Genomic DNA, 144,179 nt, shown 5'->3' on the forward strand with positions numbered 1-144,179 from the left:
AATGGTTCCTTGGACATAGTGCTGCTAAGTAATGAAGAAGTATAGTGGACCCTTTATCAGCATCTGCTTGCTGTGCAGGATATAGATCCTCCATGTTAAATTTTGTTTTTACAAGGGGTTGGCTTGTGAACTTTGGTAGCTTCCTGAAGCTTTCTTTTCTCTTTTACTTGCAGTTCCACTGGAGAGGGTGTATTTTCTCCCTTCCCTATCATTTTGTTTGGTACCCTATGTTATTGTCCTTACTTCTTTTATGAATCTAAAATTTATATTTCTGGGTTCCACTCAGTCTTTTTCTAATGTGTACTGTTGTATTCCCTTGCCTTTCCATGCTACTTACTTATCCCTGCTGCACATACCAGATATTTTGTTTCAGATTTGCAAAAACACAAGGAAGTTCTGTGTAACTCTTAATCAACCATCTTATTTCTCTCTTTAGTTTCAGAGTAATTTTAAGTCTAAATTTCAATTTTAAACACACAATTCAAAATAATTTGAACTAATATTTCATTTATCGAGCAAAAATATTTATCTTGCAGTTCATACTCTGCTCTCATGCTTTGATTTTTAAAAGAAGTGATCAAATTAAATGATGAAATTTTTTAATGTTTACCTTGTACTATCATATTTCATATTTGCCATTTAATTGTAGAAAAGTGTAGTCAACCAGAGTGGTTAGTGACATGAAAGGTGCCTGAATTCAGGCTTAATGATGATAAAGTATTTTATATTAATTCTTCAAATGAGTCTACATGTATTAAAAGATTAATATGTAATTAAGATTTATCAGAATTAACTTCAATGTAGAAATAAAAGAGAAAATGTGCTAATTTGAAGATTACACATAAATTGTTAAAAGTAGTAACTAAAGGTCAAAAGTAATTGCCTCAAGCATTAGGAACCTGACTCAATAAAAAATTAATTTTCAACAGCAGTTTGAGAGAAATGTAGATTTAGCAAATATTGAAGATTAAATGTTGTCTACCTTAAATTCATATGAAATAAACTTAAACATAATTTTAAGTGTTGAAAAGGTGACTACCTAATGGTTTATATTCAACTAACTATAAAGTCATAGAAATTTAAAGCATATTTTCATTGACTAAATAAGTGTGAAGTAAAATTGATAAGATATATAGGAAGAAACAGAAGTTTATTACATAAATATTCTAACACACTCCTTTTAAAAATTACTTTTATTTTTTGAGATTATTTCCTCCTTCCCGTTCCTCCCTCCAGACTCTCCCATATACACCCTCCTTGCTCTCTTTCAAGATCATTGCCTCTATTTTTCATTATTCATTATTACATACATATATGTATATGTATGTACGTATATATTCCTAAATACATAAATAAAACCTGCTCAGTCCATATGTTACTTGTATCTATGCTTTCAGGGATGACCATATGTTTTTGAATAACTAGTTGTGCTCTTTTCTGTGGAAAACTATTTCTCCCATGTTTAGCATTTCTTTGTTGTCCATAGTCTCTAGGGTTAAGGCTGGCTGGGCTTTCTACTGTTCACTTTAGTGTGTTTATTACTGTTATCCTTGTTCAGCTCATGTTTAGGCAGCCATGTTGGTAAGACTTCATGGGTTCCTAGGAGATGCAATCTCACAGCAAACTCCCCAAACCTCTATTACAATATTTTTTGCAGTGCTCTCTGAGCCTTAGGTACAGGAGCTGTTTTGTAGCTGTTTCTGTTGGGTCTGGGCTCTACAGTTCTGCACTTTGATTAGTTGTTAACACACTTAGATCAAAGAGACAAAATTATTCAGAAGAATGTGAAGGATACCTTTATCACAACTAAGAAACTTCAACTTTATCAATATTGACTTCCTCAAATTAAAATTTTTGAATAGTGCTTGATTGTGAGGAATGAATTAAAGAAATATTTTAAAATATCCCTACACAAAATATTCTAGGTTCAGATGGTTTTACAGGCAAGTGTGACTACATTTTAAGGAAATCATCCTAATTTTAATAAAACTCTTCCTAACAACAGAAAAGAATGTCCCCTAACTTAATCTTTGAAGTAAGAATAATCACAACATCTACAGTAGGCAAAGCCATTATGTGAAAGGAAAATGACATATTCAGTTCATTTACAAATATAAATGCATAACTCCTGCTTGAAATACTAATTGAACATAATGCTATGTTATGCTAGTGATGCAAAGGTAGTCAAATATGAGGAAAATGTATTAAAGTAATTCATTAGTTAATAGATTCTAAGAAAAATTACATCATACTAAAATTATTGTTGAAAATGTTTTGTTAAACTTTTGTATGTAAGAAGCAACACAATCTATTTCCTACTACATATTATCAACACAGAATGTAGTTCTGATGTTGTTCTGTCTTTAAATGAATCATCTTCAATGTGATATTAGCATAATTGATTATAAAATTCAAGGGACAGATGGAAATAATTTGAGACTTACCTTCTAGTATCAAAGGAAAAAATGTCTAAATTCTGAGTGTTACTGTCAGTAATTAACTAACAACTAACTAACTAACTAACTAACTAACTAAAAAGCATCAGAACCTGATAATCACTGGGCATTTAAGATCTGCAAATCCATATTAAGATATGTTGGTGTGACCTCACTTGTATTTGTCTAGTCCATAAGACTGTACTATTTCAGGGAGGTGGGGACAGAGACAGACAGGCAGGCAGGCAGGCAGGAAGACAAGGACAGAAACTACCAAAGGTTAATCTGCATCGTAACATTTTAAAGATTTGATGTTCAATATTGCCTATACATAGGGTTAGAGGTGGAGGAATAAATGGACACAATAAAATGGAGTATAAAGAGAACTGATTGCGAGTAAATTAAGAACTGAACTGCAATTTTCTATCATATGTGTTTCCAAAATTAACTGCCCTATGGATATCTTATATAAAATTGTAGCCAGAGGACAAAGATGAATTAGAACAGTTCCGTGGGGAAACATAGGAACACTGATATATGTTTATTTTTAATTATATACCACAAGGGTTAATTATATGGGGTCATTAGAAGAATAACTGCTCCAGATTAACTCTAATATGTGCAAAAGTGATGAGCTGCAATGACAGATATACTTTCCAGCAACAAAAAATACTGAGCTCTAAACTTTAAGTAGAACATCAGTACACTTGAATTGATCCAGGGGGCAAGAGGTGTGATAGGATGGTAAATCAAAAATATAAAGAAAACTTAGCCTGAAAATATGGCTTTAGTGTGGCAGGATCACTGTCTACAAATATTCAAAAAACTGTCATATAAAAAATGAAATGAAACTCGTTTGTTCAGAAAAGGAGCCAGTTTTTAAGCTCATAGAGTTGCTAATTTAAAATAAATAAAAGGTATAGATATCCAGTAATTTTTTTAACAGTTTAAAATCACAAAATAATGAGTTCCCCATTCAAGAAAACATTTAAGAAACTACAGAGTGCTTACTTTGGCAGCACAAATATTAAAATTGGGATGTTACAGGAAATATTAGAATGGCCCCTGTGCAAGGATAGCATTTGTGAAGCATTCCATAGTTTTCCTGAGTTATCTATAGGCAGTTAATGGTTGCTGGGGGATAGAGACACATTTTCTTCAGTGGTGTTACACTGATAAGGAGACCATGATTTTGTCAAAATCATTCAGTTTGGGTCTTATAAGAAATCCTAGTAGAATAAAAATGGGTCACAAAAAAGAGAGAAAAGAAAAATATGAACATAGTAAGAGGACTAGCTGAGTAGAAGGGGATCACTGGGAGTAGAAGGAGTACAACAGAGGCTAACGGGTAATGTGAATATGATAAAAAACACTTAGTAGTAGCTGCTGCTACTACTACTACTTGTAGCCAGAAGATTTCTCTGGTCCTGGCCCTGCATTTTTCCTGCCCTGTCTGGTTCCGCGATGCTGCAGACACTTATAAAATAAACATTCAGAGGCTTAATATTATTTATAAATTGTATGGCCTATGGCAGGCTTCTTGCTAGCTAGCTCTTACAATTTAACCCATTTCTATTAAGTTGCCACATGGCTGTGGCATTACTGATCTGCTGGCATCTTGCTGCTCCTTTGGTGGTGGCTGGTGTCTCTCTCTCCTCTCCTTTCTTCTCTCCATATGTCTGCTTAGATTTTCTGCCTGCCTCTAAGCTGCCTTGCCATAGGCCAATGCAGCTTTATTTATCAACTAATCAGAGCAACACATATCCACTTTAAGTGGCTTATTTTTTATATTCCTTTTACTGTCTCTTTAAAGACTTTATTTTTTTAATTATTTATTTCTTTATATAACTGCCTATCCTCCTTTTCCTCCCTCTTCCAAGCCTACATACATTTTTACATACATTGTAAACCATTTAGAGGTTTATTTCATCTGAATTTGTCTTTTGTGTATCTATAATCCTTTTATGATCATTGCAAACTGCAATGTGGCTAAGATTGAAGTGGAAGCCCTGGTTACTGATTCTGCCCACTTCAGTTTCCCAATATGGCAGAGGTACCTAGGAGAGCCATGCTTACCCTGCCAACTCAGGGGTCCATGCTGCCACCAGGTAGCATGCAGCTGGCCCATAAAACTTTTTTGTCTGTATGAGTAAAGGCTAAATCCACCATTCAGCTTGGAGACAGCTCTGTGTACTGATGTGAGAATCTGCTTGATGTGCTCAAGCCCGAAGGCTGCAGTGTCTCTGTACTGTGGCATTTTTTGTTCCAGGCCCATATGAGACATGAAGTAGGAAGCTGTTTTGGGCTCCATTTTAGAATCTCTTATTAAGTTCTCTCAGGTTTTAGGTGGAAACTCTTGCTCCACGTTGGGCAGCCAAATGTAGCCGGAAGGTTTCGTTGGTCCCAGCCCTGTGTTTCTCTGGTCCTGTCTGGCCCCACGATTGTCTTTGGAATTTTTAAATGTAGAAAGACATTTAATTGTAAAGGCTGCTGAGTTACACACACACACACACACACACACACACACACACACACACACACACACACACACATATATATATATATAAAGGTATCTTGACTTCAAATTTTATGTCTAAGGATATGTTGCTTTGGAAAAGAGGTTCTGCTTTTGTTTCCACAGAAGATGAAAACCTGTGGATTGCTTCCAGGCTAATATGGCTTGATCAGCCAAGACCCCCTGAAAGGTGTACGATGACACCTTGGACCAGATCATCTAACATCCAAAATCAGCTTCAAAGGAATTGGCTGAGATGATCCATCCTCACAGACTACTACAGCCAAGATTTAACTATAATTCTTAATTTTTTCAGGATCCCCATAAGATTACCACAGCAGGAAGTAGTAGGAGAAGCTACGTCCAAATTCCCAAAATATTGTTTATAAATGTTTGTTTTTATTTAAAGGGAGTTGATTATAAAGAAGAAAAGTGGATATTATAGATATGATAGGATGAAAGGATAGATTATTGAATCTACTTTTAAAGAGCAACACATATTCGCAGCATACAGAAAGATATCCCACAGCAACTACTTACCACCACCCCTATTATTGTGTCTATGATGTATGTGTGAGTGTATGCATGTGTATACCATGGTTTGCCTGTGGAGGTCAGAAGACAATTTCCAGAAATCAGTTTTTTTTCTTCTACTGTGAGTTTGGGGAATCAAACTCGGGTTATCAGGTTAGCATGGTAGGTACTTACCAGCTGAGCCATCTCATCAGCCCCCTAAATATATTATATACGTGTATGAAAATGTCATAATGAAACCTATTATTATATAATTAGCATATGCAAAAGAGATAACTGAAGGGAGTAAAGGAAAAAAGAAGTTATAGAATATTTATTTTGATGCTTGGAAGAGTTCTATACCATTGATTGGCTGCTGAATAAGAGAAACTTTAATACCTAATTTGAGATTATTTTCCTTTTTGAGAAAATACTCTTTCCTTATTATATTCTCAAACAATAAAAAAAAATTTAAAAATCTGTTTTTCTTTTTGGTTAAGGATAAATGCCTTATCCATTAGGCCATTAGGCTTCCTTATTTCTTTTTCTGGTTTCCTTGTCTCACTAACCAGTTCTGTCATATACTTCATTGCTCAAGGCAGAAGCCTCATTCAAATCAGTCTTGTTTCCACTGAATCTTCTCACTCATTATCCCTTATTTTGAGATAAAACCAAGTTGTATCATTCCACCCACAAACATTTTAACATGCATCTGTAAAGGATAATCTGTAAAGGATAATAAGTTTTAAAACATAACCTCAATATCATATCTAAAGATAAAAATTTCTTTTCTAAAGATTTATATTCTTAAATATTTATTTGTTTTTATTTTAGGTGTATGAGTGTTTTGCCTGCATGTATGCATGTGTACCATTTTCATGCCTGGTGCCAGCAGAGGCCAGAAGAGGGTGTCAAATCTCCTAGAACCAAAGTTAGAGACATTTGTAAGCCACCATATCAGTGCTAGCATGAAAGTGGTCCTCTGCAAGAGCAGTGAGTGCTTTTAACCACTTAGTGAGCCATCTTTCTGTAGTCTTTATTATTTTAATGGTGTGTGTGTGTGTGTGTGTGTGTGTGTGTGTGTACATATGTATGTGCATGTGTGTGCTCAAGAGGCCAGAAAAAGGTGTTGGAGGCTCTGGAGCCAGATTTTCAGGCGGTTATGAGTCACCCAATGTGGGTGCTAGGAACTTAACCCAGATCCTCTGCAAAAACAGCAAGTACTCTTAAACACTGAGCCATCCATATCTTAACTGTATCTAAAGATATTATCACATCTAAAGATAATAGTTTTTCCTTAATGTTTCCAAACATCAATTCAATACACAAATTCCCTTGTTTCCTGTACTTTTAATAATTGCTTTAAATCGGCCGGGCGGTGGTGGCGCACGCCTTTAATCCCAGCACTTGGGAGGCAGAGCCAGGCGGATCTCTGTGAGTTTGAGGCCAGCCTGGGATACCAAGTGAGTCCCAGGAAAGGCGCAAAGCTACACAGAGAAACCCTGTCTCAGAAAAAAAAAATAATAATTGCTTTAAATCAAAATCCAAGCACAGTTCATATTTAAGAATAAATATATTTATTTAATTTGTTTTAATTACAAGTTTGATTCCTTTCCATGCATCTGTAGAAGAAACCAATTGTTTGTTCTGTAGAATTTTTCACACTTTGAGTTTTGATAATTCTTTCTAATTGCTGACTTTTCTTAAAGTAGTCCTAGATCGCCCATCAGAAACTAAGTTCCTGAAACGAGATAGTTTAAGATAGATAATTGTTTCCCATAGAACTTCTATTTTCTAGTCCTACTTTTTCCAGCTTCATTAAATTATAACTAACAAATAAAAATTGTGTATATACAAGGTATATGGTATGATGATCTGATATATGTAAACACTTTGTAATGAGTACCATATTCAAATTAATTAACCATATCCACCACTCTCTGCTGTTACAATTAATATGGAAGTCAGGACATTGAAATTTTGCCATCTTATCATATTTCAAGTTAAAACATATTACTAGCTATTGTGACAATGTTGTACAATAGATGTCCCAAACCTAGTCATTTTTTTTTACTGAAGGTTTGTACCATAGTCTTACATTAGTGACTGGGTGCAATTGATTCCTTAAATTAACTTTAAAAGTTCAGATTTAACTATTTATTCTAGTATTTCAGGGGTGTGTTATTGATTCTCTGATTCTCAGTCACACAATTGCAGTGAAACGAATTCTTCCAGTAATCAGTAAGCTTAGAAGAGTACTCTGAACCTCAGATGAGATTGTAGCTCTAACCAACACCTTGAATTCAGCTAGCCTGGTAAGACCATGAACAAAGAATGTAACTATCCCATGCCTTGATGCCTCATTCACAGAAACTGTTAAACTATGAAGTTATGTCATTTTAAGTCACTTAGTTGGTGGCAATTTCTTACAAAATAATAGAAAACTAAATTAACTATTTAAAATATCGAGTCTTTCAATTTCTTGACCATGGTGTATATTTTTATTTACTTACAGCTTCTGCTATTGCTCTCAATAAACTTGTCTGCTTTCAGGTGTACAGTCTTATACATCTTTTGCTTAATGTATCTATCTATGTTTAATGTTTTTGTTTGCTTCTGTAAATGGTGTTTTAAATTTTAATTTCTAACTTTTCGTTAATATATAGATACAACTGATATTTGTATATTAATATTATATTTTGTGGTCTTCTGTACTCTGTGTGTTTTCTCCTGGTTGAATGTGATCACTGCCATCTTGAATCAGGTCAGCTGAGCTCACTCCCACATGTATCTCACAAGACTGAATATATTAACATTCCTTTTTTTTTAAGAAGGGAAGAGGTGCTAATGAAGCTAAACAGGCTCATGGGGCTCAAGATACCTCTCCTCTCTCCAAGGATATATAAGCAGTTAATATTTGCTGGGAAGAGAGGATTTTTGGTGTTATAGCTGTCTATGAGTTGACCATGCTCATGTAAGTAATCTAAATAACTTACTGTTTCACCTAGTTAAAACCTGGGTAGAATAATTGTTTTAGTTGCTCATTGCCTTCTCTATCCAGGGTTTGAATAGAGTACCTAGGAAAAGTCACACTGCACTCTATTATTTCAAATAGCTTTTTATGTAGATTCCTTAGGATCTCACAGATAGGTGATCATATCATGTGAATACAGACTTTTACTTCTATCATTTCAGTCTGTATTCATATTATTTATTTTTCTCCTTTACCACACTTTCTAGCATTATGCTAGAAATTAATTGTGATGCTAATTTTTTTGCAATTGATATCTGCTAGAAAGGGGAAAATCAGTTTTCTACAATGGAGTGTCACTGGATAAATCAACCACATTCCAGAGCAGTATCTCTGCTCAGGAACACAAGACAGATTCTATAATTGTGTGTGTTGGAGGGTGTATGTGTGTTCTTTTTGTTTTGGTATTTTTTTTATTTTAATGGGATTTTTAGACAATGTAGCTTTGGCTGCCCTGTTTGTTCATCTTGATTTTTTCTTTTTGTGTGTGTGTGGGCAGGGAAGAACATGAAGTTGGGAGATGGGGAGAATTTTGGAGGAGTTGGAATAGGGGAAAGATATGATCAAAATATAGTGTTTGAAAAAAAACACTAAATAGATAAATAAATAGCCCACAAACAAAAAATAAATTGTGATGCTGGAAAAAAATCTGTCTTGTTAACAATCTTAGGGGGGACTGATTATCTTAATCTTATGCCTAAAGGATTTTATATTTATAAGCTGAAATTGCAGAAAAGGTTTGTTTTCCCCATTTGGTTCTTTACCCCAGAGCTGGTTCTGTCTCTTGCCTATGTGAAGTACAGAAACCAGAAAATGCCCAGATGGCAATGGGTGCTTTTTAAATATGAACACATACAACAGCAGCTTTGCTCTGAAGTCATCAATATTTTGGTCACCCTCATGGGGTGAAGTCAGAGAGCAAATTAGTGCCTACATATCTAGCAGAGCTGTAAAATGTTGGGTCTTTCCTCTCCCTTAATTTCCCAACATATTCATTTTGTTTGGTATATAGGGGAAGAGAATGATCAGGATATGCAGTGAGAATGAGATTCTGTACCAAAGCTTTATATTTCTGTTGGGTTTCAGGTAAACACTTTCTTGAGCTCAACAAACAAACCTCGAATATTTTTCTCTACTCTATGTTCTATATCTTCGCTATCAACACTATTTTACCATTATGTATTCTTTGATTCAGTAATGACAGGCATTAAAGCCATGACAGAAGAAATCCCAGGGTTAACCACCTCATGTCATGATAATAGGTCTCCATCCTTTCACCTAGAGGAGAGTGAACAGAAACCAAAGCATATTAGGCTATCATTTTCAATATTTGGCCCCATTTAGTTTAAGAATATCATATATATGGGGAATCTATTCCATTAAATCCTGGTCATCTCATGTTAATGAACACAGCTCTCAATCATTCTCATTGCCCAAACTGTCGAAGATTTTTCTGTACTTGCAAGGTATTAAGACAACCTATTGTTGTTTTGTGGATGCTGATAGAACGCATGAGTCTCCTAGATAAATATACATGTGATAGGATATATTATAGGAGGGGAACACTGACATCTGATTATTTACAATTCTTAAAAGAAATCACTGATCTTCTCCCCATGATAATACACTATTTCACCCTTCTAGGTTGCTGACTGCAAAAACAACCCAGAGAAGAAACATAAGCAAAGAATGGTCATGTCTTTGTATTCTTGTAATGCCCATCAAGAAGGTCAAAGGATATGCAGAACCCTTCACAAATAGTCTCTTCCACACAATAACTGTGATGGCTATTCTTGGTTGTCAACTTGACTATATCTGGAATTAAGTAAAATCCAAGCAGCTGGGTACACATGCGAGGGTTTTTGGTTTTTTTTTTTAATGACTGAATTATTTGTGGTATGAAGATCTACCCTAAATTTATATTTTTTGTGTTGGAAAGATCCACCTTAAATCTGGGCCACACCTTCTGGTAGCAGCCTGTATAAAGGACATGGAAAAAGGAAGCACTAGTTCTTTGCCTACTTGTCCTCACTCTTATTGGCAAGTTCATTCCTTCACTGGTGTTAGAGCCTACTTCTTTGGGATTCCTGCATATACTGAAGAACAGCTGAGACATTCAGTCCCACGGAATGGATAACTACTGGATTTTTGGACTTTCCATATTGCTGGAATAGTCAGACCATAACCTGTAAATCACTCTGATAAATCCCATACATATTCATATGTGGGATTCATATTCATATATGAATATATATTCAATCAGTTCTGTTTCTCTAGAGAACCCTGACTAGCACAATAACCAAAAAACCTACTTATGATAAATAGATCACTTGAGTAGCCATATATATGTATTAAAGAATGGAATTTATGGCTAAATACCTACACATACACACACACACACAAACACATACATGTGCACACACATGTGCACTACACACATTTTTCAGAATCAGATTGCTTCATCATTACATCAACATTCAAGGAAGAAAAGTAACCTATAATTAAATCAACTAAACATATCTATGTGGGCATATATCTGGCCTCATATTCCTCCATTGGCCTATTTGTCTATCTCTTTTCCAATACTGTGCTCTTCTTATAAGTGTAGCTTTACAGTAATTCTTAAAGTAATGAGTTGCTCACTATAATTAGTTGCTCCAACTTTATTTATTCATTGTCAAAATTCCCTTAGCTATTCTGGTTCATTTGTTTACCTTATAATTTTAAGACTAGCTTGCTTATATCCACAAAAAAACCTTTACAAGATCTTCATAAGAATTTCATTATTTTTATAAGTAGTTTGTGGAGAATTTATACCTTTACTATGCAGAATATTAACTCATGAATCTAATATAACTCTCTATTTGTTTAGGAATGTGATTTTTTTCATGGGCATTTTTGTAGTTTTCAGCATACCTATCCCTTACAGTCTTAATTAAATTTAGACCTAAATTTTCAATATATTTATTGTAAATATAACTTTATGTTCCCATTCCCATCCACTCCCCTCTACTCCCTCCCCCTTATTTCCAATTATATAATAATGTATGACATATGACTTTTTTATATGTTGATCTCATATCTTTTGACCTACTAACTAACCTATAAGTTATACATGTTTCCTTAGGTTAGTTTTGAATATCATTGGATGAAATTTTCTAACACCTTGTTATTGCTTTTTTCTTTCTCCTTTTAATTTTATGTGTATTGGTATTTTGTCTGCATGTATGTTTGTGTGAGGGTGTCAGATTTTGGAGTTACAGACAATTGTGAGCTGCCATGTGGTTGCTGGGAATTGAACTCTGAGTCCTCTGGAAGAGCAGTCAGTGCTCTTAACTGCTGAGCCATCTCTCCAGCCCCTGTCATTATTATTTTTAATTTATATTCACAAAGAATATTGGTCTCTTGTTTCCAGCAATGCCCTATGCAACAATCAGACATCAGCATGCAAACAGTGAAGAACAACAAATCCTTAATGTAAACTTCACACTTTTTACAAAAGTTAATTCAAAATGGATCAAACTATAAATAAATATAAAACACAACAAAATATTTTAATACTGAAAAAAATTGTATATACTTGGATATGTTCATGAATGAGCTAAATACTCCTGGAAGGATACATGTGAAACCACCAGCAGTTACCTCTTGGTTGAGAGGAGCAGTGAAGGTTTTTAGTGTACATTTTATCTTTGTATATTACATTTCCTCTTTAAAAATAAACACACATAATTTACTTTAAAATAGTTTTAACTCACAAATCACAATGGTATATATTGTATGTTTATGAAGTACAATATGACACCTTGAAAAATATTAAGAATATCAAGTCCTGGTACAAATATGAGCAACTAGGACTCTCACGCATTACTAGAAAGATGGAAAAATAATACAGTAACTCTACGAATTGTTTTGGTAACTTCTCATAAAGTTAAATATGTACTTAACAATGTGATACAGAAATTCCACTGATTTTCTGTTCTGGAGAAATGAAAATTTGTGTTGGAACACCAGTGTTTACAACAGTTGTATTTATAATTTCCCTAAGCTGCAAACAACCTAAATGTTTTTCAGTAGGTCAATGCATGAACAAATTGGTATATTCATGTAAGAGTAAGAACTATTAATACCTATAGAATTTGATGATGGCATTATATTTCATAAAAGAAGCTAGTATGAGAAGTTACATACACCATCATGTCATCTATATAACATTCTGCTAAAGACAAGACTGTAAGGATGGAAAATAAGTTGTCAGCTTTTATTCATGGGAGCAGTAACTATAAAAAAAAGGATTGGGGGTATTTACTGTGGTGGTGATAACTGTAAGTAAATTGGTTGCAACTCTGTGGGTTTGGTCCCGGGTTTCAGCACCAACAATGTAAGTAAGTTGGTTGTAACAGCTCTGGGTTTGGTCCTGGATTTGGGCACCAAAACGTGAGTTTTGCAACTCTGGGGAAAGGTGTTCTGACTACCTTGAGCTGCTTAGGACAGCTCTGACAGCTGGAACTGCAAGGAGACAGTTCAGCCCTGGAGGGCGGGGTATCCTGGACATCTTGAGCTGCTCAGAACAACAGCTCTGCCCTGAAGGTGTCCTGGACACCTGAAGCTGTTTAGCACAGATCTGATGGCTGGAACTACAAAGAATCAGCCCAACCCTGGAAGGAAAATTTTTCTGACTTCTCTGAAAGTCAGGCCTGAAACTGCTTCAGCAAGGAAGGTTATCCTGACTATTTAGGAAAGTCAAGGTATACCTGGTGTGATGGAGGGATGGTCTCCCTGCAGGATATAGCAGTCCTGCTCCTTTCCTGGAGAGCTGCTACAGCTGAGCTTTGCTTAGCCACCACTTAAGGGGGCTTCCTAGCAGAGCTCTGAATCTCCTGCCTAAGATGTTGCTTCTTTTGCTTCACTCTGCAAAAGGGGAAACCCCTGCAGAAATGTAGCAATCTCCTCCTGCTCTGGAGAAAAGTGTTACTTTCTCAGCTCTCTCTTGCTCTGTCCACTGAGGGATGTCTCAGCAAAGATCTGTTCAGCTCCTCCTTGCTCTGCTCTTTCAGCTCTCCTTTGTTTTGTCCACTAAGGGACATCTCAGCAAGGATCTTCTGTATGCCAGTGAATGAAGATCTTCACACCCAAAACTCTTTTGAAAGAGATTTATTTGGGAAGGAGGAGTCTACCTCTACCAGGGTAGAGAAAACAGCCTTTTTTCTAACTGACCAGGCAGGGCGGTTTACACATGATTTCTTGGGAGTGGAGTCAACCAGGGGTTGACTTGGGGCCCAGGAGCAGAGATGGCTCTGATCTGACTGAACCAAACTATGTTTCTTTCTGCCCTGATCTGAGCCCTCTTTCCCTAATTCTGGGCTCCAGGGTCAGGGTGGTTTTCTTTAGATAGCCCCTTTTCCCTACATTAACATATGTCTAGATATGTCTTAAAATTCATAGAACTATACACCCAAAGAAAAATATAATTTTCTGTATGGTAACTTTAAAATAATATTCTTGGAAGACATTGCTGGCTGGTCAGAGGTCACAGTCTCCCTCTGGCCTGGCAGCTTATATCAATAGCTCAACAACATGGGGGCTCTCTACCTCCAGCAGAACTTCTTGTTCTACTTGCCTTTATCTGAAGAATGTCCCTGGGCCTGGACCTTAACGTGATCAACAATGATCTTTTCACTCAAAACTTTGTCAACCTTTAACTCACTACTACACCTCCCAGGCATAGTTTTACATAGGACCATCTACTTCTGTTCTTAATACTCATTGAAAGATAGAAGTAAATTGATTAATTTTGTGTTATAACCTGTTTTCCACACTACACTATAACATACATGTGGATAAGAATTGTCTTATTTGTAAAATCTGGTAAGCAGTCAGTCAATATTTGTTAAATGACTACATGCCACTATTACCTACCTAATCACTGGGAAACTTGAGAGCTATCTTCTTTTACTTGCTATGTTTTTCTTTCTAAATGAATCAATCTTTAAAAAATATTTTGTTTATTTTTGAAAACTTTATATAGGTTTATTGTATGTGGAACATACCCTCTACACCTCCTTCTTTCCTTTTCCCAATCTGTTTGTTCCTTGTTTCTCTAGACAATTTTACTTCTATTTTAATTTTATATATACATATATGATCTTTTATGACTATATAAAATGTAGGATCCACAAATGAGAGAAAATACATAATATTTATCTATAACTAGCTTTATTTTAGTAATATGGTTATATCTAGTTGCATCCTTTTTTCTGCAAACAATATAACCTCGACAACTCTCACATCTGATTCTAGTGCTTCTGCCTTAGTTTTACATCATTTCATAACATATACAATTATCTGCTTTGAAGACCCATTATGTTACTTCTGTTATTATAGCAACTTTCTCACAGTATATTTTGAGGTGGTACTTCTAAAATTCCCATTTACCTTTACAGTTTATTCCATACAATTTCATGATTAGATATATTGATTTAGTATAGAAGTGACCATTATCAAATACTTTCTATATGACAAACAACGACATTATGGAACATGCATACATTGGTCATCATTATTGTATGGTGCAAAAAGCGAATCAAAGACTCAGAGAGGTTAAGTAACATTCAAATCCACATAGCTAGTAAGAACGGTAGGATTCAAGCCCAAGTTTGATTGTCAGAGTCTCTGTTCTCTTTACTATATCATTATCTCCAGTTATTACCTTTATTTCCATTGTACCATTTGACTAGCTTTTAGTATGTTTTGAAATATTTGCACACATTATTCCTCTGAATCTTATTTCAATGGTCTGAGACTGTGAAGCTCAGAAAGAATCTGAGCACGAATCCTAATTAGTCTAATGATAAAAACCCGGAGTCAGATATCAAGGTGAAAGCTGAAAGATCAGAGAAGCAGAGCAGCCATCCACTAGAGTTCTTATCTCTATGAAATCCTCAGCCTGAAAGGGAGCAAGCTCCTGTCTTCTCCCACCTTATATTCCTCTTTCTGCCCAGCCATATCACTTCCTTTCTCCACCTCCCTAGTGTTGGGATTAAAAGTGTGAGAGAGATCCCAAGTGCTGGGATCAAAGGTGTGTGCCAACAGTGACTGGCTCTGTTTCTCTTTTAGACTGGGTCAATCTTGTGTAGCCCAGGGTGGCCTTGAACTCACAGAGATCCATCTGACTCTGCCCCCCACTCCAGTGCTGGAATTAAAGGTGTGTGCCACCACCGCCTGACCTCTATGGCTTAGTGGCTTAGCTCTGCACTCTGATCTTCAGGCAAGTTTTATTTGTTAGATCACAAACAAAATATTACCACAGATAAAATTCAAGGAGTGTGACTCTTTGTATCTTTTTCCATTATGTCATGATGTCAAAGTAAGTACTCTCAGGTAGAATTATCACTTCTTTTTCATATTGTCTATAGCACTGAACACAGACTTGAGAAAAAAAATAAACCCTTAATATATGTATTGTGTTTCTTGGTTTTATAACTTGACTTAATAGAATACTCAGGGTTTTTTTTTTTACAAATAGTTTTCTGACAACCTGAATGATAATGCCTTTCCCTTTAGTTTCTCAGAAAACAGAAATTTTCTTCAATTAATGTATTCACTTGGTACATGGCCAGCCTTTAATTACTTATTTTCAAATATTCAATAATTTAGCACCCAAAAGTCTTTTAAATAGGATCAATTATCTTACTTTATAATTCCTTTTTCTAACCAACATCATTTTATCTTTATTCTAGCCTTCAAGCTGAAGACAAGTTTTGAGAAATAACAAAGAACTTTTCCATATACCAATGGATTAATTCCCAACATTGTTCTCCTTTACAATATTCTTATGTCCAAATACACAGTAAACTAAAGATACTTATCTCAATTATCATATGTCATGTGAGGATTTTCTTTTTAACCTGTGAACAGTAACACAGCTGTTGTTGCTCCAGATGAAGCAGATGAATGCAGCTGAGGGAAGGGTTCAGTCTTAGGTGAAAGAGTATAGTGACAATGAGGCAGGAGCTTGAAAATGACCCATTCCCTGCCAGATTTGCTACAGAATCTCCTGGTGGAGAGTCCGTATCCCTTCCAGTAAACTGCTCAAAATATTTGATTTCATTTTTTATTTGGTTGCCAATTTATTAAGTGGTTAACCTTGGACTGCATCTACCAAGCATTTAATTAATTAAGGCCAGTTTCAAATACCTTTTAATATTCCTACTAATTTCAATACACCATGCTGGCACATTTATAAAAATCTAGCAATTGCTGAAATACTAAATCATCTCCACTAAGATGCAGTAGTTGCCAGCAGAACATTAATCAACTCAAGAACTAATTGTTAAGATGAAAAAGTAAAAGCAACCCAACAGTTCTCTCCCCTCTCCCAACAGTTTGAAAAACATTTTTTAAAATGTGGTGAGAAGTATATTTTCATGGAATTCTCAGAGCTTATTTAATCTATTCTTCTTATTGGAAAATAGGAAGACAGGATAGCAGCAAAGTCATACCCTGGTGCTCTAATACACAAGTGTCCTTCATTTCCAGAATGGCTTTTATTTAGGAAAAAATTTTAATCATAACTTCTATATTTCTACTGTGAATTCCAGGAAAGGGATGTGATCATGCCAGACAGATTTTTTTTGACACAAGTTGTCACTATGTAGCACAGGTTGGCCTTGAACTAGTAATCATCTTGCTTCAGCCTTCCAGTGTTAGGATTGAGGTTGTATACCACCATACCTGACTTAACCAGCATTTTTTGCATATCATAAAATATTTCCAACTTACATTGCTACCTTATTCTGTTTCACATTAATGCCAAAAACCAGAATATTGTTTTAAAAGTTCTTTTCTAAAACTATTTCTGTTTAAATGATAAGCAATAATTTTCTTTACTATCTTCACTTACCTACCATCCATTTACTCCAGGCGTCTAAAGTTCAGTTGTGGATCATGATTGAATTGCAAAACTGACTATAGAGATTGTAAAATAATGGCAACAGTAGAATTTTATGAAAGTGCAATGACCAAAAATTAATTCAAAATCAAAAACATAATGAAGCCAAGATGTTCCTGGTAGCACTTGTCCATATTATATCACATGAGTTTACTGCAGCCTTAGTTCTGAACAAACACACAACATGTGCACTTTGTATTGTACTTGCATCATCACAAAACATGAACAAATGATTATTGAAACCCTTCAGCTCACATTCAAAAATATTGAGTTATAAATTTCACATTTTTCTGTTTTACATACAGTTTTGATGTTCTTATAGAAACATAATGGTTTAATTATTGAAAAAAGTGTTTTGTAGTGATATTTTATTTGTGCTCTAATAAATAAAGCTTGCTTGGATATCAGAAGAAAAACCAAGCCATTATAAGTAAACACAAAAGTCATGCAACATTAGTGCACGCCTTTAATTCTATCACTTGAGAGACAGGGATCTGTCTGGATCTATGTGAGTTCAAGGCCACATTGGAAACAAAGCCAGGTGTGGTGGCACATGCCTTAAATTCCAACACTAGTTAACCATGGAAGTCTGGAAGTCTCTACAGACGGGAAGTGACAGAGCTGGGCAAGAAGAGGAAGTGATGTAGCTGGACAGAGAGAGCAAATCAGATGGCAGAACAGCAAGGCATATAGGTGTGGGTAGACAGGAAGTATCTCGCATTTGGAAACTGTGGAGTTGGTGAGGTGAGGTTCGCATGTGGCTGTTCCTATTCCTCTGATCTCTCTCAGTCTTTAACCCTATATATGGCTCTGTGTTTTCTATTAATAAGACCATTTAGAAATTCATCTACAATTGGTACCCAAAAATTGTGGCAAGAACTTGTTAAAAAGCCACTTGTTACAGGCCCCCCCCCCCCAGCTCAGGTCCGAGTCACAAGGCTCAGGCTGAGCTGCACATGGCCAGAGTCTCTTTGGCTTTTTCTCTCCTGGTGGGTGGTGGACTCTCTCTGGATTCCCATCTCAGACTGCCATCACACTAGGTAGCTGCTTTGAAATTCACTTGGACTTCTACTGTTCTATGCAGTCGACAGACTTGGTAAGTCAATTTAGATATCTTAAAGGATGAAATTAGTTAAAAGAGATTTTTTTCCCACATTAAAAAATGGGAAACATTTTTACTATGGAAGGAATTTAATCTCTGTTTGATAACACATTAGGCAGTCTGAAAGTGGAACAATTAAATGAGAGGATAATTAATATTGATGGGATATATGTAACATCATTTATGAATATTATTTGCTTTATCGTTTTTATTTTAGCATTAAAAAGGTTGGTCAATTTGAGTGCCAAGATAAAAGCTTTAGAAAAACCTGTTAAAATGAATAACAGAGAAATTCAAACCCAGACAGAAGCATTTAAAGGTGAACGTATCTCAGGATTGAATTATATGGTTACAGAGAAACAGCCTCAGGTTACCAGACAGCAAATATTAATCTACCCAGTAACCTTACAGGAACTGCCAAATGATGAAGGGCATGTACAAGCTAATTGGACTCCAGTGGAAATGTTAGATTTAAGGAGATTTAAAGACACTATAGTATCATATGGCATGCATTCTCCATTTGTAAAGCAGATGCTAAACTCGTGGTCAACTTGTAATAGAATTATCCCTCAGGACTAGAAAGAGTTCATTACAGTTGTCCTAGAGGCTGATCCACAGTTACAATGAAGACCATGGTTTAAAGAGGAGGCTAAAACAATGGAACAATGATGTATGACTAGAGGTGTGGAAATTTCCCAGGATCAGCTTCTTGGAGAAGGCCATTATGCTGACATACAAAGACAATGTTTATATGATAACCAAACCTTAGTGCTATGCCACATGGCAGCCATGAATGCATGGGACAGAACTGAGGAATCAGGAAAAAAATTGAGTCATTTACGAAAGTTATACAAGGCTCCAGAGAATCCTTCATGGATTTCTTACAAAGGCTGTCTTCAGCAGTAAATAAAATGATACAAAATTCAGAAGCTAGACAGATAATAATTGAATCTTTGGCTTTTGAGAACATGAATCCAGCATGCAAAAGAATAATCAGGCCATTAAAGGCAAGATCAGCACCCTTGGAGGATTGGATCAGGGACACAATTAATATTGAGTCTCATGACTATGATGATATGTGAATAGGAGGGGTGATATCAAAAGCTTTGAGGAAAAATGTCAGATGTTTTAATTGTGGTAAACAAGGTCATCTGAAAAGGGAGTGTAAATAGGGTGTTCCTAGAAACAATGTTTCTTCAAGGAACAATGGCAACAGAATGCCCCTCCCTTCTGGATTATGCAAAAGGTGTGGTAAAGGTAAACATTGGACTAATGAATGTAGATCAACAAGGGACAGACAAGGTATTCCTTTGCCTCATGCAGGCCCCAGTGGCAAATTCAGATAAGTCCTTTCCTGCCATTGTAGAAGAAACCCCTTCTCAGAGTAATTAAATAATCAAATGCCTATTGTAAAAAAACATACTGCTCAGGGTGATAGAACAGCTATAGCAGAGAGAACTGGAAATATAGGAGCAACCATAAAGCAAATTTTTTGGCAAACTTCTATAAATGAACAAAGATCAAAATTAAAAATACAAATAAATGACATTCTCTTGGAAGGTATGGTATACACAGGTGTGGCGGTTACAATAATTGCACCAGAATCTTGGCATCCAAATTGGTCTCTTCAGGAGGCAAATGTTCAGCTGTTAGGGATTGAAACATTATCTCAAGTGAAACAGAGCACAAGATGGCTCAAATGTATAGGGTCAGAAGGAGAGAGAGGAAAATTAAAGCAATATGTTGTTGTGGTATTGTGTTCCCCAAAATATTGTGCACCCTAATAAACTTATCTGGGATCAGAGACAGAACAGCCACTAAATACAAGGCTAGAAAATGGTGGCACTCACACCTTTAATCATAGCACTCCAGAGGTAGAAATCCCTCTGAATCTCTGTGAGTTCAAGGCCACATTGGAAACAGCCAGGCATGGTGACACACACCTTTAATCCCAGAAAGCGAGCCTTTAATCCCAGGGAGTGGTAGTAGAAAGCAGAAAGGTATATAAGGCGTGAGGACCAGAAACTAGAAGCATTTGGTCTGGTTAAGCATTTGGCTGGTTAAGCTTTCAGGCTTCTAAGCAGCAGTTCAGCTGAGACCCATTCAGATATGAGGACACAGAGGCTTCCAGTCTGAGGAAACAAGATCAGCTGAGAAGTTGGCCAGGTGAGGTTAGCTGTGGCTTGTTCTGGTTCTCTTATCTTCCAGTTCACCCCAATACCTGGCTCAGGTTTGATTTTATTAATAAGAACTTTTAAGATTCCTGCTACATCATGTGGCTAATATAGCCATGAATTTATGGGAGCCATGATCTATTACAACAATGGAATACTCAGATTAACATTCCTCCAACCTCAGAAACAAACCATAAACTAACACATGTTTCTGAGAAAAATATTAGGAGGTATTATAAAGAGCAGTCACCAGTCATCCAGATTGTACAAGAACAGGGAACAACAACTGCTGGTCTTCCAAAGATATCACCAGCTCTACCTTTAAAATGGTTAACAGACAAGCCTGTATGGGTTCAGCAATGGTCTTTAACAACAGAGAAACTGCAGGCTTTGAAGAGCTGGTACAAGAGCAGTTAAATGCTCAGCATATTGAAGAATCAACCAGCCCTTGGAATTCTCCTGTATTTGTTATTAAAAAGAAATCTGGTAAATGGAGAATGATAACAGACCTAAGAGCAATTAACAAAGTAATTTAGCCAATCAGATTTCTAAAATCTGGAATTCCTTTGCCTACTCTGTTTCCTAAAGGGTAGCCTCTTGTAGATATTGATTTAAAAGACTGTTTCTTTTCAATACCCTTAAAAGAAAAGGACAGAGAAAGATTTGCCTTCACGGTGCCTACTTATAATAATTCTCAGCTCATCAAGAGATATCAATGGAGGGTTCTCCCACAGGGAAGGATAAATAGCCCAACCCTGTGCCAGTATTTTGTAGGACAGCCATTGGAAGTAATACATAAACAATTTCCTAAATCTATAATTTATCATTACATGGGTGATATTTTACTAGCTGATTCAAATACACATACTTTAAAAAGAATGTTTAAAGAAGTAAAGAAAATTTTGCCTTGTTGGGGATTACAAATTGCTCCCAAAAAGATACAAAGATTGTATAGATTATTTAGGATATAAAATAGGTCTACAAAAAATTAGACCCCAAAAGATGCAAATTAGTAAAGATTGATTATAGACTCTTAATGACTTTCAAAGATTATTCAGAACATTTCCCATCTACAAACTGTTGTTGGGGTAAAAAAATGATGAACTGAGTAATTTGTTCAAAACCTTAGAAGGTGACAAGGACTTAAATAGTCCAAGAGAATTATCAGCTGAAGCTGATAGAGAATTGGCCTTGGTGGAAAAGAAAGTACAGGAAGGATACTTGGATCATGTGGATACAAAGCTTGATTGCATTTTGGTTATTTTACCCTCTAAGCATTCTCCTACAGGAATTTTAATCCAGAGGGAAGATATTATATTGTAATGAATATTTCTACCAAATAAACAGAGTAAAAAATTAAAAACTTATGTGGAAAAGATTTCTGACTTGATTTTAAAAGGGAAATTGAGACCTCATCAATTAGCAGGAATAGACCCATCAGAAATTGTAGTACCTTTAACTAAGAATGAAATTGACAAATTATGGGCAGAAAGTGAACCTTGGCAAAGAGCTTGCAGTAATTTTTGGGGAGAGATTAACAGCGAATATCCCAAAAGCGATAGAATTGAATTTATAAAGAGAGCTGATTGGATTCTGTCTCGAATTGTTTGGGAAACTACAATATCTGGAGCCTGTTCATTTTATATAGATGCAAACAAACAAGGAAAGGTGGGTTACAAATCAGAAAATTTAAGTAAAGTGGTTCAAAGTCCTTATAATTCAGTTCAAAAATCGGAATTGTATGCACTACAATTCACAGACTCAGAGAAGCTAGGTAACAAAGAAGGTTCAGGGGGGATGCATGGATCTCCCTGGTAAGGGGAAATGGAACACATCTCCTGGGTGGAGTGGTGGTAGGTGGGAATTTGATCTTGAGGGATATAGTTTTGGGGGAGTGGAGGGAGAGAATACTGAAAGAGATGACTAGAAAGGGAGGGCTTTGCTGAGTCAGGTAGAAACCTGATGTAAGGGAAACTCCTATGAATCTACAAAGATGACCTCAGCTAAGACCCCCAACAATAGTGGATATGTAGCCTGAACTGGCCATTGTTGTTCGAATCTTAGATGGTTTTTTAATAAAAAACCTAGAGCCAGTTATCAGGGTAAAATCTGAAAGATCACAGAAGCAGAACAGCCAGCCACTAGTTCTTACCTCTATGAAATCCTCAGCCTAAAGAGGGTGAGTTCCTATTTCTTCATGCCTTATATACCTTCCTCTGCCCTGCCATATTACTTCCTGGGATTAAAGGCGTGTATGCTTCCTAAGCAAAGGCATGAGATCTCAAGTGCTGGGATTAAAGGTGTGTGCCACCACTGCCTGGCTTGTTTCTCTCCTATACTCAATCAATCTCTTATAGTCCAGGGTGGCTTTGAACTCACAGAGATCCAGACAGATCTCTGCCTCCCGAGTGATAGGATTAAAGGTTTGTACCAACACTGTCTGGCCTCTATGTTTAATCTGTTGGCTTGTTCTGTTCTCTGATCTTCAGTCAAAATTTATTAGGGTACATAATATATCATCACAGGCCATCTCCTGTGACCAGATTGGTGACTACCCCAATTGTCATCAGAGAGCCTTCATCCAGTAACTGATGGAAACAGATGCAGAGACCCACAGCCAAACATTAGGCTGAACTCAGGAATCCCACTGAAGAGAGGGAGGAAGGATTGTAGGAGCCAGAGGGGTCAAGAACATCACAAGAAAACCCACAGAAATGACCACCCTGGGATGAGGACTCATAGGCTTCTAGTTTGAGGAAACAGGATTGGCTGAGAAGTTGGCAAGGTGAGGTTGGATGTGGCTTGTTCTGTTTCTCTGATCTTTCAGTGTTCACCCTAATACCTGGCTCCAGGTTTGTTTTTATTAATAAGACCTTTTAAGATTTGTGCTACAAACCTGGTTCATAGGAACTCACAGAATCTGAACCAACAACCAGGGAGCCTGCATGAGATCACAATCTAAGCCCTCCACATATTTGTGACAGTTGTGTAGCTTGGTCTATTTGTGAGACTCCTAACAGCAGGAGCAGAGGCTGTTCCTAATGCTTTGCCTGGCTCTTGGGAACCTATTCCTCATGCTAGATTGCCTTGCCTGGCCTAAGTACAATGGGAGGTGCTTAGTCTTACAGAAACCTGATATGCCATGCTTTGTTGATACCCATGGGAGGCCTGTCCCTTTCTGAACAGAAACAGAAGAGTGGATGGGGTGGGAATGGAGGGGAGTTGGGGAGAAGGAAATGAGAGGAGGGAGGGGAAACTGTGTCCTGGGTGTAAAATAAATAAAAATAAACAAATAGATGATAGATAGATAGATAGATAGATAGATAGATAGATAGATAGATAGATAAGAATTGTATTAATGGTGCTCAAATAGCAGTGTACATTACAACAACCAATGAAGATTTTTCTGAAAATAAGATGAGTACATATAGAGATAATAGTGATTCTCAGAATAAGCTATATGTGTTAATAAATACATAATAAGATAAAATTATCTGAGGCCCATGGGTGAATATTGTGATTCAATAGCTATTCTTGGGCAGCTGAATTTTATGAAGCTCTGCAAATTATTTAACTCACTTTACTTTCTCAAAGAAGTCACCCTAAACCACTCAAACTAGGGTATTTCTCTGTTTTAAAAAGTTATTAACTTTACTATTATTCAAAGAAAAACAATCTGTGATATCACTCTATACTCATTGCAAAGGCTAAACTTTAAAGGCTGGTAAAAAAGAGGGTTCTAGCCCTCATTACCACCAAACCCTTCACAGAGATTCAATAATGTAACAACCATCCATTAATAAAAATAGCAAAATAAAAAAGCAACCTATAGAAAACATTTGCAAACCAAGTATCTGATAAACAATTGATATTCAAAATATACAAGGAACTCCTTACAACCTCATAAAAACATTCATAACTCAATTTTAAAACTAGTAAAAGACTTGAATAGAAACTTCACCAAAGAGTCACAAATCAAAGGTTATCAAGATCACAAATCATCAGAGAAATACAAATCAAGACCTGAGTGGCACATAACCTCATAACTATGAGGGTGGCTACTATAATATATAAAAAGGAGAGCATATGTTAGGGAGGATACAAAGAAAAGGAAGCCATTTACATTGTTGATGGAGATGTAAATTGGAATAATAACTATGGAAAACATTATTAAAATTTCTCAAATAAAAAGTAGGTGATCTAATGATCCCATTTCCAAGTATATACCCCAAAAAATTAAAGTCAAGATCTGAAAGAGACACAGATGTTCTTATGTTTACCATAGCATTATTCTCAATATTCAAGATGTAGAATATATCTAAATGTCCATCAATTAAAGGGATAAAGAAAATCTGTTACATTCATGTAATAGTATTCAGGCTTTAAAAAAAGAAGGAAATCACCACTTGTGACAACAGACATATGTGGACCTGGAGAATACTGTGCCGAGGGAAACAATCTTTGTACTTATCAACCATAGTAGCAAATACATATATGACTTAATATATGCATGAAATTTAGAGAGGACACATACAAAGGCAGAGTATAAATGTGATCTCCAGGAACTTGAGGTGGTAAAATGGGAGCATTTAAGTTAAAAGGTACAAAAATCTCAGTTATATTACAAACAAGTTCTGATTAATGTATAACATGTTACAATATAATGTGATGTATATAATTAATGTATAACATGTTACAATATAATGTGATGCTTTGTAATGAAGTTAGTTGATAAGATAACAAATGTCAAATAGATACCACATTCACAGAAATAATAACTTTATGAGATTATTTATATGTTCATTGTGATCACTTCAGAATGTATGATGAATATTATGTGCTTCTTAAAATGAATATTTTTGTGAAAAATAAAGAAAAAGAACATTATTAGAACAAAGAAGTTACTATAATTAATGGACTCTATTATACTTGAATTATATACTATAATTCAATAGGGTCACAAATACAAGATAAACATACAAAAATCAATTTCATTAGCAAGGAAAACTACAAAATGAAGTTAAGAAAATGATTCCATTCACAGTAGTATTAAATTGATTAAATTATTTTTAGAAATGTAATAAAAGAAGTATAACATTTGTACATTATTAAGGAAAATTAAAGACATCTAAATGCAACAAAAGATATTCTGATTAATTGATTTGAAAATTAAGTACTGTTAGGATAGAAATTATCTACATACATATTGATAGATTCAGTGTTATCATTATCAAAATGCCAATAGGATTTTTCCAGAAATCAACAATCAGGACCCCAAGTTCAAAAAATCTAGAATAGCAGAAACAATTTTGGAAAATAAGTTCAAAGCATAAGTACTTTTGGTTTTCAACATTAAAACTTAGTATCAAGCTGTAGTGGTTAAGACAATGTGGTACTACCCTAACATAGACCAATAGAAAAGAATTGAGAGTCTCAAAATAAACATTTATATTTATGATCAATTGACTTTAAACATGTACACAAATATAATTCAGTGGAGAAAAAGACAGTCTTTCAAACAAATAGAGCTAGCACAACTGGATATCCATATAAAAAAGCATGAAGCATTTTTGTATCATATACAAATATTAGTTTAAAGTCTGTTATATCTTTAAACATAAATTCCAAACACAGCTACATGTTAATTTACAGTAAAAAGGGATATGAAACAAAAATGCACTCTGGATGAGCTGATGAGGCCACTTATTATATTTGTTTATGAGTAGCTCTATAATTTTAAGTACCAATTTCATTCACAGCTTTCAAGATATTTTATTGTTATATGTTCAATTGTGTCCTCCAAAAATACATCATCTTAATAGAGATAAGCAAGTTAAATGAACATATTAGGTTGGAGTCATCCAATATTCTGAATGCCCTTTTAAAGAGACTATGAGATACAAATATACATGCAGAGAAGACAATATAGACACAGGGAGAAGGTGGCCATCTACAGGCCAAGAAATGCCTAAGAAAGACTTCTAGAACAGATCTCTTCCCGGGATCTTCAGAAGACCCTTATAAAATTCTTGGTACTAGAAATGTAAGTTAATCTAAAAGAAGTTTAAATTTTTCTCTTAAAAAATTGAGGCAAATTGTAAGCTCAGGAGAAAGTAGAGTACAAAAAAACATAATATGTAAAGTATACAAATAATTTATTATAATTAAATAAGACAAAACCCAATTAAAATGCAAAGATTTAAGTAAGTGCTTTCTCAAAGCAAAGATATACAAATAGCATACATGAACACAAAAAAATGCCCAATATCATTACCTTTAAAAATGCAATTAAAACCATAATTAGGGGCTGGCAAGTTGGCTTACCCATCAAAGGTACTTGTTGCAAAACTTGACAATCAGAATTTGATCCCTAGAACCCACATAGTGGAAGGAAAGAATCAACTCCTGGTTGTTGACCTTTGACTACACATACACACACAAATGTAAAAAAAAACTTGTAATTAGCCTATTAGAATGTTAGAATGACTAAAATTAAAAATAATTGACCATGTAAGGTGCTCCTGAGGATTTAGAGCGATTGCACTACTAGTCAGAATTTTAAATGCTATAACCACTTTGTGGGGAAAGGTAGGGCAATTTCTTGGAAGTTAATTATGTACTGATTATGTATAATCATAAATTCCTCTTTTAGATGTTTGACCAAGAGAAATAAAAACTAATCCCCAAAGACATTTATGAAGCATCAGAACCAACCCCATGCTCGTATTACTTCATTGTAACCCCAAGCAGAACACAACTCAAATGTCCATTAAAACATGGATAGAGAAGCTGGGCGGTGGTGGCACATGCGTTTAATCCCAGCACTTGTGAGACAGAAACAGGAGGATCTCTGTCAGTTCAAGACCAGCCTGTTCTACAGAGTGAGTTCCAGGACAGGTTTCAAAAGCTACACAGAGAAACCCTGTCTCAAAAAAATAAATAAATAAAACACGGATGGGGAAAAATTCACAAGGCCTCAACCGTACACAAAGAACTATAGGCAACTAAGGAATGCTGAGAGTGGGAGAAATAGTCTTCCCCAGGGAAGAGCACACCAATTAGATTATCCAATAGCAAATGGTCAGCCCAGAAAACATAAATGTATAATTAACATTATACAGACTGAACAGGTTGTATTTATGAATTTAAGAATACACATGAATATACATATTATATATACATGTATGAATAAATATTATTTAATATACCTAATACACATATATGTATATAACTTTATTTATCTTATTTAACAATAATTCCTGAGAACTGCTCTACATGATTCATATAAATCTTTTTCACAATAGCATAGTGCTCTATTGTATAAATGTAGCATGGTTTATTAATTAATTTTCCTCCAAAAAGTTTATATCAGTTTACATTTCACAAGCAGTGAATAAGAATTCACCACGCTGTTACCAATAGGATGTATTTTAACATGTATTAATATGTTTAAAAGTTGTTTTCAGATCCTCTGTATGACTAATCTATCCATATATCTGTCCTTTTTTCTGTCAAGATTTTTGTTCTTTTTCTCTTGATTTTGAAAAGCTACTTTATTCTGATTTTTCTTTTTAATGCTTTTTTGTGGGGTTTCCTATTAATTTCATTTTGTTATCAAATTTTTGAATATTTTTCTGTATTTGGATTTTGAGTCATGGTTAGAACACCTTTAATCCACTGCTAATATAGTTCATTGGATTCTATCTTGTGCTTTTATGGAATTCTATACTGTTTGTCTTAGTTACTGTTCTATTGCTGTACAGAAACACCATGACCATGACAACTCTTATAAAAGAAAGTATTTAATTGGTGCTTGCTTACAGTTTTAGAGATTTAGTGCATTAACATCATGGCAGGGAGCATGGCAGTGTGCAGGCAGAAATGATGCTGAAGAAGTAGATGAGAGTTCTACATCTGGATCCACAGGGAGTAAGAGAAGAGAGATACTGAGCCTGGCTTGAACTTTTGAAACCTCAATGCCCACCCCAAGTGAAACATTTCTTCCTACAAGGCCACACCTCCAAATCCTTCTTAAGTAGTGCCACTCCCTGATAACTAAGCATTCAAATATATAAGGCAGTGAGGGCCTCTCTTTTTTTTTTTTAAGATTTATTTATTATGTATACAGTATTCTGCTTGCATGTGTCCCTGCAGGCCAGAAGATGGCAACAGATCTCATTATAGGTGGTTGTGAGCCACCATGTGGTTGCTGGGAATTGAACTCAGGACCTCTGGAAGAGTAGTAGTCAGTGCTCTTAACTGCTGAGCCATCTCTCCAGCCCCGAGGGCCATTCTTAAACAAAACACCACACTGCTGAACAAATAATTAATAGGCTACCATTTCTGTGTCTGAAGAAATTTAGAATGGAGGACAGTAAGATAATAAGAAACAGTAAAAGATGCTAAATGACATGAGAGATATAATATATTAAATTAATTAAAATTTTAGAATAGGATTACAGAAAAAACTATTTAAAACATGGTGGCTGAAAAAGTTCCCAAGTTACTGAATGATAGCATTTCTCATATCAAGCAACCACAATTTATTCCAAGAAAGAGAAATGAAAAAAAACTTACATCTACATATTAAATTGCTGAATGTCAGAGACAAAGAGAAATAATCAAAGCAACTAAAAGAAAAATATAAAATAGAATATTATAAGAAAATGAAAGTTAGGCTAACAGGTTATCAAAAAAAGTAGCTGAAGTCAGAAGAAAATGAGTTATTGTCAAACATTGAGAAAAAATACCAGCAAATGGCATTCTATAATTTGCCAAAACTATCTTTCAATTTTGAGCACAAATAGAAACACATTAGGATGATTAAAGTATGAAAGTTTATTATCAATAGACTATCAGCAAAGGGAATTCAGAATTCCCTTTAGTAAGAAAGAAAGTGACCCAAGAAGCATAATATGAGATGCAAGAAAGGGTACACATGGAAAAAATTATTTTGACTATATAGAACAATAATACCAATGCCTAATTTGTATTATTAAAAATAGTATATAATTAAACTAGAAGATTACATAGAAGTAGGAAAGAAGAACAAAAGTGTTTAAAAATATTTTCTTCAGATAAACATATTTTGTGAATACATTGATTAACTTTAGAATTTGTTGAGTGGTCTTAAATAAATGAAGATTCATATGATTGATTAGAGGTTAATAACTAAATACACACTGAGCTCTTACAAACTGACAGTAAGAAAACTATCGATTTAACAGAATTAGGTTCAGTTACACATAATAGAAAATCTATATTTATTAGGCACTTGAATGAGACAGATACTTCTGTCTTGTGTAGCATACACCTGAAGTTAGACAATAAAAACAACTTGAATTCTATTGTTTCTCGGTCATCCTAGCTTGGCATTTCAATCTTCCAAGTCCTTTTATGATCTACTCTTACTTATAAAATTCCCATCATTGGATCTGAACTATAAGAGGAAGAAAATGTTGAAGAAAGGGATTCTGCAGTAAAGCAGGAGGAAGGGGTATAAATCAACTACATCAGTTTCTTTTATGACTTTACCTAAGTGTCACACAGCACTACTACTACAGATTATCATCCACAATTTAGTCACTTAATGACATCAAAGTACATCAGAAGCTAGCTTAAAGTTGGGATACTGCAATAAAGGATGAGAACATGAATATTTGATAGTATTCTCTGACACAAAGAAGCAACAGAAAATGAGCTAAAATTATAACAAGGCAATTTATATAATTAAAATATGCAAGCAATTAAAACATTTTTAAAGTGTGCACAGATTCACTGGTCCCTAGAAAGATGCAAATTTTTAAAATGAGATATTACCTTTTACCATATAGGATCAATAATATAATTTGCTGGCAGGATTGTCTAGAAAAGAGTACTTATATGCTTCTGGTAGAAATGTAAATCATAACTTTCTTTTGGAAAACATTTCAACTACATGAAAATTAAATACACACATATACACTGTAAACTAAATAAACTTATATGCTGAATAAAATATACTAAATATATATTGCTGCATACTATATCTATCATGTGACATGAAAACAAAAGAATTATTTGGAGGGAGGACAAGCAAGAGAGGATAGTAGACAAGGTAAAGTAATGCAAGGTAAAATGAACAAAATAAAGTTATATATGTGCAGCAGGAATCTTAAAAAGTTCTTATTAATAAAATCAAACCTGAGGCCAGTTATTGGGGTGAAATGCTGGAAGATCAGAGAGACTGAACAAGCCACAGCTTCCTCACCTGGCCAATTCCTCAGGTGATCCTGTTTCCTCAGACTGGAAGCCTCTGAGTCCTCATATCCCAATGGCTCTCAGCTGAACTGTGCTGCTCAAAACCTAAAAGCTTAACCAGCCAAATGCTTCTAGTTTCTGGTCCTCACGCCTTATATACCTTTCTGCTTTCTACTATCACTCCCTAGGATTAAAGGCTCACTTTCTGGGATTAAAGGTGTGAGTCACCATGCTTGGCTGTATCCTTGAACAGATGGATTTCTGTCTCTGGAATGCTAAGATTAAAGGTGTGTGCTACCACTGCCTATCCTAAGTATCTAGTTGCTTTTCTGTTCTCTGACCCCAGATAAGTTTATTAGGGTACACAATATTTTAAGGAACACAATACCACCACATACATGTGTGAAAATGCCATAAAGAAACCCATTATTTTGCAGGCTGTGTGTGTGTTGGGGGGGGGTTATTGGGGATGTGACTTGTTTGGTAGAGTGCTTGCCTAGCACTCCAAAGTCACAAAGCCTTGGGTTCAATCCTCAGCACCACGTAAAATGTGTGAGGGCATGTACACACCTGTAATACCAGGTGTGGGAGCAGGAAGATCAGAAGTTCAAGCTGATTTTCAGTGAGATTATAGTCAGCAAGACTGAGACCAGCATACACATACACACAGACATGCACACCCATACAGACATTTGACTCATCAAACCCCACTCCTAGCAAGCTATCTCACGAAAGTAAAAGTGTTAGAGTAAAAATATGAACACATGCTTACTTTAGCATTATTTATAGTGGGTATATTAAAATGAGAATGATATCAATGCTTATTGATAGAAGAATCATGACATATTCATTATCAAATATCATTCATCCATAATAAGGAGTAAAATATGTTTCTATCAGTTATGTACAATTGATTTTTCATGAAATATTGAAAAGAGACTGAAAATGTGTCCTTTTTAAGAGTTATAATCAAATATATAAATACATAGCAATTTACGTATTATATAAGCATGAAGAAAAAGATGGAAGAATACATAATGTTTTGTCACATTGGTTCTGGAGTGAGGAACAAAGTTGGGAACAGTAGGAATATGAAATGAAGCATGTTGTTATCTCATTTAAAAAGAAAAATATTACACAATATGATCATATATTCATTTATTAAAAATAGTAAGCCCTATCCCATAGAAATTGTGAACTAACATGTCTCAGGTTTTTATCCGATTAAGATAAAGATTTCCCTTTCTTTGTAGTCTGTCTTACTTTTGCTTCTACCTTTTTGGGAGGAGATAGTGGAGTGGGTACATTAAGTACACATTTCCATTCATTAGATTGTAGTAAGTCACAGGATCAAGACTCTTTAGCACATACAAGGCACAAAATTAGAGTATGGCCATCAAAAAAAACTCCCTTCAAAATAAGATGAAAAATTAAATTGTCAGCCTGTAATGAAATCTTCCTATTTAGCTTCTCCCATATGTATAAACAGATGTAGACTCTATATAAAAAGACAACAACACTTCCAATTCTATTGCTTCTTTATCCCATAACATGGGATTATTGAGAGAAAGATCTTTTGAATGTTGCTCTAAAGCGATAGAAGTGAGTATTCTGGCTTGGGCTCTGTGAATGGGGATCCAGCCTCAAGAGGGTAATGCTGGTACCAAGCCCAGTCACCTCTGCATCACTTATTTGTGTTCTGTTGGTGGTAGCTAAGTATAGAGCAAAGCACAAGTACCCTGCCAGTAGGGTTGGTTTCATTACATCACAGGTAGAGCACATCATGTTCTTGAGAAACATCACTTTATTCAATTCAAGATTGGAGAAGTAATAATTCATTTGCTTGTTGTTATGGTTCCAGATTATCTAGGCAAGTTAGATTGAAGACCACCATACTGACAATCAGCATCAGATAGGGCAGAGAATAGGAAGAGAATGCCAGCTCTTGGCAGTAGTCAATTTTTTTCCCAGACATGCTTAATATATATCATCATTTGCAAGATCAGGTGCAGAACAACTAAGGTATACTTGTGGCAGGGGAAGAAGAGATGGTGAAATTCCCTATGGCCCTCTAAAGGCATTATGGAATTATACAGGAGCCTCTATCTGTGCTCCTCTCAGGATCAGGCCTTTCAAATGAGGTTTTTGTTGTTTTTGTTTGTTGGTTTGTTCTGTGTGCAGATACAGGTCATAACAACAGAAATAAGTATGTAATTCAGTTATACCAAGAAAAGAACCAGGAAATACATGCTCAGAGATATTTCTCTTGGATGGTGTCTTAGTTACTTATCTAACGCTATGATAAAACACAATAACCACTGTAGTTGTTGTTTTTACTCTTTGGCTTTTTTCTTTTTGGGGGGCCTGCCACCCAGCTCCCAAATAAACACATGAAGTCTTATTACTACTTATAAATGCCCGGCCTTAACTTGGCTTATTTCTAGCCAGCTTTTCTAAAATTATGCCATCTATCTTTTGCCTCTGGGCTTTTATCTTTCTCTATTTCTGTATACCGTTTTTCACTTCTTACTCCATGGCTGACTGTATAGCTGGGTGCCTGGCCTCCTTTTCTCATCCCTTAATCTTCTCTTCCCAGATTTCTCCTCCTATTTATTCTCTCTGCCTGCCAGCATGTCTATCCTTTCTTCTTCCTTGCTATTGGCTGTTCAGCTCTTTATTAAACCAAACAGGTGTTTTAGACAGGCACAGTAACACAGCTTCACAGAGTTAAACAAATGCAACATAGAAGAATGCAACACATCTTTGCATCATTAAAACAAATATTCCACAGCATAAACAAATATAACACTACTTAAAATAATATTCCACAACAGACCACAGCCACTTATAAAAGAAAGCATTTAAATTGGAGCTTACAGTTTAAGAGGTTAAAGTGCATGATGGGAGAGCAAAGTTAGGCATGTCAGTAGGAACAGCTAAGAACTTATATCTTGATCTCCAAATTGGAGGAAGAAAAGGGGAGAAACTGGGAATGGCACAAGCCTTTTGAAATCTCACAGTCTTCTGTCTTAGTTTGGGTTTTATTGCTGTGAAGAAACACCATGATCAAGGCAACTCTTATGAAGGAAAATGTTTAGTTGGGGCTGGCTTACAGTTTCAGAGGTTTATTCTGTCACTGTCACGGCAGAAAGCATGGTGGCATGCAGGCAGACATGGTGCTGGAAGAGCTGAGAGTTCTGCATCTTGATATGCAGGCAGCAGGAAATGAACTGGCTTGAGCTTCTGAGACCTCAAAGCTCACCCACTCGGGGACACACTTCCTCCAACAAGGCTACACCTACTCCAACAAAGCCATACCTCCTAACAGCGCTACTCCCTATGGGCCAAGCACTCAAACACATGAGTCTATTGAGGACCATTCCTATTCAAACCACCACATTCCACTCCCTAACCCCCACAGGCTTGTAACCATACTATAATGCAGATTTGCATTCAGTCCAACTTCAGAAGTCCCCATAGTCTATAACAGTCTCAACCCTGTTTAAAAGTCCAAATTTAAAGTCTATTCTGAGATTTGAGCAATATTTTAACTGTAACCACCTATAAAATCAAATGAAAAAACAGATCACATACTTCCAACATATAATGGCACAGAATATACCATTCCAAAAAGGGAGGAAAGGGAGCATAGTGAGGAAATACTGGACCAAAGCAAGATCAAAAACCAGCTGGGCAAACTCCAAGCTCTTCATCTCCATGTCTAATGTCAAAATTCTCTTCAGATCTCCAACTCCTTTCATTTTTGTTGACTACAACATACTTCTTTCTCTTTGGCATGCTCCACTCCCTGTTAGCAGCTCTTCTCATCAGGTATCCCATGACTCTGGCATCTTCAACATCTTGGGGTCTCCAAGGAAATCTAAGCTTCACTTTCACAGCTTCACACAATGGCCTCTCTGGCTCCATGCAGAGACACCCCTGACACATACATGGCATCAGCAGCTTTCCTTAGAGGAAGATTCCATAACCCCTTTCTTCTATCCTTGACTCTAAAGCTAGAAACACATAGCCAAAGCTGCCAAGTTCTGTTGCTTGCTGGAGCTGGAACATGGCCCCCTTGTTCAATTACATCTTCACCAGCTTTCTGTTTTCAGTTATTTCCTTTACTGCCTAATGGTTGTCCTGGAACTTGCTCTGTAGACCATAGTGGCTTTGAAATCAGAGATCTATTTGCCTGTCTCTTGAGTTCCTGGGATTAAAGCCTTGTACTACCACCATGCCTGGACCTAAACTGTGATTTAATTCCTTTTAACAAGTTGGAAGCTTAGCTGGGTATGGTCTTGCCCTAAGGTGACCAATCCCTTTATTCCATTTAATATCAGGCTTTTCTTTAATCTGCTTATCTCCTTGAACACAGACTTGACTCCATTCTGCTTCCTGGTTCTCTTTTTCTCCTCAATCTATACATTTTGTATTTTTACTTGCTCAAATGGCTCCTTTTCATTTTAAATCTTCATAAGAGTAAACACTAATAACTGCAGGACACAGTCAATACTAGGCTGTTTCTAGATTTCTTCTGCCAACACAATTAATCCCAAAACCCTTCACTTTGGCCTCAGGCAGATTTTTTGGACAAGGGTAAAAAGTAGTCATATTCTTCACCAAAGTGTCACAAGAACAGTCTTTAGGCCATATGCTAAAATTCTTCTCCTCTGAAATCTCAAGTCAGTCTCCCCACAATTCAAATCACTATCAGCACCACTGTCTTCCATGCTCCTACTTGCTGTGGAATAATCCTATTGTACACTGTAAAGATTTGTCGCTCAAATTGGTTTAATAAAATGCTGATTGGCCAGTAGATAGGCAGGAAGTACAGGCAGAGTGACCAAACTAAGAATGCTGAGAAAAGGAAGGGCAGAGTCAGGATTCACTAGCCAGACTCAGAGGAAGCAAGATGAGAATGTCATACTGAGAAAAGGTACCAAGCCACTGTTATCTATGTGGCTAAACATAGATAAGAATTATGGGTTAATTTCATAGTCAGGCGGTGGTGGCGCACGCCTTTAATTCCAGCACTCGGGAGGCAGAGCCAGGCGGATCTCTGTGAGTTCGAGGCCAGCCTGGGCTACCAAGTGAGTTCCAGGAAAAGGCGCAAAGCTACACAGAGAAACCCTGTCTCGAAAAACCAAAAAAAAAAAAAAAAAGAATTATGGGTTAATTTAAGTGTAAGAGCTAGTTAGTAATCAGCCTGAGCCTCTGTGTGGTAATTTGAGAAGTGGCTGCCAGGTATTTATGAGTTGCTGGCAGGACAGAAATTTCTTCCTACACCTACTAGTATGGCCCATTGAGCCCCACTTAAATCATTCAGCTGCTTTTCTAATCCAAAGTCCCAGAGTCTACATTCCTCCAAACAAAAGCATGGTCAGGCCCATCACAGAAATACCCCAGTCCCTGGTACTCATGTATTTAAATGCTTGACCCATAGGGAGTGGCACTGTTAGGAGGTGTGGCCTTGTTGGAGTAAGTGTGGCCTTGCTTGAAGAAGTGTGACACTGAGGGGTGGGCTTTGAGGTCTCAGAAGATTAAGCCAGTTCACTTCCTGCTTCCTGCATATCAAGATGTAGAACTCTCATCTCCTTCTCCAGCACCATGTCTGCCTACATGCCACCATGCTTTCTCCAGGAGGTTGGGACTGGCCTGAGCTTAGCCAACTGCCAGGACCTCCCTGTTGGCATTTGCTGGGAACTCATCAAAATTCTCCTCCAACAGCTTTGTTGTTGTTTTTGGTTTTGCTCTTTTGAGACAAGGTTTCTCTGTGTAGCCCTGACTGTCCTGGAACTCACTATGTAAATAAGGATGACCTCAAACTCACAGAGATGTGCTTGTCTCTGCCTCCTGAGTGCTGTGATTAAAGGTGTTTGCCACCACACCTGGCCCTCCTAAAGCTGTTATACACAAAACTTCCACAGCACTTTTAATGAAACTTGAATTTGAGACTTCTTAAATCATATATGCTTGAGAACAAAAGTGCTGCTACATAAAAAGTTCTGGTTAAGTGCCAGAACTGTGCATTTTAAAAAGTAGATGTCTTGTTCCATCCCATCCTTTCTAGTTTTAATCTACAAGGGTCAAACCATTGGTTCTCAACTGAATTTCAGGGAAGATAAGTAACTATTAGCAGCAGATACTAGTACTAAAAAAAAGTACGAACTTGCAAGATTATCCTTATTTCCTTAATATTGTTCCTCCTCTATTAGACAATACATTCAATAAGAGTGAAGAACAGGAAAGATCATGAACCTGAGAATAGTTAATATCACACTCATTTATTCAAGTATTTCTTACAAGCAAAATATAGGATAGACACTGCTTGGACATTAGCTACATTCATCATCTCATACAATGATTAGAAGGCATACGAATGCAATAGTAAAATAGAAAGATGATCTGAACAACATATGGTAGCATTGTGAGTCATGTAACACATATTGATTGGAAACAGAATAGACTGTCTTAATCCCAAGTGCCTCTGATCTTTTTTCTTGAATATGGCCTAAGTTCAGTTGGTTTGCTGAAGATTCTAAAGTCTTTGCCCTGTCCCTACAAAACCCTTTCCTCTAATTTTCACAATGTCAATTCATAATGCTTTCCTGTTTGTCATGGTAAGACCTTATTTGTGTAAATATGTTAGGTACTTTGATGTGTTATATTTCTGGAAAAATTACATGTAAAAGTTGAAAATATGGTTATTATAAAAATGTAGTATAGAAAAGACTATATTGCCTGCAAGTTCGATGTTTAGTTACTGATTATGATACAAATGACCTATTGATCTAATTTTTACTCTGGACATTCCTAATTCTTTACATATAACATTTCACTAATGCTTACACAAGCCTTGGACAATGAAGAAGATATCTGTTCAACAAATGTACTTGCCAACACATTTATTCAAGGTTACTGATAGGTGAAACATTGCTTTTAAAAGCATTGTTTTCAAAGAACTGTTTCTTATTATACAACTTCAAAACTGGCTGTCTTCTTTCAAGAAAATCAATATGTACACAGAAAATCCAATTGGCCCATGTATGTTCATTTTATAAACATCACAAGCTTTCAGGGAAATATCAGTTTGTCCATTATAGTCTTTCCTATACTACATTTTTATAATAACCATATCTTCAACTTTTACATGTAATTTTTCCAGAAATATAACACATCAAAGTACCTAATATATTTACACAAATAAGGACCTAACTCATCTTTAAGTTAATGGAACTCAAATTACTAATACTTATGGACAAGGCTACTACAAACAGAATTACAAAAAATTATTCCATTTATTCAGCAAAGTAAATAGAACAACAAAAATTCATATCAAACTAATATAACACTCACAGAGAGAGAGAGAGAGAGAGAGAGAGAGAGAGAGAGAGAGAGAGAGAACAGAAAGAATCCTCCCTCTTCTGAATCCAAAAATGCACCGCTTCACCCTTTCATATGAAAGAGTAGATGTAATTTTAAAAAGTTTTAAATAAAAATGCTGAACTTTTGTTGCTATATTTTTATCCAAATACACTTTCCTCACTCTATCTTTATTCTTCCCTTTTCAAAACAAATATAGAAAATGCAAGAATATTTCTTGTGTGTTGTCTCATTTTGCTTCATTTTTATTGAGTAGTGATTGTGGAAATTAGACTCCAACTTCTTTAGTCTCTTCAATGTAGATGCACACCAGTAACTCTATATGGTGCTTCCAAGCCCTTTACCTTTGGCCTGAAGTGTGGCTGATATGCTCAGTGACACTTCATTGGAGAAAACTGATTTTCCCTTTCCCAGCATGGATCAATTGCAAATAGCTTCTTGGTTAGAGGTGGGACTTTGTATCCACTCTCCCTTATCAGTGCTGGGATTTTGTCTGATCTGAACTTATGTAGGTCTTGTGAATGCTGGCCACCTCCATAGTACAGAAAAAGAAAAGAAAAAGAGAAAAGTAAATAAAAGACAGATAATGGAGGGTCTTGTATTTCCAATGAGACACTATAGGTAATGTTATCCCTTGCCTAGCATTATTATTCATTAATCACTGACAATCCTTGAAAAAGAATGAGAAAACTGAAACTGGGTGAAATGAAATATTAAGTAGTTAGAATATGGATTACTTATTGTGTAGCTATGAGCTTTGAGGAAATACATGCATTCAAAATTACACCTAGCATTCTGGAGTGGACAGCTGATTAGTTGTCCATTCACTGATTGTGCTATTCACTGAGATGGAATTTAGAGGAGAGAAACAAACAGGGTAGGGAACAGGTTAAGGTAGAAATCTATTAGACAGATTGGGAACTATTATTAAGTTTTACATACCCAAGATGTCCAGTTGACACTGGGTCTCAGGAGTATTGTGTGGGCTTCCTGTATTCATGAGAATCATCAAGATACGAATGCCAGCAACATAATGGGGATAGCTGATGTCATCAAGAAGTGTGTGAAGGATAAGAAAACAAAGTGCAGGGCAGAGGCCTATACAACGTGTACACTCCAAAAGCAAATGAGCTAGCATAGAAGTGGGAAGCAAACCTGGTGAATGTAGTATCTTTGGAAGACTAGATTTTAAAGGAGAGAATATTCAGAGTATATATTTTGCAGAGCTGAATTATAACAATGACTAAAAAGTACTTATGTTAGCAACATTGTAGAGAACTTTGTATGAAATGGAGAGGTTGAAGAATGATCATTCGCTTAAGTCTGTGTGTGGTGAGGAGACTGGAAGTGGGAGGTTGAAAAAGGTGACTTTGGAATGTTTTGCATAAGAGAAAACTCCAGGGTCTCTAAATGATGATACTAAAGAGCAAGGAAGCAGAGGGCTTGTGGGGGCAGCGGCGGCGGTAATGGTGGTGATGAGAAACAGTTCTTCAAGGGAGGAAAAGGATACAGCATAGCAGACACAAATCACAGGAAAGAAGCTGCTGCTGATTACTGTTGTTGTTGCTGCTGCTGTTATTTTTGCTGCTAAAGCATGGGGGAAATGATTGGTGAGAAACACAAGAAAGTTAAATTTTTTCATAGCGAAGGTAAAGAGTTCCTGCCAGAGAAATTCTGTTTTGTCTATGAACAGGCGACATTATCTTCTGAGACTCAGTGGGGAGATGGCGGGGAAAGCTCAATTCCTCATTTATCTTGCTGATTATACTGGCAGACTACTTGTGTTGTCTTGCATCCTCTCGTTTCCTGGGATTATATAGTACAGCGTTCGATGTTGTTTACGAGCTGCTGATCCGACATAAAGCAGAAGTGGCGACATTATAGTCGGAACTACCACTCCCAGAGTGCAGTATGGGTCCCGGGAAGTGCGGAGGGTAGGGAACGTCTCAGATCCCGCCCTCTAACCTGCTCCCATTGGAGGAGAGCTCAAGTTCCCAGGAGGCCACGCGTAGGCGGGGCGCTTTACACGGAAGCCTGCGGCGTCAGGTCTCATCCTTCTCTGATTTCCGGCATTAGACGACACTGGGAGGACCTGCGCCCTTTGGCCAAGAGCTTGAGTGCTCACTAGAGGGTACCGGAACAGGTAAAAGAAGTGGGGCGTTTTTGTGGGAGGTGAGGAGACATTCCGGAGAGAGAGTGAAGGTGTAAACTAGAAGGTGCTAGGGTGGAGCAAAAGGCAGGGCAAGTGTGACTTGGATTTTTCTGTTGTCTACAGTTCTAATTGTTGAGCAGGTCCAGTTTGGGCAAAATATGTTTTACGCTGCTGAAGAGGTCTCGGGTTAGTGTCAGAACGCGTCATTTAAGTTGTAATTACAGGGTGGAAAATATTAAGTTTCTTTCATTCGCGTTCTGCAGACTTTTCTATAGCCAAAAAAACTCTTTCACCCATGATCACCGACATCACTTTCTGCTTCATGTTTTCCTTCTGTCCGTGCTTTGTTGTGAGTTCCTAGCCTCCCCACCCCCACCCCCACCCCCGCGCCTTACACCCTTAGCAGTATTGACATTCCTCTTTCTCAGTTCCAGGAGGCAGATCTCCACTCAAACCTATTGTTTGAGTGTGTTACTGTTATTTTTATTGATGGCCAATATTTACCAAATTGATTATGTATTTGACTCTTTGGTCAATATGGCTCTGACTCTCATAACCAGTGAATTATCGATTTTTTTCCTTGGGATTTTATTCATCTAACTCTATGACTTGCATCACCAATTCTCTTTGGAAAATTCTTTCCCTTTGAATAGCTATGGCTGGAAGCAATGTACTTAACATATATTTATTAAAGAATAAATACATACTAGATACTCTTTTAAGTGCATTGGATACATTGGTAGTAAACAAGACATAGGAGATGACTAATATAGGAACTTACATGTTTGGGGAACAGGGATAAGTAGGAATAATAAATCAATTTGGTGGTGTATGTTAATTAATGGAAAACTTTAAAGGTAGTTCGCTTGACAAAATAAAATCCTTTCCTGAGAAAGTGAGAGTTGGACTTCAGATCATTTCTGAGAAATAATAATTGTGATAGCAACAAGAGCAATCTTGATCTGTAACCTGAATTTTCATAAACACCCCTTCTTTTAATTGTCTTTACAGTGTTCTTTCTTTGCTATCCATTCCAAGGTTATCTAACAAATTGTAATAAACCACAGTTTGTGGTTTATCTGCCATTGACTTATTTTTTGCTATGTCTCAGACTAAAGAGTTGGTGATTGGATTACTAACAGTCAACTCTCGCACCTGAATTAGGGAGTTTGGTATTTAAAAAATATTCTTCTTGCCAGTTTCTATAGAATATAGTTATCTACTAGTTATAATATTTTAAGTGCACCCAGTGTTCACTTAACTGTTCAGTAAACATTCTGTGCTAGGTATTGTGCTGAGAATTGGAAAGAAAGGGTAAAACAAATACTTTGACTTCTCTTTTAAGGAGAAATGTTAACAGTATACTGAGGAAAATGCTGATACATAGATTGGTACCTAGTCATTCTTTGTCTTCATTCAAGATTAGAATCATAATTACATAATCTTATTTTGAACAGTTTAAACAATTGTGGTTATTTTTAGATTATTTATTCTCTATACATTGTTGTATTATTTATGTCTGTCTCCCTTTGTATTATGATTTCCTTTAGTCCTTTCTTAATCGGTTTCATAACTCCATTGTCCACTGCTTTGGCTGTCACATCCAGGGTGGTCTTGAACTCACTATATTGCTGAGACTTACCTGAACTATTGATAGTCCTGTCTCTACTTCCCAAGTGCTAGGATAACAGGTGTACACAACCACATCCAGCTACAACAGGCTTTTCTAAGTCCAAACTATAGTAGATTGCCTCATAGCTATAAGAACAAGTCTCTAAAATCACTGAGGAAAAAGATGAGGTAGGTAGTTTTAGAAGTAGGAGAGGCAAGTTAGAGGGATGTAAATTATATGGAAAAGGGAGAATAGGATTGATTGGAGAATAGTGAGTACTGTTAATTGTGTCCTCCATGAAGCTATGTTGAAGTCCTGACTTTTGATACCTGTGCATGGTACCTTATTGCATATAGGGTTTTGTAAATAAAGATGTGGCCATATTGGAGTACAGTGGACACTTGACTAATGTGATTGGTCTCATAAGGATAGAAGAAACACAGAAACAATGTTATGTGAAGACAGGAGAACACTATGTGGCTAGAGTGGCTAAGATTAAAGTGCTGCAACTGCAAGCCAAAGAAGAATTGCTAGCAAATTATCAGAAACTAGAAGAGACTAAAGATTCTTCCCTACAGATTTCATAGGGAACATGGCCCTACCAACACCTTGATTTTTGCCCCTCTGGCCTTTTGAGCTTTGAGGTGATAAATTTTTGTCAGTGGTAATCTACCTGGTTTTTGGTAATCTTTATGACTGCCACAGAAAACTAATTTAGAATTCTTAGCAAGATCTATGTAGAATTGGGATAATGGCTGTTGGCCTAAGTGAGAAATGTTTAAGAGAATTGGGAGAAACAGCATTGAGAAAAATCTGGTATTTCCATTATGTTATTTTGCTTCTCTATCTGGTTTATTCCATGCTTTTTCTTTCTGAATGTTACTTGTTACAACATTTTGTAGTTTATTAGACGGTCACATAGTGCTGATAATTAGTAGAGCTATGTTTCCTTATTTCAAATACAGTGAGTGTTCTTTCTGCTACAGTTGTTTCTGTTATTTCAACACATCAATATGGTAACACATTCAACTGCAAAAGAGTTACAGTGTGAGCAGGCAAGATTTGACTGTAGGTGGAGTTTTTTAGTAATACATGATAGCATAAAAACATTCCTATTAGTGACACCTGGAAAGAAAATCAGGTTTTTGTTGCTATATATGCAATATTTAACAGTTTAAATTTTAATTCAGAACTACTTTTATTGAGGGAAAAATTATTCTTTATACTATTTATTGCACTACTTCTCTGTAACTTATATCCACTGTTCCCAATCTTACCCTCAAAAGTGTGCTCTATATTCCAATACATACACACTTTATATAAACTTTAAAAACGTTTTACATTCCCTTTTCTTCTCTTTTTCTTAATTATCTTTAGTTCCTCAAGCCATTCTTTATATGACATAATCTCCAGATTTCTCACATGTAGTCTCTCCCTTCTGTTCAGTCTTGAGATACCTAGAACTAAATTCAGTGTTCTCTGTACAGTCTAACCAGCATGGCATGGAATAGTAATAGGACTTAAAGAGAGCAAATTACCCCATTTCTTAACATAACGTATGATTATTTAAGCATTTTAAACAGTTACCTCATGCCCTTGGTTCATAATGAGTTTACAGCTGATGAAAACAATCTTTTTTTATGTTGTTGCAAACCTTGATTTTCTTCTTGAAGTTGCAGAATGACCAAGGTTATCACTGTCTCATCTTTCTGTCTGGATACCATATGAATTCTTATTTCTGTATCTCTGTGTTTTCTCATTTGCTCAACTATATGTCTCTTTGACCCTAGGCAATAGCTTCTTTTCTTTTAAAATTGAAGTCACTATTTTCTAGTCCTCATTCTGTGTATGAGCCAACACATCCAGCCACTAAAACTTGTTCCTTTTAAATTTTTCTTTCCCTTTTGGCCTCTGGGCCACATTTTCCCAGTTGGTCCTCTTGAGTTTTCTTTGTGCGTGTCTACTCTTTTATCTTTCCCTTAATTGTTGGTTATGTCTTGGGTTTATCATTGGCCCTATTTTATATACAATGTATTTTTTTATGAATTATATTTTAAATGTCAAATCCACATGAGCTCATCTTTGATAAAAGGATATAGAATCAATCCGTTAGGGGATTAGTGTTGCGTTTCGGGGGGAAGTCATCAAGAAGAAAGCCAGAGAAGCCAAATATATAGGAAAGTTTCAAGAATGAGAATCAGTTAGCATGTTGAATATTCTTGAGAAATAAAGTAAGGTGATAATAGAAAAATGATCATTTTATAGCATAGAGGGAGGCTGTTGGTGATTTTAGGAAGCATTATATTAGATTTTTAAGGGCAAAAGCCAGAGTATAGTAAGTTGAGTTAAAAGGAGGTAGAGAAGCAAAGATAATATATAGACAAAAGTCTAAGAAATAGAATAACTGCAGAGTGGTGATACATGGTCAAGGGAGGCTTTTAGATCAAGGGAGATAAAAAGTATGAGACACTGGTTTGGAAAATGTAACTTCCTACATATTTGTACAGAGGACTCTGGAAAGAAAACTGCTGAAGACATAACTCTAGGGAACAAATTTATTCAGGCAGTAGGAATGAAGACGAGATCCTACTAGAAGTTCAGATGAATGCCTTTTGCTCTATGTACTGTCCTTCAATGCTGAGATTCCATTCAGCGCTCAGCAGATTCCCTGACCCCGGGCACTTCATAGTTTTCTACTTCGTATAGTGAGGTATGGTTATGTGAATTATTTTCTTCTAGGCTCATCCAGGCCAGGTTATTTAACTACAGTTTTGAGAATCTGACCTCTGGCTTAAAAATCAGATTTTAAGAGACTATGTCAAGTGACTCATTCTGCTACCCAACGTGATTTATAGTCTCATTATACTTTGAGGACCACTGATTTACTTGGTGAAAATACACATGTTAAATTAGATTACTTTGAAGAGTTAATTTGTTAATTTCTATATCTTAAACCACGAAACAGAGGAATCTGCCCTGTTTGAGGGAAAAATAAGCGTATTCATATCCAAATGGAAGCAAAGTAATTTTTTTAGGAAAGTAATTTTTAACTCATGCCCTATTGTTTTGGTAATATTTTATTTATGAAGGTCCTACCATAAATTATAAAATCATTCTTCTTTTATGGAAGCTTTGTATTAATTTAATTTGGTTTCTTTTATGGATGATGCTTTTATATTAGAGGTAATTATCTTAGAGGCATAAATTATATGATATAAATATTACTGGTTCTATATAGTCATGTGTGTTCTAGAATCACACTGTCTGGGTTTAAATCACCCTATCACTGTAGCTTTGTAATCTTGAGAAAAATAGTTATGGGGTCAGTTTCCTTATCTATGATAGCACTGTAACTGGATATAATCCCATTGAGTTGTGGAGATTAAATGAGTTAATTATAAAGTACTTAAACTGATGTCTGTTACAAGGTGAAAACTTAATAAATATGGGTTGTTGTTACTGTTATCATGAATCTAGCATCTAGTTTCTGCTAAACTATTTCTCTAAGATAAATTTTCAGGATGAGATTATTTCATTAAACTGAGATGGCATCTTTATGTTACTTTGCTATCTATGACCTTTGTTTTTCAAAAGAGTATCAGTTTCTGCTATACAATTTATAAATACATCCTGTGTGTACACTGATATGTAACTATAAGCAGTTTAAGTCATAAGCTTGTAGAAAATCTTGAGGTTCTCTCTTTTTTTCCTTATTGCTGAGGATCAAGCCTAGGGTTACAGGCATACTAAGCATACTTTATATCACTGAGCTGTGTCCTCAGTTCCTATTAAGTCTTCATTGATTTTTATACTGTAGTGGCTTGTTCAGTACTATCTCTAGATGGATGTAGATAAATATTGTTTACTTTTGAAAGCTCATGCCTAAGTAATATTCTAAATCTGTGTCCTTTTTTTACTTTTAATAGATTGAAGTCATGGCCATTCTTTTTGCTGTTGTTGCCAGGGGAACTACTATCCTTGCCAAACATGCTTGGTGTGGAGGAAACTTCCTGGAGGTGACAGAGCAGATTCTGGCTAAGATACCCTCTGAAAATAATAAACTAACTTACTCACATGGCAAGTGAGTTCTGATCTGCATGTGGTAGAGGGAAGGAAAGAATTTTATTGTAATAAAAACAGTAGAAAGTAAGCTTTTAGGTAGATTAATTTGACAAAACAATAATTTGATCAGCTTAGAAAATTTCTGGTGCTAAGCTAGGCAATGTGGCTATAGCTCATGCCTATAATCCCATTACTAGATCCCACTGTGAGTTCAAGGCTCTAAACCACAGAATGAAACCCTATCTCAAAACAGTAAATTCTGGTTTTGTTACTTATTAATTTAACTTATTATTTTATCCTATCATTGAAATGATATATTAAAGAAAGATATGGAGATGTTACATATAAAACGGCTTTACTATAGAGTTCTAAGATATGTGGAATGATACAGATAATATAAACAGTATTCTTTTTTCATTCTTTTAGTAAATATTAACATAGTACTTAGCTAATGATAGGCACTTTACATGTTGAAAGTGATATGACAAGAAATGTGGTATTTGCCTTCATAAAGATTATGGTTTGATGATGAACTCTGTAGGTAGGTATAATAGAGACTACAAAATAGTGGCATTCTAAGTTAGAAGGAACAGAGTTATGCAGTCATATTTATGACATTGTTAGTCATTTTTTGTGGCTAGTACCCAGCATGATGATGATAAAACTGGGTAGGAGAAAGTCATGCATGGCTTCATAGGGCATATTAAGAGTTTAGACTTACCTGTAGGCAGTAGAAAGGCACTGAAGGTGTTTAAGATATGTCAGCTTTTGCTCTATAAAGATCACTATGGTGGCATATTAAAGAGGACATAGATGGGAAATCCTAGTAATCATGTTACTCATCCTCATTGATGCTTAAAATATTTTATTACTTAATCTTTACTTTTTTAATTTTTATGTCAGGAAATTCTTATTATTTTCTAGGGTTAAGCCCCTTTACAAGTTAGTTAAAGCTACTGTGAGAAGACACTGTGATACAAAATTGATGTATATGAAATAGTCCAGCGATGAGTGGTTCAGAGCTAGTGGGGTAGCTTTGCTATCACTGCTGAAAAAAATATAGAATTCTTTTAGTTGGAGGAAGGGACTATATCTTCCACTATATTATAAGAACCAGAATTTAGTAACATACCTACATCTAGCTACAAGGAAGGCTAGGAAATATAAGTAAAATGTAAGTTTTAGTAGAAGAAAATATTTTATACATAATGTGATGTCTACCCAAGTCTTCACCTGCTCCTCCCATGTTTGTTAGGTGAAGTTTAATCACTGAGTTTTTTTTCTTTTTAAACTTCTGCCCTAGTTTCAGTCATATAATATTTGTCATCTCAATAAGATAACTTTTACTTCTGTGTACCAAAATAAGAATATCCACATCATATAAATTGAGTACTTTCACTAGACATTCAGCTAGCTAAGCCTAAAACTTCAGAATCGTATTTCACTTCTTCACCAAATATTTACCTTTCTTCTACAAGTTTATCAGCCCATTTCTTCTCTATCTCCATTTTTTCTTCAGTTGCCTCATCTTCTACTCCTTTAGTCCTCATTTTTGTTTTCCACCCACACTTAACAACTTATTACTCTTCTAATTTCTTTGTTTCTTCATAACATTTGTAATAATTCTCACCTTTTATTGGAGTAAGTGCAGGCAATTACTTTTTCCCTGCATGTTGTATACTTTTGGCATGTGAACAGATTTTACTTTCCTATATCTATTATGTGTTCTTTTTATCTCCACATTCTTACACTGCCTAATTCTGCACTTTTGTATATTCTTTGCTTATTCTTTGCATTCCTCTCTATTACTTATTCTTTAGAATTCAGACCATATATCACTTTCACCCTTTGATACATCTCCATTACCTGCTTACTCTATACTACCCTCAACTTCGTTATTATCTTGTTTGCTATGCCGCATTGTTATTCCTTTACACTACAATCCTTAAAAAAGTGGGGCTAATGGTTTTACATTCCATATCCTTATTATCTTGCACATTAACTAGTTCAAAGCAGATGCTCAAATGTTATTGTTGAGAATTTGGTAGCAAAGGTATTTACCATACAGGAAAAAGCTAAACAAAAACAAAAACCCTGTGGCCCACTGGGGATAAATTTTAATTGTGTGTTCCTTCTAAGGCACCATCTCTTCTTTAGGCCCTAAGAATCCAATTATGTTTTTGTATGTAACATTTTAATGGTTAATGTACATGTTACTATATTTAGGAAGGAGGACTTCTTTTCATGTTTTATTCATTCCTGTCAGTTTAACTAGAGATAGAAATGTATAGGGTAGGGGAGGATGAGAATGGATTGTATTTGTAATCAGTATAGTGAAATTGGACATACTGAACTGGCTTATATATAGATAGAACTTAGAAGTGAAATAGATGATGCTTAAAACCACAATACATTTTATATCTTTTATTCTACAGTTATTTGTTTCATTACATCTGCCAAGACAGGATTGTGTATCTTTGTATCACTGATGATGTAAGTAACTTGAAGATATATTGCTATTTCACTATGTATACTAATACAGTCAATTATTAATTATCTATACCTATAGTGGGTAAAAGTGATAAAAAATTTGTAGCTGGAAATTTTTTTTGCCCTTTGCATTTGTTGTAAAGAGCATCTTATGACAAATTTTGATACTTGAAAATATTACTCTGTTCAGTTTTGATAGTTTCTGCTTAATCTCTCTGAACATTTATCACCATACAGTAAGTATATTGAAATTGATATTAATGATTATGATTGTTGTTTTTGTTTTTTGTTTTTAAATAATTTTTTGAATTTTTTAAAATTTATTTTTTGTTCTGAATACACTCTGACTGTACTTTCCCCTCCCTCCATTTCTCCCTACCCTCTACTCCTCCCAGCCCCGCCTCACCTCCTCTCTCCTACAAATCCACTCCTGCTCCATTTCCCTTCAGAATAGAGCAGGCCTCCCAGGGCTATCCACTGAACATGACATAACAAGATACAATAATACTAGGCACAAACCCTCATATCAAGGCTGGGTAAGGCAACCCGGTAGAAGGAAAAGGGTACCAAGAGCAGATGAAAGAGTCAGGAACACTCCCACTTCCACTGTTAGGATTCCCACAAAAACACCAAGCTAACAACCATAATGTATATGCAGAAGACCTAGTATGAACCCATGCAGACTCTGTGATTGCCTCTTCAGTCTCTGTGAGCCCCAATGAGCCCTACTTAGTTAATGTCTGTGGGCCATGTTCTCCTGGTATCCTCAACCCCTCTGACTCCTACAATTCTTCTTCCCCCTCTTTCTGTGTGGTTCCCTAAATTGGAGATAGCCAGTTTGGCCTCTCTCTACCTAATGATTATGATTGCTATTAAAGCTTCTCAAAATGTTGAATATTGAATTAATTATTTAAATATTTAATAAATTTTTATGTATCTATTCTTTAGAAAAACAATATCATAGTACATTATGATCAACTATGTAAATGTGTAGTTTACATTGGTTAGGTTGTTATCTGTGTATGTTGGCTATAAGCCCAGAATGATCAGTAATAATGTCATCAAGGAACATTCTTTCCTTTTCTTTACTCGTTAGTTTCTTATAAGTTCCCCTTATGGTTGCATGTATCTACATGGCTATTTATTTATGTACAAAGAAGAGAGACTGTGTACTTTGATCTCTTATTGTAGGAATGAGGAAAATATGCCTCTTTCTTTCTTTTGAAGTTAACTTCTTTTCATGTCATACTGGCCATGTGCTTATTTCTAAGCTGTTCTCTGACAGTCATGGAATTAACATGATTTCTTTTTTTTTTTTTTCCGAGACAGGGTTTCTCTGTGCAGTTTTGCGCCTTTCCTGTAACTCACTTTCTAGACCAGGCTGGCCTTGAACTCACAGAGATCCGCCTGCCTCTGCCTCCCGAGTGCAGGGATTAAAGGCGTGTACCACCACCGCCCGGCGGAATTAACATGATTTCTATAAATCAATGTTGTTAAACTTTCTTGTCACAGACTCCTTTGTCACTGTGGTTACACTGAGAATGTTGTTAACTGTATGAACTAGAACACAGAGGAGTCTAAACAAAATCAATTTTACTTATGTATAACACTCAATATACTTTAAAGGCTACATTAATGAATGTACTTCTTTATGACTTCATTGACAACACCTGGTCATCACCCTAATAATACTTTTGAAATGTTGATGCATGTAGTCTATTTCAAAATACCTGTAACTATGATATCATATTAATAAATAATTCTGGAGATGACTAAGCTACAGGTACTGTTTAATATTCCTTTGTTTTGTTACTTCCATTCAAAATTGAAATTTAACCTAAAGAATTATGAAAATAACAGTGTACTATGTAGTGGTATTTGCTCTGCCCATGACCTTGGGCTGTTCAGGCCAATGCTTCTTGCCATTTTACATGACTTCTTAAAAGGAGAGGAGAGAGGGGTCATGTGGTCCCTTCTATTTATTTATTTGCTTGTTTGTTTGTTTGTTTGTTTGTTTAATCAATCCTGGCATGATCCAGACGACCTGGGAATTGAACCTGGTTCCTCTGGAACATCAGTCAGTGCTCTTAACCACCAAACCACCTCTCTCCTCTCCTTTTAAGAGGTCACGTACAATGGCAAGAAGCACTGCCTCCTTCAGGCCATATAATCCAAGGTCATCAGTGGAGCAAATACCACTACAGTAATATTTCTTTGTATCCTAATACAAGTACCTACTAGAATTCTTACCATTGATCCCAGTTCAAGAATACTTGCTGTAGTGGTGGAATGATGGCTCAGTGGTTAAAAGCGCTGGCTACTCTTCCAGAGGACCCAAGTTTGATCTCCAGCACCCACATGGCAGCTCACAAACATCTATAACTCCAGGCTCAGTAGATCTGGCACCATCTTGTGGACTCTGAGGCACTGCACACACGTGGTGCATAGGCAAAAAACACCCCCACATAAAATAATAAGGAATCCTTGATTTAAACTAAGTTGAAATGATGTTCAGTTACATTGATCATCACAATGATTTTTACCTCTGGTTTCACAATAAAGTCCAGCTGTATCTGAAAGGACTGATGTAAAATGCTTAAAATAGATGAGAACTATCATATAATCTCAAATGATCCAAATTGAGCAGCAAAATTCTTAAGCTGTGATTTGTTGTATGTGTGCACACACACATATACACAACTTTTTGGCTGACTTGGAGTAGACAAGGTACATCACTTGACCTTTTCAGATGTATCACTGCTATTGTATTAGTTCAAAATCCATATTAATAGCATTATCTTTATATATTAAAAACTGTACTTTTCTTAAAAATCTTTTATTTGCTTTATGTATATGTATGTATCTGTGTCTAGGAATGTCCACAGAGGTCAGAGAGCAAGTCAGATTCCTTGGAGCTGCAGTTATAGGCAGTTGTAAGCTGCCCAACCTGAGTGCTAAGAACCAAACTTGGATTCTCTCAAAGAGGAACAAGCTCTCTTAACCGCTGAGCCATCTCTCTAGCTCCTAAAACTATACTGTTTTTTATTGATTTATTGAGCATTTTCTTATGCTTGACCTTGTGATCATGTGAAAGAACTGAAAATCAATTCCTGACCCCTGAGATAATAATCTACATACCATTGTTTTTAGTTTGGATCTGACTCTCAGCTTTTTAATTTATTAGCTGTTTGACATATGGCAAGTTAGTTGTCTTTTGAAACTTTTGTTCTTTATCTATGAAACAGGATCAGTTCTGGTTATTCCTCATGGAGTCAGGAAACAGTATTATTATTACTAATATGCCACATATCTTTGTTTATATGTGTACATTGGTCACTTTGCAGGATTTTGAGCGTTCTCGAGCCTTCAGTTTTCTGAATGAAGTAAAGAAGAGGTTCCAGACTACTTATGGTTCAAGAGCACAGACTGCTCTTCCATATGCCATGAATAGCGAGTTCTCAAGTGTTTTGGCTGCACAACTGGTAATATTTTTCTCAGGACATAGTGTTTTGATTTATATTTTCTCTTTATTACCTTCAAACATGATGAATATAGGGGCCCTGACCTATAGAACACTTTTCTGATTGTGTCGCTATAAGCCAACATAATAAAGCTTCCCTATTAAAAATATAAAGGAGTCATTTTAGTGTAGAAAGCTAATTCGTGATATCCTCTATTACTAATAGTCAGCATATCTCAGGATTTGGAAGAGTGTTAATGATAGACTAGTTTGACTACCCATTTAATGCTTAAATCCACTAAACTTGTCAACTGACATTTTAACCTATATATAAACCCTTTTCTTATCCATGATGTAAGTTTGAGTTTTGAATAGCTCAAATTAGTCATGTGAAAATCTGTTCATCTGATAACTTCCTCATTGTCAACTGAATTGATGGTGTGTGTGTTTGTGTAACTCTGAAATGCCACTATAGTCAAAATTTAAAAAAAAAAACCTATCTATTAACCCTAAACTTTCCCCCATGCCCCATGTCACCTGCCCAATACCCTGTCCCAGCAAATTATTGATTATATTTTATCTCTATAGATTAGTTTTTTTCCCTAGAGTTTTCTATAAATAGCAATCATAAAGTAAGTACTCTGATGTGTCTTGTTTGTTTTGCTCATTAGAATGCTTCTAGTACTCATGCATGTTGAGTAAGTCAGCAGCATATTTCTGTTTTCTGTGAACAATACTGTATATATACTGTTTTACTCATTTACCTGTTGCTAGATATTTGGGTTGTTGTTAGTTTTTAACTGTTATGAGTGAAGCTGCTGTGAATTTCCACATACGAGTTTTTGTGTGGGTATATGTTTTATTTCTCTGGTAAATAAATACCTAGGAATGGAATTTCAGGGTCAGATGGTGATATGTAATTTAAAAATTTATCACATACTATTTTTCCAAAGTGATTGTACTATTTTAAATTCTCATTGGCAATTCCAGTGTTTTTCATCCTTGTCAACATTTATTGTCTCGTTCATTCTAGCTATTCTGGAGGGTATGCACTGGTAGCTCATTGTGTTTTTAATCTGCATTTTCATGATATGAATGATGGTGAGCATCTTTCAAAATGCTTTCTTTTTATCTGTAAAAGTATTTGGGCACAAATACATAACCTCTAACTATTATTTAATTGTGAATATGGAAAACTATACATTTTTAATCAGTTTTTGTAGATGAATTTCTAAACGGTCTTATTAATAAAAAACAAACAAACAAACAAACAAAAAACCCAGAGCCAGATATTGGGGTTAAAACCTGAGAGATCAGAGAAGCAGAACAAGCCACAGCCAACCTCACCTCGACAATTTCTCATCCGATCTTGTTTCCATGAATCCTCAGACTGAAAGCTTCTGAGTCCTCACCCGAATAGATCTCAGCTGAACTGCTGATAAAAGCTTAAAAGCTTCTAGTTCTTGGCTTCTAGCCTTATATACCTTTCTGCTTCCTGCCATCACTTCCTGGAATTAAAGGCATGTGTCTTTCCCAAGCAAGACATGAGATCTCAGGTGCTGGGATTAGAGGCATGTATCCTTCCCAAGCAAAGACATGAGATCTCAAGTGCTGAGATTAAAGGTGTGTCACCATGCCTGGCTCTTCAAAATATATACTATCATTAGTCTTTTAGATTCTAGATCTTGAGAGAAGCCAATGAAAATAAGAGACATGTTGTGATCCCAGCAGATAGAAGGGCAGATATTAAAAGAAGTGAGCATACCCCTATTTCATCATATCCAAGAAATGAGGAAAATCAAGGGTACCTGCCTCTCCCCATCCCAACTATAGTAATTTTTAATTTTTTCCTTCCTTCTATATAAGCACAGATTACGTATCCCCTCATTTCTGCCCAAAGAGTCTCATATATTTCATATTATAATATATTCACTGAATTTTACTTAAAATAAGATATTTTATGCTAAAGTACATTCCATATGAAAGCAATTTTTATACTGCCAGTATTTTTTCTAAATGTAATACTATTTTTTCAGATATATGTATCTTTTATATACTAGATCCATAATTGTATAGCATTCCTCAATATAGGTTGTTATTCTTTATTTCTTATTGTAAATAATGTCTAAATATTGTACATTAAAACTTAATATCTTGTAGAAGCATCACTCTGAAAATAAAGGACAAGACAGAGTGATGGAGACTCAAGCACAAGTGGATGAACTGAAAGGAATCATGGTCAGAAACATAGGTATGTTTCAGTGGCATAGTTTCATTCATATGAGCACAAATAATAATGAATTACTAGATTGGAGTTAGATTATTGTAGGGAGGCTGAAACAGCATTTCCTTGTTTTCACCATCTGGGTCAGGGGTTCTCAACCTTCCTAATTCTGTGGCCCTTTAATACAGTTCCTCATGTTGTGACCCCCAACCATAAAATTATTTTCATTGCTACTTCATGAATGTAATTTTGCTACTGTTATGAACCATAATGTAAATATCCAATGTGCAGGATATCTGATATGTAACTCTTGTGGGGGTTGAGAACCACTGATATAGATGCTGATATATGGTCTTTGTTGGGTGGGTGTTTGGTTTCTGTTGCCCTCTGCTTCTTAGGAGGGTGTGGTGACTATGTATTGCTTGGTAGTGAATGCTTCTGGGATCCTATTAAGTATGGCCCCTGAAGGTTCCTGGTTCAGTGCATTTCTAGGTATTGGGAGCTGATATTTAGAAATGGGAGTGAGCTATAAGAGAGAGGCTGAGGGGCTCCACAGGAGGGAAGAAAGGAGGGTGTTCCAACCATGATCTGTTTAGTGCCCTAGGAATGGAGGCAGAGAATCGGGAGAGGCCACAGTATGTAGTCTGCTATAGATCTGGGGATGAGACTTGGGTATTGATTTTGGAGGAAAGGAGGGGAAGTAAAGATCTGAAGTTTATTTACTTCTTCACTGGCCTACTTGGTTCTCTAGATGGTTTTGCTGGTAGGCTCCCAGGGAATGCCTGCTGGAGTTGGGGTCTGAGACAAAGGTTGGAGAAAGGTTGAAGGAGAGCTATATGATCCTCTGGAAATGGTGGCTAAAAGGGAGGGGAGGCCGCAGCAAGTGGTCTGTTACAGAGCTGGGGTGAGACTAGGGGATTGGATTTGGAAGAAAGGAGGGAACATTGAAGATCTGTAATTAGCTTGCTTTCCTGGCCTGTGCATCAGGCAGTGTCTTGATTATGATTACTATTGCTGTGATGAAACACCATGACAAAAAGAAACTTTGGCTTACACTTCTACATCATAGTCCATCACTGAAGGAAGTCAGGACATGACCTCGAGCAGGGCTGAAACCTGGAGATGGGAGCTGATACAGAGGCTATGGGGGGATGCTGCTTATGGCTTGCTCAACATGCCTTCTTATAGAACTAGGACCACCAGCCCAGGGGTGGTCTCTCCCACTACGTGTGTGTGTGTGTGTGTGTGTGTGTGTGTGTGTGTGTGTGTGTGTGTGTGTGTGTCTGTGTCTCTGTGTGTCTGTGTCTGTGTCTCTGTGTGTCTGTATGTCTGTGTAGGGGGTTGTTAGCCTATTTGTTTTCTCAATTTATGGTGTCCTTTTTGTGAGACAATCTCATGTAAGACTGTTCTTAAACTTACTGTATAGCTGAGGACGATCTTGAACTTCTAGTTTTCCTGTATTCTAATTTTCTTTCTGTCATTTTGATAAAATATCCTGAGATAAGCAACTTAGAGAAGAAAAGGTTTATTTTATCTCACAAGTCCATCATAGCAGGGAAGTAACTGTAGCTCGAGTTTTCCTGCCTGGCCCACAGTCAGGACAAATCTCTCTCACCTGCCAGTCCCACAGCCGCTCAGACCCGACCAAGTAAACACAGAGACTTATATTGCTTACAAACTGTATGGCTGTGGCAGGCTTCTTGCTAACTGTTCTTACAGCTTAAATTAATCCATTTCCATTAATCTATACCTTGCCACATGGCTCGTGGCTTACCGGCATCTTCACATGCTGTTTGTCATCGAGGCGGCTGGCAGTGTCTCTCTGACTCAGCCTTCTACTTCCCAGCTTTATTCTCCTCCTTGTCCCGCCTATACTTCCTCCTGCCTGACTACTGGCCAATCAGTGTTTTATTTACCAACCAATCAGAGCAACACATTTACCATACAGAACATCCCACAGCAAGTAACAAAGGCTTGAAGCAGCCAGTTAAAAGACATCTACAGTCAAGAATACAGAAAAATAAATGCATGCCTGCTTAATGCACATCTACTTTTCTCTACTCTTAAATGTCTCAGGACCAAAAACTAGGGAATAATGCTACTCACATTTTGGCTGAGTCTTCTTATATCAATGTAAGAAGCAAACAAGACAAATCCCCACAGATATGCCTACAGGTGAATCTGATCTAGACAATATTTCTTTTTTTAATTTGTTTGTTTGTTTTATGTGACAAGGTTTCTCTGTGTAGCCTTCACTGTTCTGGAACTTGCTATGTAGAGCAGGCTGGCCTCAAACTCACAGAGGCCACTTCTCCCTCCCAAGTGCTGGAATCAAAGGCATGTGCCACCACCGCCTGGCCTGATCTAGACTACATTTCGTTGATACTGTCTTCCCAAGTGATTCTAAGTTGTGTCAAATTGTCAATTAAAACTAACCATCACACCCTGATTTAACCTCTAAAGTATTGAGATTATAGGTATGTACCAGTTTATGCAGTGCTAATGATTAATTCCAGGGTTTATGCGTGCTAGCAAAGAGTTCTGCCAAGTGAGCTGCATCCCCAGATCCTCTTGTGATGTCCTTGTTTGACTTTAATACCAAGATAATAATGGACCCATATAATAAATTGAGAAATACTCCTTTCTTTTGATTTTTTAAACAAATTCATGATAAATTGGTGCTACACAAAATCTAAATGGTCTTTTAATAAAAAACCCAGAGCCAAATATTGGGGTAAATGCTGAAAGATCAGAGAGACAAAGGAACAAGCCACTGCCACGTCTCATCTCACCAACTCCACGAATCCTCTGACTGAATGCCTCTGAATCCTCAGCCCAAAAGTGCCTCCAGCTAAAAAGTGCTTCAGCCGAAAAGGCTTTAGTTGCTGTCTCCTCATGCCTTATATACCTTTCTCTGCCTAGCCTATTACTTCCTTCCTAGTGCTGGGATTAAAGGCGTGTGATTCCTAAGTACTGGGATTAAAGGTGTGTGCCACCACTGCCTGGCTCTGTTTTTCTCCTAGACTGAGTCAATATCATGTAGTCCAGGGTGGCTTTGAACTCACAAAGATCCAGATGGATCTCTGCCTCCCGAGTGCTATAGGATGAAAGGCATGAGTGCCACCACTGCCTGGCCTCTATATTTAATCTATTGGCTTGTTCTGTTCTCTGATCTTCAGGCAGATTTTATTAGGGTACACAATATATCACAACATTAAATCAGTCTGTATACTTTAAAGATGTGCTAACCTCAGAATGGAAACCAGGATATGTGTTGGGGACGAGGTTTTGCTTTTGTTTCCACCAGAGAAGAAAAGCTGTGAATATCATCAAAATTGATAGAGGTTCAATTTGAACAAGAGAGACCTCTTAATTAAAAGAGGTGATACTTCATCAACCAGTGTAATCATTCAATTTAAATTAACTTATATGACTAACAAATACTTTTCATTTGATCAGATATATGCACTGTGATAATGGCACCAAGCTGACAAACACCACCCAAAGATTGGCTTTTGACTACAAACTGCTCAGGACAATATCAAGATTGCTAGCTTAGATGATACAGCCTCACAGACTACTCCAGTCAGGACTTGACCATAATCCAAAATTTTCTTTATGTCCCCATAAGATTACCAGCACCCCCAATTAGCAGGATGTAGCCTAGAAAACTATGCCCACATTCCTGAAGAATGGATTATGGATTTTGTCTTTGTTTAGGGGTTTGTTAAAAATTGTTATTGGTCAATAGTCAATCTCTTTTTAAAAAAAAGAAAGGGAGCTGTGCGGTGGTGGCGCACGCCTTTAATCCCAGCACTCGGGAGGCAAAGCCAGGCGGATCTCTGTGAGTTTGAGGCCAGCCTGGGCTACCAAGAGAGTTCCAGGAAAAGGTGCAAAGCTACACAGAGAAACCCTGTCTCGAAAAAAAAAAAAAGGGGGGGATATGATATAGAAATGTATTATATAGAAATGATAGGATAAAAGGGTAGATTATTGAATCTACTCAGAAAAAAAGAGAGATATGATAAGATAAAAAGGTAGATTATTGAATCTACTTTTAGAAAGCAACTACTAGTTTTAAGTATTTTACATTGGATTGGATTTTTGTATATTGTATACAAAGATTATTTTTGTTAGAACATACTGTACATACATTTTAATCTCATTCAACGTATTGTACCTATACAACTCACTTAACAATGTAATGCAATTTTCTAGTTCTTGAAAGTTATTATTACAAACTATTTAGGATAAAAGAAATGCAGGTTTATTGTTAGTTACCTATTACAATGGAACTTGTCAGGTTAGGTATGTTTTCAAGGTCAGACATATATTTTAGATAAATAGGTTGTCTTTGAACACTTCAGAGATACACAGAATGTGGCATTTAAGATATTTCAATAAAATAGATTCCTTTTTTATGACAATGAGACATGTCTGCTTCTGGCAGCACCAGTCTACTTCAGAGAAGATGATGGGCATCGCAGAAACTCCATATGGAGTTTACTTTCTTTGTGGCAAAAGTTAGCCACTGGGCAAGAAAATGCCCTTGCCTTGACTGCTGACATTATGCTGTCCAAATGGGACAAGCAGGACACAAAAGAAAGGACTGCCAAACTTTACTAAGACATGGTAGGAAGGTCCTTTAGAAAATCCTGCTTCACAGATAATTCTGTCAGGTATGCTAGGCCTGTAGGCCGAAGATAGATGCCCTAACATTGCAGAGGAACCTTGGGTGACTGTTCAGGCAGCCAGCTGTTTATGTCATTTCTCACATTTTTTGGAAGTTGCTTATTTGCACTTCCTGCTTTCTCAGTAAATGTTATTTCCTTCTTGGGTCTCTGATGGAGTTGAAGACTAGATAGTTATAGGTATAGTTTTCCTTGTTAACAAATTCAGAAAAGAAACTCACTAAAGAGGTATAAAGTGTATAAGTTCAAAAAACATCAAAAGATAGTTTTTGGTTGGTAATACAAGTTAGGATAGAAAGTGAATTAGGTGCAACACTTTGGACTCACCAAAATATGATAAATAATGGAGTATTTTCTCTGAATCTGTCAAATGTTAATAGACTGGACATTGTTAATGTAATTCTTGACTGTATATATTATAAATAGTTATTGTACTTATTGTATATAGTTTTTCTTATATTAGTTATAACCTTTTATTATTTTAGACAAAAAAAAGGGGAAATGTGGTGATATATTATGTACTCTAATAAAATTTGCCTGAAGATCAGAGAACAGAACAAGCCAATAGATTAAACATAGAAGCCAGGCAGTGGTGGTACACACCTTTAATCCTAGCACTCAGGAGGCAGAGATCCATCTGGATCTCTGTGAGTTCAAAGCCGCCCTAGACTACATGAGATTGACTCAGTCTAGGAGAGAAAACAGAGCCAGGCAGTGGTGGCACACACCTTTAATCCCAGTACTTGCGAATTACATGTCTTTAATCCCAGCACTTGAGATCTCATGCCTCTGCTACCAGTACTTGGGAATCACATGCCTTTAATCCCAGCACTAGGAAGGGAGTAATATGGCTGGGCAGAGAAAGGTATATAAGGTGTAAGTAGACAGGAACTAAAGCCTTTCTCAGCTGAGGAAAGCTTTTTTTCAGCTGAAGAGCCTTTCAGCTGAGGACTCAGAGGCATTCAGTCAGAGGATTCCTGGAGTTGGTGAGGTGAGACATGGCAGTGGCTTGTTCCTTTGTCTCTGATCATTCAGCATTTACCCCAGTATCTGGCTCCGGTTTTTTTTATTAAAAGACCATTTAGATTTCATTTAATAAATTGGTGTGTATTTTTCCTGAAATATTTTATATAGAATTTATCTTTGACTCTATCTAGGCATTGATTTTTCTTGTGCAGGGTTTTAAATTTATTGACTTATTTATTACTATATTCAAATTTTCATTTGTTAATTATTTATGTGTGGTACCTGGTGCATGCCATGGTATGGATGTGAAGATCAGAGGACAACTCTGTGGAGCCTATTCTCCACTACATTTATGTGGGTTCTGGGTATTGAACTCACATTGTCAGGCTTAGCGACAAACACCCTTTCCTTCTGGGTTGTTTTGCTGACCTCAAAATTGCATATTTATTGTAAGAGTATGTAGTAATTAAGTTTATAGGAAGAAATAAAAGATGAGAATTTAGATGACCTCAAACATCTAGAATGAGCTTTGTTTAATGCCAGAGAGGTACCATTTTGAGTACTGGCCTCACCATGGTCAGAGCAAAGGACCCAATCACTCAATGACCAGAGTTCAAGAGAACACAGCTCACATTCTCAAAACTGGGATTTTTGTAATGATAGGGTAATGGGGAAGGCATTTATTAGGGGCAGAGTAGGGAAGTTAGCTGTTTTCCTTAAATAAGCTGTTTTTGAAACTGTAGAGTCTGTTGTCTCTTTGCAACTACCAGTTGTCTTTGTGATCAGCTGCTTTTTTTCTGCAGTCAGATACTGACTTCATAGAATTTTGAGTTTTAGGGCCTTTGCTTTGGTGAGTGTATTCCTTTATTTCTAATATAAAACATTATTTCTCTTTGTAAAATTATTTCCAGATTTGGTTGCTCAACGTGGAGAAAGATTGGAATTACTGATAGATAAAACAGAAAACCTTGTGGATTCAGTAAGTATAGAATATATTTTTCCAAGGTGTTCGAACAACTGCACTGATGTCTAAGATAATATGGAAATGATTTAAATTTTATGCTGAGGTGGTTTGTTTCTCTGTTCCCTTTCTCATATCTATTATGTCATTATATTGTGATAGAAGGGTAGAGGTGAGACATATAAAACAACCACAGTCTCTCAGCAGCCATTAATGAAGCTTTTGTTTAGAAAATATATTCAGTATACAGAAATAATTTCCTAAAACTTTGGATTAAGGCAAAGTTTTTTGGTTTTTTTTTTTTTTTTTTTTTTTTGGTTTTTCGAGACAGGGTTTCTCTGTGTAGCTTTGCGCCTTTTCCTGGATCTCACTTGGTAGCCCAGGCTGGCCTCGAACTCAAAGAGATCCCCCTGGTTCTGCCTCCCGAGTGCTGGGATTAAAGGTGTGTGCCACCACCGCCCGGCTTAAGGCAAAGTTTTTTTATTGATAAATAATTCATTATGTACCTTTGCTGTAAGTTTCAGTTATTGTGACTCATTGTGAATCCTGAAACTGTGCAGTTCCCTTTGGTGTTTATAGTATTAGCTTGATCTTTTCCTTTTATCAAGCCAAAGGTATAGGTTGAAATGTGCCGTTAATCCTTAACTGAGAGAAGTGTGTCCCTGTGAGTTACTTGTTCTATTCTCACATATTTCTTTAGATTTTATTTTTTTTTATTCTTCTCTCATATATTATATCCCTCCTTCCCCTCACCCAGTCTCCCTCCCCCACCTCCCCAGGTCCAGCCCCCCATGTCTTCCCTCAGAAAAGAGCAGGCCTCCAAGGGCCATCAACCAAACATGGCTTACTATGCTACAATAAGACCATACACATATCATCATATCAAGGCTGAACGAGGTGACTCAGTGGGAGGAAAAGGGTCCCACAAATAGGCAAAAGAGTCAGAGACAACCCCCACTCCCACTGTTAGGAATCGCACAAGAACGCCAAGCTCCTCATCTGTAACATATTGTAGAGGATCTAGTCAGACCCCTACAGGCTCCCTGATCTCTGTGGGCCCCCATGAGTCCTGGTCAATTGAGTCTATGGGCTGTGTTCTCGTGGTGTCCCTATCTTCTCTGGTTCCTCCTATCCTTTCTTCCTCTCCTCCTCAGGATTCCCTGAGCTCTGCCTAATGTTTGGCTGTAGGATTCTGTATCTGCTCCCATCAGTTGCTGGATGTAGTCTCTTTGATGAGGATTCTGCTAGACTCTGGTCCCAGAACACTCTACAGGCAGGACAAACTGTACATTGAAGGTTTTGTGTCTGGGTTGGTATCCCAATCCATCCACTTGAGGCCTTGTCTGGTTATAGAAGATGACCGATCCAGGCTCCATGTCCCCCGTTATTAGGAGTCTTTGCTAGGGTTATTTTCCTAAATTCCATGGAGTTTCCATTGCACTAGGTTTTTGCCTCACCCCTCAAATGCTCCTCAATTCCAGTCATTTCTCCCAGTATTTTCTCCCCCACCCTGACTTGATCTCTCCTGTTCCTAACTCCACTCACCCCCAGTCCACCCTCAAAGTCTATTCTGTTATCCCTTCCCAGGGAGATCCTTGTGTTCCACCCTTAAGCTCTCCTTGTTACTTAGCCTTTCTGTTTCTATGGACCTTAACATGATTATCTTTTACTTTATAGCTAATATCTACTTATAAGAGAGTACATACCATATTTGTCTTTCAGTGTCTGGGTTATCTCACTCAGGATAATTTTTTCAAGTTCCATCCATTTGCCTGCAAATTTCATGATGTCATTGTTTTTAACAGCTGAGTAATAAATATTCTGTTGTGTAAATGTGCCACATTTTCTTTATCCATTCTTTGGTTGAGGGACATCTAGGTTGTTTCCAGGTCCTGGCTATTACAAATAAAGTTGCTATGAACATAGTTGAGCATGTGTCCTTGTGGTATGATTGAGCATCCTTTGTGTATATGCCCAAGAGTAGTATAGCTGGGTCTTGAGGTAGATCAATTCCCAATTTTCAGAGAAACCGCAATGTCGATTTCCAAAGTGGCTGTACAAGTTTGCACTCCCACCAGCAGTGGAAGAGCGTTCCCCTTCCTCCACATCCTCTCCAGCATGAGCTATCACTTATATATTTGATCTTAGCCATAGGTGTAAGATGGAATCTCAGAGTCATCTTGATTTGCATTTCCTTGATGGCTAAGTATGTTGAACATTTCTTTGTTTCTTGCCCATTTTGGTTTCCTCTGTTGAGAATTCTGTTTAGATCCATTTTTTAAATTGGACCAATTGGTTTATTGATGTCTAGTTTCTTGAGTTCTTTATATATTTTGGATATCAGCCCTCTGTCAGATGTAGAGTTGGTGAAAATCTTTTCCTGTTCTGTGGGCTGCCATTTTGTCCTATTGATGGTGTCCTTTGCTGTATAGAAGCTTTTCAGTTTCATGAGGTCACATTTATTAATTGTTGATCTTAGTGCCTGCACTATTGTTCTGTTCAGGAAGTTGTCTCCTGTGCCAATGTGTTCAAGGCTATTCTCTACTTTCCGTTCTATCAGGTTCAGTGTATCTGGTTTTATGTTGAGGTCTTTGATCCATTTGGAGTTAATTTTTATGCAGGGTGGTAAGTGTAGATCTATTTGCTTTCTTCTATATGCAGCCATCCAGTTGGACCAGTGCCATGTGTTGAAGATGCTTTCCTTTTTCCATTGTATATTTCTGGCTTGTTGATCAAAAATCAGGTGTCCATGGGTGTGTGTATTTATGTCTGGGTCTTTGATTCAATTCCATTGATCAACGTGTCTGTTTTTAGGCCAGTACCATGCGGTTTCAATACTACAGCTCTGTAGTACAACTTAAAGTCAGGGATAATAATACCTTCTCAGAAGTTCTTTTATTGTATAGGATTGTTTTAGCTATCCTAGGTCTTTTTATTTTTTCCATGTGAAGTTGAGTATTGTTCTTTCAAGGTCTGTAAAGAATTGTGTTAGAATTTTGATGGGGATTGTGTTTAATCTGTAAATTACTTTTGGTAGGATGGCTGTTTTTACTATGTTAATCCTACCAATCCATGAGCATGGGAGATCTTTCCATCTTCTAATATCTTCTTCAGTTTCCTTCTTCAGAGACTTGAAGTTTTAATCATACAGGTCTTTCACTTGCTTAGTTAGAGTTACCCCAAGATATTTTATATTATTTGTGGCTCTTGTGAAGGGTGTTATTTCTCTGAATTCTTTCCCAGTCTGTTTGTCATTTGTATATAGGTGTGCTACTGATTTTTTTTTTTTTAGTTAATCATGTATCCAGCCACTTTGCTGAAGGTGTTTATCAGTTGTAGTAGTTCCCTGGTAAAAATTTTGGGGTCAGTTATGTAATAACTATCATATCATCTGCAAATAATGATACTTTGATTTCTTCTTTTCCAATTTTTATTCCTTGATCTCCTTTAGTTATCTTATTGCTCTAGCTAGAACTTCAAGTACTATATTAAATAGGCATGGAGAGAGTGGACAGCCTTGTCTTGTTCCTGATTTTAGTGTTATTGCTTTGAGTTTCTCTCCATTTAATTTTGTGTTGCCTATAGGCTTGCTGTAAATTGCCTTTGTTATGTTTAGATATGTCGCTTGTATCCCTGATCTATCCAAGACTTTTATCATGTACCCATGTTGGATTTAGTCAAAGGCTTCTTCAGCATCTAATGAGATGATCATGTGATTTTTTTTTTCTTTCAGTTTGTTTATATGATGGATTACATTGACAGGTTTTTGTATGTTGAACCATGGCTGCATCTCTGCAATGAAGCCTACTTGATCATGGTAGATGATCTTTTTGATGTGTTCTTGAATGTGGTTTGCGAGTATTTTATTGAATATTTTTGCATCAATGTTCATGAGGGAAATTGGTCTGTAATTCTTTTTATTTGTTGAATCTTTGTGTAGTTGGAAGTCTTTATTTTTTTTTTTTTTGGATTTCCACCTTGACACAGTAGTTGATCAGTATGGAGTTGTTCAATTTCCATGAGTTTGTAGGATTTCTGTAGTTTCTGTTGTTGCTGATACCCAGCTTTAATCCATGGTGATCTATTCTTCTGACTAGTGTGGCCTGCACCTGAGCAAGGGAAGTCTGCTGGCTTTGTGAGTAGGTACTGGCCAAGGGATGGGCAGTGAGTGGAGGGGCCGGGGGTGGGAGGGCTGTCTATTTTCGATGCAGTTCGTTGTAAAAAGTGTTTTTGAAAAACAGTGATACATATGTAGAGATCTTTTACAGAGTAAAATTTTACAGATTGAAAAAAATCAGTGGTTGATTAATCATGGTATTAATTACTTTTTCATTGTTCTGACAAAAACAATTTAAGGAATAGTTTGTTTTGACTCACAGTGTGAGGGCTCAGTCCATTATGGTGAGGAAATCATAGAGGCAAAATCTTGAGGAGGCTGGTGGTCAAATTGCATATACATTCAGGAAACAAAAAGCAATGAATGCTGACATTCAGCTAGCTTTCTCTTCTTTGTTCTGTCCAGAACTCCAAGTCAGGGAATGTTGCTCCTCATATTTAAGGTGGATCTTCCTACCTCAATTAACCTAATTTAGATAATTTATCACAAACATACATACATGTCCCGAAGGTGATTATAGATACTATAAAGATGACAATAAAACATCATAATCATGTTGATTGTGACTAGCAACAAGACTGTAGTGATTAAGAGCCTGAACTCTAGAATCAGACGGTCTGCATTTTAATACCACTTGTTAGTAGTGTGAGCTTAAGCACATTACTTAATTTCATTATGCCTAAATTGCTATAATCTATAAAATGGCAATATACTTCTTTCATTGAGTTTTGAGAATTAAACTATATGATGCATGTAAAGTGGTTAATATATCTGTTACATTATAACAGGTATTTGAAGTTATGTTGTTAATTTTAATATTAGTATTGATTAATGGCAGCTTTTAGGAGGCTGTATGACAACTGTTGTGTTTTGTAGCATTTTATGGGTTTTTTCATCAAATTATGTGGTATTTAAAGAATGATATAAAGATTTTTAACTTTTTGAAAATTTCATATATGCTGATAATTCATTTTGGTTAACTCTAGCCACCTTCCCTTCCTGCTAATTCATCCCTTATCCTCTCCTATGTTTCTCTCCCAAGTTTGTGTGCCGATTTCATTTAGTTCTTCCTGTATATATGCATTGGTGTAGAACAATCTACAAGAGCATAAGTAGCCTTTTGGGGATGACATTCCTAAAGAGAAATGACTTTTCCTCCCACAGCAGTCATCAGTTGACATTAGGTCCTTAGTTAAGGGTGGGATCTCATGAGCCCCTCCCACATCCATGCTTGGATTTTGGCTGCTTTAATCTTATACAAGTATTCACAGATGCCATGAGTTTATACATTCAGCTCTAATCATATCTGTCAAGAAGAGTTTTGATGCAGATGTCCAGTGCCTTTGGCTCTTACATTTTTTTCACCCCCTATTCTGTGATGCTCCCTGAGCCTTAGGAGGAGGAGGTGTGATATAGATGTCCCATTTAGAGATGGGCAGTCCACAATCTCTTATTGTCTACATGTTGACCAGTTTATGAGTTTCTTTATTAATCATTTATTGTAAAAAGAAGCTTCTCTTGTAGGAATTAGGAGATGCATTGTTATAAAGTTGAGAACTTATTATTATTCCCATTTTGCAGAATAATAATATTAGATTATCCCCTAAGGCCTATGATCTAACCATCTATGGGATTTTGGGCCTACTTAACCATACCAGACATGAGTTCCATCTTATGGATCAGACTTTAGATCCATGTAGATATTTGGGTGGCTGGGTGTAGAGGGGATTCCAGCATTGATGGAAAACATGTTGGCAGGGGTGACAGTACTATTGTTCACGTGGAGAGGGTGGTGATTATAGAAATAAATGGTGGAAGAGGTCATGGTGCTTTGGTCATGGTGTCTCTTTACAGCAATACAAAAGTAAGACACATACCATCTAAGGAGGAAGATACCAAACAGTGATTAAAATACTGGAAACATACCCATTTTATTTGTTATTTTTCTGTTGCTATGATAAAATACCCTTATCAAAAACAACTTCTAGATGGAAGAGTTTATTTTGGTTTATGGTTCCAGAGGAATAAAGAGTCCATTAGGGTGAGGAGGCATGGCTACAAGCAAGAGTCATAGTGGCAGGAGCAGGAAACTGATTACATCATGAAACAGAGAGAGAACTGGAAGTGTAGGGCAAGGCTGGGCATTCTCAAAGTTTACCCCCAGTGACATACTTCCTCCAGCAATGCTGCAACTCCTAAACATCCCTAAGCAGTATCACCAATTGGGAACCAAGTGTTCAAATGCCCGAGCCTGTTGGGGATATTTCTCATTCAAAGCATCACGTCCATTTAATCCCCTCTAAAGTCTTGTTTATTACTAAAATATGTCATCCTGATATTAGCTCTGTCAGAGGGGGTACCTATTTGGACATCTTTAAAAATTAATGGATGATAGCAATGACTTTCTGCATGCTATTGTCGTTGCCAACACTATTAGCATCTACAGAACCAAATGATCCACAAGATGCAGTAGTAGCAAATCAATACAAACAAAATCAGGAAATATGTAGACAAACAGCTTAACTTTGGGCACATATGTATGCTTGAAAACCATTTTGCTGAGAGAATCAGCTCCAGCAGGTCAGAGAAACAGGAGAGGAGGTTCGGAGTCGGTGGAAACTAAATACACTTATCTGATGGAGCAAAGCTTAATTCATTTTATTTCTCTTACTTTTCTTCTATCTCTTTATTTTTCTCTTATCCCTTTTATATCACCTAAGACAAAAATTTATATGGAAGAAAAGATGACCTCACAACCACAAATTACATATTTTCCAAAAGCAAATTAAAAATCTTTACACAGGAAGAAATCACATTATGATCACAAGTTACATGTTTTTTAGAAGCCCATAAGTAGTTAAGCACTTTTCTTTGTATTAATATTGCCACCATAACATCTTCATCCCAAAGCAATGATCCTTAACAAAGTTTTAAGCAAGCCAAGTATATTTCAGCAAGTTCCTTTTGTACTGGCAGGCAGCTGTTTACAGTTTAAGTATAGCAGATTCCTCTCCTATTTCTTTTTTTTTAATTAAGAGATTTTCCATTCATTTTACATACCAACCACAGCTTCCCCTGTCCTCCTTTCTCCCACCCCCCAGCCTTCCCCCCCAATTCCCACCTCCTCCAAGGCAAGGTCTCCCATGAGGAGTCAGCAGAGCCCAGCACATTCAGTTGAGGCAGCTCAAGCCCCTCCTCCCTGCACCAAGGCTGTGCAAAGTGTCTCACCATAGGCACTAGGCTCCAAAAAGCCAGCTCATGCACTAGGTACAGGTCCCGATCCCACTGCCTGGGGGCCCTCAATACAGTTCAAGCTAAACAACTGTCTCGCTTATCCAGAGGGCCTAGTCCAGTACCATAGATGGGCTCTTCAGCTATAGGTCCACAGTTCATGGGTTTCCACTAGTTTGGCTAGTTGTCTCTGTACTTTTTCCAGTCATGGTCTCCATATCCTTTGCTCATGGAATCCCTCCTCCCTCTCATCAACTGGACTCCTGGAACTCCACCTGGGACACAGCTGTGGATCTCTGCATCTGCTTCCATCAGTCACGGGAGGACGGTTCTATGATGACAGTTAGGGTATTCAGCCATCCAATCACCAGGGTAAGCTAGCTCAGGTACCCTCTCTACTATTGCCAGTAGTCTATAGGGGAGTCATTCGTGTGGATTCCTGGGAACCTCCCTAGCTCTCTGCTTCTCCCTATTCCCATGGTGTCTTCATTTATCCTGTTATCTCTTTCCTTGCTCTCCCACTCTGTTCCCATTCCAGATAGAACCTCCTGCTCCCCTAAGCTCTCATCCCCCATCCCTTGCCCTTCATTACCCCCTCACCCCCAGTTTGCTCATGTAGATCTCATCCATTTCTCCATCAATGGGCAATCCATGTGTCCTTCCTAGGGTCCTCCTTACTAGCTGGTCTCCCTGGAGCTGTGGGTCGCAGTCTGGTTATCCTTTGCTTTATATCTAGTATCTACTTATGAGTAAGTACATACCCTGTTTGTCCTTCTGAGTCTGGGTTACCTCACTCAGGATGATATTTTTAAGTTCCATCCTTTGCCTGCAGACCTCATGATGTCATTGTTTTTCTCTGCTAAGTAGTATTCCATTGTATATGTGTACCACATTTTCTTTATCCATTCTTCAGTTGAGGGGATTCTAGGTTGTTTCCAGGTTCTGGCTATTACAAATAATGCTGATATGAATATAGTTGAGCATGTATCCTTGTGGTATGATTGAGCATTCCTTGGGTATATGCTCAAGAGTGGTATAGGTGGGTCTTGAGGAAGATTGATTTGATTCCCAATTTTCTGAGAAACCGCCATACTGATTTCCAAAGTGGCTGTACAAGTTTGCACTCCCACCAACAGTGTAGGAGTGTTCCCCTTGCTCCACATCCTCTCCAACATAAGCTGTTATCAGTATTTTTTGTCTTAGCCATTCTGACAGGTGTAAGATGGTATCTCAGAGTTGTTTTGATTTACATTTCCCTGATGACTAAGGATGTTGAGCAATTTCTTAAATGTCTTTGGGCCATTTGAGATTCTTCTGTTGAGAATTCTGTTTAGCTCTGTAGCACATTTTTTAATTGGGTTGTTCAGTATTTTGATGTCTAGTTTTTTTAATTCTTTATATATTTTGGAGATCAGCCCTCTGTCAGATGTGGGATTGGTGAAGATCTTTTCCCATTCTGTAGGCTGTCGTTTTTGTCTTATTGACCATGTCCTTTGCCCTACAAAAGCTTCTCAGTTTCAAGAGGTCCCATTTATTAATTGTTGCTCTTAGTGTCTGTGCTACTGGTGTTATATTTAGGAAGTGGTCTCTCGTGCCAATGCGTTCAAGACTACTTCCTACTTTCTCTTCTATCAGGTTCAGTGTAACTGCATTTATGCTGAGGTCTTTGATCCACTTGTACTTGAGTTTTATGCATGGTGATAGATATGGATCTATTTGCAATCTTCTACATGTTGACATCCAGTTATGCCAGCACCATTTGTTGAAGATGCTTTCTTTTTTCCATTGTACAGTTTTGGCTTCTTTGTAAAAAATTAGGTGTTCATGGGTGTGCGGACTAATGTCAGGGTCTTCACTTCAATTTCATTGGTACACATGTTAGTTTTTATGCCAGTACCAAGCTGTTTTTATTACTATAGCTCTATAGTAGAGCTTGAGGTCAAGGATCGTGATGCCTCCAGAGGTTACTTTATTCTACAGAGTTCTTTTAGCTATCCTTGGCTTTTTGTTTTTCCATATGAAGTTAAATATTGTTCTTTCAAGATCTGTGTTGGGATTTTGATGGGGATTGTATTGAATCTGTAGATTGCTTTTCGTAAGATTGCTATTTTTACTATGTTAATCCTACTTATCCATGAGCATGGGGGATCTTTCCATTTTCTGATATCTTCTTCAATTTCTTTCTTCACAGACTTAAAGTTCTTGTCATACAGGACTTTCACTTCCTTAGTTAGAGTTACCCCAAGGTATTTTCTATTATTTGTGGCTATTGTAAAGGGTGATGTTTCTCTGATTTCTTCTCAGCCCTTTTATCATTTGTATATAGGAGGGCTACTGAATTTTTTGTTAATCTTGTATCCTGCCACATTGCTGAAGGTGTTTATCAGCTGTAGGAGTTCCCTGGTAGAATTTTTTGGGGTCAGTTATGTACACTATCATATTACCTGCAAATAGTGAATGTTTGACTTCTTCCTTTCCAATTTGTATCCCTTTGATCTCGTTTTGTTGTCTTATTGCTCTAACTAGGACTTTGAGTACTATATTGAATAAATATGGGGAGAGTGGACAGCCTTGTCTTGTTCCTGATTTTAGTGGTATCACTTTGAGTTTCTCTCCATTTAATTTGATGTTGGCTATCAACTTGCTGTAAATTGCCTTTATTAGGTTTAGGTATGTTCCTTGTATTCCTGATCTCTCTAGGACCTTTACCGTGAAGGGGTATTGGATTTTGTCAAAGGCTTTTTCAGCATCTAATGAGATGATCATGTGTTTCTTTTTTCAGTTTGTTTATGTGGTATATTACATTGACAGATTTTTGTATGTTGAACCATCCTTTCATCTCTGCGATGAAGCCTACTTGATCATGGTATATAATTTTTTTGATGTGTTCTTGGATTAGGTTTGCCAATATTATATTGAGTATTTTTGCATCAATGTTCATGAGGGAGATTGGTCTGTAATTCTCTTCCTTTGTTGCATCTTTGTGTGGTTTGGGTATCAGGGTAACTGTAGCCTCATAAAAAGAGTTTGGTAATGTTCCTTCTGTTTATATTGTGTGGAACAATTTGAAGAGTATTGGAATTAGCTCTTCTTTCAAATTCTGGTAGAATTCTGTGCTGAAGCCATCTGGTCCTGGACTTTTTTTTGTTTAGGAGACTTTTAATGACTGTTTCTATTTCCTTAGGGGTTATTGGCCTATTTAAATTGTTTATCTGGTCTTGGTTTAACTTTGGTATGTAGTAACTATTTAGAAAATTGTCCATTTCTTTCAGATTTTCCAATTTTGTGGAGTACAGGTTTTTGAAGTATGACCTGATGATTCTCTGGATTTTCTCATTGTCTGTTGTTATTTCTCCCTTTTCATTTCTGATTTTGCTGATTTGGATGCTTTCTCTCTGCCTTTTGGTTAATTTGGATAAGGGCTTGTCTATCTTGTTGATTTTCTCAAAGAACCAACTCTTGGTTTTATTGAGTCTTTGTATTATTCTCGTTGTTTCTATTTCATTAATTTCAGCCCTCATTTTGATTATTTCCTGGCATCGATTACTCCTTGGTGAGTTTGCTTCTTTTTGTTCTAGAGCTTTCAGGTGTGCTGTTAAGTCACTAGTGTGAGATTTCTCCTTCTTCTTTATGTGGGCATTTAGTGCTATGAATTTTCCTCTTAGAATTGCTTTCATAGTGTCCCATAAGTTTGGGTATGTTGTACTTTCATTTTCATTGAATTCTAGGAAATCTTTAATTTCTTTCTTTATTTCTTCCTTGACCCATTTGTGATTCATTTGGGCATTATTCAGTTTCCATGAGATTGTAGACTTCCTGTAATTTTTGTTGTTGTTGAAACCTAGCTGTAAACCATACTAGTCCAATAAAATACAGGAGGTTATTCCAATTATTTTGTATCTGTTGAGATTTGCCTTGTGACCAAGCATGTGGTCAATTTTAGAGAAGGTTCCATGGGTTGCTGAGAAGAAGGTACATTCTTTTGTGTTAGGGTGGAGTGTTCTATAGATATCTGTTAAGTCCATTTGAGTCAAAACTTCTGTTAGTTCCCTTATTTCTCTGTTAAGTTTCAGTCTGGCAGATCTGTCCATTGGTAAGAGTGCAGTGTTAAAATCTCCCTCTACTAGTGTGTTAGGTTTGATGTGTGATTTAAGCTTTAGTAATGTTTCTTTTACAAATGTGGGTACCCTTGTATTTGGGCATAAATATTGTATTTGGATCCAGTCTATTTGGTGTTCTGTAAGCTTCTTGTACCTTCATAGGCATTTCCTTCTTTAAGTTGGTATAGTTTTCGTCTATGATTTTGTTGAATATATTTTCTGTGCCTTTGAGTTTTCAGTTCAGAACTGAGACTTCATCTTGGTGGATTTTCCCTGTGATAAGTGTGTAATGTCCTTCCTGATCTCTTTCAGTTGATTTTAGTTTGAAGTCTATTTTATTAGATATTAGGATAGCTATACCAGCTTGCTTCTTAAGTCCATTTGATTGGAAAGTCTTTTCCCAACCTTTTACTCTGAGGTAGTGTCTGTCTTTAAAGTTGAGGTGTGTTTCTTGTATGCAGCAGAAGGATGTATCCTGTTTTTGTACCCATTCTGTCAGCCTGTGGCTTTTTATAGGCGAATTGAGATCATTGATATTAATGGATATTAATGACCAGTGTTTGTTAATTCCTGTTATTTTTTGTTAGTAGTGTTGTGTGTTTCTCTTCTTTGGTATTTGTTGGTTTGGGATTGTCTATTTCCTGTATTTTCATGGGTGTGTCTAACTTCCTTAGGTTGGCTTTTTCCTTCTAGTGCTTTTTGTAGGACTGGATTTGTGGATAGGTATTGTTTAAATCTGGTTTTATCATGGAATATTTTGTTTATTCCATCTATGGTGATTGAAGGTTTTGCTGGATATAATAGTCTGGGTTGGCATCCGTGGTCTCTTAGTGCCTGCATAACATCTGTCCAGGACCTTCTGGCTTTCAGAGTCTCCATTGAGAAGTCAGGTGTTATTCTGATGTATCTGCCTTTATATGTTACTTGGCCTTTTTCCTTTGCAGCTCTTAATATTTTTTCTTTATCTGTGTGTTTAATGGTTTAATTATTATGTGGTGAGGGGTCTTTTTTGGGGAGGATCCAGTCTATTTGGTATTCTGTAAGCTTCTTGTACCTTCATAGGCATTTCCTTCTTTAAGTTGGTATAGTTTTCTTCTGTGATTTTGTTGAATATATTTTCTGTGCCTTTGAGTTCGTATTCTTCTTCTTCTTCTTCTATCCCTATTATTCTTAGGTTTAGCCTTTTCATGGTGTCCCAAATTTCCTGGACATTTTGTGTTATGACTTTTTTGGCTTTAGTGTTTTCTTTGGCTGATGAATCTATTTCCTCTATTGTATTTTCAACACCAGAGATTCTCTCTTCCATCTCTTGCATTCTGTTGGTTATGCTTGCATCTGTAGTTCCTGTTTGTTTACTCAGATTTTCCAATTCCAGCCTTCCCTAAGTTTGTGTCTTTATTGTCTCTATTTCAGTTTTCAAATCTTGGACTATTTCATTCACCTGTTTAATTGCTTTTTCTTGGCTTTCTTTAAGGAATTTATTGATTTCTTCCAATTTTTTGTTTGTCTTTTCTTCGAATTCTTTAAGGGTAGTTTTCATTTCCTCTTTAAAAGCCTCTATCATCGTAAAGTCATTTTTAAAGTCTATTTCTTCTGCTTCTTCTGCTTTGGGATGTTCAGGTCTTGCTGATGTAGCACCACTAGGTTCTGATGGTGCCATGTTGGTCTTTATGTTGTTGACTGTATTTTTGCACTGGCTTCTACCCATCCCTTCCTCCACTCCATGCAAGTGCTGTCTGTGTCTGAGGGAGCCTCTTGTGATCCAGTTAATACTCTTGGTCTAATGGGAGCTCTTGGTGTAATCCGGGCTCTTGGTCCAATCTGTTCCCAATCTGTGCAGGTTGGGCTTGTGACTCCAGTTTTCACTAGTGTTGCAGGGGGCTGTTTTCTTGGCGAGGAGCCAGGGGAAGAGGCAGCTGGCTGATCCCTGGAGCTCCAAAGTCTTAGGGGAGGGGCACAGGGTGTGCCTCCGGGGCCTAGGGGCTAGGGAGGAGCTTCAGTCAGCAATGGAGCTTATGGAATATAGCCCACCAGATAGCAAAGCTACAATGGGTCCCTGGAGGAGCAAGTCCAGAGATGGAGCCTTACCTGTTCCCAATTTGTGTGCTTATGTATCCGGATTTCACTGGTGTCACAGGGGGCTGTTTTCTTGGCGAGGAGGTGGGGGAAGGGGCAGCTAGCTGGCCCTTGGGGCTCCATTGGCTTGGGGGAGGGGCACAGGATGTGCTCCCAGGGCCTAGGGACTAGGGACCTGGTCTGCCCAGTCCGGGAGATGGGACCTTACCTGTTCCCAGTCCGTGCAGGGTGTGCTTATGTCTCCTATCCTTTTTCTACTCTACAAAACTTTACTCAAATGGTCTAGCTAACCATCTGTTTTTCTTTACACACAATAGGGTCATCTAATTTCCTTTCACAACTTTGTTTTTCAAGGTATGTAAGGTACATACCTTGGGCCTGTGATTTATTCTGTAAATTACATGACCTTCTGTAAGGACATAATTGCTTTCTTTGGTCATCAGCCTGTTTTGACACAGGCACAATTCATGGGTCTATAATGCATGAAACTTCCTTGTTCTTATTATCCATCCTCTGCATATCTTACATCTAACCAAGTGACTTCTAGCCCAATTTTACCTTATTTGTATCTCTATTTGGAGCAATTGGTAGAATAACCTAAACCATTTCTCTAATCATCTTTACTAACTGTCTTAACCACCTGTATCTTTAAATCATTGATCCAACTTAAGCATCATTGCTCAATAAAAATTATCTTCATTATGAGCCACAATTAAATTTCCCAGCAAGGAGTGGGATTTTCCCATGAAACAATCACTATACTAGATATAGTGGGATCCTTTCACATGATAATCACACCATGCCAAATACAATAGGAACACAGCAGCAGCAAGCAGGAGAAAGCACAGTAGAAGCAAGGGGCACTATAGAGACAATTCCCCCAGTGCTTTTGCTCCTCCAGGGACCCATTGTAGCTTTGCTATCTGGTGGGCTGTATTCCATAAGCTCCATTGCTGACTGGAGCTCCTCTGACATGGCCACTGACACTACGGTCTAGTGTAGAATACACACACACACACACACACACACACACACACAAGTAAATAATTAAATGCCCACCACTGATACCATTTTCTTGTGTAGAACACACACACACACACACACACACACACACACACACACACACACATAAATACCCCCCAAAACCTATGTGCTATGGTATTTGATAGGAATATAGTAATAGAAACCTTGTCTCTAAAACCATGTTATATAAGGACTGCAATAGAATTGCTTCTGAGTAATTAAGACATAGGGAGCTGCTACTAGCTACACTTGCCTTTCTTGAGAAGTATCAGCATCTGCTATTCTTAAGATTATGCATAATTTTTTTAAACTGGCATTCTTGCCTAAAGATGCTATTAGATACCACTGGAATCTAGAAAAAATTCCTACTTTGTAAATAAAGCTAATTAAACATCTATGTAATTTAAAAGGAGGAAATACTTTGTTTTGGTAACAGTTTAAAAATTGAGATAAGCTAAAACATATTACTTTAGTGTTTAGCAGTGTAGCAAGGGTAGCAAGTTGCTTCATGATTTTGTTGAATACGTAAGGTAATATTTGAGTGTGTCAGGGCCATTCAAACTCTGGGTGTTGCATCACAACTACCTTAACTTTAACATGGATTCTCTGTACCTGTGGATTTACTTGCATGCTTGTGCTTGACTTCTTAGGATGTGTAGCTGAATAGACCACCATTTTAAGCATTACAAAATTATTTTTTTCATATAAACATTTGAATAATATTTTAGAAAAGCATACTCAATAACCTGGTATCTCACAGCATTCTTAACAGTGAAGAATGTTACTTGTACAAATCAGAATCTTTTTTAAATTTTTTTAAATTTTTTTTTGAATTTTTATATATTTATGTGCTCTCCAAGCTACATATACACATGTATGTTTGCATGGGTATGCACACACACATACACACATCTGTATCATCTTTATAACAAGAGTGATAGGAAACATTTTTTTAAATTTTTATTCTCTCATATATTATATCCTGACCTCAGTTTCCTTTCCTTGTAGTCCCTCCCCTCCTACCACCTCTCCCCCTGATCCACTCCTCCTATTTTCTCTTCAGAAAAGGGCATGCCTCCTAGGGATATTAACCAAATATGGCATATTCAAGTTGCAATAAGACTAGGCACCTCCTCTTCTATTACAATTGGACGAGATTCCTCAGTAGGAGGAAAAGGGTCCCAAAAGCAGGCAAAAGAATCAGAGACAGCTCTACTCCCACTATTAGGAGACCACAAGAAGACCAAGAAGACTACAAGAAGATCAAGCTACACAACCATAACATATATGCAGAGGGCCTAGGTCAGACCCATGCAGTCTCCTTGATGGTCAGTTCAGTCTCTGTGAGCTCCTATGAGCCAAGGTTACTGGCCAGAACACAATCTTATACCAATTAAATGGTGACAGCCTTACCAATAAACAAGAATATTCTTTTCCATAGCCAGGAAGGGAAACTGCCTTAGCAAACAGGTCCCAAAGGTACATGGAGAGAAAATTCTTGAGTAATGAGGTTTATCCAGATTAAAATACAGTAACCTACTCAGAGCCTTTTTATGTAGACAAATAGGTACATTATTCTTTGCCCGTTACCATGAACAGATAAGATTCTAATAGTAAATTTCTCTCTGTTGGTAGAAATGTGCTGAGGGACAGTTTCCCTTGCTCTCTTTTAGATCATCATTTTGGAATGTTTTATCATAGTTCTTTACTCTTGAGTTTTTCTGTGTAGGGCTGGAGAGATGGCTCAACAGTTAAGAGTACTTAGTGCTATTACAGAGGACCTGGGTTCAGTTCTCAGCACCCATATAGTGGCTCACAGCTGTCTCACTATGTAGCCCTGGCTGGCCTGAAATTGGCCATGTAGACCAGGCTGGCCTCAAACCCAGAGATCCATCTGCCACTGTGTCTTGAATGCTGGGATTAAAGGCATGTGCAAGGTAGTATATGTCAATAGTGATGGTTCTTGAGGTTATCTTGTTCTTAGACCTTTCCAGTCTCCCTTTTCCTACTTTTACCATGAGATAAGTACTCTTTGCCACATATTGCCATCACCATACTGTTCTGGCAAAGCATAGGACCAAGTGACTGGACTGAGCCCTCTGAAATCATGTGCTGAAAAAAATATTTCTACCTTTAGGATCATCTTGGGTATGTGCATATATTATTGTGAAAGTCTGACTGATATAATTATTAGAGTTATTATTCTCTTATAATCTGTATTAACTTTTTTCAGTTAAGGACCATTTTCTCTAATCATTTACCTATGTTACTTTTGTAGGCCTTTCTCATATGCTCTAGTCAATGCACGTATCTATAGCATGAATGTTTAGGGATTAATGCACTTAGTTTGGGTGTGTAGTATATACTCATGTAGCAGTTGGGTTTGTGCAAGCCATCCTTTTCACTTTGCACTAAATGAAACCCAGGCTGATACCTTGTTACCTGCTACATTATAGAGACTTTGTAGAGAAAGCAGTTAATTGAAATGTAGCAGCCATATTGAAAAGTATATTAACTGTAAGTGTACAGCTTGTAATAATTTACTAGTGTATGCAAATATGTGCATTGAGCCAACATGCAGGTTAAGAATTAGAGTATGATCAAAACTCAGAGATGCCTTTCTACCCTCTTCTTCTAACTGACTACTCCCTTTGAAAGATCATGACTTATCCCCATGTATTAAAAAGCTATTGGACTAGTTGAGTGCTTGCTTAGTGTGCACAAAGCCCTGGGTTTAATTTTCATCATTTCTGTCTTAGGTCTACTATTGCTATGATAGAACACCATGACCACAATCAACTTGGAGAGGAGAGGGTTTATTTTGCCTTACAGTGCCACTTCACTGTTCATTGATGGATGTCAGGGCAAAAATCTTGAAGCAGGAGCTGTTGCAGAGGCCATGAAGGAGTACTGCTCACTGGCTTGCTCACCCTGCTTTCATATAGAACCTAGGACCACCAGCCAAGAAACGGCACTGCCTTCAATGGGATTGGCCCTCCCACATCAATCACTAATTAAGAAAATGCTCTATAGGCTTGCCTACAGCCCAATCTTATGGAGGCATTTTCTTTTTTTTTATTAAGGAATTTTTTTATTCATTTCAGATACCAACCACAGATCCCCGTCTCCTCCCTCCTCCCGCCCCTCCAGCCTCCCCCCACCCAACCCAACCTCTATTCCCTCCTCCAACAGGGTAAGGCCTCCCATAGGGAGTTAGCAGAGCCTGGTCCATTCAGTAGAGGCAGGTCCAAGCCCCTCCCCCTGAATCAAGGCTGTGCAAGGTGTCCCACCATAGGTAGTTGGCTCCAAAAAGCCAGCTCATGCACCAGGGATGGATCTAGATCTCACTGCCAGGAAGCCCCTCAAGCAGATCAAGCTAACTGTCTCGCTTATGCAGAGGGCCTAGTCCAGTCAGTCCCATGGAGGCTCCACAGCTGTCGGTCCAAAGTTCATGAGTTCCCACTAGTTTGGTTAGTTGTCTCTGTAGGTTTCCCCATTATGATCTTGATACCCCTTGCTCATATAATCCCTCTTCTCTCTCTTCAACTGGACTCCTGGTGCTTGGCTGTGGATCTCTGCATCTGTTTCCATCAGTTACTGGAGAAAGGCTCTGTGATGACAGTTAGGGTATTCACCAATCTGATCACCGGATAGGCCAGCTCAGTCACCCTCTCCGCTATTGATAGTCTCTAAGCTGGGGTTATTCTTGTGGATTCCTGGGAACTTCCCTAGCACTTGGTTTCTCCCTATCCCCATGATGTCTCTCTCCCTCTATCATGGTATATATTTCACTGTTTTCCCACTCTGACCCTATTCCAGCTTGACCATCCTGTTCCCTTATGTTCTCATCCCCCGTCCCCTACCTGCTATTTCCTCCCCATACCCCCAGTTTACTCAGGAGATCTCATCTATTTCCTCTTCCCAGGGTGATCCATGCATCCCTCTTAGGGTCCTCCTTGTTACCCTAGTGCCGTGGGTTGTAGTCTGGTTATCCTTTGCTTTACATCTAGTCTCCACTTATAAGTGAGTACATACCATATTTGTCTTCTGGGTTACCTCACTCAGGATGATATTTTCTAGTTCCATCCATTTTCCTACAAATTTCATGATGTCACTGTTTTTCACTGCTGAGTAGTACTCCACTGTGTATATGTACCACATTTTCTTTATCCATTCTTCGGTTGAGGGCCATCTAGGTTGTTTCCAGGTTCTGGCTATTACGAATAGTGCTACTATGAACATAGTTGAGCATGTGTTCTTGTGGTATGATTGAGCATTCCTTGGGTATATGCCCAAGAGTGGTATAGGTGGGTCTTGAGGAAGATTGATTTGATTCCCAATTTTCTGAGAAACCGCCATACTGATTTCCAAAGTGGCTGTACAAGTTTGCACTCTCACCAACAGTGTAGGAGTGTTCCCCTTGCTCCACATCCTCTCCAACATAAGCTGTTATCAGTATTTTTTGTCTTAGCCATTCTGACAGGTGTAAGATGGTATCTCAGAGTTGTTTTGATTTACATTTCCCTGATGACTAAGGATGTTGAGCAATTTCTTAAATGTCTTTGGGCCATTTGAGATTCTTCTGTTGAGAATTCTGTTTAGCTCTGTAGCACATTTTTTAATTGGGTTGTTCAGTATTTTGATGTCTAATTTTTTTAATTCTTTATATATTTTGGAGATCAGCCCTCTGTCAGATGTGGGATTGGTGAAGATCTTTTCCCATTCTATAGGCTGTCGTTTTGTCTTATTGACCATGTCCTTTGCCCTACAAAAGCTTCAAGAGGTCCCATTTATTAATTGTTGCTCTTAGTGTCTGTGCTACTGGTGTTATATTTAGGAAGTGGTCTCTCATGTCAATGCGTTCAAGACTACTTCCTACTTTCTCTTCTCTCAGGTTCAGTGTAACTGCATTTATGCTGAGGTCTTTGATCCACTTGTACTTGAGTTTTATGCATGGTGATAGATATGGATCTATTTGCAATCTTCTACATGTTAACATCCAGTTATGCCAGCACCATTTGTTGAAGATGCTTTCTTTTTTCTATCGTACAGTTTTGGCTTCTTTGTAAAAAATTAGGTGTTCATGGGTGTGTGGATTAATGTCAGGGTCATCAGTTCAATTCCATTGGTCCACATTGTGGTGGTATTGTGTTCCCCAAAATATTGTGCACTTTAATAAACTTATCTGGGGTCAAAGAACAGAACAGCCACTAGATACAGAGGCTAGAAAATGGTGGCACTCACACCTCTAATCCTAGCATTCCAGAGGCAGAAATCCCTCTGGATGTCTGTGAATTCAAGGCCACATTGGAAACAGCCAGGCATAATGACACATGCCTTTAATCCCAAGAAGTGAGCCTTTAATCCCAGGGAGTGATGGCAAAAAGCAGAAAGATATATAAGGCATGAAGACCAGAAACTAGAAGCTTTTAGGTGGTTAAGCATTCAGGATTTCGAAAAGCAGTTCAGCTGAGATTCATTTGGATAAGGACTCATAGGCTTCTAGTCTGAGGAAACAGGATTAGCTGAGGAAACAGTATCAGCTGAGGAACTGGCAAGGTAAGGTAGCTGTGGCTTGTTTTGCTTCTCTGATCTTCCAGCATTCACCCCAATAACTGGCCTCAGGTTTGATTTTATTAATAAGTACCTTTAAGATTCATGCTACATCTGGTGCCCAACATTCGTGGTACAAATTCACAAAAAAGCTACTTGCCTGTGGCCTTGCGGGCTCCAGCTCAGGCCCGAGCTACACTTTGCCGATTGTGGTGGTGCAAGCCGGTAGGATTTACTGAAGGAGGCAGAGGCAGGAGGATCCCGTGTTTGAGGCCAGCCTAGGAGGCTTGCTAAGGAGACGCTTTGGACGAGCCACAAACAGTGGCGGTGGGACCATGGAGGCAGCGGCTGCTGCTCCAAGTTGCTGGCTGCTTCTCACTGTGTTGGTGACTGCGGTGATGCTGCTACCTGGGAGGAAGAGTTTACTGCTGCTTGTTAGAGAAGAATTGCCAGGACCATCATGTTACAAGAAAGCATCAGCAAAGGTCAGTTTGGAAAAGTTTGGCAAGACAAATGGTGGGGAGAAATTGCTGTGAAGATTTTTCTCTTCTAGGGAAGAACATTCATGGTTCCAAGAGACAGACATTTATCAGACTGTGATTGCTCCAAACCACAGAGGAGACACACACACACACACACACACACACACACACACACACACACACACACAAAAAAAAAAAAAAAAAAAATCTGCAGGGAACCATGACCACGCCTAACAGCAACTTTGAAATCTTCAAAAGGATGATGGGACCCCACAACAATGATTCCATATGGACTATGGTAAAGCCATTAAGCTGATTAACACCATGGAAAGATCTGCTTTGGACTACAAACTGCTCAGGACAATTTCGAGATGGCTAGCTGAGATGATCCAGCCTGACGGACTACTCGAACAAGGACTTGTGACAAGCCCTGCATTTTCTCATTATGCAGCGACTGGACAAACGATACAGGACTTGACAATTAACCCAAAAATTTTCTTTTCAGGATTCCCTAAAGATGTCTTCACCCCTAGAAAGCAGGAAGTAATTTAAGAACATGACGCCCACATTCCCAAGAGGTGGGGTAGGTGTTTTTTCACCATTTAATGAGTTATGGATATTGTTATTGTTTACTATGGTTGGTTACAAGTTATTGTTAATGGTCAGGAAAAAAGCTGAACAAGGAGATTAGATTCAGAGTTTTTGTTTAAAAGAAAAAGAAAAAGAACAAGGAAAATATGTAGATCATTGAATTTACTCTAAAAAGAAAATGGGGAAGATATAAAAATGACAAAAGGTAGATTATTGAATCTATTATGAAAAGAAAAAAGAGAGAATATGGATATAATAAGATTTAAAAAGGGAGATTATAGAATCTACTTTTAAAAAGGAACTATTTGTTCTAAATAGGATAAGTAATAAAATTTTTTGTCTGAGTTTATCAAATGTTACTGGACTGGACATTGATATATATAATGGATTTTTTGTCTGATTCTGTCAAATGTTAGTGGACTAGACATTTGTAAATGTAATTCTTGACTGTATATATTATATATACTTATTGGATATAGTTTTTCTTGTATTAGTTATAAGCTTTTTTAATTTTAGAAAAAAAAGGGGGGAAATGTGGTGGTATTGTATTCCCCAAAATATTGTGCACCCTAATAAACTTATCTGGGGTCAAAGAACAGAACAGCTACTAGATACAGAGGCTAGAAAATGGTGGCACTCACACCTTTAATCCTAGCATTCCAGAGACAGAAATCCCTCTGGATGTCTATGAGTTCAAGGCCACATTGGAAACAGCCAGGCATAATGACACACGCCTTTAATCCCAGGGAGTGATGGCAGAAAGCAGAAAGATCTATAAGGCATGAAGACCAGAAACTAGAAGCTTTTAGGTGGTTAAGCATTCAGGATTTCGAAAAGCAGTTCAGCTGAGATTCATTTGGATAAGGACTCAGAGGCTTCTAGTCTGAGGAAACAGGATCAGCTGAGGAAACAGGATCAGCTGAGGAACTGGCAAGGTAAGGTAGCTGTGGCTTGTTTTGCTTCTCTGATCTTCCAGCATTCATCCCAATACCTGCCTTCAGGTTTGATTTTATTAATAAGTACCTTTAAGATTCATGCTACACCACATGTTGGTTTTTATGCCAATACCAAGCTGTTTTTATTACTATAGCTCTATAGTAGAGCTTGAGGTCAGGGATGGTGATTCTTCCAGTGTAGCTAGAGTTTTTCTGGTCCTGCCTGGCCCACGGTCAGGACAAATCTCTCTCACCCACCAGTCCCGCAACTGCTCAGACCCAACTTCTTGTATTAGTAAACACACAGAGACTTATATTACTTATAAACTGTATGGCAATTGCAGGCTTCTTGCTAACTATTCTTATATCTGAAAGTAACACATTTCTATTAATCTATAAGTTGCCACGTGGCTTGTGGCTTACCGCTATCTCAACATCTGCTTGTCTCTCTCCTGAGCCTTCCACTTCCCAGAATTCTACTCTCTGCTTGTCCTGCCTATACTTCCTGCCTGGCTACTGGCCAATCAGCACTTTATTTATCAATCAATCATCCACAGCATTCCAGAGGTTGCTTTTATTGTACAGGATTGTTTTAGCTGTCCTGGGTATTTTGTTTTTCCATATGAAGTTAAGTATTGTTCTTTTCAGATCTGTGAAGAATTGTGTTGGGATTTTGATGGGGATTGCATTGAATCTGTAGATTGCTTTTGGTAAGATTACCATTTTTACTATGTCAATCCCACCTATCCATGAGCATGGGAGATCTTTCCATCTTCTGACATCTTCTTCAATTTCTTTCTTCAGGACTTAAAGTTCTTGTCATACAGGACCTTCACTTGCTTAGTTAAAATTACCCCAAGGTATTTTATATTATTTGTGGCTATTGTAAAGGGTGATGTTTCTCTGATTTCTTTCTTAGTCCTTTTATCATTTGTATATAGGAGAGCTACTAATTTTTTTTAGTTAATCTTGTAGCCTGCCACATTGCTGAAGGTGTTTATTAGCTGTAGGAGTTCCCTGGTAGAATTTTTGGGGTCACTTAAGTATAATATCATATCATCTGCAAATAGGGAAAGTTTGACTTCTTTCTTTCCAATTTGTATCCCTTTGATCTTGTTTTGTTGTCTTATTGCTCTAACTAGGACTTTGAGTACTATATTGAATAGACATGAAGAGAGTTGACAGCCTTGTCTTGTTCCTGATTTTAGTGTTATCGCTTTGAGTTTCTCTCCATTTAATTTGATGTTGGCTATCGACTTGCTGTAAATTGCCTTTATTAGGTTTAGGTATGTTCCTTGTATTCCTGATCTTTCTAGGACCTTTACCATGAAGGGGTATTGGATTTTGTCAAAGGCCTTTTCAGCATCTAATGAGATGATCATGTGTTTTTTTTCTTTCAGTTTGTTTATATGGTGTATTACATTGATAGATTTTCATATGTTGAACCATCCTTGTATCCCTGGGATGAAGCCTACTTGATCATGGTAGATAATTTTTTGGTGTGTTCTTGGATTCGGTTTGCCAGTATTTTATTGAGTATTTTTGCATCAATGTTCATGAGGGAGATTGGTCTGTAATTCTCTTCCTTTGTTGCATCTTTGTGTGGTTTTAGTATCAGGGTAACTGTAGCCTCATAAAAAGAGTTTGGTAATGTTCCTTCTGTTTATATTGTGTGGAACAATTTGAAGAATGTTGGTATTAGCTCTTTGAAATTCTGATAGAATTCTTCACTGAAACCATCTGGTCCTGGGATTTTTTGTTTTTTTGTTTGTTTGATTAAGAGACTTTCTAATGACCATTTCTGTTTCCTTAGTGGTTATAGATCTATTTAAATTGTTTATCTGGTCTTGATTTAATTTTGGTATGTGATACCTATTTAGAAAATTGTCCATTTCTTTTAGATTTTCCAATTTTGTGTAGTACAGCTGAGCTCCTGTCTCCTCCCACTTTATATTCCTCTCTCTGCCCAGCCATATCACTTCCTGTCTCCACCTCCCTAGTGTTGGGATTAAAGGCCTGAGATCCCAAGTGCTATGATCAAAGATGTATGCCATCACTGCCTAGCTCTGTTTCTCTTTTAGACTGGATCAATCTTGTGAAGCCCATGTTGGCCTTGAACTCACAGAGATCTGTCTGCCTCTGCCTCCTGAGTTCTGGGATTAAAGGTGTATACTACCACTGCCTAGCCTCTATGGCTAACTAGTGGCTTAACTCTGCACTCTGCTCTTAAGGCAAGCTTTATTTGTTAGATCACAAACAAAATATCACCACACCCCTGTGTGTGTAGGGGTTTATATTCAAATCATAATAGTAGGGCTGGCAAGATGGCTTAGTGGGTGAGGTGGTTTGAAAGAAAATGGCAAGCCGGGCGGTGGTGGCGCACGCCTTTAATCCCAGCACTCGGGAGGCAGAGCCAGGCGGATCTCTGTGAGTTTGAGGCCAGCCTGGGCTACCAAGTGAGTCCCAGGAAAGGCGCAAAGCTATACAGAGAAACCCTGTCTCGAAAAAACCAAAAAAAAAAAAAAAAAAAAAAAAAAGAAAGAAAATGGCCCCCAAAGGGAGTAGCACTATTGGGAGGTGTGGCTTTGTTGGAGTAGATGTGGCCGTGTTGGAGGAAAGTTTTTGAAGTATGACCGGATGATTCTCTGGATTTCCTCGTTGTCTGTTGTTATGTCTCCCTTTCATTTCTGATTTTGTTAATTTGAATGTTCTCTCTCTGCCTTTTGGTTAATTTGGATAAGGATTTGTCTATCTTGTTGATTTTCTCAAAGAACCAACTCTTTGTTTCATTGATTCTTTGTATTGTTGTCTTTATTTCTATCTTATTGATTTCAGCTCTCAATTTGATTATTTCCTGGTGTCTATTCCTCCTGAGTGACTTTGCTTCTTCTTCTAGAGCTTTTAGGTGTACTGTTAAGTCACTAGTGTGAGATTTCTCCAACTTCTTTATGTGGGCATTTAGTGCTATGAATTTTCCTCTTAGAACTGTTTTCATAGTGTCCCATTAGTTTGGGTATGTTGTATGTTCATTTTCATGGAATTCTAGGAAGTCCTTAATTTCTTTGTTTATTTCTTCCTTGACCCAATGGTGATTCAGTTGAGCATTATTCAGTTTCCATGAGATTGTAGACTTCCTGTAATTTTTGTTGTTGTTGAAACCTAACTGTAAACCATGGTGGTCCAATAAAATACAGGAGGTTATTCCAATTATTTTTATATCTGTTGAGATTTGCTTTGTCACCCAATATGTGGTCAATTTTAGAGAAACTTCCATGGGGTGCTGAGAAGAAGGTATATTCTTTTGTGTTAGGGTGGAATGTTCTGTAGATATCTATTAAGTCCATTTGAGTCATAACATCTATTAGATCCCTTATTTTTCTGTTAAGTTTCAGTCTGGCAGATCTGTCCATTGGTGAGAGTGGGGTATTGAAATCTCCCACTATTAGTGTGTGGGGTTTTGTTGTATTTTAAGCTTTACTAATGTTTCTTTTACATATGTGGGTGCCCTTGTATTTGGGGCATAAATGTTCAGAATTGAGACTTCATCTTGGTAGATTTTTCCTGTGATGAAACGTAATGTCCTTCCCAATCTCTTTTGATTGATTTTAGATTGAAGTCTATTTTGTTAGATAAAATAGCTATACCAGCTTGCTTCTAAAGTCCATTTGACTGGAAAGTCTTTTTACAACCTTTTACTTTGAGGTAGTGTCTGTCTTTGAAGTTGAGCTGTGTTTCTTGTATGCAGCAGAAGGATGTATCCTGTTTTCTTATCCATTCTGTTAGCCTGTATCTTTTTATAGGCAAATGGAGTCCATTGATTTTAATGACCAGTGTTTGTTGATTCCTGTTAACTTTTGGTGGTAGTGTGTGTGGTTTTTCTCTTCTTTGGGATTTGTTGCTGTGGGATTATCTATTGCCTATGTTTTTGTGGGTGCATCTAACTTCCTTAGGTTGGAATTTTCCTTCTAGTGCTTTCTATAGGGCTGGATTTGTGGATAGGTATTGTTTAAATCTGGTTTTGTCTTGGAATGTCTTGTTTATTCCATCTATGGTGATTGAAAGTTTTGCTGGGTATAGTAGTTTGGGCTGACATCTGTGGTCTCTTAGTGTCTGCATAACATCTGTCCAGGATCTTCTGGCTTTCAGTCTCCATTGAGAAGTCAGGTGTTATTCTGATGAATCTGCCTTTTTAAGTCACTTGGCCTTTTTCCTTTGCAGCTCTTAATATTATTTCTTTATTCTGTATACTTAGTGCTTTAATTATTATGTGGTGATGGGATTTTTTTGTGGGGGGGATCTAGTCTATTTGGTGTTCTATAGGCTTCCTATATCTTCATAGGTATTTCCTTCTTTAAGTTGGAAAGTTTTCTTCTATGATTTTGTTGAATATATTTTCTGTGCCTTTGAGTTGGTATTCTTCTCCTTCTATTCCTATTATTCTTAGGTTTAACCTTTTCATGGTGTCCCAGATTTACTGGACGTTTTGTGTTATGACTTTTTTGACTTTAGTGTTTTCTTTGACTGACGAATCTATTTCCTCTATCGTATCCTTCATGCTAGAGATTCTCTCTTCCATCTCTTGTATTATGTTGGTTATGTTTGCATCTGTAGTTCTTGTTCATTTACTCAGATTTTCTATTTCCAGCATTCCCTTAGTTTGTGTCTTCATCGTTTCTCTTTCAATTTTCAGGTCTTGAACTGTTTCCTTCACCTGTTTAATTGCCCTTTCTTGGTTTTCTTGGCTTTCTTTAAGGGATTTATTGATTTCTTCCAATTTTTTGTTTGTCTTTTCCTCAATTTCAAAGGGATTTTTTCATTTCCTCTTTAAAGGCCTCTATTATCTTCATAAATTTATTTTTAAGGTTGCTTTCTTCTTCTTCTCCATTGTGATATTCAGGTCTTGATGTTGTAGAACCACTAGGTTCTGGTGGTGCCATATTGCTCTTTATGTTGTTGTATGTATTTTTACACTGTCATCTATCCATCTCTTTCTCCAATAGGTGCAAGAAGTGCCTGTGTCTGAGCAAGCTGCTCTTGGTCCACTCTGTGTTTGCTGTGCCTGTGTCTCAGGGGGCCACTATTGATTCAATCGTAGCTGTTAGTCTAATTGGAGCCAAGGGATTCTGTATCTCAGGGAGCTGCTCTTAGTCCAGTCTGAGCTGTCGGATTTGGTATCTTGGGGAACCATTTAGGTCACAGGTGGATGGGTGGGTTTGGGGTAGAGAATGGGTCTTACAGATTTCAGGGTCTGATGGTGGGTTTTGGTAGAGAAGCCTGCCCACAGGAGTCTTCCCTGCTGGCCAGCAACTAAGGCAGCCTGGAGGCATTTTCTCAATTGAGGTTCCTTCCTCTCACATATCTCTGGCTTGTGTCAAATTGGCATAAAACCTAGCCAGCACAACCACCTAAACCAGGCAAGGTAGTACATGCCTATAATCCTGGCACTTTGGAAGTGTAGCCATAAAAATCAGGAATTTAATGTCCTTAGCTTCATAACAAGTTCAAGACTAGCCAGTACTAAATATATTAAAAATTTTTTCACCCTGATAGGCCTTTCCACCTATGCAGCAATGTAGCTAGAGTTTTCCTGCCTGGCCCACAGTCAGGACAAATCTCTCTCACCTGCCAGTCCCACAGCCTCAGACCCGACCAAGTAAACACAGAGACTTATATTGGTTACAAACTGTATGGCCATGGCAGGCTTCTTGCTAACTGTTCTTACAGCTTAAATTAATCCATTTCCATTAATCTATACCTTGCCACGTGGCTCGTGGCTTACCGGCATCTTCACATGCTTTTTCTCATCATGGCAGTTGGCAGTGTCTCTCTGACTCAGCCTTCCACTTCCCAGCTTTATTCTCCTTCTTGTCCCGCCTACACTTCCTGCCTAGCCAATGGCCAATCAGTGTTTTATTTATTGACTAATTAGCAACACATTTGCCATACAGAACATCTCACAGCACTAACCCCCCCCCCTTTTTTTTTCAAAAGGGAAGGTTTTAAACTTAACAAAGTAAAATTACATATAATTTGGGAATTTGGGTGTAGCTTCTCTTACTACTTCCTGCTGGAGGGGGGCGCTGTATCTTATGTATCAAATTGGCATAAAACCTAGCCAGCACAACCACCTAAACCAGGCAAGGTGGCACATGCCTATAATCCTGGCACTTTGGAAGTGTAGCCATAAAAATCAGGAATTTAATGTCCTTAGCTTCATAACAAGTTCAAGACTAGCCAGTACTAAATATATTAAAAATTTTTTCACCCGGATAGGCCTTTCCACCTATGCAGCAATCCAAATCAGACCGAATTAGAAAAGGCCCTGGTTTAAAGCATTCCCGGGTGATTCTCTAGCCTCCCAGAGAGGAAACAGGGATGAGAGACCAGAAAACCATGTGTCTGTTTTCTGGGATTCAGTATAAATACCCCATGGTATTATGGGTCTTGGGCATCTCTGGGGGAAGAGCCATGTTTGGCATTCTTTGAGGGGGTGGGTTTGGGGAAAGAGATGGGGCATGGGAGTTAAGGTGGCTCTTCTACCAGAACATTCCAGACTCTTTGAGTATATGGATGCCAGGGTGCCAGGAGTTGAGGTGGAGCCCCCAACAGAATATTCCAGACTCTTTGGGTATAGGGACACTGGTTAAAGTCTGGCTACTTCCTGCAGGCATGGGGTGACGTGGGGAAGGGGGAGTCAGGAGTTGGTGGGCTCACATTCAGCAGCAGGTATGAGTGGAGGAGCATACAGTTAACTGTCATTCTGGTATCTCTTTCTTGAGGAAGCAGAGGAGGCAAGTTTCTAGGAAAAAATAGATTATTAACATCTGCCCTAGTTGTACTACAAACATGAATGCACAGGGCAGAGGAGCAGATAGGCCCTTCAGTGGGACATCTTGGAAAACTGGAGGGTGGAGGGTCCCAGCTGCTGGACAGACCATGTATCCTGCTTGAGCCTGGAGAGATGGTACCAGCATGGATATCCCAGGAGCTTGGCAGCCAAGGGGGTGGTGAGGGTCACAGTATAAGGTCCTGTCCATCGGGGCTCAAGAGACTTAGGAGCTAGCTGTTTGAGGAGTACTCTGTCCCCCAGAGAGAGTGGGGCAGGATCAGGGGCAATTGGGTCTGTTGGTGTTGGAGCAGGGAGATATATGTCAGCATGTGAACAAAGAAGGGACCTTAGAACGGAAAGGTAGGGGAGGTACCTGGCCAGTCGGGGAATTTGGGCTGGGAGGTGGTGATTGAGGAAGAAGGGGCCTCCCATAAAGGAGCTCAAAAGGGCTCAGACCTGTAGGAGAGCATGGGGTGGCCTGGAGGCAGATAAGGGCAATGGGGAGAAGGGAAGGCCAAGGTAACCTGAGTTCAGTGGAGAGCTTGGTGAGCTGTTGTTTGCTGAGTCCATTGGCCTTCTCAATCATTCCTGAGCATTGTGGGTGATAGGGAATGTGGAGCTTCCAGGAGATGTTGAGAGCTTCTGATAGGAGCTCCATGACACTGCCAGTCCTCGCCGGGTTTGTGTCCTCAAAGCTGGTGCAGAGGCTGACATATCTGGAGAGCCCCCGTGAATGGACCTGTGAAATACTCAGGAGAGAGTGAGTGTGGCCCCAAAGCAGTTGAGAATATCATGACCAAGCAGAGGTGCAGGGCAAGCAGGTATGACTGGAAAAAGAGTGTCAGAAGAATTGCCCTGCAAGAATGCAGGGAAGTATCAGGGTCCTAAGTGGGAAGGAAAGGGTCCTGTCCATCCCCATGATAGAAATTGGTGAGGGAACTGTAGGACCTGAGTGAGGTGTCAAAACAGAATAGTCTGTGTCCAAAAGAAAGTCAGTGGACTTACTACCTGCAGTGTCACCCTAGGTCTGGAGAGGACAATGGGAGTCACCAACTCTAGGCTGCGTCAGTCCTCTGTCAGTCTTAGGAGTTTAAAGGCTAGAAGAGTTTCAGTTGCTGATGTTGGTGAGGCTGGACCTCTGTGGTGTGGCATAGAGGATGAGCCCACACAGGGGCATTCGGATTTCCAGTGCCCAGGTTGTTGGCAGACAGGGCATGGCCTCCTGGGCAGCTGGGGGTCAGGGCAATGCCATGACCAGTGGCCCTATTGGCTGCATTTGAAGCAAGCTTCTGGTGGAGTTGACTTGGATTGTGGTTGACTTCCCTTGTCCCCTTTGTGGGGGCCCTGGTGGCCTCAGGGCAGCTGCTAATGCTTGGACTTAAAGCATAACCTTCTGTTTCAGCCTTGTCTGTCAGGATGACTCAGCTATCATTAAAAACTTTAAAAGCCATTTTCACCAATTCCTGTAGGGGAGTTTGAGGACCTTCCTCAGCCTTTTTTTTTTCTAATATCTGGCACTGACTGAGAAATGAAATGGGTGGTCAGGACCTTGGCTCCTGCTGGGGAGGCTGGGTCAAGACAAGTATATTGAACCATGATCTCTTATAACTGGTTTAGAAAAATGGCCAGATTTTCATCAGCTAGCTATGTAATCTCTCGGAGCTTATCAAAATTAACAACTTTGTCCGAGATCATTTCCATACCTTGAGGTATGGTTGAGTCAACAAACCATGAGGTCTCTTCTCTGGGGACTCGAACAATTCCATTGGCTCCAGCTACCTCTCAGAGAGGGCAGAGGAGGGCAGGAGTCTGGTGAAATCAAGTATGAGAAGAAACCATGGAAAATTCAGGGGCGTTAGGCAAGTGTGTAGATTGGGACCAGGATGTAGGTTGAGGCATTGGGGGATGGGGGAGTGGGGGGGGGAGAACAGGAAGGCAGGTGAGGAGGAAGAATTTGGTCTTCAACCTTTGCCCTGGAGGGGGAAGAAGGGGGAGGGGTAGATAGAGGGAGGAATGTGAGGAATGTTGGCCACTGAATGGAACATGTAGCCCCATAGGAGAGGGTTGGGTAGGTAGAGTTCAGGGGAAGTGGGGGAAGGGCCAGTGTCTCTGGCACCATGGTCAAAGCAGAATTTTCAAGGTCCCAGTTCCCAGATGGGGGGAATCTGGAGGTGCAGTGACCCTAGCCAACAAGACTAGCGCTGTGAGACACTGGCTGCTGCAGGGAGAGCAAGAATCCAGAACCCAAAAACCATGGGCATAGGGCAGTTCTGTCCAATTATCTCCAAGCTGACAAAAATTTTCAGGATTGCAGAGGATGGAAAATTGTAAGGTTCCCTCAGGAGGCCATCTTGATTGGTTATTTAGGTGATATTTTATTTGTGCTGAAATGTGATATTTTATTTGTGTGTTAATAAATAAAGCTTGCCTGGAGATCAGGGGAAAGAGGCCAGCCATTTTAAGTAAACAAAGAAGTCAGCCATCACGCGCCCTTAATTCGTTAGCAGGCAGGGTCTCTATGTGTTCAAGACCACATTAGGGAACAGAGCCAAGCTTGGTGACACACACCTTTAATCCCAGTACCAGACATAGAGACCTGGAGGTCTAGACAGACAAACAGACAGTGACAGAGCTTTGTGGGAAGAGGAAGTGAGGTAGCTGGGCTAAGAGCCAATGAGAGGGCAGAAAAGCAAGACATATAAGCCTGGGTAGACAGGAAGTCACTCTCCTTGAAAGATGCAGAGTTGGTGAGGTGAGGTTAGCTGGTGGCTTTCTGTATTTCCCTGATCTCTCTAAGGCTTTAACCCAAATTTCTGGCTCTGTGTTTTTTATTTAATAAGACCATTTAGAAATTCATTTACATTTGGCGTCCAACTGTGGGGCAGTAATTCATAAAAAAGCCACTTGCCTGTGGCCTTGGGGGCCCCAGCTCCACCGGAGCTGCAAGAAGCCAGAGCTGCATGCTGACAGAGCTATGCGCGGCCGGACTGCTTGTGGGCTTACAAACCTCCTGGCTCAGGCCTGGTTGCACGACTCAGGCCAGAGCACGTGGCTGGACTTTTGTTAGATTTTTAGATTTTTTTTCTCCCGGTGGGTGGTAGGCGCTCTTTCTCTCTCTCTCTCTCTCTCTCTCTCTCTCTCTCTCTCTCTCTCTCTCTCTCTCTCTCTCTCTGGATTCCCATTTCGGATTGCCACCACACTAGGTAGCTGCTTTGAAATTCCCTCAGACTTCTACTGTTCTACGCAGTCAACAGACGGTAAGTCAATTAAGATATCTTAAAGGGTGAAATTAGTTAAAAGAGAATCCCCCCCTCCATTAAAAAATGGGAAACACTTTTACAAGGGAAGGAATTTGTTCTTTGTTTGATAACACATTAGGCAGTCTGAAAATGGAACAATTAAATGAGAAAATAATTAATGTTGATGGGATGTATGTAACATCAATTATGAATATTATTTGTTTAATCATTTTTATTTTAGCATTTAAAAGGTTGGTCAATTTAACTGCAAAGATAAAAGCTTTAGAAAAACCTGTTAAAATGAATCATAGAGAAATTCAGACCCAGACAGGAGAATTTAAAGGTGAACTTAACTCATGATTGACTTTAGAAAAACCTGTTAAAATGAATAACAGAGAAATTCAGACCTAGACAGAAGAATTTTAAGGTGAAATTATTTCAGGATTGATTATGTGGTTACAGAGAGACAGCCAGTTTTCAAACAACCAAACTTAATTTATCCAGTAACCTTACAGGAACTACCTGCTCAAGGGCATGTACAAGCTAATTGGACTCCAGTGGAAATGTTAGATTTAAAGAGATTTAAAGAAGCTGTAGTATCATATGGCATACATTCTCCATTTGTAAAGCAGATGTTAAACTCATGGTCAACTTGTAATAGAATTATCCCTCAGGACTGGAAAGAATTAATTACAGCTGTCCTAGAGGCTGGAACACAATTACAATAGAGAACATGGTTTAAAGAGGAGGCTAAAACAATATAACAACGTAGGACTAGAGGTATGGAAATTTCCCAGGATCAGCTTCTTGGAGAAGGCAAATGCACTGATATACAAAGACAATGTTTATATGATAACCAAACCTTAATTCTATGCTGCACGGCATCCATGAATGCATGGGACAGAATTGAGGAAGCAGCGAAGAAAACTGAGTAATTTACAAAAGTTATACAAGGCCCAAAAGAATCCTTCACAGATTTCTTACAAAGACTGTCTTCAGCAGTAAATAGAATGATACCAAATTCAAAGCTAGACAGATAATAATTGAATCTTTTGCTTTTGAGAATGCAAATGCAGCATGCAAAAGAATAATCAGGCCATTAAAGGCCAGATCAGCACTCATGGAGGATTGGATCAGGGATACAATTAATATTGAGTCTCATGACCATGACATGTGGATAGGAGAGGTAATTTCAAAAGCTTTGAGGAAAAATAATATCAGATGTTTTGGTTGTGGTAAATAAGGTCATTTGAAAAGGGAATATAAACAGGGCATTTCTAGAAACAATGTTTCTTCAAGGAACAATGGCAACAGAATGCCCTTCCCTTCTGGTTTATGCAGAAGTTATGGCAAAGGCAAACATTGGACTAATGAATGTAGATCAACAAGGGACAGACAAGGTAATCCTTTGCCTCTGCCCTCGGGAAACTCCCAGAGGGGCCTCATGCAGGCCCCCACAGCAAACTCAGTTCAGTCCTGCCCCACCATCACAGAAGAAATCCCTTCTCAGAGCCATTAAATAACCAAATGCCTATTGGAATAAACCAGGCTACTCAGGGTGATAGAACAGCTATAGCAGAGAGAATAGGAAATTCAGGAGAAACCATAAAGCAAATTTTTTTGGCAAACTTCTATAAATGAACAAAGATCAAAATTAAAAATACAAATAAATGACATTCCCTTGGAAGGTTTAGTAGATACAGGTGCGGCTGTTACAATAATTGCACCAGAATTTTGGCATCCAAATTGGCTTCTTCAGGAGGTAAATATTCAGCTGTTAGGGATTGGAACATTATCTCAAGTGAAACAGCGTAAGATGGCTCGAATGTATAGGTTCAGAAGGACAGAGAGGAAAATTAAAGCCATATGTAGCTAATATAGCTATGAATTTATGGGGCCGTGATGTATTACAACAATGGAATACTAAGGTTAACATTCCTCCAACCTTAGAAACAAACCATAAACTAACACATGTTTCTGAGAGAAATATTAGGAGGTATTATGAAGAACGGTCACCAGCCATCCAGATTGTACAAGAACAAGGGACAACAACTGTTGATCTTTCAAAGACAGTAACCACTCTACCTTTAAAATGGTTAACAGACAAGCCTGTATGAGTTCAGCAATGACCTTTAACAACAGAGAAACTGCAAGCTTTAAAGGAGCTGGTACTAGAGCAGTTAAATGCTCAACATCTTGAAGAATCAACCAGTCTTTGGAATTCTCCTGTATTTGTTATTAAAAAGAAAGCTGGTGGCCGGGCGGTGGTGGTGCATGCCTTTAATCCCAGCACTTGGGAGGCAGAGCCAGGTGGATCTCTGTGAGTTTGAGGCCAGCCTGGGCTACCAAGTGAGTTCCAGGAAAGGCGCAAAGCTACACAGAGAAACCCTGTCTCCAAAAACCGAAAAAAAAAATCTGGTAAATGGAGAATGGTAACAGACCTAAGAGCAATTAACAAAGTAATTCAGCCAATGGGCTCTCTACAATCTGGAATTCCTTTGCCTACTCTGTTACCTAAAGGATGGCCTCTTATAATTATCAATTTAAAAGACTGTTTCTTTTCAATACCCTTAAAAGAAAAGGACAGAGAAAGATTTGCATTCATAGTGCCTACTTATAATAATTCTCAGCCCATCAAGAGATATCAATGGAGGGTTCTCCCACAAGCAATGTTGAATAGCCCAACCCTGTGCCAGTATTTTGTAGGACAGCCATTGGAAGTAATACATAAACAATTTCCTAAATCTATAATTTATCATTACATGGATGATATTTTACTAACTGACTCAAATACAGATGCTTTAGAAAGAATGTTTGAAGAAGGAAAATTTTGCCTTGTTGGGGATTACAGATTGCTCCTGAAAAAATACAGAGGAAATTGTAGTAATTATTTAGGATATAAAATAGGTCTACAAAAATTTAGACCCCAAAAGGTGCAAATTAGGAGAGATCAATTATGGACTCCTAATGACTTTCAAAGATTATTCAGAACATTTACCATCTACAAACTGTTGTTGGGGTAAAAAATGATGAACTGAGTAATTTGTTCAAAACCTTAGAAGGTGACAAGGACTTAAATAGTCCAAGAGAATTATCAGCTGAAGCTGATAGAGAATTGGCCTTGGTGGAAAAGAAAGTACAGGAAGGACACTTGGATCATGTGGATCCAAAGCTTGATTGCATTTTGGTTATTTTACCCTCTAAGCATTCTCCTACAGGAATTTTAATCCAGAGGGAAGATATTATATTGTAATGGATATTTCTACCAAATAAACAGAGTAAAAAATTAAAAACTTATGTGGAAAAGATCTCTGACTTGATTTTAAAAGGGAAATTGAGACCTCATCAATTAGCAGGAATAGACCCATCAGAAATTGTAGTACCTTTAACTAAGAATGAAATTGACAAATTATGGGCAGAAAGTGAACCTTGGCAAAGAGCTTGCAGTAATTTTTGGGGAGAGATTAGCAGCGAATATCCCAAAAGCGATAGAATTGAATTTATAAAGAGAGCTGATTGGATTCTGCCTCGAATTGTTTGGGAAACTACAATATCTGGAGCCTGTTCATTTTATACAGATGCCAACAAACAAGGAAAGGCAGGTTACAAATCAGAAAATTTAAGTAAAGTGGTTCAAAGTCCTTATAATTCAGTTAAAAAATCAGAACTGTTGGTATTAATGGATTTTTCAGAACTTCTCAACTTAGTTACTGACTCTCAGTATGCTGAAAGAATAGTATTACATATTGAGACTGCAGAATTTATCCCTGATGAGTCAGAATTAACTTCACTATTTATTCAATTACAAGATGCAATCAGGAAAAGGAGTCATCCTTTATATGTAACCCACATAAATTATTGATAGGAAATGTGCTGGAGGCCTCAGAATTTCATAAAAAAAAATCATGTCAATAGTAAAGGTTTAAAAAAGGATTTTTCCATAACCTGTCAACAAGCCATGGAAATTATAAGGAAATGTCCTACTTGTTCTTTTTACAGTCAGATTCCCTACCAGCAGGATGTAACCCTAAGGGTACTCAGAGTTATGAAATCTTGCAGATGGATGTGTTTCACTTTGTAGAATTTGTAAAATTGAAATATAAACACCACACTATTGATACTTATTCAGGATATCAATGGGCAACTGCTTTGAGTTCTGAAAAAGCTGATTCTGTAATCACTCATTTGCTAGAAGTTATGTCCATACACAAATTAAAACTGACAATGGTCCAGCATATGTCTCTGGTAAAATGAAACATTTGATTGCTTATTACAATATAAAGCATATTACAGGCATACCACATAATCCTACAGGCCAAGCAGTCACATAAAGATCAAATCAAACTCTAAAGGATATGCTAAATAAACACGGGTAACAAAAATCCCCCAAAATAGATTACATAATGCTTTATTAACTTTGAATTTTCTCAATGCCAATGAGAAAGGAACAACAACTGCAGAGAGACATTGGATAATAGAAAAAACTACAGAATTAAATCAGCCTATATACTTTAATGATGTGATGACCCCAGAATGGAAACCAGGATATGGGTTATGTTGGGGATGAGGTTTTACTTTTGTTTCTACAGGAGAAGATAAGCTGTGAATACCATCAAAATTGATAAAGGTTTGATTTGAACAAGAGAGACCTCTTAATTAGAAGACCATTCTATTTAAATTAACTTATACCACTAACAAATGCTTTTCATTTAATCAGGTATAACTTGCCAAAAGGGAACCTCCCCAAAGTTAGGCTTGGGGAAGGGTTTTTGTTTTATTTTCTTTTAGGAAAATGAATGCTAAGGAATCTCAAGAACACTGGACAAATGAGACATCTGAAGAAAATGGACAAATCATCTAGAAAAAAATGTCCCAAGAAAAAGAGTAAATTGGCCTATTGGTATATCACATATAAAATTTCATGAGTCTTCCTAAATGTTTGTTTCTGCTCTTCTCTACAGACACTTAATACAAATGGTCTTTTTGTAGTCCCACTTCAATTAAAAATTAAAGCTGGCTTTGGAGTTGGATCATGGCTCTCTCCTTCTCTAAACCTAAGCATGTTGTTAAAAGGAAAATGCAAAATCTCTGTACCATGTCAGAAGAAAGAGCCATCTGATATGGGACAGAAGAAAACCAAAAAATTAAGAGACTATTCTATTGCCACTAATCTCAGTTCTTTGGTTCTATTTTGATTCTTTAAACTTTTCTTAAGGTATGAATTTTATATCAAAATTCATAAGATTAATATATATATTCTAAACTTTTGTTATGATATTAATGGTCATATAGAGTACGAACTCATTCTAGAAAAAAGGCTTCATTTAGCTGCCTATACATGTTTTTTTGTGTTGGAGTCTCTATCAATTTTCTGCAGGGAATCATGACCAGGCCTAACAGGGAATTTGAAGTCTCCAGAAAAAATGATGGGGCCCTACAATGAGGATTCCACATGGACAATAATAATACCACTAAGCTATAAACACCTCCAAAAGATCAGCTTTGGACTACAAACTGCTCAGAACAATTATGAAATGGCTAACTGAGATGATCCAGCCTCACAGACTATTCAAGTGAGGACTTGAGATAAGCCCTGCCCTTTTGCATTATACAGAGACTGAACAACAAAAGATACAGCTACCACTCTGGAACTTGACAATTAACCCAAAATTTTTCTTTTCAGGATCCCTTAAAGATGCCTTCACCCACAAACAGCAGGAAGCAATTTTAAGAACACGACGCCCACATTCCCAAGTGGTGGGGCAGGTGGTTTATGGTCTTTCAATGGGTTTTGGGTTTGGGATAATTGTCATTATTTAGGATGGTTGGTTACAAGTTGTTATTGTTAATGGTCAGGAAAGAAGCTAAACAAAGGAGATTAGATTTAAGGTTTTTGTTTGGGAAAAAAAGAGGATGTAGATAAGTGGTAGATTATTGAATCCATTAAAAATAGATATAGAAATGATAGAATAAAGGGTAGATTATTGAATCTATTCTGAAAAGAAAAAAGAGAGGATGTACACATGATATAGATTATAAGGTAGATTATTGAATCTACTTTTAGAAAGGCAACTAACTACTAGTTTTAAATATTTTACATTGCATTGGATTTTTATATATTGTGTACAAATTATATATATTGATACAAAATTTGAGATTGATATTGTTAGAAAATGCTGTACGTATATTTCTAAGCTTGTTCTGGATGTTGTACCTATACAGTTCATTTAACAATGTAATGCAATTTGCTAATCATTGAATATTATTATTACCAACTATTAGGATATAAAGAAATGAAAGTTAGACATTCATTTAGAAATGTTAGAAAGAAATGTAATGTTATACATTACAATCGAACTCGTAGTCATGTTAGGTGTGTTTTCAGGTTCAAGCAGAGATATATTTTAGATAGACAGGTCGTCTTCAAACCCTTCAGAGATCTATAAAATATGGCATTTAAAATGTTTTAATAACAGATTTTTTTTTTAGATTTTTTTTTCTTTTTTTTATGACAATGAGACATGTCTGCTCCTAGCAGCACCAATCTATTTCAGAGAAGATATGGGCATTGAAGAAACTGCATATGGAATTAACTTTTATAGTGGCAAAAGTTAGCTACTGGGCAAGAGTGCTCTTACATCGACTGCTGACAGTATGCTATCCAAAATGGACAAACAGGACACAAAACAAAGAACTACTGATCCTTGCCAAGACAAGTGTGGTTGTGGCTTTAGCAACAGCCATCCTCTGAGGCCAGGACAATCTGGCACCATCGCTGAAGTGACCTTTGCAATCCGGAAAAGGTACAGTGCCCTTTTCTTCGAAGGCAGCTAAACAGGCAGTGGACCGATGGCTTCTGGTGTGCAGTGGAACAGTAGCTGAAACAGTTATTCTTGAAGGAGTAACTAGGTTGATGGAGTCTAACCTCTCAATGGTAGACTGGCATTTAATAAAAGAGATGAAGCCACCCACGAGCTGAGAAGAGTGAGCAGCCAAATTCCAAAAACACCAGCAATTTCCAGAATTTAAAATCCTGAATCATGACATGACACTAGTGGAATTCAGGTGTTTCTGGTACATGGACTACTCTCACCGAATGTGAGATTGAGCTGTAGGCCTTGTGTACATCCTATTTCACAAATGAGTCTGTCAGATATGCTAAGCCTATAGGCCAAAGATGATGCCCCAACGTGCAGACAAACTTCGGGTGACTGTCCAGGCAGCTGGCTGTTTCTGTCATAACTCATTTTTTAGAAGTTGCTTGTTTGTACTTCCTGTTTTACTAAGTAATATTATTTCTTTCTCGGGTCTCTGAGGTAGTTGAAGGTTAGATAGTTATAGTTACAGTTTTCCTTGTTAAGAAATTCAGAAAAGAAACTCACTAAGAAGTTTGAAAGACATCATAAGTGTTTTCCGTTGTTAATATAAGTTAGGGTAGAAAGTGAATTAGGTATATTTTGGTCTCACCAAAATAGGATAGATAATGGAATATTTTCTCTGAATTTATCAAATGCAAATGGACTAGGCATTGTTGATATAGTTATATATTGTATATAGTTATTGTACTTATTGTATATAGTTTTTCTTATATTAGTTATAACTTTTATTTTTATTAGACCAAAAAAAGGGGAAATGTGGTAATATTTGTGTTTTACTAAATAAAGCTTGCCTGGAGATCAGGGGAAAGAGGCCCACCATTTTAAGTAAACAAAGAAGTCAGCCAGTGCACACTTTTAATCCCTTAGCAGGCAGGGTCTCTGTGTGTTCAAGGCCACACTAGGGAACAGAGCCAAGCTTGGTGATATACACCTTTAATCCCAGTACCAAACATAGAGACGTGGAGGTCTAGACAGACAGACAGTGACAGAGCTGTGTGGGAAGAGGAAGTGAGGTAGCTGGGCTAAGAGACAATGAGAGGGCAGAAAAGCAAGACACATAAGCCCTGAGTAGACAGGAAGTCACTCTCCTTGGAAGCTGTGGAGTTGGTGAGGTTAGCTGTTGGCTTTCCATATTTCTCTGACCTCTCTAAGACTTTAACCCATATTTCTGGCTCTGTGTTTTTTATTTAATAAGACCATTTAGAAATTCGTTTACAGGTTATCAAGGGCATATTGTGGCCAGGCCTTAGTACTCAGAGAAATCAAGTATTCAGGACAGATGGTATTATACAGCCCCAATTTGAATAGAGTTTGTCAACGACACCCCAAGAGCATTTGGGGATCAGGCTTTGAATGGCAGGTGCCCATTTCACAAGTCTATGCTGGGGACCCAAAGCCTAGGACAATGCATCCACTGTGGTAGGCCTTGGGTCAAAAACAGGGGTGTGGGAAATTCCCTTCAACAGAATGTCTTCTGGAGAAGGGGTCCCATGGAACAAAGGCAGCCTTTTGCTCCAGAATGGGTCGGGGGCCTGGCACGGCTGCATCTTTAGCAAGACACGCCAAAAATCAAAGTAGGCCCTGGGCCTCTAAGGCAATGACTTGCAAAGGAGAACTTATCCAGCCAAAAGCTGATCTTAGTCTGAGGGAGAGCAGGTATGGGGGAGAGGGGTGTTTTCCCACCACGTGGCCCCAGGCTGGTGGGGGAAAATCAACCCCCCCTCGGTGGGACCTCCAGATGAAAAGTTTTTGTACCCTGATAGTCTTCTCTGCCAATGCAGCAGTCCAAGTCAGACTGAATTAGAAAAAGCCCCGGTTTAATGGGTAAAGCATTCCCAGGTGATTCTCCACACCCCCAGAAAGGCAATAGGGATGAGAGACTGGAAAACCATGTGTGTGTTTTCTGGGATGCAGTCTAAAAACCCTGTTGGAGTGGTCTGATCATCTCTGGGGAAGGAGCTATGTTTGGCAGGCTGGGGGGGGGGCAGCGTAGGTTTGGGGAAAGAGATGGGGGAGGGGAGTTGAGGTGGACCTTCCACCAGAACACATATGACCATGTCTCCAAAAAATATAAGAAAAAGCTGTAACATATACTCTGTTTTTCTTTCTGTCAAAATTGTGACATTAAATCCATGATATATAGATTGACTACATAAATATATTAGTAAATTGTTTAAATTATTATATAATATTTCATTGTGGTTTATGGGTATTTTAGTAGTTTCCAGTTTTATGTATGAAAAACAGCCCAAACATTTTTACTGAACTTTCACATACCTCTTTTGTATAATATACTTAGGAGTAGAATTGCTGGGTAATTAGTATATTTTGTTATTTGTTTACCTATTTGTTTTAAATGGCTTGTGTCCTGGTGAAAATGCTTTAATATATAATGCTTTAATATATACTGTGATAATTATGATGCAAAAGAAGATGGATAACTGAAGAAATGTGTTCCTGTGGGTTTTTTGGCACTTAACAAGTAAATACATATGTTCCTAGGAAAATGAAACAGATTTATGTTTATGGTTCAAAGCCTAAAGATCATATTGGATAGAATAAACTAATATGCTTGCAGAGTGAGTCTTTCTTATTAAAAATTTAAATTGGGAAATATTCTTCCCCTAAGGAATCACTTATTCATTCAACACTATGTGCATTGCTACATAGAGAAGGAAAAGAAGTGAAGCCTTGCCAGTGAGTTCATATTGCTTATTATAGGTTTCAAAGAACTCTGCTCTGGCTAACTACTGATTCTGAATGACCAGTCTCTATTTGAAAAGAGAAGGAAGGAAAAAGGGACATTTGAATTTAAACAGAATTAATGTAAGTATGGCTCAGTAGTAGAATGCTTGTCTACCATGATCTAGACCCTGGGTTCAATTCTTAGAACCATAAAAGTAAGATAATTGATTAAAATAAAAACTTGCAGATTGTTACTATGAATCATGTAGCCAGTGCCAAGAATAAAACAACTTACTTCTTTTTCTAGTCTGTAACTTTCAAAACTACCAGCAGAAATCTTGCTCGAGCCATGTGTATGAAGAATATCAAGCTTACTATCATCATCATCATCGTATCAATTGTAAGTTTTTGTCTCTTTAATATATGAGCTTATTTTTCACTCTTGAAGATATTTGTTAATGGTATTCTTACTTATTGAGTGACATTCTGAAGTGGGCTACATTCAACTTTTAATTGTAAAACACATGACTAAGAAATATCTTTTCTTGTGAAATCAGCATTAAGTATCATCTCCATTTAAATTCCTTTTTTCCTGTTGAGAATTTTTGTACATACTGAAATAAATAAAACTGTGGTTGAGGACATAGCTCAGTGTTTAAAAGCACTTGTTCTGTAAGCAAGAGGACCTCAGTCTAAATCTCCAATACCCACCTAAAAGGCCAGGCGTAGTTGTGCATGCCTGTAACTCCAGCATGTGTGGTGTGGACATGTAGATCCTAGTAGCTTTTTAGCTAGGTAGCCTAGCTGAAAAAGAGAGCTATTCAGTGAGAGACCTGGTCTCAAAAAATAAATAGGAAAGCAGTAGAGGAAGATACTGGAGGTACTCTGGCTTCTGCATATATATTCACAGGTGTGCATACCCATACACACACACACACACACACACACACACACACACACACACACACACTCACCACAACACACACAGTTTTATTAGCTTTCAACTAATTTATTCTATACACAGAATTATATAGGAACTAATATGTGATTTCATCTACTCAACAAACATTTGTTAGCTATGCACTATGTGTTTTTGCATTGATCCAGACTCATGATTGAAGCTCAAACTCTGAAACTGTACATCCCACCGTATTTTAGAATCCATCCTTTTTATAACAGAAAATAATAAAATCTTTCCTCACAAATAATACCTCTTTTTATATAGTTTCACTATTGGTTACATGAACCTTGTGCTAGAGTCATGTAAGTAAAATTGCCTCCTTCTTCTTCCAGGTGTTCATCTATATCATTGTATCACCTCTCTGTGGTGGGTTTACATGGCCAAGCTGTGTGAAGAAATAAGAAAGTTACCATTAACCAAGGATACAAGTGTAAAAGGAGATAAAGGCAATTCATGTGACTCAGGCTTTTCACTACTCTCAGAAAATATCTGCCAGTTTCTTTAATCTTCTTTTCACTTTTTCTTGTTTTAATAGAATTATATGCCTCTAGATTTATTTTTGTCCTGCCATATAGTTTATTTTAATGAACTTCATATTGAACCATTATTTACAGAAGTATATTTGAAATAGCATTTGTTTCTTTGGTCTGTTAAGTAAAACCTTCATCTTAGACATTTTTGTTTTTAACACACAAAGCTTTTGCCAAGGTCGAAACCACCAATCTTACAACCTATCTGCTAAAACTCTCTAGGAATTTTGTATGTTCACACAAAATTATTGGGAGACAGATTTTATTACTAACATCTCATTTTAGTCTCTTTTGTTTTTGGAGAGTTTTAGGTGCTTCAAAATAATATAGATAATTGTGGGAATTGTAATAAATTGTTGGTGCTGCTTATATCCAGGAGCCCATACAGGTAATGTATTTAGTGGGTTTTTTTTCCAGTAAGATGGGAAACATTTTGCTGGCCCATTAGAAGCACAATAATTATCCTTGTCCTCCCAGCATTTACTTTCTTAAATGAAGTTCAGTGCATTATTTATTCATATTGCAGATAGTTTAATACCTTCTGTTTCTCTATTACAAAGTTGAATTGAGAAGATGAATTAAGTAAGTTGAAGATTATGGGTTTTACATATTACTTTTTTCTTCTTTGCATAATTGGAACAAACATGTTGTTAATAAAAGTCATAACAGAGGAAAGGGGAGGCAAATACCTCTGACTCATCAAAGAGAAAGAAGAGAGCCACAGTAAAAGTTCAAGCATTTTAGCATCACAGAATGTGGTCATGTGGGAAGTTGGGTTTTTTTTTTTTTTTTGGTTTTTTTGTTTTGTTTTTTTTTTCCATTCTGGGAAAAGCCCAAACTGAATACAGTCAGAAGTCAACTCCAGGATTTGGATTTAAGTTCTGTTGAATAATAGTTTGATATTTCTTTATGGTTTAACAAAATCTTTAATCTACCAAATTTTGAATAATTGTAGAATGTGAAAGAGAATAGACAGTGTAATGATATAGAAATAATATAAAATATCTTAACATACATTTATTGTAGAGTAAGAAAATCTGAATGTAATGCTGCTTTATCTACTCCGGCATCAGTCATTTAGTAGTTGGTGTCTATCTGAAATCAAGACATTTTTGCCCTAGATATAATTGCATTTATTTATCCATAGGTGAAATTAAATAGAAGTGGTATCACATTTTTCTCTTTTCTCAGTGAAACAAAAGATTTGTGTTTTGAACTCAGCCAACTGTTTAGCCTAGTCATGTGCCTTGAATATGTATGTATGTGTCCTATAATCAGATTCTTGGTACCTCGTCTTCCACATTCATGCTGTTTATTTGATATACCTAATGCACATAGGAAATCTTTTGTTAATCAACAGTTCATCAGGCATAGAACAGTGTTATTTCCAGACATTTTATGACCACTAATTCATTGTAATTATATAATTATTTCCTATTAGGAAATACATTCATTCTCATTGTAATTATATAATTATTTCCTATTAGGAAATACATTCATTCTCAATAAAAAAAATTTACATTTCCAAGTAATAAAAGCTTCAAATTTATTTCCTTTTCTTATACACACCTAAATAAAGTTTATGTGCATGTTGTAGGGATTAATTACTTAAGTGTTCCATGCTCTATTTATGTATAAGAATGCTTTTGACAGCATATGTCTCATTGTAAATGATGCACACATTGAAGACATTAATAAAAGTTAAGATTAATACCTTGACTTTTTGATTTTAGAAGTTCTTACTATAGTTTTATTTAAAGTCATTTAACAATGGTAAGTGAAGCAAAATAATTTTATTTATGCTGAGGATATACTGCAAAGTGTAACCTAATACTTTTCTGAGAACATGTAAAGCATAGAGATTACCTGTGGAAAGCAAAAGGAAAAAATGAAACTAAAAAAAAAAATAAATGTAGCCCACCGTGCTCAAATTACCCAAAACTATTGTTTTTAGCTGAGACATAGACTCAAAGACACAATATCCACATAGCTTAAAAAATATTGGTATGTCAGCAACAGAGGGTAAGGATGAAGGATAGAGGTTAGCATTACACAGGATTACATAGGATTAAGGTCAGGGTCAGGGTGAGGATCAGGGGTTAGGGTTAGGATTAGCGGATGAGGGTTAGGGTTAGGATTAGCGGGTTAGAATTAGCGGGTTAGGGGTTAGGGGTTAACGGTTAGGGGTTAACGGTTGGGTTAGGGTTAACGGTTGGGTTAGGGTTTAGGGTTTAGGGTTTAGGGTTTGGGTTAGGGTTTGGGTTAGGGTTTGGGTTAGGGTTAGGGTTTGGGTTAGGGTTTAGGGTTAGGGTTAGGGTTAGGCTTAGGTGTTAGGGTTAGGCTTAGGGTTAGGGGTTGGTTTAGGGTTAGGGTTAGGGTCCTGAACTCTGGAAATTCTCTTACCCCAACCTCTGCTATGATAAAAACTCTATCCCACCTGAGCTCAAGGCTCTCTGCTCTCACTGCTACATCAGACAGACAGAGATGCCAAGCTTGGAGCTTGAAAATAAATGCTAACTCCAGCATTCAGTAGGCAGAAACAGTTGGAATTTCTGAGTTTGAGGCCAGCTTGGTCTACAGAATGAGTTCCAGGTCTGCACAGATAAACCCTGCTTCAAACCCACAGACACAGACACAGACACAGACACACACACACACACACACACACACACACACACACACACACGTTCATACACAGAAATCATAGAGTAAGATCCACCTTTAATTTGGATCAAGCCTTCTCATGGTAGCCTACATATATAAAGGCTATTGAAAGATGAAGCTCTCTCTCTTTGCCTGATTGGCCTAGCTCTGGCTACCAAGTTCATCCCTTTACTAACATTAGAGCCTACTTCCTTGGAACTTTGGTGTATACTGAAGACCAGCTGAAATATCCAGCCTCATGAACTAAACAACTACTGGACTGTTCAAATTTCCATTGGTAGGCAGCCATTGTTGGACTACCTATACCACAGCTTGTAAGATATTCAAATAAATTTACCTTCTATATACATGGAGAGATTCATTCTACCAGTCCTGTTCATGTAGAGGACCTTGAATAATACAGCTGTTTTTTTTTTTGTTTTTTTTTTTTTTTTGGTTTTTCGAGGGAGGGTTTCGCTGTGTAGCTTTGTGCCTTTCCTGGAACTCACTCTCTAGCCCAGAGATCTGCCTGCCTCTGCCTCCACAGTGCTGGAATTAAAGGCATGTGCCACCACTGTCCAGCTGTTTTTTTTTTTTTCCCTTTCCATCTTCCCACTGAGGAAAACGTGCTGGCTAAAAATGGTGCTCATAAAAACATTCTTCCTTATTATTATTCATTTGCCAACAATGTGCTCTGAATTTCAGGAATAAAACTCTTAAAAACAATGGAGCCTTTGAGCAGACACCAGAGTTGCAGGCTAATTGTTCTAAAAAATGAAAAAAAAAATAAACCACCAGAGGATGTGCTGCCCCATTGCCTCTAGACCCACACAATTAGGAGCTGCACACCAGACATTTTCTGCCATAACCTAAAGGATATGATATAACATAACTGGCATAATAAACAAAGCAGCAGATATGTCCTGTGGGATACAATAATATAGATTGCTAGAAGATATGGCAATTTCCTTGCAGCTGCAACTCTCCAATCAGTTCAAACCAAGCATCTCTAACTTGAAGTAGGCACCAATCCTGAGCTAGTAACTATATAGAATTGGAATTCCCCCAGATCCTCTACCCTAACCATTATAAAAACCCTGCTTGATGGCTACTCATGGTCTTTCCTGTTCTGCTGCTGTGTCAGATGGACAGAGACACCCAGGTTAACTCAAAACAATAAAAAAGACTCTTTGGTTTTCATCAGATCTGTTCTCTTGGTGATCTTTGGGAGGTCTCTGGATGGTACAATAGCCACCATCCAGCTTTCTGATAGGAGAAAGACTTGTGATCAAGTTCCTGCTTTTCTTTCCTGGTTGTCTGAAGTCCCTTTGACAACCAGGTAAAAAGTACCTTCAGTTCACCTGACCTCAGTGTGAAGTCACATAACAAACATATCCTTTTGTGCCCTTAAATCTCTTTTCAGTTGTTAATATTCTAGGTACCCTTCAACCTGTTTGATAAGGAATCACTCCATCCTATATAGTGTAGTGGGTTGTACAAGCTATCTAGCCACATTGTGTCCCGGAGGAGAAAAGGAAGTGCCTCTGGAGAGCAGGAAGATAGCAGGGTCTGCTTTAGGAGCCAGGGGCAAGGGCTATTGAAATGCTTATCTCTGTTAACCTAGAAAAAGTCTTTGTCTGGGGTGGAAGGCAGGATCAGGAACCATTGTGTGTGTGTCTTTAAGCACAGTGTAACCCTGTGGGAGGTGCTCTTGTCACTCAGACCTCACTAGCCAATCAGGCACTCCAGGTGACCTGCCAGTCAGAAGTTGTGCAGGGTTCTTCCGGCCGCCAGCTTCAGAAGCCCGCACCAGTGGTTTTTTTGTATGGTGCTGGGACAGCTGCTGCAGGGAGCTTTGCAGAGAGCATGGGCGAGCTGGAAAACCATGGCATGGTGAGCAGGGGCTGCTATCCCCAGACTGGGAGGAGCTGTTAGTTGAGCCATGGGAGCCAGTGTGGTGGGAACCTCCCTGAATGGGTGGGAATCAGTGGCCAGATGCAGAGTTTCGCATGTTCCTGCCTACTCCTGCATGGTCCAGTGTGGTTCTGCATGGTTCTGCGTGGTCTTTGCGATTCCCAGGGCCAGCTGGCAGCATCTGAGTAACTTCACTCTACCCGCTGCATCTGTGCAGAGCATTGGGAGCGAGACTGTGCTTTGAAATATCCTTGTTGACATCACTGTGAAAAGGCAGCACCCTTAGCGCTTACGTTGTGGCTATGGCACACAGATTGGCCAAACTGAGAGAGCCCTGGTTCCTCTAGTATCTTCCAGAAGTTCTGCACTTTGAACAGTTAACATTTTGATTTAGAATTCATCTGGCGTTAATTCTGTGGAAGTTGTAGACAGTATTTCCTGTGTAGAGTAGCACTCCACTGCTAAACTGTGATGTAGAAAAAGTAGAATTGATGGTATAAGGAGTTCTTATACCAGTTCTTAGGAGACATTAAGTCACAAAGTAGAATTTATGTAAGGGAGGGCTGCATCACAAATACCCCAAAGGTAAGTAGTATGCTAACTATGCCTGTTAGAGATGAGTATGATAAGATGTAAATGTTTGTTCCCCAGTGTAGATTAACCAGCTACACTCCCATTACAAAGGAGGTAACCCAGCCGGGGCGGTGGTGGCACACGCCTTTAATCCCAGCACTTGGGAGGCAGAGCCAGGCGGATCTCCGTGAGTTTGAGGCCAGCCTGGGCTACAGAGTGAGTTCCAGGAAAGGCGCAAAGGTACACAGAGAAACCTTGTCTCAAAAAAAAAAAACAAAAAAACAAAAACCAAACCAAAAAAAGAAAGAAAAGGAGGTAACCCTGATTTACAACCAGCAAAAAGGCCCATTCCTCCATTAAAAAACTGGCATCTAAATGCTGCTCAAGGGACCATTACAGGGTCAAAACCAACATTAAGTCCTGGTGTGCCATAAAGGTATATTAGTTCCAGAACAACAGCATCTCCAGTCTTTTTGAAAAGCAGTTTTGAGTCAAGGTCTTTGTGGAGCGTTTACTCAACAATCCCCACAGTTCCCCAGAGTTTTCTTGAGTGTGAGCAGCAGGAAATATTAGATAGAAGGTTTTATTGTGGAGAATCTTGCGGAGATAAACAGATAGAAAATAAAGGATAGCCTCGAGAGGGCCTGGAACCTATTCCAACGGGGCCCCGACTGTCTCTGCCCCAGGGTTTTTATAGAGATGCCAAGGGGTGGAGCAAAAGACCTCCTCCCCCAGCACAGCCAAGTGCAGACCATCCCAGACACCTACACTCAGGCCGGTGGTCTAATCATCCTCTATGTGGACCTGCTGGGTAAAGCCACGAGGAACCCGAGAACGGGCTCCCACAGGTCTTCTATGTTGACTGAGGCGAACTTGAACCCTGTCTGTAGCCCCAAAGGGCATTGCCCTTGTTATCCTCCTGACTAACCACCCTAAATCTTGGATTACATGTCTACAGCACCAGAGAGTTCTAAATTTGCCAGTTTGAGTCATATAGTGGACTGTCCATTTGCAGAATAGGGAAAGGATTTGTGTGTGGAGCATGGCTTCTCCCTTCAGACCAGAAGAGGAGGAACAGTGTACTGTGTACACTGCAGGGGGAAACAGACTAGACAAAAGCTAGATCACAGACTGAAGTTGAAGACATTGAGCTGCAGAGGTCTCCATTACAAAGAACTGATGGGGCATGGTGAGTGACTTTCTGTGTATTTTCCCTGCATGTATTAATTCCTTCTATGTGAATGAAGACAGACAATTGGTGGGTGTACAATCTAGGGAGAATAGCTTTAACTACTAAGCATTCAGTTTCCAATTAGCAAACTCTCCTATGCAGATATGTGCAATCCTGGTTGACATGGTTAAGACAGCTGAGAGGTTTGAGGCACAGGCCATTGGCTGTAACTCCATGTGTTATCGTACAGCACTCAATGGCTAATATTTTACATAGTACAAAGTCATGCAGTTTCTTATTAATGGCATTCTCTCCACCAGGGAAATGCCTACTCCATTTCAAAGTCAGTATAGCTAAATGTTCTTCCAATTATTTTTATCATTTTAAAACATTAATTATTGGTATCATTTTTAAATTTGTTTTCTTTAAATGCATTACTGCTATTTTTTCTGTTTTTCAATGTTTCCCAGTTTAAGAATTTCATTCCATTTTTTTTCTTAAGGGCTGTTTATTTATATATTTATTTATGTCAGTTTAAAGCAGTGCTTCTCAACCTTGGTGGTCACGGCTCCCTTTATGGGATCAAATGACCCTATCACAGTACTGGCCTAAGACTATCGGAAAGAGCAGATATTTATATTATAATTCATAACAGTAGCAAAAATATAGTTATGAAGTAGCAGTAAAAATAATTTTATAGTGGTGGTGGGTCACCACATCATGAAGAACTATATTAAAAGGTCACAGAAGCTGGGTGGCGGTGGCTCATGCCTTTAATCCCAGCACTCGGGAGGCAGAGCCAGGTAGATCTTTGTGAGTTCGAGGCCAGCCTGGGCTACAGAGTGAGTTCCTGGAAAGGCACAAAGCTACACAGAGAAACCCTGTCTTTAAAAACCAAAATAAATAAATAAATAAATAAATAAATAAATAAATAAATAAATAAATAAATAAATAAATAAAAATAAAAAATAAAAGGTCACAGCATTAGGAAGTTTGAGAACCACTGGTTTAGATCAATGCCTTCTGTAGCTCAGGCTTGCCTCACACTGTCTGATTGAGGAATGCTTTGTACACCGAATCCTGCCTGTGCTGCCCAGTACTGGAAAAACAGTCCTCAACACCTTCCTAGGTTAGGCCTTGACTGGTCTGTGGGAAGGAAAAATAGACCAGTGAACTTTGATAGATTTTATTGTGAATTTACAAATGAAGTGGGACCTGTGTAAGAATGAGTTCACTGACCAACTGTAAAGCAGGTGTAGTCACAGCACAGAAAGGATTGGGTTAGAAAGAGGGTGAAAGCTTTTCTGCTGTGACAGGAGTTGACATTAGAAATGAGTAGTGAGGTAATCAATTTTAGGTGATCAGTAAATGTCCTGACTGACCATTTCTTGGGTCTACAGACCAGGCAATCAAGAATCTAGACAAAGAACTGAATTTTAATGAAACCAAAATACTGTGGTTACACCAGTTCAACTTAAATAGAAGCACTGGATAAAATGGTGTGGCCCTGCCTAACATGACTGTGTTTTTCAGGTTTAAGATGCATACTCCAAGAGAAATGATGCCAGTAGTATTTGGTGTGCCCTAATACAAATCTCTAGCCTTGGAGCACATGGTCATAACAGAATTATTTGGGATTATAATTACATTATTTCCACTATCTCTTTCCTGCCTCCAACCCCTCCCATAAACCCTTCTTTGTTTTCTAATCCATGGCCTCTTTTTGTTTAACAACAGTTACTGTTTGGATGTGACCTGTGTTTGGTTGTAGGACCTACCAGTTGTGAAGTAAAGGGTTGGCTACAATGGACATTGAATGTGTAATAGCATGTGCACACATAGAACGCTGAGCCTTAGAAGAAGAACAGGAAATGCTCTGGGACAATGAAAGATTTTACTAAACAACAAAATTCCCAGATTAGGGTCCTGTCTGATCATAGTGTGGCAGGACAAACCTGGGAGGGGTTTTGCTCTCTGAGTCATTTGATCTCTGCTCACCCAGTAGAGTAACTGCTAATGTCCTGAAGCCCAAGCTGGGTGGTCCTAGCTAATGAGGGGCTCTGGGAAGGCTTAGCAATCAAAAATACCAGTAGGAGGTAGTTTGTAGACTCTTTCCAGGATTCTCCCCTTGGTCTGCTGTAGGGAGCTTTAAGGAAGACCACAAGCCATGCCATGGTGAGTGTGGGGGCCACTGTCCCCAGACCAGGAAAGGCAGGTTGACTAAGCTGTAGTGGGTAGCCATTCCAGCTTTGATCTGGAAGTTCCAACCCCCATTGAGACTTCGGCAACTGTCACGCCTACAAGGTGGGGCCAAGGGAGGCACCTGGAGACCTGAGATCCGGATGGGTGGCGCACTCACTCTGTTCCGCCTTGTAGGCGTGACAGTTGCCGAAGTCTCAATGGGGGTTGGAACTTCCAGATCAAAGCTGGAATGGCTACCCACTACACTAAGCTGTCAGAGCTGCTTGGACTGGGATGGACCATGAGCCAGACTGAGGTTCTATTGGTCCCTGTGGTGACCCTTGGCCTCTGAGCTATGTTGAGTGTGGATTCCCTGGGGAGGGGGAGGCTCTGCCATCCTGGCATGGGAGACTATGAGCTTGTAATATCACTTCCTCTTGCTATGTAATTGAGGCTTCCTTCATGCTATGTAATTGAGAATTGCTTTGAATACCTAATCCTGCCTCTGCTGCCCAGTGCTGGGTAGATAGTGTCATAAATCCTTCCAGTCTGGGCCTTGACTGGTCAGTGAGAAGGAAAAATAGACCAGTTAATGAGAGATCTCCAGTCTCTCTGGCTTTTAGTGGGGACTTATAAATGAAGAGGGACCTGTGCAAGAATTGAGTTCATAGACAAACTTTGAAGCTGGTAGAGTCACACTGCAGAAAAGGAGAAGCAGGACTGTGGATGAGAGCTTTGCTACTTCATCAGTAGTTGAGATTAGCAAAGTGGAATTAGGTGATCAATTTTAGATGCTCCATAAGTGTCCTGATTAGCCGTTTCTTGGAGTCAACAGACCAGGGCAATCAAGAATTATTATGAAATCTGATTATTATGAAACCAAATTGCTATGGTTACAGTAGTTCAACCAAAATAGTTCTGTGTAAAATGTTGTGGCCCTGCCTAACAACACTGTTATTTTTCTGCTTTTAGATGTATACCCTAAGATAAAAGGTTTTGAGATATCTTTGATGTGGGCTAATACAAATCCCAAGTCTCGCCGGGTGGTGGTGGCGGCTTCAGCGGCTGCGGTGGCGCACGCCTTTAATCCCAGCACTCAGGAGGCAGAGGCAGGAGGATCTCTGTGAGTTTGAGGCCAGCCTGGACTACAGAGGGAGTTCCAGAAAAGGCACAAAGCTACACAGAGAAACTCTGTCTCAAAAAAAAAACAAAAAAAACAAAAAACAAAACCAAACAAACAGAAAACCAAATCCCTAGTCTCTGGAGCACGTGGCCATAAAGCCTGTTTCAACTCTTCAAAATAATTTTTTGAGATTATAACTCCATCATATCCACATTCTCTTTCCTGTCTCCAAGGCCTGCCATCACCCCTCATTGTTGTCTAATAAGTGGCCTGTTTTTCTTTAATATCAGTCACACGGTAAGTTACTGTGTGAATGTGACCTGTATTTGGCTGCCAGACTCTCAGCTACAAGGCAATGGGTTTCCTGTACTGCACATTGAGTGTGTAATGGAATGTGCACACAAAGGACCCTGTGCTTTGGATGAGGAACAGGATGTGGTCTATGAGAGTAGAAGAATACCTACTAAAATACAAACTTTCTAGACTAGGCCCCATTCTACTGGGCTAGGAGGGCAGAGCTGGAAGGACTATTCTGTCTGAGTCATTTGATCTCTGATCACCCAGTAGGGGAGCTGCTAATATTCTGAGGCCCAGCTGGGTAGCCCTAGCCAATGAGGGACTCTGGGAAGGCTTGGCAATGAGGAGTACTAGTGGCAGGTAGCTTGCAGGTTCTTTCCAGGATTCTCCTGAGATTCTGCTGTAGTGCATTGTAATGAAGACCACAAGCTATACCATGGTGAGTGCAGGGTGTTCAGAGCAGATCTGCTGAGCTGTTCTTTCTACTGGGATTTGGATGGACTATGAGCCAGACCTGGGCAGTCATCCTAGTTCTCTGAGCCTCACTGTGTATGAATTTCCTGGGGAGGGGAGACTCTCCAGTCCTGGCATTTTAGGATGTGATGCTTGTGATATCATTGTCCAGTGTGCGCACACAGGCATGCTTTTAGTGTGCAGTGGGAAGACAGATTGGAAAACTGTGGTCTTGTTTCTAGAAGTTCTGAATATTGCATTCCTCTTTCAGGTTTGTCTTAGAAGTGTTTCAAACAGTTTAGAAACTGGTAGAAAGATGGTGATGGTGATGTGGATTGCCTTTCAGCAATAGATGATTAGAATGTTTCTAATTTTCTGCTACCACCAACCACAATGGTGTGATTCAGTGAAGTTTAGTTTCAGGGGAAAACACGAGTTTCTGAGCTGCAGAGGTTTCTCCGGTGTGCATGGTGTTGTGTGGGTGGATAGGGCAGAGTCCACATCTTATGCCATAATCCATGTGACAGGAAGCAGATTTTAAATTATTCTTCTATGTTGTTTTGGGATTGGGCATCAGTGGGGCTGGGTTTACCTGAAAACACAAGGAGGCATAAGGGGCTGCAGATCTATAGCAGGAGATCACCTCCGTTTGCCTCTGTCTTTGGAAGAAATGTCAATAGCTGGTGGACCAGAAATAACATTTTAAGGGTCACTTTGAGTTAATTTTGTGAAAGCTGTGAAGTCTGTGTTTATTTAATTTCTGTACACATAGAATCATGGGTAGCTGGGTAACATTGGGCAAGATCACACTTTTCCTGGCTAAGTTTCCTTTGGTCTTTTGATTAATAGTTGACTATATTTTCCTTCCTTTGTTCTTGGCTTCTTCTCTCTATCCCCTTTATTCTTTTATCAATATTGTACACATTCTTGATTGTTGTAGTTTTGTGATAAGTATAGAAGTCATATTATGTCAATATGTGTACTATTTTACATAATCCCATTCATCATTCTGAGTGCCTCCACTGTGAATGTAGCTTTGTAATCAGCTTTCCTCTTATAAATTGTTGGGCACTGTTTTTGGATTGTATTCATTTTATGCTGCAAATTTACCATAAACAACATCTTAATTTTGATGCAGCATGTTCCCAAGGATTACTTATTTGCTTCTTTATTTATTATTATTTATTTGCTTTATTATTTATTTGTTGTTCTTATTGTTATCAATCTGTGAAAGACTTTTGGTTTATTGGATAAAATGTCTTGGCAGGTGGCTCAGCACATATTCTTTTTGGTGATGACCTGAGTTCAGATACCAACACTCGAGTTGAGAGGCTCATGACTATCTACTATTCCAGATCCTGCAAACACTCTCTCATGCACAATCACATGCAAAAAATAGCAATACACTTGTTTTCAAAAGTGCTTGTGACTTATAAAGCAATTACAGCAAACCAAGTTGCTTTAGGTGAACACTGATTCTTTAAAAATCTGTTTTCTTGCATTTCGTTTTAAAAAGTTTTCATTTCCTCACTCGAATGCAGACTTACAGGCAATCTTCAATTATTGGAAACAAAATGTTGTCTAAGTGATCCTAACTGACATCCTTTTCTTTACTGTAAGAGAATTAAATCCTTTTAGTAGCCAAAACTATTTTCTACAAAGTTGAAACCTCAGAAGGCTTCAAACGAATCTCTCCAAATTTGGTGGAGCACCCTCCTCACACAACCCATTTTCTTTTTCTTTTTCTTTTCTTTCTTTCTTTCTTTCTTTCTTTTTTTTTTTTTTTTTTTTTTTGGTTTTTCAAGACAGGGTTTCTCTGTGTAGCTTTGCAGCTTTCCTGGAACTCACTCTGTAACCCAGGCTGGCCTCAAACTCACAGAGATCTGCCCTCTCTCTTGATCTTAGAGACTTTCCTCTGCCCATTTCATAGCATATCTGTGTTTTCCAGTTGTTGCTATCTTTATGCTTGGGTTTTAGCTGCTTAAGTGATTGGATATGGCTTTGGATCTTTAAAATCTTCTTGTATATTATTGTCTCTTTTTCCTTATTAGCTTCAGCTGTCAACATGTCATGGCCTAGAGTCATCTGAGGGAACATCAGTTGAGAATGTGCCTAGATCAGAATATCTGATTGCTATATCTCAAAGGGATTGTGTTGATTATGATTGATGTTTGAAGTCTCTTCGACTAAGTTGGCAATATCTCTAAGCAAGTTGGTCTGGGCTGGATAAGAGAGGTAGCTTAGCATGACCAAGAGAATAAGCTAGGAAGCAATGTTCCCTCATGTTTTGCCTTCATTTATTAGCTTGAGTTTTTATCCTAAGCTCCGGCAAAGATGAACTGTGACCTAGGGACATCAATCAATTAAATCTGTTCAGTACCACAGTTCCTTTTGGTTAGAGAATTTAATCACAGAAAAAGGGAAGAAAGTTGGAACAAAAAGTGGTACCTCAAATGTGATTTTTCTTGCTGCAAAGGACTTGAAATTCTTAGGCCTGCCTTTACTATCATGAATGGAATTGTTTTGTTGTTTTGTTATCTAGCCCAGGAGGCCATTGATTCATGGCAGCTTTCTTCCTAGCTTCTGAGTGCTAAGGTTATATGACACGTTAGATCAGAAGAGCTAGGTTTACTGCTTCTTGTAGAGTTAGAAATGAAAGTGGTTCAGCCAATGAGAGCTATATAACAGAGTCTACAGAGCTTGAGGGCATTTGGTCACAGCCATTGTGCAATTCACATAATTGGGGGGATGATATGGGGATTTAAAAACAAATATTCCAAGTGTGAAGTAATGGTAACCAAATTTGGCTGCTTGTCAGGAATGCAAGAAGAGTTTACTCCACCTTACTCAACATCATTTGAGTTACTGTGAATCATAGCTGTTAGGATATGGATCCTAGGAAATGGAATTTTGAATAAAAATGATTTAATGTTGGTATTTGTAATTTGTAGCTCTAGAGAGTTTCACAGAAGGAGGAACTCTCTACTTGGCATCACATGGAATCTCACAGTAGAGGGGTTCTTTGCTAGTACATGTATTCTGTATTTTTTAAAGTTTAAGGACTTCCCTGTCACCTGCCTATATTAATGGATGGTATTTTAATTTATATGCATGGTAAATTGCGAACTTTGTCCTATGTTAAAGGTATCTAGCTAATGTTTAGCACTAGAGAAGTTTCAAACTGGTGTTAGCAACTGCATAGACCAGTGAATATAGTGAATTTTGGTAATTGTAGCCACTGTTGCTTTAGATAAAATTATTTTAAGCACTAAAGTCTTCTCACTCATGAAGTTGACCTAAGATGGTTCAATACTAAATCTAAGTTAGTTCTTGTATGTTTGAAAAGCAATCACACATGACAGTATGATTGTACTGACTTTAGGTGCCAGCAATTATTTTTAAAAGTTTATTTACATGTATTTGTGAGATCTTGAGATGACTCATCAGAGCAAAGGACATTGCTATCCAGGGTAATAAGCTTGATCCTGGGAACTCATGGTAGAGAGAAACAAGTCCTGAAAGTTGTCCATTGGCCACTGCATATGAGGTCTAGCATTTATGTGTACTCATACATCGAAGAGACACATCACATACACATCCTCCTTTCTCACACACATATACAAATGCACACACAACATAAACATAAACACACACACACACACACCGCACACACAAATATACAGGCACTACTCTGTAGATGTAACAGTCTTATTAAATAAGAAACACAGAGCCAAATGCAGAGTTAAAAGCCCAAGAGGTCAGAGCAGTAGCTGAGAGCTGATACTAAAAAACCTTCCGTACCCTTTGCTGCTGCTGTTGTCCTTCCCCTCCAAAAGAGACCTACTTCCTGTGTATCTGTGTTTTTATTGACTTTCTGTTCTTCCTTCTAATTGGTTGTAAACCCAACCACATGACCTCCTCATCACTGCCTGTCTGTACAGACCTCCAGGTCTTCTATGGTTGGTATTGAGATTAAAGGTGTGTGTCTCCATGCTGGCTGTATCCTTGAACACACAGAGATCTGCCTGTCATGTGATAGGGATTAAAGGTGCGCACCATCACCACCCAGCTTATGCTATGGCTTGCTATTAACACTGACCCCCAGGCAATTTTATTTATTAACATACCAATAAAATCACATTTCAGTACAAATAAAATATCACCATATTTCCTCCTTTCTATTTTAATAAAAAGAAAAAAGGAAAAACGTTATAACTAATAAGAAAAACTATACACAAAAGTACAATAACTATATATTATATATACAAGCAATAAATACCTAAACAATGTCTAGTTTGTTTGCATTTGACAAATTCAGAGAAAATAATTCCATTATCTATCCTATTATGTTAAGTCCAAAATCTACCTGATTCACTTTCTATCCTACCTTATATTACTAACAGAACTATCTTATAATGTCTTTCAAATTTATACTCTTACACCTCTTTAGTGAGTTTCTTTTCTGAAATTCTTAACAAGGAAAACTATAACTATAACTATCTAATCTTCAACTATAACTAACTGATCTTCAACTCCCTCAGACACCCAAAAAGGAAATAATATTACCTAATAGAAAATAAAAACAGGAAGTGCATGCAAGCAGCTTCCAAAAAAAAATGTGAGTTGACAGAAACAGCCAACTGCCTGGACAGTCACCCAAGGTTTCTCCGCAGTGTTGGGGCATCATCGTCAGCCTATAGGCTTAGCATATCTGACAGACTCATTTGTGAAGTAGGATGTACACAAGGTCAACAGTTCGACCTCACATTGGGTGAGAGCAGTGCATGTACCAGAAATACATGAATTCCACTAGTGTCATATTATGATTCAGGATTTTAAATTCTGGAAATTGTTGATGTTTTTTGAATTCAGCTGTCCATTCTTCTTGGCTGTGTGTGTGTGGCCTCATCTTGGCATCCCATTCTTCTCCACATCCCTCTATTAAATGCCAGTCTACTATTGAGAGGTGTGAGCTTAGTTACTCTTGAAGAATAACTGTTTCAGCTGCTGTTCCACTGCACATCAGAAGTCATCGGCCCACTGCCTGTTCAGCTGCCTTCGAAGAAAAGGGCACGGTACCTTTTCTGAATTGCAAAGGCCACTTCAGGGATGGTGCCATATTGTCCTGGCCTCAGAAGATGCCTTTTGATAAAGCCACAACCACACTTGTCTTGGCAAGAATCGATAGTCCCTTGTTTTGTATCCTGTGTGTCCATTTTGTCCTGTTTGTCAGCAGTTGGTTCGAGGATACCTTGTTGTCCAGTGGCTAACTTTTGCCACAATGAAAGTTAACTCCATATGCAGTTTCTTCAATGCCCATATTTTCTCTGAAGTAGTTTGGTACTGCCAGGAGTCGACATGTCTCATAGTCATAACAAAAAAGAAAAATTTTCTAAGTTATTAAAACATTTTAAATGCCATATTCTGTAGATCTCTGAAGGGTTTGAAGATGACCTGTCTATTTAAAATATATCTGCTCAATCTTGAAAACATACCTAATATGACTACAAGTTCTATTGTAATGTCTAACTACTAACTTTCATTTCTTTATATCCTAATAGTTGGTAATAATAACATTCAAGTATCAGCAAATTGCATTACATTGTTAAATGAACAGTATAAGTACAATATCTTGAACAAGATTAGACATATATGTATGGCATTTTCTAATAATATCAATCTCAATATATATAATTATTATACAATATAAAAAATCCAATCCAATGTAAAGTATTTAAAACTAATAATTGTCTTTTTTTTAAAAAAACAAGAACTTTAAATCTAATCTCCTTTGCTTAGCCCTTTTCCTAACCCTTAACAACAACTTGTAACCAACCCTCCTAAACAATGAAAATTATCCCAGACCCAAAACCCATTAAAAGACCAAAAAACCACCCACCCCACACCACCTCTTTGGGAATGTGGGTGTCGTATTCCTAAAATTGCTTCTTGCTGGATATGGGCGAAGGTATCTTTATTCTCTAAAGAAAAATTTTGGGTTAATTGTCAAATTCTAGGAAAGGTAGCTATATCCTTTGTTGTCCAGTTTGAGCATAATGCCAAAGTTCAAGGCTTATCTCAAGTCCTTATTCAAGTAGTCTTTGAAACTGGATCATCTCAGCTAGCCATCTCATAATTGCTCTGACCAGTTTGTACCCCAAGCTGATCTGTAGGTGATGTTTGTCAGCTTAGTGATATTGTTATTGTCCACGTGGAATTGTTGTTGTGGGGCCCCATCTTCTTCCTGGAGACTTCAGTTGATGTTAGGCTTGGCCATGATTTCCTGCAGAAAACTGATAAGAGACTCAAACAAAAAGACATGTATAGGCAGCTAATTGAAGCCTTTTTGTTTTTTTAGAATTAGTTAGTATTGTATATGACCATTATTATCTTAACAAAGTTTAAAATGTATATATATATATATATAAATCTTGTAAATTTTGATAAAAAATTCATATTTTAAGAAAAGTTTAAAGAATCAGAATAGAATCAAAGAATTGAGATTAGTAGTAATAGAATAGTCCCTTAATTAATTTGATTTTTCTCCTGTCCTATATCAGAAGATGGCTCTTTCCTCTGGCATGATACAGGGAGTTTGCATTTTCCTTTTAACAACATGCTTGAGTTTAAAGAAGGAGAGGGCCATTCTCCAACTCCAAAGCCAGCTTTAAATTTTAATTGAACTGGGACTAAAAGAAGACCAATAGTGTTAAATTTCTTTAGAGAAGAGCAGAAACAAACATTTAGGAAGACTTATGCAATGTTGTAGATGATATACCAATAGGCCATTTTACTCTTTTTCTTGGGACAGATGATTTGTCCTTTTTCTTCAGTTGTCTCATTTGTCCAGTGTTCTTCAGATTCCTTAGCCTTCATTCTCCTAAAAGACAAAAACAAAAACCTTTCTCCAAGACTAATTTTGGAGAGGTTCCCTTTTGGCAAGTTATATCTGATTAAATGATGTGTTAATGATCTGTTAGTTTAAATTGGATGGTCATGCTGGTTAATGAACTATCACCTCTTCTGATTAAGAGGTCTCTCTTGTTCACATCGAACCTTTATCAATTTTGATGGTATTCACAGCTTATCTTCTCCTGTAGAAACAATAGCAAAACCTCATCCCCAATATAACACATATCCTGGTTTCCATTCTGAGGTCAGCACATCTTTAAAGTATATAGGCTGATTTAATTCTGTAGTTTTTTCTATTATCCAATGTCTCTCTGCAGCTGTTGTTCCTTTCTCATTAGCATTGAGAAAATTCAAAGTTAACAGAGCATTATGCAGTCTATTTCTGGGGTTTTTTTTTGTTACCCCTTTCTGTTTATTTAGCATATGCTTTAGAGTTCTGTTTGATCTTTCTATAACTGCTTGGACTGTAGGATTATGTGGTATACTTATAATATGCTTTATATTGTAATAAGCAAAAATCTGTTTCATTTTAACAGAGACATATGCTGGAGCATTGTCAGTTTTAATTTGTGCAGGTATACCCATGATGGCCATATCTTCTAGCAAATGAGTGATTACAGAATCAGCTTTTTCAGAACTCAAAGCAGTTGCCCGTTGAAGTCCTGAATAAGTATCAATGGTATGGTGTACATATTTCAATTTTCCAAATTCTGCAAAGTGAAACACATCCATCTGCCAGATTTCATTCCTCTGAGTACCCTATGGGTTACATCCTGCTGGTAATGGTGTCTGATTGTCAAAGGAACAAGTAGGACATTTCCTTACAATTTCCTTGGCTTGTTGCCAGGTTATGGAAAAATCCTTTTTTTTTTTAGATTTATGTATTTATTTTTATTTATTATGTATACAGTGTTCTGCCTACATGCATGCTTACAGGCCATAAGAGGGCACCAGATCTCATTACAGGTGGTTGTGAGCCACCATGTGGTTGCTGGGATTTGAACTCAGGACCCCTGGAAGAACAGCCAGTGCTCTTAACTGCTGAGCCATCTCTCCATCCTGGAAAAATCCTTTTTTAAACCTTTACTATTGACATGATAATTTTTATGAAATTCTGAGGCCTCCAGCACATTTCCTATCAATAATTTATCAATCTCATCATTACCTTGTGCCTGAGGGCCTGGCAGACCCGTATGGGGTCGGATGTGAGTTATTTATAAAGGATGATTCCTATTCCTGATTGTATCTTGTAACTGAATAAATAGTGAAGTTAATTCTGACTCATCAGGAATAAATTCTGCAGTCTCAATATGTAATACCACTCTTTCAGCATACTGAGAGTTACTAAGTTGAGAAGTTCTGAAAAATCCATTAATACCAACAGAATAGCATATGATTTCGATTTTTGAACTGAATTATAAGGACTTTGAACCACTTTACTTAAGTTTTCTGATTTGTAACCTGCCTTTCCTTGTTTGTTTGCGTCTGTATAAAATGTATGAACTCCAGATATGGGTTTTTCCTGTACAATTTGAGGCAAAATCCAATCAGCTCTCTTTATAAGATCAATTCTATCGCTTTTGGGATATTTGCTGTTAATTTCTCCAAAAAAATTACTGCAAGCTCTTTGCCAAGGTTCACTTTCTGTCCATAATTTTTCAGTGTCCTCCTTAGTTAAAGGTATGACAATTTCTGCTGGGTCTATTTCTGCTAATTGACGAAGTCTCAATTTTCTTTTCAAAATTAAGTCAGAGCTTTTTTCCACATAAGTTTTAAATTTTTTATTCAGTTTATTTGGTAAAAATAGCCATTCCAATATAAAATCTCCCCTCTGCATTAATATGCCTGTAGGAGAATGCCTAGAGGGTAAAATAACCAAAATGCAATTCAGCTTTGGATCAATACGATCCACGTGTCCTTCATGAACTTTCTTTTCTACCAAAACCAATTCTTAGCTTCAGGTAATAATTCTCTTGGACTATTTAAGTCCTTGTCACCTTCTAAGGTTTTGAACAAATTATTCAGTTCATCATTTTTTACACCAAGAATAGTTCATAGATGAGTAATGTCTCCAAATAATCTTTGAAAGTCATTAAGAGTCTGTAGTCTATCTCTCCTAATTTGCACCTTTTGGGGTCTAATTTTTTGTAGACCTATTTTATGTCCTAAATAATTAATAAAATCTCCTCTTTGTATCTTTTCAGGAGCAATTTGTAATCCCCAGCAAAGCAAAATTTTCTTTACTTCTTCAAACATTCTTTCTAAAGTATCTGCATTTGAGTCAGCTAGTAAAATATCATCTATATAATGATAAATTATAGATTTAGGAAATATTTTACATATCACTTCCAATGGCTGTTGTACAAAATATTGGCACAGGGTTGGGCTATTCAATATTCCCTGTGGGAGGACCCTCCATTGATATCTCTTAACCAGTTGAGAATTATTAAAAGCAAATCTTTCTCTGTCTTTTTCTTGTAAGGGTATTGAAAAGAAACAGTCTTTTAAATCAATAACTATGAGAGGCCATCCTTCAGGTAACATAGTAGGCAAAGGAATTCCAGATTGTAGAGAGCCCGTTGGCTGAATTACTTTGTTGATTGCTCTAAGGTCTGTTACCATTCTCCATTCATCAGATTTCTTTTTAATAACAAATACAGGAGAATTCCAAGGGCTAGTTGATTCTTCAATATGCTGAGCATTTAACTGTTCTTCTACCAGCTCTTCTAAAGCCTGGAGTTTCTCTGTTGTTAAAGGCCATTGCTGAACCCATACAGGCTTGTCTGTTAACCATTTTAAAGGTAGAGCTGTTGTTGTCTTTGGAAGATCATCAGTTTTTGTGCCCTGTTCTTGTATAATATGGATGGCTGGTGACCACTCATTAGAATAATACCTTCTAATATTTCTTTCAGAAACGTGCTAGTTTATGATTTGTTTCTGAGGTTGGAGGGATGTTAATCTGAGTATTCCATTGTTGCAGCAGGTCTCGACCCCACAGGTTCATAGCTGTGTTAGCCACATATGGTTTTAATTTTCCTCTCTGTCCTTCTGGACCTATACATTCAAGCCATCTTGCACTCTGTTTCACTTGAGATAATGTTCCAATTCCTGACAGCTGAATGTTTACCTCCTGAAGAGGCCAAGTTGGATGCCAAAATTATGATGCAATTATGGTCACATCAGCACCTATGTCTACCAGACCAGACAACAAAACACCATTTATTCTTATTTTTAATTTTGGTCTTTGTTCATTTATAGAACAAAAAAATTTTCTTTATGTTTTCTCCTGAATTTTCTGTTCTCTCTGTCTCAGCTGTTTCATTACCCCGAGCAGCCTTGTTTATTCCAATAGGCATTTGGTTATTTAATTGCTCTGAGTAGGGGTTTCCTCTATGACTGCAGGAAAGGTCTAAACTGGATTTGCTGTGGGGGCCTGCCTGAGGCCCCTCTGAGAGTTTCCTGAAGGCAAAGTATTACCTTGCCTGTCCCTTGTTGATCTACATTCGTTGGTCCAGTGTTTTCCCTTACCACACCTTCTGCATACTCCAGAAGGAAGGGGCATTCTATTGCCATTGTTCCTAGAAGAAACATCGTTTCTAGGAATGCCCTGTTTACAGTCCCTTTTCAAATGTTCTTGCTTTCCACATCCAAAACATCTGACATTCTTCAAACCTTTTGAAATTGCTTCTCCTATCCACATATCATCATGGTCATGAGCCTCAATATTAAGCATGTCTCTAATCCAATCTTCCAGGGTACAGATCTTGCCTTTAACAGCCTGATTATTCTCTTGTGTGCTGCATTCGCATTCTCAAAAACCAAAGATTTGAGTATTATCTTGCTAGCTTCTGAATTTGAGACCATTCTCTTTATTACTGAAGTCAGTCTTTGTAAGAAATCCATGAAGGATTCTGTTGGGCCCTGTATAACATTTGTAAATGACTCAGTTTTCTTTCCTGGTTCCTAAACTCTGTCCCATGGATTCAAGGCTGCCATTCGACATAGAATTAGGGTTTGGGTATCATATAAACATTGTGTTTGTACTGTAGCATATTGGCCTTCTTCAACAAGCTGATCCTGGGAGATTTGTATACCTTTAGCCCTCCATTGATTTTTCTGTTTTTAGCTTCCTCTTTGAATCACATTTGCCACTGCAGCTGTGCCCCGTGTTCCAGAACAGCATTTACCAGCTCTTGCCAGTCCTGTGGTATAATCTTTTTATAAGTTGACCAGAAGTTTAACATTTGCTTTACAAATGGGGAATGTATGCCATAAGATACTATTGCCTCCTTAAACCTTTGTAAATCTAACATTTCAATTGGAGTCCAAATACTTTGTGCATTCACTTGACCAGGTAGCTGCTGTATGGTTACCAGATAAATTAAGGGTGATTGTGTGAAAACAGGCTTTCTTTCGGTAACCTTATAATCCAATCCTGAAACAATTTCACGGTTAATTTCTTCTGTCTGAATCTGAATTTCTCTATAATTCATTTTAACAGGTTTAATAGGTTTTTCTAATACTTTTATCATGGCACTAAAATTGACTATCTTTTAAAATAGTAAAATAAGGATAAGGAACGTAATAATGTGCATAATCCCATCAACATTAATCTTCTCATATAGTTGTTCCATTTTTAGACTGCCTAAAATTTATCAAAGTTCATTTTTCTTCCAATGTACACATAAAACCCATTTTTTTTAAAATGTGGGAAAAAATTTTCTCTTTTAAATAGCTTTTTCCTTTAAAATATCTGATATCTTAATTGATTTACTAAGTCTGCATAGAACAGTAGAAATCCGAGGGAATTTCAAAACAGCTACCTAGTGTCTGAGGTGGGAATCCAAAAAGAGAGAGAGAGAGACAGTCAGAGAGAGAGAGGGGGGGTGAGAGAGAGACAGAAGGAGAGAGAGAGAGAAACAGAGAGAGAGAGAGAGAGAGAGAGAGAGAGAGAGAGAGAGAGAAAGAAAAGAAAGAAAGCATAGCCACATGTTCTGGCTTGAGCTGAGTTGAGCCTGGGCTCCAGCTTCCTTAAGCTCCGACCACATGAGTTGGCATTTTGGCCATAAGCAGCTCTATCTGTAGTTGTGCTTAGCTGCTGCAATTAGTGGTAGCTCTGGCAGGCCTGAGTTGTTTGTAGCACTGACTTTTTTTTTAAGCCTGAGCCGCTTGAGTTGTCAATCTAGCTGCAAGTAGCTCCAGCTGTGGATAACAGCTTGTAGGCATGGTTGGTCGGGCCTGGAGCCTAGGCCAAGCTGGCCTGAGCTGGTGATCCAGGGAGCCAGTGGGCCACCAGGCTGCCAAGCCAAGCCAAGTGGTTTTTAATGAATTCTTGCCATGTTGGGTACCAAATGTGGATGTAACAGTCTTATTAAATAAGAAACACAGAGCCAAATGCAGAGTTAAAAGCCCAAGAGGTCAGAGGAGTAGCTGAGAGCTGATACTAAAAAAAACCTTTCTTACCCTTTGCTGCTGCTGTTGTCCTTCCCCTCCAAAAGAGACCTACTTCCTGAGTATCTGTCTTTTTATTGACTTTCTGTTCTTCCTTCTCATTGGTTGTAAACCCAACCACATGACCTCCTCATCACTGCCTGTCTACACAGACCTCCAGGTCTTCTATGGTTGGTATTGAGATTAAAGGCATGTGTCTCCATGCTGGCTGTATCCTTGAACACACAGAGATCTGCCTGTCATGTGATAGGGATTAAAGGTGTGCACCATCACCACCCGGCTTCTGCTATGGCTTGCTATTAGCTCTGACCCCCAGGCAACTTTATTAACATATAAATAAAATCACATTTCAGTACAAATAAAATATCACCATACTACTCAATCACAAAGACACACAAACACAAATACACACATACACACAAATGCATACACAAACATAAAGACACACACAAACACAAATAGACACACATCATATAAACCACACAAAACACACACACACACACACACACACACACACACACACACACAAATACATATATACCCACAAAGAAACTTTCAGAAACAATATTAGTATTTAAATAACACTTAGGATATGTGTGTTAAATAAATTTATACAGGACTGGATTTTTTTCTTCCATTTGTTAATTTTTATTTGTGTGCCATAATAGCATGTTCTGAAAAGTTCTGACCTCATACAACTAGTCTTTTCTGGTAGCCATAAAATAAATATTTGTAAGTATGATACTTGGAATACTGTGACTACTATTAGGAGAGGATGCATAAAATATTTTTGCACTTAATATTATTAGTTTTGAAGAATCATTTTAATCTTTATCAGTACCATAAAAGGCTGTGACTGCTGGAGACACTGAAATTTTAAAGACTCTTTAGGCTTATGTAATAGAGGACTTTAAAATTTTGGTGTAATAAAAGTAGACCTTGTTTTGATTCAGTTTGGTTTTTTGAAACATTCTTTATATGTAGTTTTGGCTGTCCTGGAAATTGCATGTAGACCAGGCTTGTTGTCCCAGTCCCACCACTGGAAGCCTTATGTGATTATACAAGATGGCTAGTTCAGCCTCCATATTCTTAATTAGTAGCAGTCCTCACTGGGGCCACCCTTATAGGTTCCAGGAAGTTTGCACTGCATTGTTTCCACATGCCCTGCTAAAAGCTCCCCTGTTCCAGTCGGACCTCTCCCTGTCTTTTCCCCTTCTCTCCCTTCCTTACTTACCTGACACTTTTTGTTCCCATCCCCACCTGCCTCCAGTGCACCCACAGTTCTATTTCCTCTTCCCAGAGAGATCTGTGCATCTACCCTAGAGCTATTCTTGTTACTTAGACTCTCTGCATCTATGGATTATTCTGTGATTAACTGTGATTGTACTTTACTTAACTACTAATATCCACTTATAAGTAAGTGCATACATATCATGTTTGTCTATATGCTTCTGGGCTGCCTCACTCAGGATAATAAAGAACTCAAGAAACTAGGCAACAACAAACCAAATAATTCAATTATAATGGTGTACACCTCTAGACAGAATTGTCAGTAGAGGAATCTAAAGTAGCCGAGAAACACTTGAAATTTCCAAGATCTGTAGCCATCATGGAAATTTAAATGAAAACTATTTTGAGGTTTTATCTGATACCTGTCAGAATGGTTAAGATCAATAACACAAGTGACAGCTAATGCTGGTAAGAACATGGAGCAAGGGGATTTATTGCTGTCACAACTGCAAACTGTAGACCCAGCTATACCACTCTTGGGTATATACCCAAAAGATGCTCTTCCATCCTACCACAAAGAAACTTGCTCAACTACGTTCATAGTAGCTTTATTCGTAATAGCCAGGAACTGTTATGTCTGTGAGAGATTGTGTTGATTGATGGATGATTGATGTGGAGGCTCCTCCACTTAGAGTGTCAATATCCCTAAGAAAGCAGGCCTGGTCTAGGAAAGGGAGCTATTCAAACATGATACAATGACTAGGCAAGAAAGAAAGCTAGGAAACAATCTTTGCCCATGGATTTTGCCTTTGTTAGCTTGAGTTTCTATCCTAATCTCCCAAAATGGTGTAATGTGTTCTGACACAATCAGCCAAATAAACAAATTCATCGCCTGAGATGTTTTTGATTAGAAGATTTAATCACAACAGGATAAAAGCAAGTTAGAACAAAAAATATGGAACAATAAAATTATTTTGTTGCTAGGAAGAACCTGGGAATGTTGTCTTTTGGAAGAATGTGAAAGATATCAAAACTTTAGGTGGCAAAAACCATAGAAAGTTGTACATAGAACTTAGTTGGCTGTTTTTTTAGGACCAGCAAGATTGGACTGTTAAGAGTAATGGCAGAGAGTGGAGATTAAGATCATAGATTTCAGTTGGAAATAGGTAGACTCCATAAAAATTTAAACTAAACATTATTTGTATCATATTTTTGCTCCAAAATCTTTTTTATTCTGTCCATACCATGGAAATTCAGTAAGGCAGAATTAAAAAATTATGAGCTAATTCCTTAAGTGGAATATTGATTCTGTTGGATGTTTATTACTGACGACTCATTCAGGTCTACCGTGAAAAGAAAACAAGTGGGGCAGAAATAAATGAAAAGAAAAAAGTAGTTTTAGATGGCAGTTAAGTGCTGAAACAGGCAAGAATTTTGAAAGTTTATCATGATTATAGAAAAAGCCCTTGGTATGGAATGGAAGCCTAGCAAGGTGCCCTAAGGGTATAATTCCATCCAGCTAAATCTTCAATTTATGGAAGGAGTAAGCAAAGTGATTCCTAGTCCCAGGAAGCAAGCTCATATAAAACCTGCTACACCTGTGGTCCAAATGTGTTAGTGTCCATCCCAATTAAGAAATCAAACTTTGGGCCGGGCGGTGGCAGCACACGCCTTTAATCCCAGCACTCAGGAGGCAGAGGCAGGCAGATCTCTGTGAGTTCGAGGCCAGCCTGGTCTACAGAACGAGTTCCAGGACAGGCTCCAAAGCTACATAGAGAAACCCTGTCTCAGAAAAAAAAAAAGGAAAAAGAAAAAAAACTACAAGAAATCGAACTTTGCAGGATCACCCATCATGTGCTGTTCATGGAAACAAGAAAGACCCCAAATTTAAGATCATGAATTCTTAGGCTGTGGTTACAGTTCAGCATTGTTGCCAGGATCTATGTTTGGCAGTCAGAAACCCAGTAAGGACACTGTGAGAATTCACTGCATGAAGCTGTGAAGATTGAAGCCTGTTCTTTTTTGTTTTGTTTTGTTGTTGTTGTTGTTGTTGTTGTTTTTTACTCTTTATTCTTTTGGGTCCCTGCCACCCACCTCTGAAGTAAATCACACACATGGAGGCTTATACTTTCTTATAAATGCCTGGTTGTAAGTTGTTTCTTGGCAGCTTTTTTTTTTAGTTTATTTTTTTCCCGATAATTCAGAATTAACTTTATTATTTGTACAACTACAATAGGCAATCTGAGAAAGAAATTGCCCACTTTATATTACCCACATTCAATATCTTACTAGGTTTAGGCAGCTCTTAACTTAAATTATCTCATCTACCTTTTGCCTCTGGGCTTTTATCTTCCTCTATTCTGTATACCTTTCTTTATTTCTTGCTCTGTGGCTTGCTGTGTAGCTGGGTGGCTGGCCCCTGATGTCCTCTTTTTTTCTTACTCCTCCTTATTTTTTCCTCACAGATTTCTCCTCCCATTTATTCTCTCTGCCTACTAGCACCACTTGTCCTTTCCTGCCAAATTATTGGCTGTTGGGCTTTTTATTAGACCAATCATTTTGGACAGGCTTTAGAAGTATCACAATGTCACAGAGTTAAACAAATGTAACATAAAAGAATACAACATATCTTTGCATCATTAAAACAAAAGTTCCCAGCATAAACAAATATAGCACATCTTAAAATCATATTCCACAACAGTCTGGGTTGCATTTTGAGACCACAAGATGTTGAGATACCTAAGCTATGAGATGTCTTCTATGGAGACCTCGCTGTATATAGGGAGTTGAAGTAACCAAAGAGAGATGTATGAGAAGTTGCTTGTATAAGGCCAGCTAAGCCCTTTGAAACTGACGCCCTATGTATCTGAGACAGAGATACAGGATTTGATGTTTGTCATGTTGTGCTTCAGTCTTGTCTTGGTCTAGTCTTCACTCGATATATTTCCATTTCTCTCTTTTGGAATGTGAATGGTATTATGTACTATTGTATATTAGAAAAATGTAACTTGATTTCTGATTTTATAACATGTCACTGTTAAGATATTGTCTTGAGTGTCAGAAGAGACTGGATATTTGAACAATGTAAGGGATGTTGCAGACTATGAGTATCATTGTAGCAACTAAATATATTTTCTTCATGGATGATCATGAACCTAAAGTGACCTGGGTCAGAATATAGTTGATTTAAAACCTCCCAGGTAGGATGATGTATTTGAAATATGTCTCTCTTTGGTGACTTTCTTTCAGTTGTTTGTAAAACCTCTACTAGGAGGAGCCTTTCTGGATGAAATTCCTCATTGGGAATATGATATAAATCTCTATAGCCTCAACCCCTTTCCTGTTCTTTGTGTCTACTGTGTTGTGGTTGAAACTAAGCCAGTTTCCTTTCTGTACTGTCAAGCCTTCGTCACCATTATAGACTCTATCTGTAAATCACATAAGATACAGTAGAAGCACTTGCCATTCAGTGCTAAGGCAGTTTGGTAGCCTGCTGTTTTAATTATTTTGATTGTTTGTTTTTGAAAACAAGGTTTGTCTGTGTAGCCCTGGGTGTCCTGAAAGTATACTTCTGTACACTAGGCTGACTTTGAACTCAGAGATCCCCTTTACTCTGGCTCCCAAGTCATGGGATTAATGGTGGGCCAACATTCCTAGCTTTATTTGTTTTTATATTATTGGGTGATGGGCCTGTAATGTAGGTTTTGGTACATGTCAAGCATAGGCTGTTGTGCTGAGCTTCACCCATATTGTGAATTTTAAAATTTGGCAGAGGGTATCATTCTGTTTTTCTGGATAGCATGTTTTCATGACATTAATAGTACCTGAGCCTACTGAGGCATTGGGTTTCAGGGGCATGACCTTCTTCCTGCCTGTTATATTTGTTTTGAATATTTAACTAAATATGAGTATTTTACCTCTATGCATCAATATACACCATGTGGGTGCCTGGTCATCACAGTGATCAAAAGATGATCTCAGAAATCCTGAACTTGGTGTAATGAATTGTTGTGATCCTCCATGTAAGTACTGGCAATTGAGCCCACCTATTTGCAAAACCAATAAGAGCTCTTTACTACTGAGCCATCTCTCCTGATCTGTGTTGATTATTTATGATCAACATTTATATTGCTAAGGCTTTTATCTGTTTATTTGTAACTGTTTAAACCCACAGTGCGTTTTAGTAAAATTTTGATGTTACAGTTTAAATTGGGGTACTTCAGGTTTCTGGAAGATGAATACAGAACTAGTGTGACTACTTAAGTTATTGTATGAACTTCAGTTAAAACCTCCAAGTTCTTTCTATCTTTTTTATTTGTTTGATTGACTTCTTCATGGGAGAAAGGGTCTTAATATGTACTTCTGGCTGTCATAGACATGACTGCATAGAGTAGGCTGTAATTCAACTCAGGGCTATCTGCCTCTGCCTTCTGAGTGTTGGAGTTAAAGGCATGAGCCAATACATCCAGTCTGTCCATTTTATTTTTCTTTTTTGTAGTAATTGTGCATAAATTTCTCTCATGTATACTCTGCACTATTGATCGGTTTACTTGTCTCTCTATGTTTGTTAATAGGCATTTCTCTTGTAAGATGATATCCTATTCAAAGGGTACAGAAATGACAGAAGTGAACCTACTATTCAGTTTTCTTCTAAAATGATTAGATGATTACATTATAATGACAATGTCATGAATTAAGTGTGGGGAGCATCAGGATTATATGATTGTATTGTCAAATAATACATTAACAATGTCAGTATCATGCTCTCTTTTGTACACATGTATGGAATATTTTAGAGTGCAGTGACCTATGATGATGTGCATGTTGACTTCACTTGGGAAGAGTGGAATTTGCTGGATCCTTCTCAGAAGAATCTCTACAAATATGTGATGCTGGAGACCTACAGGAATCTCATTACTATAGGTAACATTGAATTTTTTCTGTTTTAAAATAAGGTGACAACTGTTTCTTGGTTTATTGATGCCCTTCTATAATTTCATTGAGAAAGAACAAGAATGAGAAGAAAAAAATCAGGCATGTTTCTAAGGTTCACTGAATATTTTAACTAAAATTTTGCACAGTTCTCAATAATATAACATATATTTTTCTTATAATATATTTTAGGATACCGTTGGAAAGACCATAATATTGAAGAACATTGTCAAAGTTCTAGAAGACATAAAAGGTAATTTTCATGTGCAAGATGATATAAATGTGCCTCTGAAGAAATTATAATGTGTCCTGTAAGTTTTAAAACAGAAGCAACAGTATAAATAAGCATAGCTTAAAATGCATAATAATTATTAAATTCTCACAAAACCTTATACCTCGATTTCAGGTAGGTGAATTTCATTTGCAAGGCATTCTTTTAAGAAAGAAGTCAAGGAAGCAATGCCTAAAAAGATATCACCATTTGAATCATAGCACTATGAGAGCTATGCTATAAAACTATCAATCCATTTATTTCATATCAGTCATGTTACAAAAGGTATGCACAGTGAAAAGGTGATAAGTATATCTTCAAAGCTTTCTAATAAGCAAATAGTCCATAGTAAAGAAGTCTAATATACTTGTGAATGTGCTGTTTAGTGAGAGGGGCAGTTAGAGTCAAGAGTCAAGTCAAAAAAAAAAAAAACCTTAATTCTTATACCTCAAGTCTATGAGTACAAAAAGTTAGACTGTGTGAATTGAATGTGGAAAACTTTTATTGGTTATTCTTCCTTTACTATGTATATCATATGTCACTCTGAATACAAGTCAAATGTGCATAGGGCTATGGAAAGACATAACATACCTCTCTCTCAGAACAAGTAGAAGATATGTAGCAATCCTGACATTGTGTATACTTGTTGAATTTGATTCAAATATACAAGTAATTGGTTTTCCAGGTTCATTGTTAATGCATAAAGAAACTTACAGTGCAGGAAAGTCCTATGAGTACTAGGACTGTGTAAAAACTTCTGTTTGTCCTAGTTCATTTAGCAAATGTAGTATGATTCACAGTATAGGAAAATTTATTAATGCAATAAAGGTGCTAAAACTGTGATTTTTTTCCAGTTCTCTTCAAATATGTGAATAATCTCATATAGAAAAAAGATACTGTAAATGTGAACCATGTAATAAAGGATCTTACCATCACAGGTATCTTCCAAGATGCAAAACAACTCTTAAAGAAAAGGAGTAACATGAGTGTGAGCACAATGATAAAACCTTAAGATCTAATTCCTCTTTATCATTGGACCAAATTGTAAAATTAACTTATGCAGAGATGAAGATTAAACAGAATATTGTATGATGTAATGCTTTTACATGTGCCATTATTTTTGCAGGCAAGAAAGAAGTCAAACTGAAGAGAAACCTTCAATATATACTCAATGTGTTAAAGCATTTGCACATCTTAGTACTCTTCAAATTCATGAAAAAACACACACTAAAGTGAAGCCCTATGAATGTAATCAGTGTGGTAAAGCCTTTGCATGCATCAGTAATCTTCAAATGCATCAAAGAACACATATTGGAGAGAAACGCTATGAATGTAATCAGTGTGGTAAAGCTTTTGCACAACATAGTACTCTTAAAATGCATAAAAGAACACATACTGGAGAGAAACCCTATGAATGTAATCAGTGTGATAAAGCCTTTGCACAACTCAGTCATCTTCAAATGCATCAAAGGACACATACTGGTGAGAAACCTTATGAATGTAATCAGTGTGGTAAAGCCTTTGCATATGTCAGTAATCTTCAAATGCATGAAAGAACACATACTGGAGAGAAACCCTATGAATGTAATCAGTGTGGTAAAGCCTTTGCACAACACAGTCATCTTCAAATGCATGAAAGAACACATACTGGAGAGAAACCCTATGAATGTAATCAATGTGATAAAGCCTTTGCACGACACAGTCATCTTCAAAGGCATAAACGAACACATACTGGAGAGAAACCCTATGAATGTATTCAGTGTGGAAAAGCCTTTGTATGTCACAGTCATCTTCAAATGCATAAAAGAACACATACTGGAGAAAAACCCTATGAATGTACTCAGTGTGATAAAGCCTTTGCACAACACAGTCATCTTCAAAGGCATAAACGAATACATACTGGAGAGAAACCTTATGAATGTAATCAGTGTGGTAAAGCCTTTATATGTTATAGTCATCTTCAAAAGCATAAAAGAACACATACTGGAGAGAAACCCCATGAATGTAATCAGTGTGATAAATCCTTTGTACAACACAGTCATCTTCAAATGCATAAAAGAACACATACTGGAGAGAAACCCTATGAATGTAATGAATGTGGTAAAGCCTTTGCATGTCACAAAAGTTTTCAAAGTCATAAAAGAACACATACTGGAGAGAAACCCTATGAATGTAATCAATGTAGCAAAGCTTATGCATGTCAAAAAAGTCTTCAAATGCATAAAATAACGCATACTGGAGAGAAACCCTATGAATGTAATCAGTGTGCTAAAGCCTTTGCATATGTCAGTAGTCTACAAATGCATCAAAGAACACATACTGGAGAGAAACCCTATGATTGTAATCAGTGTGGTAAAGCCTTTGCACAACACAGTCATCTACAAAGGCATAAACGAACACATACTAGAGAGAAACACTATGAATGTAATCAGTGTGGTAAAGCCTTTATATGTATGAGTAATCTTAAAAATCATGAGAAAAATTCATACTGCAAAGAAACCCTATAAATATAGTCAGTGTGGTAAAGTTTTGTACTTTATACAGGAGTAAAACTTTTTGTGTGTGATCAATCTGTTAAAGCCTTTCCATATCACAATAGTTTTTGACTATCTGAAAAAGATGCTGTGGGCATCTTATTATGAAGTATTTGGTAAGATCTTTATCCAATACACTTATAATCAGTTACACAAGAGTGTGTATTCTGTAGAAAAATATTTGACAATGTTAACAATCTGTTCAATATTTTCATGCCCATTTTTATATTGTTTACAACAGAAAACTCATGGAACAAATGAACTTATGAATTTATGAAAGCTTATGTATGGGGTAAAAGGGCCAGACACAGAAACACACTCTGACTGTGAAAATAGAGCCAGTGAAAGACACATCCCTTGGCCCGGAAATCAGAACTAAAATCACACTTTGACCCTGAAACAAGAGACAAAGAAACACTTTGTCCCTGAACCAAGAACCAGTGCTAGAAACACCCTGACCCTGAAACTAGACCCAAAATGTTAAAAGGAGTCAGTGAAAGAAACACACTTTGGACCTGAAACCAGAAACCAGGAAACACACTGTACCCTTGACCAACTAAGTACCAAACCAACCAACCCCTGAGCTTGAAACCAACCAATGCCTGAGCATGAAATACAGCCAATCTTTGAGCTTGTTCAAGCCCTGTGCCTGCTCATTTGGCAGCTGCCTTTTACCACCCTGGCAGAAGCAGTGGCTCTCCTGGATTCCTTTCTCCCAAATAAGTCTCTTGAATGAGTTTTGGGTGAAGACGTTTCGCTGAAGCAGATCAGAATCTCACTATTGGCTTGGATCAGAGAAGCAATGGACACCCCTGCTGGCAAACTCTCTTAAAGGAGCACAGCAGAAGTAACAACTTTTCACTAGAGACTGCTGCATTTCTGCAGCCATTTTCCCCTTACTTGAGTGAAGCAGAGAAGTACCAATTTTGGCTGGAGCTGAGGAGAAATGGACATCTCTGCTGGGACACTCCCTAGTAGAGCATAGCAGAGAAGCAATTGACAGCTCTGCTGAGAAACTTCCTTAGGAGAGTGGGGCAGAGCAGCAATGGGCATCTCTGCTGGGTAACTCTCTTAGCATAGTGTCACAGAGCCCAGCTGTAATGGCTCCCTTTTGTAGAGGAGCAGGATTACTGCATTTTGTAGGAATATCATTCCCCACTGGAACACAGCTTCATGTATAACCTGACTTCCCAACAGACAGGGTACCTTTCTCCTCACAGCGGTAGGTATCCAGGATATCTTCCCTTCAAAACTGTAGGTATGGCCTGATTTCCAACAGTCAGAGTATCTTTCTCTTCAGAGCTGTAGGTATCCAGGAGACCTTCCTTAGACAGCTATAGGTATAGCATGATTCTGATAGTCAGGATACCTTTCCCGCCAGAGCTTTAATACTTGCACTATGAATTTAAACAATAATGTAACCCTTTTAGATTCTATACTTCTCTTCAATTACATGAAATATCTAATTCAGGTTTAAACCTTTATGAATTTGTGTTAGCTCCTTTTTTGTTGTGATATAATATCTAGGTCAACTTATAAATGAGTTTAATTTGGCCCTTGGTTCTAGATGGATATAGGAACACCATGAAAGTGGCATGGCAACAGTGTCAGACATGACAGCTAAAGCAGGAAGCTAAGAAATTACATCTTTAACCTGCAGCATGAAGCAGAGAGTGGGAACTAGAAATGGTGTGTAGATGTAAATTCTCAAAGCCTATCCCCAGTGACATATTTCCTCTAGCAGGACAGCATCTCCTAAATACTTCCAAATGAAACCACTAACTTAGAAGGATTGATTTCTCAGATTTCATGTCTAAATGTTGCTTTTTTGTTATATGAACCAATTCATGGTGATGAAAAATTCTGTAAGTAAGCCATTAGATACCTGAACACCTGTGGTACAGGAGTGAATGCTTACACAAGAAAATCATTCATGAATGTAAAATTGTTCAAGAGTTGTTTTATTTTGTAATTATGTGATGTCATTGTGTGTTTATGTGGGTATGTGAATGTGCATGCTCATTCCTGAGAAATTTAGACCCTTGGATCTTCTTGTAGCAGAAAATACAGGAAGTTGTCAAAAATTGGACCTTGGTCCTGGGAATGAACATTTCTTAACTGCCCAGCCATGTCTCTAGTACTGTAAATATTTTAAAGCCTATTTATGTCATTTTGAAGTCAGGAAATAGGGACAAACTCATGCAAGAGAAAAACCCTATTTGTGTAAATAATTTGGATATCATAGTTGTTTTCAGCTTCAAAAAAAAAACATGTTTCATTTATTTTTCATTGTAGCCTTGAAGGAAGTAAATTACTTACCATATTCACACAAGACTGATGGTGGAGATGACTGCATTGTGGTTTCTATTTTGAAACATTTGAGATACATACTAAAGTGTAAGTATATGTGTGGCAAATCCATTTGTTGAAGTTTATTTTGTGGTCTTTATATTCCTTTTGTGGCTTTTGTTCATCTTCTATTGTACTTTTCCTTAGTGATAGGTATTTTTCTGCTATAATGAATAGAATGGTATCATCATCTAAGTGATCCATTGTTTATTTAAATATCAGGCAGTGTTTGATTACACTTTTCAAGTAAGGGTGTCTGTGAAATGGTTGTTGTTCCTGGTTTTGTTTTTAATTTTTTCACAAATTCCTTTGAGATTTTGTTGTTTGTTATTCAGCTTGGCTTGGATATCAATAATGATTCAGGGATACATTTGAACTTATGATCCTCATGAGTCTGCCTCCTGAGAACAAGTCCAAGAGTAGATGATGTACTCTCAACATGTGCTGTTTTGTCAACACAATTTAACAATGCTAATGTTAAAATGTTTAATAGAAGAGACTATAAGAAACATTAAATATCTCATGTATGTATTGAAAGTAATATTTTCATTTATCTGGTAAAGATGCAATAAAGTAGGGTAATCAGCAATCAACTTTGTATCTCATGCTACAGCTTGATGCTCTATAGATATATACACATATATTATATATATATAATTTGATGTTCCATGCTTCTCCATGTCTCCATTACTTAACCATTTGGCATTTTATCTTGAAGCACTGCCTTTTAAGGGAATTACCTAGAGATGTAATGTAATGGCACTAAGATTTATTTTGTAACAAACATTTATAATGTGTGTATAATGTGATTATGGATTTGTAGGTCCATGGCAGATGTGTGGAGACCAGTAGACAGCTTTGTGGTTTCTACTTTTTGTCCTCTTGATATGGTAATCATGGTCAGATTTTCAGCCATAGACCGTTTCCACTGAGCCATATCACTGGTGCTCAAATAAGATTAGTATAAATATTACAACAGTAAACTATTGTCTTCTTTTAAGATTGTAAACTTAATTTCATGCAATGATAGCGAAAAACAGGACAATTTGAATAATAAATCCTCTTTGCATATAAAAGTATTTATATGACCATACATTTTCTAATTTGTTTATTCTGAGGAATAAACATTTGTTTATAACACTTTCTCAGAACCACACTTGATGCCAGAGAATTTCCTCATTCATTAAAGTTTGTAGCTACTAACCTGATGACCTGAGTTCTATCTCTTAGTAACCCATATTACTCCTACAAGTTTTTCTATTATTTCTATTGGACAGTGGCATATGCATACTCCTACATCAACACATACATAAATAATTTTTAAACCTGAATAAGTGCCATTAAGGTCACTTGCATCCAAATGACTCCCTAGGTTTCATTACTAGAACTCATATAGGGGAAGTAGAAAATAGACAACTGTAAGTTGTCCTCTCACTCCTACATACACATCATGGCACAGGTGTATACACACAAACATAGTTCAAACACTTATAAATGGATGAAATTTAAAAAGTATAAAATAACCTAATTATTGAGAACATATGAAATCATTTGTCCATTTAAATGATAGAATTTCAGGAAATATTACTGTTCATCAAAACAGTGATGGTCCCTTTTTAAATTTTATTTTATCTATTTATTTTCTGATTCAGTGATAGGTCATTTAAAAACACATACCTTGAGAGCTGAAGAGATGGCTCAGCGGTTAAGAGCACTGACTGCTCTCCCAGAAGTCCTGAGTTCAATTCCCAGCAACCACATGCTGGCTCACAACCATCTGTAATGAGATCTGGTGCCCTCTTCTGGCCTGCAGGGATACATGCACACAGAACACTGTATATATAATAAATAAAAAAATCTTTTAAAAAACCCACACACATGCCTCAGCTGGATTTTGGGGGGGGGTATAGTTATAATCCCAGCACTTGAGAGACTCTGTTGGGCCAATGTCTGTGAATTTGAAGCCAGCTTGGTCCTCATAATGAATTCCAGGGCAGCCATGGCTATGTGGACAGATCTGTCTCAAAAAATTCTAAAAAGAAAAAACATATTTCAAATTTGGGAACTTTTCCCAATATAATATGGCTGGATTCTGACTGGTTTCAACAAAATCTTTTGTTATATTTAATCACATTAAGAGAACTGTGTTAACAATGAAAATAAGAAGCAATATAGAGAGTCCATTCACAGAGTTATAAAAATCCATTGAATCCTTAGACAACCATCTAGAGAGGACTTTCTTTACCTGTAAGTGATAAGAGACAGAAGGAGCAGTGGGACATCTTCATCTTCAGCATTCTAATGACATATGTGGGACCTGGAGAATTGGCTCAGTAGCACTGATCCACTTGGGTACCCAAGTTTGATTCCTAGCACCCGTATCATATTGGTCAGATCTACTTGTATTTCCAGGTCCTGAGATCTGGTGCATCTGTCTAGCCTCTTAGGGAATCAGATATGGATGGTGAAAGACATATATGTATGTGATTCTATATTGTAAAAGAAAAAAAAAGGTTTTCTTCATGTGCCTGTTACCTTAAAGAATTAAATTTAAGTGTATAAGTTTTGCCAGTGAGTATACCAAGTGCATATGAGGTACCAGAGATGGTGTCTGATCCCCTGTGACTGTAGCTACAGACAGTGGTGAGCTGTCTTTTGGGTGCTAGGAATTAAAGTCAGGCCCTATGTATGAGCAGCCAGTTTTCTAAGTTCCATTCAGCTCCACAGACATGTTATTAATAGCAGTAAGGTGTGAATGGTTGCTAAGTTCATCTTTACATCAGCCCTGATGACCGAGAAGAAATATAAAATAGCAACAGAAACTAACTTAGACATGGTGCTGATAGAATTTTTTGAGCCTAGATCCCCACAAAATGAGGGAAAACTACAAAGAATTATCAGGAGGGAAACTGACAATAAAAGTCTTTAAAAGATGATTGACCATTTAACCAAAGCCAAAAGAGTGAATTTATCTCTGATGTTGTAAACAGGCAGCAATTGGGACCCAGAAGTTCACATGTCAGGTGTCCCCTGCTTGAGTTTATACCTCCTGTAATAAGAGAAAAGGAACTTGCAGGCATGAAGTCTGACTTGTCTGAATATGATCATTTTTTGCTTTCCTGATGCCTATAAAACCTTCAGTTTGGAGCTCTGAATGGTGGTGACTCTAGATGACATCCAGATTATGAAGAGATCCTGAGACTTCATCTGAAGTCTCTCTAAGGCTAAGGCCTCTACAAAGAGCTGTAGAGTTTCAAAGAATTGTTAGGGATGGACTTTTGGGTGTGAAAGCCCAAGGTTCAAATGGCAGAGCAATGCTTGGGGTATACCTGAGGACAAGCTGGCATGGACTGTACTTGGTATCCACTCAGCTGTGGTGGGTCAGACACCTCCAGGTCTTCTACTCTTTACTCTTTGTCAACTTGTGTAGCTGTCAGTGACAGTACCCTGCAGCCTCCACTTTTCAATTTTTACTGGGATCTTGAAGCTCCTTAGTCTCCACCCTATCAATATCTGGTACTTGCCTGAGTATTGAGTAGAATAATAAGGATATTCTAAGAGACCTTTATATCTCTCCCTTTGGATAACAGCTAATGAAACAATAGATGCTATGAAATTCTAATTTTGGGGGGAATTTCATTGTGGGAAAAGACTGACTCCTCTAGATAAGAATGTCTCTACTGAAGAAACATTTACTCCTTATCTGACCACCTTGCAGGACAGAAAGGAGCTGAGGTTGGAGGAGGGTTTTAGAGATGGAAAAACTTTCATTATATGGCTTAGTTGTATTACTTAGTTGTGCATATCTCTTGCCATCTATCTAAACCTATTAAGACTCCAAGGATAGATTAATTACCTTATATCTTCATCACTGTTCCATATTAGTCATGCTGAAAATAAATCATGTTTACAATTTTTTTTATTAACAGTTTGGTTTTTTCCTTTTGTTTTCTATTTTCTTTTAAAGAATCTTCTCACTATGAATCTCTGGCTGGCCTGGAACTCACTAAATAGACTAGGCTCTTCTAGAACATTAGAGAGATTTGCTTACCTTGTCTCCAGTGTACTTGAATTATACATGGGCAAATCACAGACAACTAACTTCTTTCTTTCTTTCTTTTTTTTTTTTTTTTAAATTTTCAAGACAGGTTTTTTTGTGTAGCCTTGGCTGTCCTGGAACTAGCTCTGTAGACCAGGCTAGCATAAAATTTACAGAGATCCACCTACCTCTGCCTCTCAAGTGTTAGGATTAAAGGCATGAACGACCACCTATTGTAACTTGGTTCTTTTAATTGACTTAATAAGAGTGATTGGCTCTGCCTAGCTTGTTAGGGTAGCGAGGCTATAGACTCTGTTCCTACCTCCAGTAACAGAAGAAGGTTCCCATCAAATGCATCTGTCCTGCCTTGAAGTCCATTGTCTTCTAACTATGAGCAATATTGTTTTTCTTTATCTTTGAGTCTATTATTATTAATCAAAAGATTAGAGCAGAGTGCTGTTCTTATTCTACAGATGGTAAAATCCAGGCTCACAGAGATTAAGATACTTAAATGTAACTACTCCTCTTACTCATTTCATTATTCTAATGCCTCACTAACTGAAGTTGAAGCCCCCTAATTCAAGCATGGTAGTACAGGCCTGTAACAATGATACTTAGTGGAGGCAGGAATCTCAGGATTTCAACATCATCTAAGAGGAGAACGTTCAATGGGGTATGGTGGGAAGCCCATGAAACCTAGGAAGGCTATGATTGGCTCAGAACAGTGTCCATAGTCTTCCCTGTAGCTCTAGAACTTTAGAGCAATGGCATCAGCAAGTGTTAGCTGAGGTATTTACCACTCCGAGTTTTCTATTCTTGATAATGTTTTCTGTCCAAGGTAGCCTAGGTCAGATTTATGTTGTTCAATAAAGAGTAAAATTCTCCAGCAAGTGGAGTGAATTAGCCTCAGGCAGGCTCCCTATATGTGTATCCAAAACAGCATGTTCAGTCCTGAAACCATAGCACATAACTAACAGAAATGGACCCAGCAGGTTTTATTCATATATTTGCACATACTAATTCACACATATTTAACAAGGAAGAAATTTGAAGGGAAGAATTTGGGAAGACATGAAGAGAGGACAAGGAAGGGGGAAAGTGATGTAAAATATTTTAGTTAAAAATGTATAAAAATAAATTTTAAACATAAATATGGCTTGAGAGATAGCTTAGCAATGAAGAACACTGAGTGTTATTGCAGAGGACACAGATTACATTGCCAGAAACCATGGTTGCTAACCATCTCCTGCAACTCCAGTTCCAAGGGATCTTATTCCCTCAACTGGCCTCTACAGGTATCACACACAGACATATGTGGGTAAACACGTATATACATAAAACAAAGCTTAAAGAATCAAATTCTGGGAAGAAACTCACAAAAGTGGTATAAAGTGTATAAGGTTAAGTGGCATAATTAAATTGTTTATCTAAGAAAATGTTTGCAGATAAAAAATAGTTTTGGGTTGGTAATACAAGTTAGGATAGAAAGTAAATTAGGTACAGATCTTTGCAGTCACCAAGACAGGATAGAAAATTGAGTACTTTTTCTGGTTTTTCCAAATGCAAATGGACTGGACATTGTGAATATAATTCTTACCCAATAATTCTTCTTATTGTATATAGCTATACTGTGTTAGAGTTAAAACCTTCCATTTTTATTTAGACAAAAAAGGGGAAATATTGTGGGATAGTTTGATCACATTCTTGTGGTGATATTGTGTTCCCCAATATATTGTTCACCTTAGACTTATCTGGGGTCAGAGAATAGAACAGCTTGCTAGATAGACATAGAGGCTAGAAAATGGTGGCACACGCACACCTTTAATCCTAGCATTCTGGAGGCAGAGATCCATCTGGATTTCTGTCAATTCAAAATTACACTGGAAACAGCCAGGCATGGAGACCCATGCCTT

At 37.7% G+C, this 144,179-nt stretch overlaps 1 protein-coding gene, 1 non-coding gene and 1 pseudogene across 4 annotated transcripts; 2 read left to right on the plus strand and 1 right to left on the minus strand.

Annotated features, from left to right (window-relative positions):
- Positions 1 to 3,438: 3,438 nt before the first annotated feature.
- On the plus strand, positions 3,439 to 3,539 carry LOC131900263 (U6 spliceosomal RNA; annotated as a pseudogene).
- Positions 3,540 to 46,039: 42,500 nt separating this feature from the next.
- On the plus strand, positions 46,040 to 104,181 carry Vamp7 (vesicle associated membrane protein 7). Of its 3 annotated transcripts, none has more exons than XM_059250908.1 (7): positions 46,040 to 46,190; positions 48,607 to 48,664; positions 52,006 to 52,143; positions 54,282 to 54,372; positions 60,914 to 60,981; positions 103,010 to 103,102; positions 103,996 to 104,181. In XM_059250908.1, the coding sequence occupies exons 1-7, from the start codon at positions 46,045 to 46,047 to the stop codon at positions 104,062 to 104,064; spliced, it is 663 nt and encodes a 220-aa protein (XP_059106891.1). In that variant the 5' UTR covers positions 46,040 to 46,044; the 3' UTR covers positions 104,065 to 104,181. The 3 variants fall into 3 exon arrangements, with proteins under 3 accessions (XP_059106891.1, XP_059106892.1, XP_059106893.1); XM_059250909.1 differs by having other exon boundaries at positions 46,040 to 46,125; XM_059250910.1 differs by lacking the exons at positions 103,010 to 103,102; positions 103,996 to 104,181 and adding an exon at positions 82,051 to 82,313.
- LOC131900295 (small nucleolar RNA SNORA24) lies at positions 76,870 to 76,999 on the minus strand. The gene has a single exon (XR_009376197.1). It is a non-coding gene; the product is annotated as a small nucleolar RNA SNORA24 (small nucleolar RNA).
- Positions 104,182 to 144,179: the final 39,998 nt, after the last annotated feature.

Source organism: Peromyscus eremicus, chromosome X (genome assembly GCF_949786415.1).
Source record: "Peromyscus eremicus chromosome X, PerEre_H2_v1, whole genome shotgun sequence".
Taxonomy (NCBI): Eukaryota; Metazoa; Chordata; class Mammalia; order Rodentia; family Cricetidae; genus Peromyscus; species Peromyscus eremicus.

Bases quoted from the DNA above. Each gene is read 5' to 3' on its own strand.
- Vamp7 (XM_059250908.1), top strand. From the start codon at position 46,045: ATGGCCATTCTTTTTGCTGTTGTTGCCAGGGGAACTACTATCCTTGCC. The intron at 48,665-52,005 runs GTAAGTAACTTG...GTCACTTTGCAG, and splicing joins ATCTTTGTATCACTGATGAT to GATTTTGAGCGTTCTCGAGC. The intron at 103,103-103,995 runs GTAAGTTTTTGT...TTCTTCTTCCAG, and splicing joins TCATCATCATCGTATCAATT to GTGTTCATCTATATCATTGT.